Raw genomic sequence first — 137,452 nt, forward strand, 5'->3', positions numbered from 1 at the left:
CAGTCAGGGCACATGCCCAGGTTGTGGGCCCGATCCCCAGTGGGGGACATACAGGAGGTGGCCAGTCGATGTTCTCTTTCATTGATGTTTCTATCTCTCTCCCTCTCCCTTCCTCTCCCTAAAATCAGCAAAGAAAATAAGTTAAAAAAAAAAAAAAAAAGCCACAGACCTGGCCGGTTTGGCTTAGCGGTTGGAGTGTCGGCCTGCAGACCAGAGAGTCCTGGGTTTGGTTCCCGCTAAGGGCACGTACAAAAAAAAAAAGGAGAAAAATACCAGGAAACACTTCTGTGTGGATTGCTTAAGTCTGGACTCCCTTCCCTAATGTGACTACTTTTATATTCCAGAGTCCTCAGGTAATTGTATTTCCCCCAAGTTTTAGTTGTAACCAGTGGGAGAGAGGCTGTATGTAGTGTGCTTAAATCTTGGCCAGCACCAGAGGTTGGAACACAACTGGTGAGAACACATAAATCTGTACTTTCACAAGAACTGAGACTGTTGTTTTCTATCCAAATGTGCTCAAACTGATGCTGGGAGGTACATCTGAGAAGAATTTGTGAATTTGAGCTTGCTTTTACAAAAAACAGCTGTCAGCTACATTTACTCCACCTCTTGGCAGGAAGTTAGTTTTGAGAATTTATGAATCTGAGCTTAATTTTCACAACAAATGCTTCATTATTTCATCCAGATTTGCTTGAACATATTTTTGAGATGATCTTTGGAGTTGCTTTTAACAAAAATTGTTTCTTATCCTTTACATTTGCTGGGGAGTTGGTTTTGAGAACTCTTGAATCTGATGTTTTCACAGAAGACTATTGTTTCAGCTAAACTGTACAATTAACTCCCCTTCAGGAGGTGATTTTTGTGAAGTCGAATCTGCAGCAATCTGCACTGTAACTACTGGGTTTCAGTAGATATGCTCAAACTCATGCTGAAAAGTAACTTTCAGAGTTTTCAAAACTCTTTTCAACTAAATTTGCTTAAAAACTTTTTTTCTTTATTGACTTTTAGAGAGAGAGGAAGGAAGAGGGAGAGAGTTAGAAACATTGATGAGAGAGAATATCGATAGGCTGCCTCCTGCATGCCCCCCACTGGGGATCGGGCCTACAAACCTGGGCATGTGCCCTGACTGGGAATCCAACTTGTGACCTCTTCTTGGTGCATGGGTCAACACTCAACCACTGAGCCACAATGGCCGGGCATTTAAATTTGCTTTTAAACCTGGTCAGGAAGATACTTCTAGAGAATTTGTGTTATATGAGTTTGTTCTTACAAAAACTGCTACGTTTCATCTAAGATGTGCTCAAACTCACACTTCAATGTTTATTTTTGAGAATAATTTATGAACTTGAGGTTGTTTATAAAAGCTACTCTTTCAGTTATTTTCTCAGAACATTTTGAAAAATTTGAGAAAAACATGTGGATTTGAGTTTTTCACAGAGACTCGAGTGTATGCACTTGGAAAGGTCATCGATTTGCCTTTTTCCACAAGGCCAAAGCAGGGGCAAAAACCATGCCCAATGTAATCTAGGTCTCTGTCCCATAAGCCATGTCATACAATTCCAGGGAGCACCAATCACTCTGCATCTAGGACAGGGATCTAGGACAGGGATTGAGCCAAGTCTGGTGTGTGGATTGTTTCAGTATGATCAGTTAACCAAGAGTGTATTTTATTTTATTTAAATTTATCTTTATTGCCTTGGCCGGTTTGGCTCAGTGGGTAGAGCGTCGACCTGCGGTCCAGAGAGACCTGGGTTCGGTTCCCACTAGGGGCACGTATCTCAGTTGCAGTTTGTCTGCGGCCCTGGTTGGGTTGTGCGGATGGCAGCCACTCAGTGTGTACCTTTCTTTTTTTTTTTTTTAATCCTCATCCGAGGACATTTTTCCATTTTTTTTTTTTTTGTATACAGACAGAGTGGGAGGGAGAGAGAGGAAGAGAGAGAGAGGGAAACATCGATGTGAAAGGGACACATCGAGTGGCTGCCTCCTGCACAACCCCTACTGGGGCTGGGGACAAACTGCAACCAAGGTATGTGCCCTTAGCAGGAACTGAACCCGGGTCTCTCTGGACTGCAGGTCGACGCTCTAACCGCTGAACCAAACCGGCCAGGGCTCAATGTGTACCTTTCATGTTGATGTTTCTCTCTCTCTCTCTCCCTCCCACTCTATCTGAACCAAAAATGGAATAATGTCCTCAGGTGAGGATTTAAAAAAAAAAAAGCATAAAAAAATTTATCTTTATTGTTTAAAGTATTACAGATGTCCCCCCTTTTTCCCATTGACCCCCTCCTCCCCACTCCCACTCTTCTCCTGCCTTCCCCACACTATTGTCTGTGTCCATTGATTATGCCTATAGATTCTTTGGTTTATCTCTTCCTGCACCCCTCCCCCCTTCTCTCTGATGTTTTTCAGTCTAACAACCAACTTGTACTTCTTAACCCCTTCACTTTTTTTTTCTTTTTTTTTAAAAATCTTTATTGTTGAATGTAAAATGTATTACAGATGTTCCACATTTTTCCCCCATTGACCCCCTCTTCCCCACTCCTGCCCCACTCCCGCCTTTTCCCACACTATTGTCTGTGTCCATTGGTTATGCATATAAGTTCTTTGGTTTATTTCTTCCCACCCCCCCAACCCCTTTCCCTTTGAGGTTTGTCAGTCTAGCAATGAATTTGTACTTCTTAATCTCTTCACCTTTTCACCCATTCCCTCAACCCCCTCCCATCTGGCAACCAACAAAATGTTCTCTGTATCTATGAGAATGTTTCTGTTCTACCTGTTCATTTTGTTTGTAGATTCCATTGTACATAGATATGTATTCATTGCCATTTTGTTTGTTCATATATTTTATCTTTTTCTTCAAAAAGACCCTTCATCATTTCATATAATAATGGTTTGGTGGTGATGAACTCCTTTAACTTTTTCTTGTCTGGGAAACTCTTTATATGTCCATCGATTCTAAATGACAGCTTTGCAGGATAGAGGAATCTTGGTTGTAGGTACTTGCTTTTCCTCACTCTGAATATTTCTTGCCACTCCCTTCTGGCCTGCAAAGTTTCTTTTGAGAAATCAGCTGACAGCCTTATGGGAACTCACTTGTAGGTAACTAGCTGCCTTTCTCTTGCTGCTTTTAAGATTCTCTCTTTGTCTTGAAACTTTTGCATTTTGATGATGATGTGTCTTGGTGTGGGCCTCTTGGGGTTCATCTTGTTTGGGACTCTCTGTGCTTCCTGGACTTGTATGTCTGTTTCCTTCACCAAGTTAGGAAAGTTTTCTGCCATTATCGTTTCAAACAGGTTTTTGATTTCTTGTTCTCGCTCTTCTCCTTCTGGCACCCCCAAGATGCGAATGTTGGCACGCTTGAAGTTGTCCCAGAGGCTCCTTACACTATCCTCATTTTTTTGGATTCTTTTTTCTTTTTGCTGTTCTGATTGGGTGTTTTTTGCTTCCTTATATTCCAAATCGATGGTTTGCTTCTTGGATTTACGTACTCTACTATTGAATCTGTGTACATTATTGTTTATTTCAGTTAATGTCTCCTTCAATTCTGACTGTGCATCCATAATTTCTGACTGGTCCTTTTTTATGCTCTTGAGGCCCTCACTAAGTTCATTGATCATCCTTATAAGCAGTATTTTGAACTCAGCATCTGTTAGGTTGCTTATCTCCATTTCGCTTAGTTCTTTTTTGGGGGTTTTGTTTTGTTCTTTCATTTGGGACCTGTTTCTTTGTCTCCTCATTTTGGCTGCCTCCCTGTGTTTGTTTCAGTGTATTACTTAACGAGAGGTATGCGGTTAGCTGAGACCAGATGCTGCTCGTTTGAAAGAATTTAGGAAAAACCTGAAGCAGGATCCAAGACAAGGCCAATCCTATGGTTAAGCAACTGGCAACAGCTTGGGTGGGCCTGAAAGTTGGGTGGGGTGGGGCGGGGCGGGCCTCAGGAAGTCACCAGGGCGGGGCTACAAGTGTGAGCCAGGTTGCTGGAGTCCCAGATATGGCAGCTGTCTGCCACCCCAGGGAAGGGCTCACCAAAGGACAAAGGCCTCTGACAGCATGTTTCTCCTGGAGAAAGCCCCCTCTCCAGCCCTCGCTCCAGTGCCAAACAGCTCAGTTCTTCCCTGTATGTCTCTGGCGCCCCTCGAGCTGCCTCCCCTCCAAGCTTAGAGGGAGAGAGTCCAATAACTCTGTGCGCGGGCCCTTTAAGGAGCTGCCTGGGGCTCCAGCCGCCTCAGCCTCCCTGAGCCTCAGTTCCCGCTGCTTTTTCCAGCCAGAAGTTATGGGGATTCTCTTCCTGGCACTGGAACCCTGAGCGGGGCACCTGGTGTGGGACGGGGACCCCTCAGTCCTCAGGAAGGACCTTCCCAGCCGAGGTGTCCTCCTGATTTTTATCTGCCACACGTGGGTGTGGGACCAGCCCGTCCGCCTCCGCCCCTCCTACCAGTCTCCATGTGACTGCTGCTTTAATCCCGTAGTTGTAGGACTTCCATTCAGCTTGATTTCAGACGGTTTTGAATGACGGTTGTTCTGTAGTTTAGTTGTAACTTTGATGTGGTTGTGGGAGGATGCGATACCGCGTTTACCTACCCGCCATCTTGACCGGAAGTCCACCCCTTCACCTTTTTCACCCATCTCCCCAACTCCCCTCACATTGGCAACTATCAAAGCATTCTCTGTATCTATGAGACTGTTTCTATTCTGCTTGTTCATTTAGTCTGTAGATTCAGTTGTTGATAGATATGTATTTATTGCCATTTTATTGCTCATATATTTGATCATCTTCAAAAAAACCCTTCGACATTTCATATAATGCTAGTTTGGTGGTGATGAACTCCTTTAGATTTTTCTTGTCTGGGCAGCTCTTTATATGTCCATTGATTTTAAATGATAGCTTTGCAGGATAGAATAATCTTGGTCGTGGGTCCTTGTTCCTCATCACTTTGAATATTTCTCCCCACTCCCTTCTGGCCTGCAAAGTTTCTTTTGAGAAATCAGCTGACTTGTAGGTAACTAACTGCTCCTGTGTAGGTAACTAACTGCTTTTCTCTTGCTGTTTTTATTTTTTTAAATATGTTTTTTATTGATTTTTTAGAGAGAGAGGGAGAGAGAGAAACATTGATAAGAGACAAAGATTGATTTGCTGCCTCCTGCAGGCCCCCTACTGGGGATTGAGCCCAAAATCTGGGCATGAGCCCTGAATGAGAATCGAACCAGGACCCATCAGTCCATGGGCCAATGCTCAATCCACCGAGCCACACCAGCCAGGCTCTTTTGCTGCTTTTAAGATTCTATCTTTGTCTTTAACCTTTTGTATTTTAATTATGATGTGTCTTGGTGTGGGCCTCTGTGGGTTCAACTTGCTTGGGACTCTGCTTCTTCAACTTGTATGTCTGTTTCCTTCACCAAGTTAGGGAACTTTTCTGTTATTATTTTTTTTCTTTTTAAAAAATATTTTTCTTTATTGATTTTAGAGAGGAAGGGAGAGGGAGAGAGAGATAGAAACATCAGTGAGAGAGAACATCAATTGGCCAACTCCTGCATGCTCCCCACTGGGGATCAAGCCCACAACCTGAGCATGTGTCCTGGCCAGGAGTCGAACAAGCTACCTCTTGCTGCATGGGTCAGTGCTCAACCACTGAGCCACACCAGGAGCATTATTTTTTTTCTTTTTTTCTTTTTTTTGTTATTAATCCTCATCTGATGATATTTTTCTATTGATTTTCAGATAGAGTGGGAGGGAGAGAAACATTGATGTGAGAGAGACACATTGACCAGTTGCCTCCCATACAACCCTGACCAGGGCCAGGGATCAAACCTGAAACCCAGGTATGTGTCCTTGACTAGTAATCAAACTCATGACCCTCTGGTCCTTGAGCCAATGCTCTAACCGCTGAGCCAAACAGACCAGGGCTCTGTCATTATTGCTTCAAATAGAGATAGGTTTTCAATTTCTTGCTCTCTCTCATCTCCTTCCGGCACACCTATGATGCGAATGTTGGTACACTTGAAGTTGTCCCAGAGTCTCCTTACACTATCCTCACTTTTTAAAATTCTTTTTTCTTTTTGCTGTTTGATTGGGTGTTTTTTGCTTCCTTATATTCTAAATTGATGGTTTGATTCTTAGCCTCACCTAGTGTACTCTTGGTACCCTATAAATTCTTTTTTTTTATCCTCACCCAAGGACATTTTTCTTTCTTTCTTTCTTTTTTTTTTTTTAAATCCTCATCCGAGGACATTTTTCCATTCTTTGTACAGACAGAGTGGGAGGGAGAGAGAGGAAGAGAGAGAGAGGGAAACATCGATGTGAAGGGACACATTGAGTGGCTGCCACCCGCATGACCAACCAGGGCCGGGGACAAACTGCAACCGAGGTACGTGTCCTTAGTGGGAACCAAACCCGGGTCTCTTCGGACCGCAGGCCGACGCTCTAACCGCTGAGCCAAACCGGCCAGGGCTCCAAGGACATTTTTCCACTTTTGGTTCAGATAGAGTCGGAGGGGGGGGAGAGAGAGAGAGAGAGAGAGAGAGAGAGAGAGAGAGAGAAACATCGACGTGAAAGGGACACATCAAGTGGCTGCCTCCCACACGACCCAACCAGGGCCAGAGACAAACTGCAACTGAGGTATGTGCCCTTAGCGGAAACTGAACCCGGGTCTCTCTGGACCACAGGCCGATGCTCTAACTGCTGAGCCAAGCTGGCCAGGGCTATGAATTATTCTTTATTTCAGCTGGTGCATCCTTCATTTCTGACTGGTCATTTTTTATGCTGTTAAGGTCCTTACTAAGTTAGTTGAGCATCCTGATAACTAATATTTTGAACTCTGCATCTGTTAGATTGCTTATCTCCTTTTTGTTTAGTTCTTTTCCTGGAGTTTTGTTCTGTTCTTTCATTTGGGACATGTTTCTTTGTCTCCTCATTTTGGCTACCTCTCTGTTTGTTTCCATGTATTAGAGTTGCTATGTTTCCTAAGCTCGGTAAGGTGGTTTATTTTATTTACTTTTTAATTTTTTTTTTAAATCTCACCTGAGGACACCTTTGCATTTATCTTCAGATAGAGGGGGAGGGAGAGAGGGAGGAAGAAAGAGAGAGAAACATCGATGTGAGAGAGACGCATCAACCTGTTGCCACCCACACAGGGACAAACTGAAACCGAGGTACATGCCCTTAGCGGGAACCAAACCTGGGTCTCTCTGGCCCGCGGGCCGATGCTCTAACCTCTGATCCCAACCAGCCAGGACAGGGTGGCCTATTTTAGTAAATGTCCTGTAGGGTCCAGTGGCACAGCCTCCCTGATTACCCAGCTGTGCCCTCGAGGTGCATTCCCGTGTGGATCATACAACCTTCAGTTGTAATTGAGTCTTTTTTTAAATCCTCACCCGAGGACATTTTTCCATATTTTATTCAGATAGAGGAGGGAGGGAGAGAAGCATTGACGTGAAAGAGACACATTGAGTGGCAGCCACCCACACGACCCAACCAGGACCGAGGACAAACTGCAACCCAGGTATGTGCCCTTAGCAGGAACTGAACCCGGGTCTCTCTGGACCGCAGGCCGATGTTCTAACCACTGAGCCAAACCGGCCAGGGCTTTTTTTTTTATCCTTACCCGAGGACTTTTCATTTTTTGTTCAGACAGAGCAGGAGGGAGAGAGAGAGAAACATCGATGTGAAAGGGACACATCCGAGTGGCCGCCACCTGCATGACCAACCAGGGCCAGGGACAAACTGCAACCGAGGTATGCGCCCTTAGCGGGAACCAAACTCGGGTCTCTCTGGACTGCAGGCTGACACTCCAACCGCTGAGCCAAACCGGCCAGGGCTGTAATTGAGTCTTGATTACTGTTGGTACATCACTGGGAGGGATTTACTCAGGCTGATCAGCTGGAAGGACTGGCTGTGACCACTGACCACCTTGGAGGATGAGCTGTGTAGGGGCCCACCACACAGAGCAAGACTTACTCCAGCAGGGTTTTGGTACCCCTTGAGTGTATTGCTTGTGGAGGTGGTTGGGTGGTGGTGTTTCAATGTGGTCTGAAGCTGTCCACTGAGTGTGCTGGCTCTGGGGCCTTCCAGAGGCACAGGCCAAGGTCAGCCACTGCCTGTGTTCTACCTGGGGCCAGCAGGAATAAGCTACAAAGTGATCTGCAGATGGCTGCTTCTTGTGCTGGGTTTGGAGGTGCCCAGAAGCCAAGCTGTAAACCAAGGCTGGCTGCTGCTAGTGCCAGGCCCGGTGCCCCTTAGTGAGAGGTATGTGGCATGCCAAGGCCAGATGCTGCTTGTTTGAGAGACTTTAGGAAAATCCAAAGCATGAGCCAAGAAAGGCCATTCCTATGGCAAAACCACTGGAAACAGCCTGGGTGGGCCCAAAAGTTGGGTGGGGCGGGGCTTCAGGGAATACCAGGGCGGGGCAAACAGTGTGAGGTTGCTGGAGTCCCAGATATAGCACCTATCTGTCTGGCCCCATGGACAAAGAGCTCACCAAGGGAAGAGCTTCTGCCAGCACATCTGTCCAGGAGAAAGCTGCCTCTCCAGCTCTCACCCCAATGCCAAACAATGCACTTCTTCCCTGTATGTCTCTGGTGCTTTTCAGGCTGCCTCCCCTGCACTGGAGCCCCGAAGGAGCAAGTCCAAGTCCACATGTAGGTCCTTTAAGAGGAGCTGCCTGGGACTCCAGCCACCTCAGCCTCAATTCCCACTGGTTTTTACAGCCAGAAGTTATGGGGACTTCTTTCCTGCCACTGGAAACCTGTGCTGGAGGGCCTGGTGTAGAATGGGGACTCCTTGCTCTTCAGGGAGGACCTTCCCAGCCAATGTCTCTCTCCTGCATTTTGCCCACCACACATGGGTGTGGGACCAGCCCTTCTGTGCCTCTGCCCCTCCTACCAGTCTTGATGTGGCCTGTTCTTTAATTTTATAGTTGTAGGACTTCAATTCAGCTGGATTTAAGGCAGTTCTGAATGATGGTTAGTTGTAATTTTGATGTGATTGTGGGAGGAGGCATTTATCTATGCTGCCATCTTGACCGGAACTCAAGAAGGAGTTTACATTTAGAAGAATTGTTTAAAAAGAACAAGCAGTATATGTAACAGTTCGTATGTGGCCCACAAAGCTTAAAATATATATATGTAGCCCTGGCCGATGTGGCTCAATTGGTTGAGCATCATCCCATGCACTGAGAGGTTGCTGGTTCGATTCCCGGTCAGGGCACATGCCTGGGTTGTGGGCTCAATCCACAGTAGGAGGTGTGCAGGAGGCAGCTGATTGATATTTATCGCTCACTGATATCTCTTCCTTCCTCTCGCTCTAAAATCAATAAAAACATATTTAAAAAATAGATATATGTGTGTATATTTTATCCTCATTCTGACATGTTTAAAAAAAATTTTTTTTAATCCTCACCCGAGGATATTTTTCCATTATTTTTAGACAGAATGGAAGGGTGGGAGGGGAGAGAGGGAGAAAAACATCAATGTGAGAGACTCATTGATTGGCTGTTTCCTGTACAACCCCTAACTGGGCCAGGGATCAAGTCTACAACCCAGGTATGTGCCCTTGGCCAGGAATGGAACCTTCAACCCTCTGGTGTGTGAACTAATGTTCTAACCACTGAGCGGTGCTGGGCAGGGCAATTTATTTATTTATTTTTTAATCCTTACTCGAGGACATTTTTCCATTTTTTGTTCAGGTAGAGTGAGGGGGAGAGAGAGAGAGAGAAACATCGACGTGAAAGGGATACATCGAGTGGCTGCACGACCCAACCAGGGCCGGGGACAAACTACAACTGAGATTCGTGCCCTTACCGGGAACCAAACCCAGGTCTCTCTGGACCGCAGGCCGACGTTCTAACCACTGAGCCAAACTGGCCAAGGCGCAATTTATTTATTTTTAAAAAACGTTTTTATTTTTTTGGCCCTGGCCAGTTTGACTCAGCAGTTAGAGCATTGGCCCGTGGACCAGAGAATCGTGGGTTCGATTCTGGTCAAGGGCATATACCTTGGTTGCAGTTCGTCCCTGGCCCTGGTCAGGTCTTGCAGGAGGCAACCAGTCCATGTGGATCTATAACATCAATGTTTTTTTCCCTCCCTCTCTATCTGGTGATAAATAGAAAAGTATTCTTGGGTAAGGAATAAAAAGTATATATTTTTTCATTTTTTTAGAGAGTAGAAGGGAGAGGAACACAGAGAAACATTGATGTGAGAGTGAAATAACAATCAGCTACCTCCTGCACACCCTCTACTGGGGATCAAGCCCACATTCCTGGCATGTGCCCTGACCCAGAATTGAACCAGCAGCCTTTTGGGGGAAGAAACAACACCCAAACAACTAAGCCACACTGGCCAGGCCCTTAGAGTTTAGAACAAAAATGCACTGGAAAAGATGTGAGTAGGTGTGCCCTAAAGAGGGCATGTGGACAGCTGTATTTGATGGCTACCATTCAACAGACTGGAAAATGAAAGGTACCCGAGGAACTGGGCAACGCAACGGATTTCCTGCCAAGGAATGGTAAACTGACCAAATTTAGTACAAGGTAGCCCAGGGATGCATACATAAGCTCTTTAGCCTTTTCATCACCTCTCCTCCCTGGCTCTACTACTTCTCTGGCTTTCCCACTACTCACATGTTAAGAGTTCAGTCCTTAGCCCTCTCCCCTATGCTGCCCATTCCTGAGGACATTTTTCCATTTTTTGTTCAGATTGAGTGGGAGGGAGAGAGAGAAATATTGACGTGAAAGGGACACATTGAGTGGTTGCCACCCCCACAACCCAACCAGGGCCGGGGACAAACCACAACCAAATTATGTGCCCTTAGCGGGGAACCGAACCCAGGTCTGTCTGGACCGCAGGCCGACGGTCTAACTGCTGAGCCAAACCGGCCAGGGCGGTAATTTAATCTTGATTGCTGTTGGCACATCAATGGGAGGGTTTTACTCAGGCTGATCAGCTGCAAGGACTGGCTGTGCCCACTAACCACTGACCTCTGACCACCTTGATCAGCTGTGCAGGGGGCTCTACTTCAGCAGAGCTCTGGTACCCACTGAGACCAATATTTACTTAAAAATTTCTTTTTCTTTATTGATTTTAGAGAGAGAGGAAGAGAAAGGGAGAGATAGAAACATAGATGACAGAGAACATCAACTGGCCGCCTCCTGCATGTCCCCCACTGGGGATTTGGCCCACAACCTGAGCATGTGCGCTGTCTGGGAATCAAACCAGAGAACTCTTGGTGCATGGGTCGACACTCAACCACTGAACCACACCAGTCAGGCAAGGGTAAACTCTATTTAGTTTGAATGGTTATTTTGGAGTACCTTTATTATAGCACTTAGACTACAGCAAATTAAATATGCACACCAAACTCATCTCCAGCTGCCTTATGCCCCAAATACCTCAAACAACTTATCAGCCCACCCTACATCCAGTTGTTCTTGTGTTCCTGAAAACAAAGAATATTCCAAATATTTCTTGCTTACAGGTCTATTACCTATTTATTCCCAGTTAGGAAAAATTGTCATTCTTGAGTCAAAAAACTCCTACTACTCTCAGGTTCTACTGGCCACAGAAAGCCCAGGTTGTTATATACATCCCTCTTCAATCCCTCACCTCAGATCCTAACCATCCCGGTTTTAGATGCTTTTTACTTTCTGATTGGCTCTCTGCCTCCAACTCCATATTCTACAATGCTGTTCCATTACTATTGTTTTTTATGCTCCATTACTATTGTTTTTTATTTTTAAGCTGCTACTTTAATTTTTAATATGTTTTTATTGATTTTTTAGAGAGAGGAAGGGAGGTAGAAACATTGATGCCAGAGAGAAACATCCATCAGCTGCCTCCTGCACACCCCCTACTGGAGATGGAGCCTGCAACCTGGCCATGGGTCCTGACCGGGAATTGACCCGGGACCTCTGAGTCCATGGGATGACGCTCAATCCACTGAGCCACACTGGCCAGGCTCCATCACCATTCTTAAAACTGGATCCATTTGTGAATTGTTTCCAAAAGTCTAAAGCATTTCAAGTCTTCATGAGACAGCTCTGTCCCCTACACATACTCCACATACACTTTATACAGAGCATACAGTCCTCTGCACTTGACCTTATATCAATGCTTCTCAAATGTGGCAGATCATTTGTAAAAAGCTTCCAATCTCTATTGTAGAGCAATACCATGGGCAACAATACACACAGATCAGGAAAACCATCACGTTTAGCTCTCACGGCAATGGCAATGTTTCTCAGTGCCTACGCTTAACTGTGGTCCCTGCTTTGTCATGGACAGGTTAGCTCCAGGCCCATACTGGTCCAAGGACCACATTTCACACAGGTTTAAGCAAACTCTATTCTCTCTTTTCCCTGCCTGATGCACCACCATCCATCCACCCACAAAGACAAACCATAACTACTGCCTCCTCCATTATGTTTTCTCTGTTTATGCCCCACAGTCATATATCCTGTTCAACATATACACCAGCTTTCCTTCACACCTGTTACAACTTATCATGTTACAAATTTCTGTTAAATGCAAAAAAGCAACAAGCTCTTTGAAGTCAAAGATATGTACAAATTATCTCTGAATCCTGAGCCTTAAGCCTGTCATATGGTAGAAGCTAAGAAATATAACTAGCAAATGAATGTGTCAACACTTCTGTGGCGCCACGCAGACAAACAGGAACTGTAACTCTAAATAGACCTTTAATGACTGGGGTGTGGTTTGGAACTTAAAGGTTGTTGAATGGTCCAGGCCATGGGGACAGAAGTGATCAGTAGGCTGTCTGAGACTGCTGCTGGCGGTAGCCACCCCTGCGCATGTAGCCTTCGTTTTTGCGGTAGCCATCCTTCTGGTCTGCAGGAAAGAGATGGGAAGGGGAGAAGTGAATGCCAGGGGAGAAGCAGTCAGGGAGCCAAGACCCTGGGAGAGCAGAGGGGACGGAACCACTTACCTCGGAAGTAGCCACCATAGGTACCCTGTTTGTGGTCAAACACCCGCTCATTATTTTCCACCAGGCTTCCCAGCTTCTCTGCCAGCTGCAGAGCTAGGTTCTGTTGGGCAGTGGGCTCTGTGCGGTGCATTACCACCGTCTGCGTTGGCTGGTCCAAGGAGGCCTGATGGGAGTGAGCCAGAAGAAGGGACATGACACAGATCAGACCCCTCTACTCCAAACTCCCCATGACTCCACCTGCCCATTTACCATGCCTGGCCCTTACCATCAATTCTTCGTTAATGATCATCTTGCTAATGATGGAGTGTACAGTGGGCAGGTCCAGCTCAAACATGTCAGACAGGGTCTCCATACTGGAGAGAAAGAAGGCAGGGAGGAGCTAGGACCGGAGACCACAAAGCTGGGGCCCCTCTGTTTCCTCAGGGCTCATCCTACCTGATGGAGTCATAGACACTGCTGTAGGTGAAGAGGTAGGTCCGTAGTGATTCTTCCTGGATTTTCCTACAGGGAGGAAGAAGAGATCTTCAGGGAAGGAGATCAACCAGTCTTTTCTTCCCCACTCATCACAGTCTCCCTCTTGACTGACCTAACCAGCATGGTTCGGACTTTGTCAGCCTCAGGGAAAAGGTCCCACACTTTGCCATTCATCTTCTCATTGATGATAAAACTGTGGCAGGTCTTCCAGTCGCCCATCTTCATGGCCTTGGAGGCAGCAACCACATGTTCCCTCATTGACTCAGGGGGACCTGAAAAACTGGGAATGAGGCAGGGCCCAGGAAAACTTGGGACCAGTGTTCCAGCCTCCACAAGCACCGTTCAAGGAGGAACACAGGCCAGAAGAGCCAACAACCAGCCTGGAGACTCTCCCATCTCTCCACTAAACAGCCATGGGATTCTATAAGTCCCTTAATGTCAGAACAAAATTATTTAGACTAAATCAGTCCATGGCATGCTTCAGGGAACCAGTGAGCACCTTGAAAATATTGTACACACAGCAATTTGACATTTTCCTAGAAAAAGGATCCATAGTTTTCATCAGATTCTTATAAGTATCATTGACTTAAAAAAAAAATTAACATCTCTACTGGAATGATAGTTACCCTACTTCCTTCCTTCCTTTTTTTTTTTATCCTCACCCGAGGACATTTTTCCATTTTTGTATTTTCTGTTCAGATAGAGTGGGAGGAAGAGAGAGAGAGAGAGAAACATCGACGTGAAAGGGACACATTGAGAGGCTGCCTCCTGCACGACCCCAACCGGGGCAGGGGACAAACTGCAACTGAGGTATGTGCCCTTAGCGGGAACCGAACCCGGGTCTCTCTGGACCGCAGGCTGAAGCTCTAACCGCTGAGCCAAACCGGCCAGGGCCGGCCTTCTTATACCTTCATGATTTTCCCCACATAAATATATCACACTGTTATCAGCTTATGTTTCTTTCTTTTTTTTAAAGAGAAGGTACTTTTTAATTTTTATTTATTAAAAAATATTTTTTCTTCATTGATTTTAGAGAGGAAGGGAGAGGGAGAGAGAGAGAAATATTGATGAGAGAGAACATTGATTGTTCGCCTCCTGCATGCCCCACACTGGGGATTGGGCCTACAACCTGGCCATGTGCCCTACCAGAAACTGAACCAGCGACCTCTTGATGCATAGGTCCATGCTCAACCATTGAGCAACACTGGCCAGCAAGCTTAATTGTCTTTAAAGTGACTTACTCCTGCCTGAACAGTGTGGCTCAATGGATTGAGCGTTGTCCCACGGACTAAAAGGTCTCAGTTCGATTCCCAGTCAGGACGCATGCCTGGCTTTTGGGCTCCATCCCCAGTAGGGGTATGCAGGAGGCAGCTGATCGATGTTTCTCTCTCTTCCCTCCTGTCTCTAAAAAATCAATAGAAACATATTTAAAATAAATTAATAATAAATAAAAACGAAGTGGCTCACTCCTTTTCCTTAAAAAATTTAGCCTCACTAGCCCTGGTCAGTTTGGGTCAGCAGTTAGAGCATCGGCCTGTCTCTAACCAGAGAGTCGTGGGTTCAGTTCCTGCTGAGGGCATACGCCTCGGTTGCTGTTTGTCCCCAGCCCTGGTTGGGGTCGTGTGGGTGGTGACCACTTGATGTGTCTCTCTCATGTCGATGTTTCTATCTCTCTCTTCCTCCATCTCTCCCTCCCTCCCTCCCGCTCTATCTGAAGATAAATGCAAAAATATCCTCGGGTAAGGATAAAAAAAAAAAAAAAATTAGCCTCACTTTAAATGCTGGTAAATCATAGATTTGATGTGCTGATCATGGACTTGAGCCCCCAAATACAGCCATGAGAAACAAGCCAGGAAGATAGACATGGCAAACAAGAATCGCTGGAATTCAGGGCAGGTAATAAAGCACATCAGCTCTAAGGCTGGAAATGGATGACAGGTATAGGGAAACATGAACACAGCAGACCCTAGAACAGGGATGACCAGCTTAAGCATGCACACAATTCAGGCCCAAGTAGAAGTGAATGAATAAGTACAGTCGCCTCTCCTTTATTGCGGTAATCAGTTCCAGACTCTACCGCGATAAATGAATTTCCGGAAAGTAGGATTCTTTATTTATATACTACACTATAATTGAAAAAACTGCGATAGAGTGAAGCCGCAAAAGTTAAAGTGTGAAGTGGCAAGGGACGACTGTATAGGGAAAGGCACACAACCCTTTTGTGTTACCTTCCATTTGATCACTTTTGAAAAAGGCAAGGTAAGAGGTTCAAAGAATATTTCTCCACAAACCAAGCAGTAGTACAGAGCTGAAACAGAAACTGGTTTTTGGCTTCACTGCAGGCATGACACAGAATGGTAGGAACTGTGATGAACCAGAGAGCCCTAAGAGATGCTGAAAACATGGACCTTCAGTGGAAATTAAAACAAAGTATCACTACATAAACCAAACAAAATCTGCCTAAGGGGCACCTGCACCTCAACACAACCACACACACAAAACCAGTAGAGGACAAATCTACAGAGGGATGTGGCTGTGAATAGTAAGCCTGGCTCACTTGCCTAGTCTTTTTATGCACCAACCCCCTTGGAAGGGCACAATTCAAATTCCTTTCCCAGTGAAATGACAACTCACTCAAACCCCTGGACTGATCCATCAGATCTTTCAGAAGTGATCAGAGGGGCCAATGGTAGATTCTGGAATGCTAAGGGTCTAGTTGGTTGGCTGAGAAATAAAAGTGCATGAAGGGAAAAGAGGAAAAAAAGAAGGGGAAAAGAAAGGAAAAGAGGCACACATCAGCTGTATTAGAATTGGGCAAGTCACTTAATTTCTGCACCTCAGTTTCTTAATAAAAAAAAAGGGGGTAATAATAGTACCTACATCACAAGGTTATTAGCAATAAAAAATAATTATTTTAAAAACAGTGGTAGGCAGAAAAAAAACCTTATGTAAAAAAAAAAAAAATTTTTTTTTTAATCCTCACCCGAGGATATTTTTTTCCTATTTATCTTCAGATAGAGTGGAGAGAGGGGGAGGAAGGGAGAGAAACAATAATGTGAGAAGGACACATTGACTGGCTGCCTCCCACATGACCCCGACCAGGGCCGGACTGAATCGCAACTGAGGTACATGCCCTTTACTGGAATCAAACCCGTGACTCATTGGTCTGCAGGCCGACACTCTAACCGCTAAGCCAAACTGGCCAGGGCCCATTATGTAAGTTTTTATTATATAAGAAATACCACTGGAATCAAGTCTTAAGTTTAACTTAGTGACTAAGGAGACTAAACTTTATTCTGCAGGCAATGAAGAACTTTTAAAGCTGTTGGGGGTGTATGACATCATAAGTTTAATAGAAAGATAATGCTTACAAGTACAGACTGAAATGGAGAATAACAGGAAGCAGGGAGCTTAATTTGTAGGCTAGGAACAATGTATCCTACGGTAAGAGACTACATAAACTACTGAGTAAAAAGGATGCCTTTAGGTTCTCCACAAAGATGTCACTGAATCATCGTATGTGAAAATTATTCCCTCTAGCTTCTTTTACTCCTTTGATTAAAAGTAATCAAGAAGGGCCCTGGCTGGTTTGGCTCAGCGGTTAGAGCGTTGGCCTGCAGTACAGAGAGACCCGGGTTCGGTTCCCGCTAAGGGCACGTACCTCGGTTGCAGTTTGTCCCCAGCCCTGGTTGGTCGTGCGGGTGGCAGCCACTCGATGTGTCCCTTCACATAGATGTTTCTCTCTCTCTCTCTCTCTCTCTCTCCCTCCCACTCTATTAGAACAAAGGATGGAAAAATGTCCTCGGGTGAGGATAAAAAAAAAAAAAAAAAAGTAATCAAGAAGGAACAAACAAGAGAAGTTTGTTCCACTCTAGAGCCTCACACTCACCGAGCAAGGGCTGTCGCTCGCCCACCCGCAGCTGGTGATGGAACTGCTTGCTGATCATGCGTCGACGGGCATCACTTTCATGGGCAGCCATGTAGGGGATTTCCAGGAGCATGGCAGACACCAGATAAACACACTCCAGCAATTCCAGGTTGATGTGCAGGTGGAAGGGCACCTGTCGGCGCCGCTCCACCTTCTCTTGCTCTTGGTTGCGCTCCTGTAGGCTGCGTAGCAGCAGACCCTGGCCCAGAAGCTCCTTGGCCCGGCCGCTTGATTGGATGTCTAGCAGGGCATTGTGAGCATCCTTGGTCAGGCCTTGGCGAAAGGCACAGATGCCCAGCTGCACCATGGTGCGGTTGTACAGGATCTGGGTACAAAGGGGATGAAGCACTCAGAGATGAAAGCGAAGAAGCAAGTCATTCCAAGTTGTTCATTCATTGAACAAATATACAAATACTCAACACAGGATATACATTGGTGGTCTGAGCATTAGGCTATAGGCTGGGACAGAGAACAAAATAAACAAGTCCCTGCTCCTCCACAGAGCTTACATTCTAGAGGTAGGGTGTAGAAAAGAAAATAACCACAATATGCATGTGGACTCATGCTAAGGTTAAAAAAGAACAACAACAACAACAAAAAACAGAGGAGGGAATTAAGGGAGTTTATGTGGTGGTGGTAGTGGTGGGAGCTCATAATTTTATATAGGATAACTAAGGAAGGCCTCATCCTAATGGGAATGTTTAAACAAAGACCTCATAGGAAAAGGGGGGAGCGAGTCATGTAGATAGCTGGTAGACGAAGAGCACAGGAGAAGAAAGAAACAGCAAATGCAAAGACCCAGTGCAAGACCCGTGCCAGGTGTATCTGAGGAACAAGAAATGTGAAATGGCTAGTGCTGGCAAAAGATGTGATCATAAACCAGAGGATGGGCAAGCACACAGCCATGTGAGCCATGGTAAGGATTTTAAGATGGAAAACCTTGGGAAGGTTTTGAGCAAATACGTGATATAATCTGACTTAATTTAAAATGGTCACTTTGGCTACTGTATTAAGAACAGCCTGAAGATCAGAAGCAGAGCGAGACCAAGATGATGGTGGCTTAGACTAGAGGGTAGCACTGAAACTGATAAGTGGTCAAATATGGATTCTGAACGGAAATGGCTGGGAAAGCAGATGTAGTATCGGAGAGAAAAACAAGAATCAAGGATGACCCCAAGGTCTATCTCTGGCTTAGGCAACTGAAAAATGGACATGTCACTAATTAAGATAGGAAAGATCGCCCTGGTCGATTTAGCTTAGTAGTTAGAGCGTCAGCCTGCGGTCCAGAGATACCCGGGTTCGGTTTCCACTAAGAGTGTGTACCTCGGCTGCAGTTCAACCCCAGCCCTGGTTGGGGTGGTGCAGGAGGTAGCCACTCGATGTGTCCCTTTCACATGGATGTTTCTCTCTCTTTCTCTTCCTCTCTCTCCCTCCCACTCTATCTGAACAGAAAATTAAAAAATGGCCCTGGCCGGTTTGGCTCAGCAGTTAGAGTGTCCTCCTGAGGTCCAGAGAGACCCGGGTTTGGTCCTTGCTAAGGGTGCGTACCTTGGCTGCAGTTTGTCCCCAGCCCTGGTTGGTCATGCGGGTGGCAGCCACTCGATGTGTCTCTTTCACATCGATGTTTCTCTTCCCCTGCTCCCCCACTCTATCTGAACAAAAAATGGAAAAACGTCCTCGGGTAAGGATAAAAAAAAAAGTCATTTGGTGAGGGTAAAAAAAACATAAAAACAAAAAGATAGGAAAGATTGTAGGCAATACATATTTTTTTAAGGAGGAAAGACTAAGCATTGATAACAACAAAAATATAGAGGTCAATGTTAGTCATAAACATAGATGCAAAGAGCCTTAAAAATATATTAGCAAACAGAATATAGCAATACATAAAGGAGATAATACATCATGGCCAAGTAGGATATACTTTAGGAATGAAAGGCTGATATAAAAATTTTAAATCATGGTTATTCACCATATGAACAGAACAAAGGAGAAATGAACTGTGTATCATTTCAATAGATGCAGAACAAGCTTTTGACAAAATTCAACATCTATTTTGACAAAAATTCTCACCATTAGGAGCAGAAAAGCCTGGGATCAATTGATCAACTAGGATCAATCTGAGAAAGAGTATCGACCAAAATACTACAGCTAACGTTATACTTAATAGTGAAATGTTGGTTGCATCCATGCTAAGAATGGGAACAAAGCAAGATGTCTGCTCTCACTATTTCTATTCAGCATTGGAGGTTTAAGTTGTCTAATACAGCAAGAAGGGTCATAAAGATAGGCACAGTAATAAAACTATCTCTATATGCAGATGTTTTGGTCAACAACAGACTGCACATGCGACATAATATACCACAGAGCCTAGGTGTGTAGGAGGTTACACCATCTAGATACGTTTAAACACACTCTAGGATGTTCTCACAACCGCAAAATCACCTAACAACGTATTTCTTAGATGCATTCCTCTTGTTAAGCAGAGTATGATTATACTAGAGCTAAGTGAATTTAGCAAAACCATATTTTTATATACTGGTAGTTAACAATTGGAAAATAAATTTTTTAAATTGCATTTACAATAGCAGTAAATAGCACATAATATCCAGGAATAATTTTTAAAAAGATGTATAATACCTCCAACATTGCAGAAAGAAACTGAAGAAATTAGATAGAAACATGAATGAATGGAACAGAATAGAGAGCCCAGAAATATACGCACACTGCTAGGGTCATGCAGTTTTCCACAACGGCACCAACACAATACAATGGGGATAGAATGTCTTTGATCCTGACTTCACACCATATGCAAAAATCATAGATCTAACTGTGAAAGCTAAAACCATAAGAACTTTCAAAAATCAAAACCAGAAAAGAATATCTTCATGAATTACAAGTAGGCAAACATTTCTGTAGCTAGGACCCAGAAAATAACCATAAACAAAAAAACTGATTAAGTCAGATTACACCAAGAAAATGAATAGGCAAAGCACAGAATGGAAGAAAATATTTGGAAAACCTTTGTCTGACAAAGGATGGCATCCAGGATATACAAAAAATCCCTACAACTCAATTACAAAAAGATGAACAATCCAATCTTTAAAAACAACAGGCGCCCTGGCCGGTTTGCCTCAGCAGTTAAGAGTGGTGGCCCGCGGACCTGAGAGTCCCAGGTTCAGTTCCCGCCAAGGGCACGTACCACAGTTGCAGTTTGTCCCCGGCCCCAGTTGAGGTCGTGTGGGTGGCAACTTGATGTGTCTCTCTTACATTGATGTTTTTCTCTCTCCCTTCCCCTCTCCCTTCCACTCTGTCTGAAGATACATGCAAAACTGTCCTCGGGCCCTGGCCGGTTTGGCTCAGCGGTTAGAGTGTTGGCCTGTTGGTCCAGAGACCCGGGTTCGGTTCCTGCTAAGGGCACGTACCTCAGTTGCAGTGTGTCCCCAGCCCTGGTTGGGTCATGCAGGTGGCAACCACTCAATGTGTCCCTTTCATGTTGATGTTTCTCTCTCTCCCTCCCACTCTATCTGAACAAAATATGGGAAAAAGTCCTCTGGTGAGGATTTTAAAAAAAAAAAGCCAGTAGAGCCATTGATTTCTTTAAAAAACAAAAACTGTCCTCAGGTGAGAAAAACAAAACAAACAGGCAAAAGTTGACCAGACATATCAAAGAAGATATAGGAAGGGTACATCAACAAAAAAGTAATCAATTTCAAGAGTTATCAGGGAAATACAAACTAACACCATGGAATTCCATTACACAACCACCAATATGACTAAAATTTAAAAGGACCTACAATACCAAACATTAATAAGGAACACCCACACATTATTAGTAGGAGTGTAAAATGGCATAACCAACCACCTCAGTTTCTAATAAAGCTAAACATATACCTACACTATGATGCAACAATTCTACTCTTAACTATTTAAGCAAGAGAAAACATATATCCAAAGACTTCTACATAAATGTTCACGGCAGCTTCGTTTATAATAGCTCCAAAATGGAAACAGGCCAGCTATCTATCAAGAGGAAAACAGATCAAGAACTTGTGATACATTCATACAATGGAAACAAAGTTGGAGAAATCACATTACCTGATATCAAACTATACTACAAGGCCACAGTAATCAAAACAGCATGGCACTGGCATAAAAACAAACATATAGATCAATGGTACAGAATAGAAAGCCCAGAAATAAATCCACACCTTTGTGGTCAATTAATATTCAACAAAGGAGGCAACAACATACAATGAGGCTAAAGAGTCTATTCAATAAATGGTGTTGGGAAAACTGGATAGATAACATGCAAAATAATGAAACTACACCACCTTCTTACACCATATACAATAAACTCAAAATGCATTAAAGACTTAAATGTATAACTCAAAACCATAAAAACCCTAGAAGGAAACATAGGCAATAAAATCTTGGTCATTTCTCTTAGTAACATTTTTTTCTGTTATATCTTCTTTGGCAAGGGAAACAAAAGAAAAATAAAATAAACAAATGGGACTATATCAAACTAAAAATTTTTTTACATCAAAGAAAACCATCAACAAAATCAAAAGACAACCCACTGAATGGGATAACACATTCACCAGTGATACAGCTAATAAGGGATTAATATCCAAAATCTATAAGAACTCATACAACTCAATGCCAAAAAGACTCCCAAACAATCCTATTTAAAAATGGGCAAAGGACCTGAAATAGACACTTCCAAACAGGACAAAGAGATGGCCAACAGACATGAAAAGATGTCCAATGCCACTAATCATCAGAGAAATACAAATTAAAACCACAATGAGGTATCACCTCACACAGACAGATCAGAATGGTTATGATCAATAAGTCAACAAACAAGTGTTGGAAAGGGAACGTTTGTGCAGTGTTGGTGGGAATGCAGATGTGTGCAGCCACTATGGAAATCAGTACAGAGCAGTGATTCTCAACCTTCCTAATGCCACGACCCTTTAATACAGTCCCTCATATTGTGGTGACCCTCCCAACCATAAAATTATTTTCGTTGCTACTTCATAACTGTAATTTTGCTACTGTTATGTCTTAGGCAACCCCTGTGAAAGGGTCGTTCGACCCCCAAAGGGGTCACAATCCACAGGTTGAGAACCGCTGGTACAGAGGTTCCTCAAATAATTAAAAACAGAATTGCCTTATGACCCAGTGATTCCACTTCTGGGAATATATCCAAAGAAACCCAAAATACTACTTCAAGAGAACATATGCACTCCTATGTTCATTGTGGCATTATTTACAAAAGCCAAGCTATGAAAGCAGCCCAAGTGTCCATCAAGAGACAAGAAGATAGAAAACAAACACACACCTGTGGTACATTTATACAATGGAATATTACTTGGCCACAAAAAAGAAGGAAATCTTACCATTTGTGACAGCATATGGATAGACCCAGATTCTAGGTCCTGGAAGATACTATGTTAAGTGAACTAAGTCAAAGACAAATACCATATGATTCTGCTTACATATGGAATCTAAAGAATAATTTATGTTTTTGTTTTTTTTATCCTCACCCGAGGACATTTTTCGACATTTTGTTCAGATATAATGAGAGGGAGAGAGAGAGACAGAAACATCGACGTGAAAGCGACACATCGAGTGGTTGCCACCCACACGACCCAACCAGGGCTGGGGACAAACTGCAACCAAGGTACGTGCCCTTAGCAGGAACCGAACCCGGGTCTCTCCGGACCGCAGGCCGACGCTCTAACCGCTGAGCCAAACCGGCCAGGGCCTAAAGAATAATTTAAATGAACAAAAATAAACAGGCTCCTAGATACAGAGAACACGGATAGTTGCCAGAGGGGAGAGGGGTTGTGGGACTGGGTGAAAAAGGTGAAGAGATTGATAAATACAGATTGGTAGTTACAAAACAGTCACAGGGATGGATATAAAGCAAAGCATAGGGAAAAACGTGGTACTTGCTTCCTCCCACAACCACAGCAAGATTACAACTAAACTACGAACAGACATCCTTCAGAACCGCCTGAAATTGAGCTGAATGGAAGTCCTACAACTACGGAATTAAAGAAGCAGCCACACCAAGACTGGTAAAAGGGGCAGAGGGGTGGGGAGGTGGGGGGACAGAGGTGCGGATGGGCTGGTCCCATACCCATGTGTGGCAAATAAGAATCAGGAGGGTATCTCAACTATGAAGGTCCTCCCTGAGGAGCAAGGGGTCCCATCCCACACCAGGCACCCAGCTTAGGGTTCCAGTGCTATGAAGAGAAGTCCCCATAACTTCTGGCTGTGAAAACTAGCGGGAATTGAGGCTGAGGCTGGAGCCCCAGGCAGTCCCTCTTAAACGGCCTTACTTGGACCTGCTCCCTCTGAGATCCAGTGTGAAGGGAAGACAGCTCGAAAGGTGCCAAAGACAAACAGGGAAGAACTGAGTTGTTTGGCATCAGGGAGAGGGCTGGAGCGCAGCTTTCTACAGGACAAACCTGTTGGTAGGGGCCTGTGTTCCTTTGGTGAGCCTTTCCTCCATGGAGTCGGCAGATGGGTGCCATATCTGGGACTCCAGCAACCTGGCTCACACTGCCCAGTCCTGGTGATTCCCTGAGGCCCTGCCCCACCCAACTTTTGGGTCCACACAAGCTGTTTCCAGTGACTTTACCATAGGATTGGCCTGTTTTGGCTCCTGCTTCAGATTTCCCTAAATTCTCTCAAACAAGAGCATCTGGCCACAGCAAGCCCCATACCTCTAAGTGGCCCCAGGCCTGGTGGTAGAAGCAGCCAGCCTTGGTTCACAGCTTGGCTTTGCCTGGACACCTCCAAGCCCAGCACAAGAAGCAGCCACCAGCAAATCACTTTGTAGCTTATGCTTGGTGGCCCCGGATAGAACACAGGCAGTGGCTGACCTTGTCCCAGAGCCAGTACACCCAGTAGACACCTTCAGACCACATCGAAGCACCACCACCCAACCACCTCCATAAGTGACACACTCAATGAGCAGACTCAGTGGGTACCAGAGCTCTAAGTCTTGCTCTGGGTGGTGGGCTCTGCACAGCTGATCATCCAAGGTACTCAGAGGTCAGTGGTTAGTGGGCACAGTCAGTCTTCGCAGCTTATCAGCCTGAGTAAAACCCTCCTATTAACATGCCAACAGCAATCAAGATTCAATTACAATAGAAGGGTATGAAGTCCACACTAGGGGTGCACTTCAAGGGCCCAGCTGGGTGACCAGGGAGGCTGTGCCACTGGACCCTACAGGACATGTACTACAACAGGCCAATCTAGGAAGCCTAGGAGACACAGCAACTCTACTTAATACATAGAAACAAACAAACACAGAGAGGCAGCCAAAATGAGGAGACAAAGAAACACATCCCAAATGAAAGAACAGAACAAAACTGCAGGAAAAGAACTAAATGAAATGGAGATAAGCAATCTAACAAATGCAGAGTTCAAAACACTGCTTATAAGGAAACTCAATGAACTTAGTGAGAATTTCAAGGAACATAGTGAGGACCTCAAGAGCAGTCAGAAATGAAGGAGGCACTAAATGAAATAAAGAATAATTTACAGGGAATCAATAGTAGAGTAGGTGAAGCCAAGAAGCAAACCATCAATTTGGAATATAAGAAAGCAAAAAACACCCAATCAGAACAGTGAAAAGAAAAAAGAATTCAAAAGAATGAGGATAGTATAAGGAACCTGTGGGACAACTTCAAGCATACCCACATTCACATAATGGGGGTGCCAGAAGAGAGAGGACAAGAAATTGAAAACCTATTTGCAAAAATAATGACGGAAAACTTCCCTAACTTGGTGAAGGAAACAGACATACAAGTCCAGGACGCACAGATAGGTCCAAACAAGATGAATCCAAAGATGTCCACACCAAGACATATTATCATCAAAATGCAAAAGGTTCAAGACAAAGAGAGAATCTTAAAAGCAGCAAGAGAAAAGAAGTTAGTTACCTATAAGGGAGTTCCCATAAGGCTGTCAGCTGATTTCTCAAAAGAAACTTTGCAGGCCAGAAGGGAGTGTCAAGAAATATTTAAAGTGATGAAAAGCAAGGATCTACAACCAAGATTACTCTCTCCTGCAAAGCTATCATTTAGAATTGATGGCCATATAAAGAGTTTCCCAGACAAGAAAAAGCTCAAGGAGTTCATCACCACCAAACCAGTATTACATGAAATGTTGATGGGCCATCTTGGAGAAGACAAAAAAAATATGAGCAATAAAATGGAAATAAATACATATCTATCAACAATTGAATCTACAAACAATGAGCAAGCAGAACAGAAACAAACCCACAGATTCAGAGAACATTTTGTTGGTTGCCAGATGGGAGGGGGGCTGTGCGAAAAAGATGAAGGGATTAGAAAGTACAAATTGGCTGTTCGACTAACAAACCTCAAAGGGAAGTGGGGAGGTGGGGCGGGAAGAGATAAACCAAAGAACTTATATGCATATATGCATAACCAATGGACACAGACAATAGTGAGGGGAAGGCAGGATGGGGGTGGGTGGGAGGAGGGAGGAGAGGTCAAGGTGGGAAAAAAGGAGGGACATCTATAGTACATTCAACAATAAAAATAAGTTAAAAAAAAAAAAAAAACTTAGACAATATAGCCAATAACATTGTATTAACTATGTGTGGTGCCATGGGGGGCAGGTACCAGAAATATCAGGATGCCCTGGCTGGTGTTGCTCAGTGGTTACACTATTGGCCTGTGCACCAAAGGGACATGGGTCTGATTCCCGGTCAAGGGCACATACCTGGGTTGAGGTTCAATTCCTGACCTGGTCGGGGCATGTGTGGGAGGCAACCAATAATTAGATGTTTCTCTTTCTCTTCCCTTCCACTCTTTCTAAAAATTAATGGGAAAAAAAAGCCTCTGGTGAGGATTAACAAAAAAAGAAATATCAAGAGGACCACTTTGTAAAATATATGATTGTCTAACCACTATGTTGTACACCTAAAACTAATATAAACTAACACTGAAAATAAACTGTAATTGAAAATAAAGGAGCTCGGCTAATGTGGCTCAGTGGTTGAGCAACAACCCATGCACCCAGAGGTCGCTGGTTCGATTCCTGGTCAGGGCCCATGCCCAGGTTGTGGGCCCAATCCCCAGTGGGGGAGCATGCAGGAGGCAGCCAATTGATGTTCTCTCTCATCGATGTTTCTATCTCTTTCTCCCTCTAAAAATCAATAAAGAAAAAAAATTAAAAAAAAAAAAAAGTCATTCATACAATGGAATGAAAATGAACAAATGAAAGTGCTGTTTAAAAACCACAAGACATGTTCACCAAACGTTCTACACATGAATGTTACATTATTTTAATCACACATTTAAAGACACAGCTTTAATATTCTTTCTATACGGAAATGTCCTCACAGTATAGCCACACACAAAATTAGTTGTTTCACTGTTATGTCCCAACACATCACACTACATTTGGGTCCCTCTATTCAAATTAGTCTGACAACTTCTTAAGGGTTCTTCTCATCTTTTTATTGAAAATTTTTTTTTAGAAAGGCAGGCACCTCATTAGGAGGTGCCTGGAGTCTTGGAAGCTTAATAATCCTACATTCTCCTACAAATGGGTCTTGAAGGCTTGTATAGAGGTTCTAACGAAGGAACATAGCTACTCATATCCCTTGACCAAAGACTGATCCCCTCCTCTGGGGGGAAGGTCATCCTCTTTGACCCACTGGGGGACAGTAGGGACACAAATGGATCAGTGAGGGAGGAGGGGGACACCCATCTAGCCAGCCTGATCGGCCAAATCAACCCTCGTGATCAATGGGGTGACAGATGTCACAGCCAGATCACCCTCACATCCTATCTTTTCACCTTTTTAAACAAGATGATCTTCTAATGTCCCAAAGGAGACACGTTGTAGGTATAATAAATGTTGGCTGAACTCAAATCTCTACCCCAGAAAACTTGAATGCTGTTGGAACAGTACAATAAAATGCTAACATGCAGGAGGATCAGAGAATGCTGGCAATTGAAAAAGACCAAGTGTCTACTTACATATGAATTAGTCAGAAAAGTGACTAATTTGCCTGAGCCACCTTGCCCCAATAGCAAGAGGATGGGGACCTGGCCTGGTCTTCCCTCTGCCACTAAAGCCAGAGTGCTTCCTTCTCATCCTACCTGTACTGGAGGGTCCGCATGCTGAATGTTGTCTTGTAGGTGGCTCATAAGCATGAGGTCTCGGGCCTGGTACCAGCGAGAGTGCAGGGCATGATGGTAGATATGGCAGAGGATGGCGCACGTGCGAATACGGTCTGTGCGGTCTTTGGCATAGATGTACTTGCAAAGTCTCTCCATCAGCAGAGCTGAGTCCTCACCCTCATTTTCTGCCTGATCTTGGTCAGACTGGGGGAGGGGAACAGGGGGTTTGGTGAGGGGGTGGATGTTATTGTTTGGTGAGGAGGAGGAGGAGGATATGGCAAGACAATGGCTCTAAATGGGCTTATGCATTAGCAACCAAGTGAGACTCCACCCAGCCTTGTCCTAGTTCCCCTGTCCCCACCCCCACCCCATGCCCTGCCTCAGAAATCCCCAGGGAATGGAAGATCGGACAGACATGTAGGACAGACTGACACATCCCTCTCCCCCGACACTCACTTTTGAGGAGCCCTCAGGGAGGGTAAGCTGCCGCTGATGGGCCTTGTAATCAAACTTGTAGTAGGTGTGGAGAATGCGCCTCAGGTAGACTCGACAGATCTCCTCAGTGGTGCCCTTCTCTTCCAGGTAGTGTTGCACACGCTCAATGATGGCACACACCTGTGCCTCATCCTTCAGGTGTTCCACGTACTCTAGCAGGGACAGCACCTACCCTCAGCTCAGCCAGGCACACAGACTTTCCCAGTCATCTGTCCCTGATCAATCCAGTTACCTCTGTTTTCTATACCCACCAGAAAAATGCCCTGCAAACACCATCCTGTCCTGGTACACGCCAAGTTCACTTTCTGTCCTTCCTGTTAGGTGTTCTCTTCCACCAATTCCTCCCCATGAACTCTCCCTCCTCCTCATTCCGATCTCACCTCAAATGGTCTCTACCTAAGGGTGCTTTGTTCAACCATTGTCTGAAGCTGACTCCTCCAGTCTCTATCACAGGTCCCAATGTGAATTTCTAACCCACACTTTGTATTGCCTACAATTACCTTGTTTACTTGTTGAACTGCCTTTTCCCAAACACCAAATGCAAACTCCACGAGCAGGAAGGCCTCTAGCTGCCTTGTTCACCCCTATGTCCTTGATACGGTGGGCACACATGGTCATTCGCATTTTACTAAGGAACTGTCCTGCACCTTCCCCATCCCAATACCCCTAATCCAAACTAAATAAGACAAGTGGACAGAGGCCACACCTCAGTGATTCTCAAAGTATAGTTCCCAGACCAACAGCACCACATAAAGACATGTCAGAAATGCAAATTTTGGGGCCCCACCCAGATCTACTGAATCAGAACCTATGGGAGCAGAACCTAGTATCTTAGGCCCTCCCAAGTAAATGTTGGGGTAAAGAAAGACTCTGGTTTAGGATAATCCTTAGTTTTATTCCTTGTGCTTTTCTTCCCACTGATGCCCATACTTGCCCAGGCTCACCTTGGGAGTGAGGATCAGTATTTTGCATTATTTTGGTAAATTCTTCATCCATCCGTTCCACCAGAGTTAGGATACAGCCACGGACACGCAGTGGCTGAAAAGGTAGAGGAGGAGTAAATAAATCAGCCCACATCTCAGTTCCAAACTTCAATCCTGTTTCCACTGAGTTTTCCCAAAGCAGACAACATACACCTCTCCAATTAGCCTGCCAATTACTCTTTACCTGCTCAACATTATGCAGGTTCTCACTTTCTTCCAGAATGTTCTCTCCAACAAAGATGTTGGGGTTTGCAAACAGGATGTCCATCAGCTCATTGATGCAGTCCAGGCACTTCTGCCACATCTCGGGCTGCCGAGAGATCAGAGGTGTGCAGGTGGAATGAGTGGACGCCTCCCAAGAGCCCCTTCGGCAGGAACACCCAGGCTCTTCAACTACTAAGACTACCTCCACAGCCCCTGAGTTTTAAGACCCTAGGCACTGTCCCCTAACTCACCAGCTCAGCCCTGGAATGTACCTTTTCTTTATTGCCCTCACCTTCATGTACGTAGCCAGGTTGGGGTTGTAGTCATAGAGAGAGGCGACAATATTGAACTTGATCTTGATGGTGACACCCTCCCCAAGGTTGTTTTCAGAAGCAATCTGAACCAGCAGCTGCAGCAGCTCAATCTGGGCTGCACTAGAGGGATCCAGAACAGGGCGAAGCATGAAAGACAAGTCAAAGGTCTCATCCTGTCATACAGCATGCTTCCTTCAGACGAGTAAGGCAGCCTCGTTCCCAATACTCCTACCCTACCTCCTGTATTACTGCTTCTCCTTTATACATTTCAACAGAAACAGCATTGATGCTAACAATCCATCATTCTCTTTAGTCACTGAATGACTAAAGAAGGTGAGCATTATCCCCATCTTACAGATGGAAAAATAGTCCTAAAGGTTAAGGTCAAACATAGCGTAAACAGAAGAAAATAGACCACTATGAATACCATTTCTTCTGCTGAGGCACACACAGATCTTCCCCAAACAGCACTATTCGTTTATCAACCTCCCTGTATCTGAGAGAAAAGAGCCTTCACCCTGTAGTCCCACAACACAGATCCACGAATCTTACCGATCAGTTCCCTTCTTGCCACGTGCCTGCAGGATTTCATTCAGTTTCTTGATGACAACAGCATGGGTGATCTCAGTTCCCTTGGCAAACATTTTTGGTTTTTCCTAGGCAACACATATCCTGTCATGTGCAAGCCAACAGAAACCTGTTCTTGCCTTAACTTTTCTTCCAACTCAAAAAGACTGTGCCTATATGCTCTCCCAAACTGTTTTCCAACTCATTTTAGTTCTAAAATCCTCACCTTAACGAGGGGCACGCCACCTCGGACCCTTTCCCACTCCCCGCCTTCATTGTCCTCCTCCTCCTCATCCAGGCGCTTAGATTTCCTATCGTGCTTCTTCTTGGCTTTGTCCTCCCGTTTCTTCTCAGCGGCCTTCTTGTCCTCCTCAGTGGCCGGGGCCCTGCCGGGAGACGGGAGAAGATGAAAGATCAGCACCCCCCGCCCTCCACGCCGATGCTTCTTCCTCCCACGAACTTCCTTTCTTCCTCTGAGTCCTGCATCCAAGTTACGCTCTATGAGAATGACCTCAAGTTAGCCATAACCAAAACAGGACTACTAAGCATTAAATGTGCCAGACTACTTACTAAGATATGTCACCATATTGCACCAAGAAACTCCTATGAAGGGAACAATCTGGCCTTGTCTAATAAGGCAGAGGTAACCAGGCCCCTGCAGACACAGAAATAACTTGTCACACTGCTCCACAGCTAACCCTTCAGGTCTTCCAGAGAATCCACAAGAAACATAGTTATTCTCTGATACTAACTGCTCTGTAAAGACTGACTTCGGAACAGCATCCTTTTTTCTGTTTAGAAGGGATTGTGGAAATTCTGAATTTATAGTTGGTCAGTCGGAAGTATAGGTGCCAAACTTGAGACTTGCAACTGGTGTCTGAGGTGGGGGAAGTCTCATGGGACTGAGCCCTTAACTTGTGGGGTCTATACTAATTCTGGGTAGTGTCAGAACTAAACTGAGTTGTCGAACACATCTAGTGGTGTCCAGAGAGCTGAAGAACTGGGTAGTGTGAGAAAACGCCCCACACGTATGGTGTTAAGTGTTCGGCGTAAAAAGAGATCAGATATGCAATGCTTCCCAGACTTGACCAGACTGGAGCACACAGTGAAAAAAAGCTTCTCAACAAAATGCCTATGTCTAGACCCCTCTAGTGTTAGGGAACTCCATACCCCCTGAAGCAGCATAACTCCAACTTTTAAAAGCAGAAGAGCAATCCAAAAGGCAGCAATAGTTCTGCCTATTACAGGAGCAGTGCTTACCAGGACTTGATATCTGACTCACGTGCGTACACAGAGGCAGGCACTACCTTGACTTCAAAGGAACAAACTGGACCTGAGAAGGTTAAGGAACTTACCCAAAGTACTATAGCTATTAAAAGACTAATGGCCCTGGCCAGTTTGGCTCAGCGGTTAGAGCGTTGGCCTGCGGTCTGGAGAGACCCAGGTTCGGTTCCCGCTAAGGGCACATACTTCGGTTGCAGTTTGTCCCCGGCCCTGGTTGGTCGTGCGGGTGGCAGCCACTCGATGTGTCCCTTCACGTCGATGTTTCTGTCTGTGTCTCCCTTCCTCTCTCTCCCTCCCACTCTATCTGTACAAAAAATGGAAAAATATCCTCGAGTGAGGATAAAAAAAAAAAATAAAATAAAAAAAAATAAAAGACTAATGGCCGGGACCAGAATCCAAATCAGAATCCTTTCCTATTCCTGTGACTATCCCAGTAAAATTCAGGAAGGCTTGCTATATACTAAGAATTTCTATGTTATACACTAAGTCCTCTGGAATAATGACAAGAGTAGCAACCATCACTGAAGCTCCCATGTCATTTACCTATATCACCTCCCTGTTACTGCAGCTATCCTCAGAGACAGGAAAGATTCAATAGCTTGTCCAGTATCACACAGCTAATCAGTGCCAAAGTGAGATTTATACTCAGTCCACATGCAGTGAAGAATGTCATAGTTAAATATTTGGACTCTGAAGCCTTCAAATTCCATCCTCAGGACACATTAGCTTTGTGAGCTTAACCAATATACCTGACTCTGAGACCCCTTTGTGAAAAGGGAGCAGTTGGCATCTACAACCTGAAAAGACTCCATGGAAGAAGCAACAACCTTCAAGAAGAGTAAATGTGCCCTACTCTTACCACTGTAACAAGGTACCATGACATTGCTTACTTTTTAAGGAATCTTGAGGCCAGCACGGTCTGTTTCCCTTCTTCCTCCTCTGAGTCTGAGTCAGAAGATGTTGAACCTGTGTCCCACTCTTCATCCTCTTCTGAATCTTCTGAATCCTCATCTTCATCCTTAGAGGGGAAAAAAAGGACCAGTAGGAAGAAGATGGGGAGACTGACTCATCTCACTGCTCCCCTAACACGTTTAGGGATTTACAGGAGCAGAACATGGTTATTCATGGAATCAGGACAGTAAGTGCTGCACTGGACCAAGACAAGAGAGAAGTGGTGACTTGCCTCAGAATCTAGTTTTCCATATTCTAGTTCTAATCCAAGAGGAAGCCTGTCCTCAAACCAGACTCCACTAAACCCAACCCCTCCTAAACCTCGGGTTCTGTCTTCTCTTCTCCCCAGAGACCCAAGAATGGCCCACGGGAGGCAAATCACCCTCACTGTAACCCTGGCTCTCACCTCCATCTTTTTGAGGAACTTGCGACTCTCCCCAGAAGGAGTTTCTGATTTCTTCTTCAAGAAAGTTGCAGCACTGACTCCATCCTCATCCTCATCTGAAGAGCCTGGTGGGAAGAGCAAGGTTAAGGACAACCAAGGAAACAGGCCAAGGGAACCACTAACTTTAGACTTCCTAACCATTTGCAGTAAGGGTATCCTCTCTCACCTTCTGAATCCTCCTCATTCTTCTCAGCATCTTCATCTGCAGACTGTTCAGGGTTCTTGAAAGAGGGAAATGAGAGAATAATTAAGGATGCCTCCCAACCATCACCCCACCCTACCCCTCCTCCACCCAAGTTTTGCCATGATTCTTTCTCCAGTCACACTTTCTATTTGCAAATGTTTTCTCTCTGTCAAGAGGTCACTGTCCCACAGCTCAAAAAGTCTGACTCTAGCCCCCCACCTGCTTATAATTTGTAATCTGGGACTCAAAATCTCTATTGTATTTTCGGATCTTCTGGCGCAGGGTGCTCAAGGCCTTGGCATTGTTCTTATTCATCTTCTTCTTTCCTTCTTTATCTTCCCATAGCTAAAGGAAAGAAGAGAGAAAAAAGGAAGAATAAGAATCTAAGACTAAATTATATTTCCTAAATTTCAGGCTTCACCACCATTTTTGAGTCTTCATATCTGCATACCATTTGTATTAATTAATTACACCTGTTATTTTTAAAAACTCCTTCATGTATCACCAATAAAAGCATAAAACCACAAATAAGAAGTAATAAACACTATATAAAGCAAACCACCCACAGAAGACATGATCCCTGGAAGTGGGTTAGAAGCAGGTCCCAGGCCCATAATCCCCTTCGAGATCCCCCCCTTAGCCAAAGGAGTCACACCTCATTAAGATAGTCCTCCAGATCAGCCAGGATGCGGATATAGAACCGGGGGACACCTTCCTTGTCCACAATGCTTTTAGCCTTCCCATATGCCTTTCCCAGGAGCTCAAATTCTTCCAGGCACTTGGTGACATCCCGAATCTTCATGGCATTACGGATGGTCCGGATAAGGTTGGTCAACTCCTCAAACCTGGATTGGGAGCCCAATAGCATATTGGACCCGCCCACCATCACCAACCATCAAACTTGCCACTGCTCCAGAGGCTCCCCATCACTCAGACTCCCCATGGCCTCACCTCTTGTCCTTGGCACTTCGAACCACTCTCTTGGTATCTTCTTCATCTTCACTCAGCAACAATGGCCTGAAGGAACAGAGACCATTAAACTCCCTTTCTAGTTCCAGTCTTTCCAAGCGATCTCTATTTCTCTTCTCAAATGGGACAGGTAGAACTTAATAACTCAGGCCACTGGTACCACACTCATCCTGCTTGATTCTTCCTCTTCATAGACTCATCATATACAACTCAATCTTTTTGTTTGTTTGTTTTTAACTGATTTTGAGAGAGAGAGGAAGGGAGAGGGAGAAACACTGATGTGAGAGCTGAGAGCTTAACATTGATTGGACGCTTCCTGCACACCTGCTACTGGGGATGGAGCCCACAATCAGGCAAGCGCCCTGACTGGGAATGGAAGCGGCAACCTTTTAGTGCCTGGGACGAAACCCAAGCAACTGAGCCACATTCGCCAGGGCTACAACTCAATCTTTTAAGCCTACTTCAAGTAAAGCCTTTTGTCAACTGTTGTAGTGCATACAAAGATCTCCATCCTCTCAAAAGTAAACAAAGGTGTCTGTTTACTATGTCACAAAACTAATTATGTGAAGATGGTCACTAAGAAGTACTGAGAAAAGGGGTACTTTGGCTAGCATGAATGGGAAAGTGTTCCAAGAAAGTGGTACCTGAACTAGGTCCTAGAAAACAACGTGTCTCAGGAGGTAAGAGGCCAGGACAAAGAAAAAGTCACAGTGGCTTTAACACCTGCATTACCAGTATTTTTCTTTTTTCTTTTCTTCATTGGTTTTTAGAGAGAGAGCAAGGGAGAGGGAAAGAGACAGACAGAAACATGGATGAGAGAGAACATCAATTGGCCGCCTCCTGCATGCCCCCCACTGGGGATTTGGCCCACAACCTGGGGATGTGTCCTGACCGGGAATCGAACCTGCGACCTCTTGGTCCATGGGCCGATGCTCAACCACTGAGCCACACTAGCTGGGCACCAGTATTTTTCTTTAATAATGAAAAACCAGGCCAGACAGCACTCAGCCATCAATAGCTCTCCTTTCTTTTTTTTTATCCTCACCTGAGGGCATTTTTGCATTTATATTCAGATAGAGCAGGAAAGAGAGAGAGGGAGGAAGAGAGAGAGAGAAACATCGATGTGAGGGAGATCTCAATAGAGTGGCTGCCACCCACACAACCCCAACTGGGGCGGGGACAAACTGCAACCGAGGTACTTGCCCTTAGTGGAACCAAACCTGGGACTCTGGTCCGTGGGCCAACGCTCTAACCGCTGAGCCAAACCAGCTAGGGCAATCTCTCTCTTTTCTATCTTATTAATTTTCCCAATTATTTTCTCTTTTTTTTCATGTCATCCTTGTGCGGGGGCCATGCTAATCTCTGTTATGTTCAAATTTTAGTATGTGTGCTGCTGAAGTGAGCACATCTATTATTTTCTACCTTATGGCAAGTGATGTTGGTTTTCCACTTGTGGCAATGCTATGAAATCACATTTATATGGGTATACAGGTATGTGCATATGCATATCTCTATACATGTCTATATATATATATACTTACTGACTTGAGAGAAACATCAATTTGTTGTTCCACCTATTTATGCACTCATTGGTCGATTCTTATTTGTGCCCTGACTGGGGATCAAACTCCCAACCTCGGTGTACCAGGACAATGCTCTAAGCAACTGAGGTACCCTGCCAAGGCCTTTGTATGTATCCGTGTACATATATGAACGTCAACAGTAGACAGGCATATGGCAAAAATGATGATGGTGCCATGTGGATGACAGACATTTGGGAAACAACATTCCACTGTTTCAAAGGGTGAACTGAATTTCAATTTGCAGAGTGGGGAAGGATGTTTAAGTAGAGGTAAATATCAGGAATAAAACACATGTTTAAGAACCTGCCGGCGGCGCCAGGTGGCTCAGCTTCAGAGCCACCGAAATCAAGCTCCCAGATGTCAAGCGAGCATTTTGTGCGCGGGATTTTTTGGCAGTAAGAATAATTATGTCTCCTGGCATCCGATGCCAAGCAGAGAAGAGGAGGCTGGGGTTGTACAAAGGCTGTGGACAAGGAGGCCAGTGGGAAACCTATGGGGCTCTATCCCTTGTACCCGGTGTATATACGGTTCACAGCATCCTAAACGTGGAGGTTGTTCTCCCAACACTGTCCGGCCCCTTAAACTCTCAACATCCTCAGAACTCGCTTTCGCCGCCTCGAGAACCTCAGCGCCGCCCACCTCCCTTCTCCTCCGTCCCGCACACACACGGCCTTCCCAGGCCGAACCCCGCACTCCGCGAGTGGAGGACGCAGACCCTCCAACTCACTGTTTGCCGTAGTTACCCCCGACGGGTTTGGTGACGAGCTCCTCCCCGGACAGCGACGACTCGGACTCGCTGTCCGAACCGGTGGTGAAAAACCGCGACATGGCGACGACGTTGAGGGGCTGCGGCGGGCACAGCCGGACCTGCGGGAGAGCCAGAGTAAAGCGCCACGAGAAGGGGTCCGAGCCGCCACCTCCCGGCCGCCACCCATCACCGTATCCGCACGTACCTCGACCCAAGTCCCCTTCTCAAAACACGCGGCCCAAGAAATACGTACCAGCCGAGCCTACGAGTCACACCGCGGAACAGGGAAACGCGGACAGGAAAAGAAGGCGGGACGTAGCGTCACTTCCGGGCGCCGACAAACTTCCTGGGAACTACAACTCCCAGTGGCCTTCGCGCCACCCAGGGGGCGGGGCGGGGCGGGCTTGACGTAACCTGTTGGGGAAGGAGTGAGCCTCAGATTTGGTGATCAGGCCTTGCAGACACCATTGTACCGGAGCCGCTCGAGCCTAGCCATGGTGAACCCCATCGTGTACTTCGACATCGCCGTCGATGGCGATCCCTTGGGCCACGTCATCTTCGAGCTGTTTGCAGACAAAGTTCCAAAGATGGCAGAAAACTTTCGTGTTCTGAGCACTGGGGAGAAAGGATTTGGTTATAAAGGTTCCTCCTTTCACAGAATTATTCCGGGATTTATGTGCCAGGGTGGTGACTTCACATGCCACAGTGGCACTAGCGGCAAGTCTATCCACGGGGAGAAATTTGATGATGAGAATTTCATCCTGAAGCACACGGGTCCTGGCATCTTGTCCATGGCAAACGCTGGACCCAACACAAACGGTTCCCAGTCTCATCCGCACTGCCAAGACTGGGTGGTTGGATGGCAAGCACGTGGACTTCGGCCAGGTGAAAGGCGGCATGGATATTGTGACAACCATGGAGGGCTTTGGGTCCAGGAATGGCAAGACCACCAAAAAAGTCACCATTGCTGACTGTGGACAACTCTCATAAATTTGACTTGTGTTTTATCTTAACTACCAGACCATTCCTTCTGTAGCTCAGGAGAGCCACCCCTTCACCCCCATCTGCTTGGAATGTTCTATGCTATTCATGCTCTTGCCGCAGTTAGTTGAGTTCCATATTTTCTTTACTCTTTCCAAGTCTAGCTGGATTGCAGAGTTAAGTTTATGAATATGAAATAAAAACTAAACAATTGTAAAAAAAAAAAAAAAGATTCTGTGATCTGCTGGCACGTTGTTATCATTTTTATTACTAACCGATACCAACCCTAGCTCCTCTCCTGCGGAATCAGAATCTCAGGACCTGATTCTGAGATTTACTTTTTAAAAGCGTGTGTGTGATGCTGATGAACTGCTATGTTCTGGAACTAGCTTAGAGCAAACTTCCCATCAGTCAGACTTTGGATTCAGATCTCAGCTTGGTCACTTGTTAGTGTGTGAATTTAGGCAAATTTCCTAGCCTCTCTATTCTATGCTTCAGTCTACCCACGCTGCAAAATGATAATAATAGCACTTCATAGTTGTGAGAATTTAGTAACTTAGTATATGTGAAGCATTTAGGACAGTGCCTTGTACAAAATAAGCATACAGTAAATAATTAGCTAGTATTCATTCAAAATTCCACAAATATTTTTTACTGATTTATTATTGCATTTATTTATTGCATTTATTATGGACCAGCAGTGTTCTAGGCACTGGACGCAGCAGTGAACAATACCAGATAATACAGGTCCTTGTAGGCCTGTGGATTTAAATCCAGGTGGGTTGGAGAAACCAGCAACAGGGGTTTTAGCAGCACAGGGACTGTTTAACACTTTTTTTTTTTATCTTCACCCCAGGACATTTTTGCATTTATCTTCAGATAGAGCAGGAGGGAGAGAGGGAGGAAGAGAGAGAGAGAAACATCAATGTGAGAGAGATCTCACATTGAGTGGTTGCCACCCACACAACCCCAACTGGGGCTGGGGATAAACTGCAACCAAGGTATGTGCCTTTAGCGGAAACTGAACCCGGGACTTTCTGGTTCCCAGGCAAAAGCTTTAACCGCTGAGCCAAACCGGCCAGGGCTGTTGAACAGTTTTTAAGGTGGTTTCATTCAGCATTTGCTGCATCTCTGGGCCGGTGTTTAGCATTGGAGGCACAATTCTCCCCTGAAGGAAAAGTGGAAATTAGCAGGTTGAGGGGAAAGAAGGGGGCTACTTTAGGTTGAGAAAACAGTACGAACAAAGTCCTGGGGACAGGAAAGCTCAGGGCACATTCAGTTGCTGGTATATTGGAGCTAGAATGTGGCAGGGCCTTTCTACACCTCCTGGCCTGTAAACCCCGTTCTCATTACTCCCTCCCTCGTTCTCTCCAGGTTCCTTTCTCTCCTTTTCTCTCTCTCTACAGATCTGCCTGATTCTGAAATCAACCTCTTTACCTCCCAAAACACAAATGGAATGCAATGAAATTGCTAAGAGAGCCAGAAGTAAAGGGTAAAGCAGGCTGAGTGAGATGATGACTGACATCACTAAACATGAAGAAATGCAAATTCATACTAAAGTAAAGCTACTAATTTTAGGGTGGTTTCCAGTTACTCTCAAGACCCTGATCATTTGCAAAGGAACAATCATATCAAACTCTATTTTTTACTAATCCTTTACTAAATCATTATGAAAAATTTCAATTTAACAGAAAAGGGGCTTTTTAAGTAAACTTTTTATCAAAAAGAAACATAGATGAATGAGATCATAAATACACACACAGCTTGATGAGTTATCACAAAGCAAGGACACCTGTGTAACCAGTGCCTAACTACATCAAGAAACAATATGACCAGATTGCCCCCACCCAAGCTCCCTTCTCATATCCCCCTCTGGTCATTACCCAGCAAGCTTTTTATTTTTTTAATTAATTAATTTTTAAAAGTTTTAATCCTCACCTGAGGATATTTTTCCATTGACTTTTTTTGTAGATAGAGTGGGAGGGAGGGAGAGAGAGAGGAAACATCAATGTGAAAGAGATACATCGATTGATTTGCCTCCCACACAACCCTGACTGGGGCTGGGGAACAAACCTATAACTGAGGCACGTGTCCTTGATAGGGAATTGAACTTGAAACTATTTGGTCCATGGGCTGATGCTCTAACCAGTGAGCAAAACTGACCAGGGCAATTAATTAATTTATTTATCCTCACTTGAGGACATGCTTAGAGAAAGGAAGGGAGAGAGAGAGAAAAACGTTGAGAGAGAAACATCAATCAATTGCCTTTGATATGTGCCCCGACTGAAATTGAACTGATAACCTTTTGGTGCACGGGACAACACTCAACCAACTGAGCCACTCTGGCTGGGCCCAGTAAGCTTTTTAAATATTTTTTATCATGAAATATTTCAAATATAGAGACAAGAAGAAAGGCTATTTTAATCAACATGGATGTACTCATAATCCACTTGGGATGGTCAAAATTTAGTATGATACCACACTTGCTGCAGCTCATATAAAAAAAAATTAAAAATACACTTGGGACATCCTAGGTAAATGGTCATAATGAATAAGGTTCACTGTATATCCATCCACAAATATCTTAAAGCACCCAGCATGTACTATACCCTTTCACAAGATGATCTCTCTTTATTTCAAAACAATACATGTACATGGTTACAAAATACAAATGATACAAAAGAATATACAGGGGGAAAAAATCTCCTTTCCACCCTTGACCTCCAGTTCCTCAGCTTCTCTCCCCAGAGGCCAACACAATTACCAGCTTATAGTGTAATCTTCCAGATGTCTCTATAAATATAGGTACATAAAATGATATAGATATATGTGTGTGTGTATATATATGTACACACATATATATGTATATATATATGGATTAGTGGAACCTTGGTTCTAGAACTTAATTCGTTTTTGAAGGCTGCTCGAAAACTGAAGCATTTGTTTCCCATTAGAAATAATGTAGATTGAATTAATCTGTCCCAGACCCTCAAATGATTTCTTTTTTTTTAAATGTTTGTTTATGTATGTATGTATTTATTTATTTATCCTCACCCTAGGACATTTTTCCTTTTTTTTTTTTAATCCTCACCCGAGGATATTTTTCCATTTTTTGTACAGATAGAATGGGAGGGAGAGAGAGGAAGGGAGAGAGAGTGAGAAACATCGACGTGAAGGGACACATCGAGTGGCTGCCACCCGCACGACCAACCAGGGCCGGGGACAAACTGCAACCGAAGTACGTGCCCTTAGCGGGAACCGAACCCGAGTCTCTCTGGACCGCAGGCCAACGCTCTAACCGCTGAGCCAAACTGGCCAGGGCCATTTTTCCATTTTTTATTCACATAGAGTGGGAGGGAGAGAGAGAGAGAAACATCAACGTGAAAGGGACACATCGAGAGGCTGCCACCCACACGACCAACCAGGGTGGGGACAAACTGCAACTGAGATGCACCCTTAGCGGAACCGAACCCAGGTCTCTCTGGACCTCAGGCTGACGCTCTAACCGCTCAGCCAAACCAGCCAGGGCTCAAATGATTTCTTGTTTTAACCTTTCTTACATGCAGTGCCTGTCTAATGTACTGTTTAATCTACAAATAAACACTTTAAAAACAAAAAGGACGTGAAATGTAAATAAAAATTTAACAAAAAGGAAATGAAATGTACAGAAAAAAGTGAAAATTTAATAATAATAATAAGTGGCAACAAAAGCAAAAAAAAAAAAAAAAATTCACAGTAGAATATGCCGAGACATTAACAGCAATAACCTGACTCATCCTGGCACATTCTCCTTTGTCACCTGAGACGTGTGACCGATCATACAGGTCTCAGCATGAAAGGGTTGTCGGGTTAAGAAGTGAATTGTTCAAGATGGGAGACATTTGAGAACTGAGGTTTGACTATATATGTATATACATAATATATACAGATATATACAGATTTTATAGCTAAGAATATATCCCCTCTTATCCACAGGGGATACGTTGACCCCCATTGGATGCCTGAAATCAATAGTACTGAACCATACACACACACACACACACACAGATACCTATGATATAATTAGGCACAGTAAGAGATGCACAACAGTAACTAATAAGTAGAACAATCATAACATTATGTTGTAATAAAAGTTATGTGAATGTGCTGTTTCTCTCTCAAAATCTTATTGTACTGTGCTACCCTTTATTCTTGTGATGATGTGACATGATACTGCACCTAAGTGATGAGATGGAGTGAATGGCCTTAGGCTGCTGTGAGGATTACTGGAACATAACCACTGCGGTAGACAGTGGATCTGATAACCTACTTGGCTACTGACTAACGAGGTAGTACATACAATGTAGATACTTTTGGGTGGACAGAACAGGACAGCACAAGATTTGACCACACCACTCAGAACAGCGTGTAATCTAAAACTTATTGTTTTAACCGTCTGGCTCAGCTGTTAGTGTCGGCCTGCAGACCAAAGAGTTGCAGGTTCGATTCTGGTGAAGGGCATGTGCCTTGGTTGCGGTTCAGTCCCTGGCCCTGGTTGGGGTCGTGCAGGAGGCAACCAGTCGACGTGTCTCTCCCACATTGATGCTTCTCTCTCTCACCCTCCCTTCCTCCCTCCCTCTCTATCCGAAGATAAATGAAAAAATATCCTTGGGTGAGGATTAAAACAAAACAAAACTAAAACCTTAGTTTTTATTTCTGGAATTTTTCCATTTAATATTTTTGGACCAGAGTTGACTGGGTAACTGAAACTGAATGAGGGGGCACACTACTGTTTATAGATATCCAAAATAAGATATACTATATATAGTCCTGGCCCGAGTGCTAAGGGTTAGAGTGTTGGCCCTTGGACCAAAGGGTCAAGGCTTTGATTCCCAGTCAAGGGCACACACCTAGGTTGCAGGTTCAATCCCTGGTCCCAGTTGTGGCATGTGCAGTAGGCAACCAATTGATGTGTCTCTCTCACATGGATGTTTTTCTCTCCTCCTCCCTCCCTCCCTTCTGCTCTCTCTAAAAAAAAAAAAAAAAAATCAATAGAAAAAAACATCCTCAGGTGAGGATTAACAAAAACAAAAAGACATACTATATACAGATATTTGATACATATCTATATTTATCCTTATCTATATAATATTATACATACCTATGTCCTTTTATGTATTTATATCTATATTTAGAGACAGATACATCAATATCTATCTATCTATCGACATAGAATATATTGACTACCCCACCCTTTTTCTTACACAAATCGTAACATACTCTGTGCTCTTCTGCTCTTATTTTATTGGTCATATATCTTACAATGCATTCTATAATGCATATGGATCTATTGCATTCTTGTACTATTGTACAAGACTATTGTACCATTATATCAGGAACCATAAAATGTAACCCATCAGATTCCAACTGATGAATTCCTCTTTTAAATCTTTACAGCAGGCCCTGGCCTGGTAGTTCAGTAGGTTAGAGCATTGTCCCAATGCATCAAGGTGGTGGGTTCGATCCCCACTCAGAGCACATACAGGAATCAACCAATGAACGCATAAATAAGTGGAACAACAAAATTGGGAATGTTTCTTTCTCTCTCTCCTCCTTCCTCTCTCTGTCTAAAATCAATGAATAAGAATAAATACATAAATATATCTTTACAACATAAAGATACCTGTAAGGCAGGTATTATTGTCCCAGCATTAGAGAAAAGGATGTTGATATCCTGAGAGGTCAAGTGACCTGCCTAAGTTTACATCGCTAGCCTGTATTCCAATCAGACATTATTATACAGCCATGTTGATTATTGAGAGCTTTGCTCTTCTAGAACTACGCCCTAACAATTTTTGAGTTGACACAACTTGGTCTTGTCCGTAGGATGGATGGGAATGAGGGCAGCAAAGTAAAGAAAACCTGAGAATTTATTTCTTTATAAGAATAAGTAGGCTGTGTAACTGGAGCCAAGCAGACAATGGGTGTGTGTGTGTGTGTGTGTGTGTGTGTGTGTGTGTGTTAGAACTATAAACACCTTTATTACATGAGCTAAAATAGGAAGGAAGAGGGTTTATTGCCTCTCTGGGCCTTGACCTTCTTCCGCAGCTAGAACTCCAGCTCTTTGCCCTCCAGCATGTGGCCATCTGCACGGCCTCATCTCCAGCGACGCTGGCAAGAAGCTCGACCTGCCGGATCGGCTCCTCTAAGAGACTGCTGATTTTGGCATTCTTTCTGCTTTCATCATTACTTCTGAATTTTCTTTGATCATTTTTTGTTTAAAATCTCTTCTTCCTCAGGGGTTGGCTTGGCCCGTCTTGCAGCCCAGAGGCAGCGCCCAGCGGGACTCTGCTACAGACTTGCGGTGTGCTGCCGGTGAGCCCGAGGCAGTTCTCTGCCAGGGTCTTGGTGCGCCCAGGTGGTGGTTGGATGCACTGTAGGCAAGGTCAGTAATCAACACTCAGAGCCCCGGGAGAAGTTGCCCATGTCCTGCCTCAAGGCTCCTCGCTTATTGCCTCCTGCACTTGGACTGAGAGTGTGCGGGGTGGGGGTGAGGGGCAATGTCAGTGCTGGCGGCAGGGCGCCCCAACTCATATTTTGGCTTCTTGTGGTGGGGCTTTCTCTTGCGTCCTGTCTTGCGGTGCTTGTGCCAGTTGTTCCGAGAGATGCCCATGGCACGGCACTGGCTGGAAAAAACAGAACACAGGTGTTTTTAATGGGAGAATGTAGTTAATGCCTAGATTGTCACGGGGTCCCTAATGGTCCCAGAGCAGGAAGCACACCCTGGCGGAGCTTTGGTCAGTCTGGTGTCTCCAGTTCCTGTGGGCGTCACAACGCGCCCAGCAGGGTTCCTCTCTGCCTGTAAGAAGCAACCAACACGCAGCGAGGGGACAGCCATTACTGGCATTTGAAGAACAATGCCTTTATGCATTTGAAACTCGTGACAGACTTTAGGTAGGCAGGAAAGGCAGCTATTACTAACCTCCTTTTATAGTTGAGGAAACCAAGACTCTGGAAGGGCAGGTGATGACTGAGCTAGTCACAGAGTGAGGCCCCGAAACGAGGTCCTCTAATTTAGAGGCCACAAAGGATTTTTCTGAGTGTATAGTTTTATTTTCTAATGTTGACCATAGCGGGATACACTATAATAGTGGAAGGGCCGAGAGGAGCAGAGAATGGAGCGTGGGGAAGAGAAGTAGGTAGCATCAGCACTCTTCTCTGGGACTAACTCCTACTACCATGCTCTCCCTTATTCACTTATTCTAGCTACTGAGGTCTCAGCTTTGGAAGATCCAATGCCTCATTTAAAACATAAATATCTTGAAACACTTTATAAAAGTCATAGATAATACAACTTCTGACACACACTATTTTATTTTATTTTCTGTGTGTTTCGTTTCCCCAAATTTCCCTGAGCTCCATGAAGACAGGGATAATATCTTTTTATACAACTTAGTATCCCCCTCAATGCATTTCACATAGTATGTTTTCAATAATGTGTTCTTTTTCTTGTTGTTATTGAAAGACAATAAACATACAGCTAAGTACACCAATTGGTTTTTTTTTAATCCTCACCAGAGGATATTTTTCTGTTATCTTCAGATAGAGTGGGAGGGAGAGAGAGAGAAACATTGATGTGAGAGGGACATATCAACTGGTTGCTTCCTGCACTACTCTGACCAGGGCCGGGGACGAACTGTAACCTAGGTACGTACCCTTGGCTGGAATCGAACCTGTGACTCATTGGTCTGCGGCCCGATGCTCTACCACCAAGCCAAACCGGCTTGCATTTTTTGTTCAGATAGAGTGGGAGGGAGAGAGAGAGAGAAACATCAACGTGAAAGGGACACATCGAATGGCTGCCACCCGCACGACCAACCAGGGCCGGGGACAAACTGCAACCGAGACACGCGCCCCTTGCGGGAACCGAACCCGGGTCTCTCTGGACCGCAGGCCGATGCTCTAACTGCTGAGCCAAACCGGCCAGGGCCCAATCGGGTTTTTAAAAATATGTTTTTTATTGATTTTTTTTAGAGAGAGAGAGAAACATGTATGTGAGAGAGAAACATCCATCAGATGCCTCCTGCATGCCCCCTACTGTTGATCGAGCCTGAAACCTGAATCGAACCAGCAATCTTTTTGTGCATGGGACAACGCCCGACCAACTGAGCCACACTGGCCAGGGCTGTTTTGCCTGTTCTTGAGCTTCATATAAATAGAATTATAAGGCATGTCTTTTTTAATGTGTCTGGCTTGTTTCACAAGCCTATGACATTCATCTATTTGTTACATGTTCTTGTGGTTTTCTTTTTTGATTGCTGAATGGTCTTCAATTGTGTGACTTTGCTGCAATATATTAATTCTTTTGATTTGGATTATTTCTAGTCTGGGGTTATTATGAATCAAGCTTCTATCAATAGTTTTTTTTTACAAGTGTTTTGTGGCCATGAATACTTATCCTCTTGGGTGGGATAAGTGGACCATAGGGTAAGTACATCTTTTTTTTTTTATCCTCACCCGAGGATATTTTTCCATTTTTTGTTCAGATAGAGTGGGAGGGAGAGAGAGAGAAACACCGATGTGAAAGGGACACATCGGTGGTTGCCACCCGCACGACCCAACCAGGGCCGGGGACAAACTGCAACTGAGGCACATGCCTTTAGTGGGAACCAAACCCAGGTCTCTCTGGACTGCAGGCTGACGCTCTAACCGCTGAGCCAAACCGGCCAGGGCAGGGTAAGCGCATCTTTAGCTTCAGTAAATACTGCCATGCTCTAAGTGCATTTATAAAAGAGAAAAATGATTTTTTAATTAAAAAATATATTTAACTATGTAAATGCTGAGACATGATTTCCCTAGAAGATACAAAGAAGTCAGAGATTTTTACCTACTTGTAATGACATAGTTTGGATTTATAAGAAGACAATCATAATATTAAAAAATGTTAGACTTTTTTCTTTATATTTGCCATTTTGAAATAGATATGTTTATACAGGGTGAGGCAAAAGTAGGTTTACAGTTGTTCATATGGAAAATAATTCAATGATTAATAAATAATAATATGAGAATAAACTGTTTCCCATACTCACAACTGTAAACCTACTTTGCCCCACTCTGTATATATACTTAGCATTTTTTTTTTTTATCCTCACCTGAGAACATTTTTTGCATTTATCTTCAGATAGAGCTGGAGGGAGAGAGGGGGGAAGAGAGAGAGAGAGAGAAACATTGACATGACAGAGACACATCGAGTAGTCGCCACCCACATGACCCCAGTTGGGGCCGGGGACAAACCGCAACCGAGGTACATGCCCTTAGTGGGAACTGCACCCGGGACTGTCTGGTCCGCGGGCCGAGGCTCTAACAACTGAGCCAAACTGCCTAAACCAAACTTAGCATTTTTATATACAGTAGTCTCCTCTTATCCATGGTTTCACTTTCCATGATTTCTGTTACCTGTGGTCAACCCTGCTCCAAATATTAAGTAGAAAATTCCAGAAATAAACAATTCTAGGTTTTAAATTGAGTGCCATTTCTGCATAGCATGGTGAGATCTCACGCCGTCCCGCTCCATTCCGTGGGAACTTGAATCACGCCTTTGTGCAGGGGCGCCACGCTGTGTGTGCTCCCTGCCCACAGCCACTGGGTAGCCGTCTTGGTCAGCAGATCGACTGTCAAGAATGCAGAGCTTGGGTTTGTGATCCTTATTTTACTTAATCATGGCCCCAACGTGCGAGAGCGGTGATGCTGGTGAGTCAGACCTGCCACAGAGAAGCCATGACATGATTCCTTTGAATGAAAAGGTAGGTACAGCATAATAAGATATACTGAGACAGACCACATTCATATAACTTTTATTATAGTATATTGTTATAATTCTTTTATTTCCTTATTAGTTGTTAATCTCTTTCTGAGCTTAATTTATAAATTAAACTGATCATAGGTGTATGCATGGGAGAAAAACATCATATATGTAGGGTTCCGTATTCTCCACAGTTTCGGGCATCCAGCGGGAGGCCTGGGAAGTATCCCCTGTGGTAAGGGGACAACCGATTACTCAGGATCACAATGAACGAGGCAGCTACAATGCAGCCAGCACACAATGGGCTTTGCATGGGTGTTGCCATCAGTGAGGGATTTGCCACATGTAAGCAGCTCTTGGTAAAGATCCCAACAAATCAAACACAGTTTTCTTTTTTTTAAAATCCTCATCCAAGGATATTTTCCTATTTATCTTCAGACAGAATGGGAGGGAGAGAGAGGGAGAGAATCGGAGAGAGAGAGAAGCATCGACATGAGAGGGACACACTGTCTAGTTGTCTCCTGCATGACCCCAACCAGGGCCAGGGACGAACCATGACTGAGGTATGTGCCCTTGGCTGGAATCGAACTCGCGAGTCATTGGTCCGCGGGCCAAAGCTCTACCGCTGAGCCAAACCTACCAGGGCTTAACCACACTTTTCCTTCAGTGTACATCATAGTTGAATTCCTGGAAAACTCAGTATATGTTAAAACCAAGCAAGATATGCTTTGAGCCCTGGCCGGTTTGGCTCAGCGGTTAGAGCGTCGGCCTGCGGTCCAGGGAGACCCGGGTTCGGTTCCCACTAAGGGCACGTGCCTCAGTTGCGGTTTGTCCCCGGCCCTGGTTGGTCATGCGGGTGGCAGCCACTCCATGTGTCCCTTTCACATCGATGCTTCTCTCTCTCTCTCTCCCTCCCACTCTATCTGAACAAAAAATGGAAAAATGTCGTCCTCGGGTGAAGATAAAAAAAAAAAATTTAAGATATGCTTTGAGCTCGTGCATAAAATGAAGTTAGATTCTTGACATTGTTAGATGTCTGAGGGGGACACTGAAAAGCTACACAGGCATAGGAAAATTACTCTTTCTAAAGGATAATGCACATGGCGGAATGGCTTGGCCCTCACCCTCCAAGGGCACTGCCCATTCACAGTGAGAGTCAAAACACCCACGGACTTCCAAAATGGCCATGGGGGGCAGTGTCTCCCCATTGAGAATCACTCTTTAAGACCTGTTCTGTCCAATACAGTAAACAATAGTGTGGCTTATTATATTCAACTTAACTAATTAATATTAAATAAAATTAAAAGTTCCATTTCTCAGTTATTTCAAGTGCTTAAAATCCACATGTAGCAAAACTCCCCGCAGAGAAAAGGACTGATCCAGATGGTCTCACTAGTTAATTCTACAACTAATTATAGAAGAATTTACACCAGTTCTTCACAACCTCTTCCCAAAACTAGGAGAGGGCATACTCCTCACTTGTTCAGCAAGGCCCGTATCACCCTGATACCAAAGCCAGACAAAAACGACACAAGAAAACTACAGACCAATATCTCTTATACATATAGACACAAAAATCCTCAACAAAATAGTAGAAAATTTAATACATAGACTATGGCCAAGTGGGATTTATTAGGAATGCAAAATAGGTTTAAATATGAAAATGAATTAATGTAATACATCATACCAATAGAATAAAGAACAAAAACCACATGACTACCTCAATAGATGCAAAAAAACAAAACAAAACAAAACCCACCCCCAAACCCCAAAACAAACAAAAAAATCGACATCTAAAACCCCTTCATGATAAAACCACATAACAAACCTGGATTAGAAGGGAACTTCCTCAATATGATAAAGGGCATCTACAAAAACCCCACAGCTAACACCATCTTTAATGACAAAAGACTGAAAGCTTTTCCCCTGAGGGCAGTAACAGGACAAGAATGTCCACCTTGTCACTTCTATTCAATGCTGTGCTGGATGTTCTAGCCAGGGCAATTGGGCAAGAAAGTGAAATAAAAGGCATCCAGATTAGAAAGTTCTGCAGAGGACATAATCTTGATATTCTATAAAAACCTATTTGAGCCCTGGCCCGTCTGGCTCAGTGGTCGGAGAGTCAGCCTACGGACTGAAGGGTCTCAGGTTGGATTCCCAGTCAAGGGCACATACCTGGGTTGCAGGTTCAATACCAGCCCTGGTCAGGGTTGTGCGGGAGGCAGCCAATTGATGTGTCGTTCTCATATTGATGTTTACCTCTCTTTTTCTCTCCCTCCCTTCCATTCTATCTAAAACTTAATGGAAAAATATCCTCGGGTGAGGATTAACGCACACACAAAAGAACAAAACCCTATTTGAACAAATAACAAGTTAAGAAAAGTTGGAGGGTAAAATATCAGCAGACAAAAATCAATTGTATTTTTATACACTTGTAATGAACAATCCAAAAATGAAATCAAGAAAAGCAATTGCCAGGCATTTCAAAGTGATGAAAAGCAAGGACCTATAACAAAGATTATTCTACCCAGCAAAGCTATCATTTAGAATCAAAGGACAAAGAGTTTCCCAGACAAGAAAAAGCTAGCCCTGGCCAGTTTTGCTCGATGGTTAGAGCGTCAGCCTGCGGTCCAGAGAGACCTGGGTTCGGTTCCCGCTAAGGGCACGTACCTCGGTTGCAGTTTGTCCCCGGCCCTGGTTGGTCGTGCGGGTGGCAGCCACTCGATGTGTCCCTTTCACGTCGATGTTTCTCTCTCTCCCTCCCACTCTATCTGAACAAAAAAAAGGAAAAAATGTCCTCGGGTGAGGATTAAAAAAAAGCTAAAGAAGGTCATCATCACCAAACCAGTATTACAAGAAATGTTAAGAGGACTTCTTTTTTTTTTATTTTTTTCATTTTTATCCTCACCCGAGGACATTTTTCCATCTTTTGCACAGATGGAGTAGGAGGGAGAGAGAGGAAGAGAGAGAAACATCGACGTGAAAGGGACACATCGAGTGGCTGCCACCCGCACGACCAACCAGGGCCGGGGACAAACTGCAACCGAGGTACATGCCCTTAGCGGGAATTGAACCCGGGTCTCTCCGGACCGCAGGCCAATGCTCTAACCGCTGAGCCAAACCGGCCAGGGCTAAGAGGACTTCTTTAAGAAGAAGAAAAAAATATGAATAATAAAGTATCAACAATGACAAAGCTATCTGCAATTACTTTAAATGCAAATGGACATAGGGTGGCTGAATGGATAAGAAAACAAGATCGGCCCTGGCCAGCTTGGCTAAGTGGTTAGAGCATCAGCCCATGTACCAGAGAGTTCCGGGTTCGGTTCCTGCTAAGGGCACGTATCTCGGTTGCAGTTTGTCCCCATCCCTATGGGGTTGTGTGGGTGGCAGCCAGTCGATGTCTCTCTCTCTCTCTCTCTCTCTCCCTCTTCTTCCCGCTCTATCTGAAGATAAATGCAAAAATGTCCTCGGGTGAGGATGAAAAAAAGAAAACAAGATCCTTACATATGCTGTCTACATGAGATTCCCTTTGGAAAGACACACAGACTGAAAGTACAGGGATAGAAAAAGATATTTTGTGATAAAGAGACAAACAAGCAAAAAAGCTGGAGTAGCAACACTTATAGCAGACAAAATAGACTTTAAAACAAAGGCTATAACAAGAGACCAAGAGGGATCCAGCAATTCCACTTCTGGGTATTTATCCAAAGAAACCCAAAACACTGATTCAAAAAGACATATGCATCATATGTTCATTACAGCATTATTTATATTAGCCAAGATTTGGAAGCAAATTAAGTGTCCAGCAATAGATGAAGGGATAGAGAAGAAGTGGTATATATTCATACAGTGGGAGATATTGCTGAGCCATAAAAGGGAATGAAGTCTTGCCAACTGCAATGATGTGGATGGACCTAGAAGGTATTATGCTGAGTAAAATAAGTCAGACAGAGAACAATAAATACCATATGGTTTCATATTTATGTGGAATCTAAAAAATAAAATAAGTGAACAAACAAAACAGAAACAAACTCATAAATGCAGAGAACATTTTTTAAAGATTTTTTAAATTGATTTTTAGAGAGAGTGGAAGGGAGAGTAGGGAAATGCACAGTGTTATTCCTTTTGAGTTGCACTTTCCACAGCCTTAATTTAGCTTCAAATAATTTCACATTTGAAAGCAGGGAGCTGAGAAGCTGGTTGGGGCCCTGCAGCTTGATGTTCAGCTCTGAGAGGTACTTGGTAATATCCACCATGAACACTAAATCACACAGCCACTTGCTATCATTGAGTTCCCTGACAGGTTTTCCTTTCATCTCCACGAACAGCTTGACTTCATTCCCCCAGTTCGTAAAACCTCATGAGCATGTTCTTGCGACTCAGCCGCCGCACTTCACAGTGATAAACAAGATCACTGTGCCGAGTCAAGCTCATTCAGTAATTCCTTGAACCGGTGGCTGTTAAAACCTCTGCTTTTGACAAAATTTATGCATGACACTACTCTTGACATCACATTGTTGAGCTGCAACAACTGTGCACAGAGATTTTCTTTTTTTAAGTTTTGGTTTCTATGTAAAACCCGATGACTTCTTTTTTTTTAAATTCTCACCCGAGGACATTTTTGCATTTATCTTCAGATAGAGTGGAAGGGAGAGAGGGAAGAAGAGAGAGAGAGACACATTGATGTGAAAGAGACACATCGATTGGTTGCCACCCACACAACCCCAACCAGGGCGGGGGACAAACTGCAACCGAGGAACGTGCCCTTAGCAGGAACTGAACCTGGGTCTGGTCCGTGGGCCAACATTCTAACCTCTGAGCCAAACTGGCCAGGGCATGATGTCTTTTTTTAATTTTAATTTTTTTTTTTATTTTTTAAAATATTTTTTCTTTATTGATTTTAGAGAGAGAAAAAAAAAGGAGAGAGAGATGGAAACATCGATGAGAGAGAACATGGATCGCCGCCTCTTGCATGCCCCCCACTGGGGATCAGGCCCACAACCTGGGCATGTGCCCCAACCGGGAATTGAACCAGCAACCTCTTGGTGCATGGGTTGACGTTCCACCACTGAGCCATACCAGCTGGGCGAGACTTTCTTGATGTATGATGCAGTGGCATATAATTAAATCACTTGGATCAAGAGTGAGAAAAAACTTGAGCTAACATTTGAAAAGTTAAGTGGCCTTACTACAGGTGGCGCTCCAGCCAGGGTTGGCTGGCAAAAAGGATTAATTGCATTTGTCAAGAAATAATTGAATCAATGTGAAAGCAAAACATCGATTAGCTGCCTCTGCAAAATTTTCATTGATGAACAGGTCTCACCCTGGCCGGTTTGGCTCAGCGGTTAGAGCGTCCACCCATGGACCAAAGAATCTTGGGTTCGATTCTGATCAAGGACACGTACCTTGGTTGCAGTTCGGCCCCTGGCTCTGGTTGGGATCGTGAGGGGGGCAACCAATTGATGTGTCTCACATGGCTGTTTCTCTCTCTCTCTCTCTCCCCCTCCCACTCTATCTGAAGATAAATGGAAAAATATCTTCAGGTGAGGATTTAAAAACAAACAAACAAACAAACAAACAAGTCTCTCCAACAAGGCCTCACCTCTTACAGTGCCGCACGGTTTCCGGTGAGAGCAGTTCCTCTCGCATGTCAAACTCTGCAATTATCCCAAGAACGAAAATGGCCAGTTGGGCAGTATTAGTTATGTCTGTTGTCTCGTCACAAGCCAGAGAGAAAAATTGGAAATCTCCTGCAGAATCCTTCAGTGTTTTTTCAATATCCTGTGCTAAGTCAGGAATCTGATGTGAGACGGTTCTCTGAGACTAACACTGAGACCAACACTGAGACCATTTAACTTTGGTGTTAACAGCTCTGCAGCAGCCCCCGTGCACTTTCACAAACTCCGCCTCTACATGAGCCCCACCTTCTTTGCAATTAGCTTGCTCATCACAAAACCCTTCTGAATAACGTTGTCTCTGTCACAACGAGGCCTAATGAGAGCGGCTTGTGTGGTTCCCAACACCGCCGAAGAGCACTGATTTTATCCAGACGCATTTGGCCTCCCAATTCACTGAGTTTCGCATGTTTTGAGCTGTAATGATGCTCCAGACTGGCTTTTGTCATTACTACTAAGGCATCACCACAAACTAGGCACACAGGTTTGCCTTTGACTTCAACAAAAAATAATCATTTGTCCATTTCTTTTGGAAAGATCGACACTCTGCATCAACTTTTCTTTTCTTTGTAGTTGCCATTTGTAGGATGTCATACCACTTAAGTTTTTTTTTTTTAACTTATCTTTATTGTTAAATGTATTACAGATGTTCCTCCTTTTTCCCCTATTGACCCCCTCCTCCCCACTCCTGCCCCCCTCCTGCATTTCCCCACACTGTTGTCTGTGTCCATTGGTTATGCATATAAGTTCCTTGGTTTATTTCTTCTCACCACCCCAACCCCCTTCCCTTTGAGGTTCATCAGACTAACAACCAATTTGTACTTCTTAATCTCTTTACCTTTTTTCACTCATTCCCCCAATCCCCCTCCCATCTGGCAACCAACAAAATGTTCTCTATATCTATGAGAATGCTTCTGTTCTGCTTATTCATTTTGTTTGTAGATCCAATTGTCGATAGATATGTATTTATTGCCATTTTGTTTTTTCATATTTTTTATCTTTTTCTTCAAGAAGACACTTCATCATTGCATATAATACTGGTTTGGTGGTGACAAACTCCTTTAGCTTTTTCTTATCTGGGAAACTCTTTATATGTCTATTGATTCTATATGATAGCTTTGCAAGATAGAGTAATCGTGGTTGTAGGTTCTTGCTTTTCCTCACTCTGAATATTTCTTGCCACTCCCTTCAGGCCTGCAAAGTTTCTTTTGAGAAATCAGCTGACAGTCTTATGGGAGCTGCTTTTAAGATTCTCTCTTTGTCTTGAAACTTTTGCATTTTGATGATGATGTGTCTTGGTGTGGGCCTCTTGGGGTTCATATTATTTGGGACTTTCTGTGCTTCCTGGACTTGTATGTCTGTTTCCTTCACCAAGTTTGGAAAGTTTTCTGTCATTATTGTTTCAAATAGGTTTTCAATTTCTTGTTCTCACTCTTCTCCTTCTGGCACCCCCATGATGCAAATGTTGGCATGCTTGAAATTGTCCCAGAGGCTCCTTATACTATCCTCATTTTCTTTGATTTCTTTTTCTCTGTTGTTCTGATTGGGTGTTTTTTGCTTCCTGATATTAGAAATTGATGGTTTGCTTCTTGGCTTTACCTACTCTACTATTGAATCTCTGTAAATTATGCTTTATTTCAGTTAGTGCCTTCTTCATTTCTGACTGGTTCTTTTTTATGCTCTTGAGGCCCTCACTAAGTTAGTTGAAGTTCTCACTAAGTTCATTGAGTATCCTTATAAGCAGTATTTTGAACTCTGTGTCTGTTAGATTGCTTATCTCCAATTTGTTTAGTTTTTTTCCTGGAGTTTTGTTTTGTTCTTTCTTTTGGGACATATTTCTTTGTCTCCTCATTTTGGCTGCCTTCCTGTGTTTGTTTCTATGTACTAGGTAGAGTTGCTATGTCTCCTGGGCTTCGTAGGGTGGCCTATTGTTGTAGATGTCCTGTAAGGTCCAGTGGCACAGTCTCCCTGATCTCCCAGTTGGGCCCTCAAGGTACACCCCTCATGTGGACTTTACACCCTTCTGTTGTAATTGAGTCTTTTTTTTTTATCCTCACCAGAAGACACTTTTCCATTTTTTGTTGAGATAGAGTAGGAGGGAGAGAGAGGAAGGGAGAGAGAAAGAGAGAGAGAGAGAGAGAGAGAGAGAGAGAGAGAGAGAGAGAAACATTGACGTGAAAGGGACACATCGAGTGGCTACCACCCACACGACCCAACCAGGGCTGGGGACAAACTGCAACCAAGGTACGTGCCCTTAGCGGGAACTGAACCCGGGTCTCTCTGGGCCTCAGGCTGATGTTCCAACTGCTGAGCCAAACTGGCCAGGCCTGTAATTGAGTCTTGATTTCTTCTTTAATTTTGTAGTTGTATGACTTCCATTCAGCTTGATTTCAGGCAGTTTTGAGTAATGGTTGTTCTGTAGTTTAGTTGTAATTTTGTTGTGGGAGGAGGCAATACCGCATTTACCTACTTCACCATCTTGACTGGAAGTCTAAGTTTTAATAACTATCCAGTGTGTGTGTCACCACTGATGTGATTATTTTGCTTTGATTGCTGTTCTAATCCTGCATCTTGGATTTGGAATATCTAACGTTCATATTATCGATTCTTGAGGTCTTTTCTGTATATTGTAATTTCTTTAATCTTCATCTGAGATTCAGTTTTTGCAAGGATTGTTGATTGTGGATGTATGGATAAAAGTTGGAGTTACAACAGAGAAGTTGATAACATTGTCGTCAATCATCAGAAGCAAGGTCATCAACATCGGGGGTAATCATCTCATTACATCTGGTCTCATCATCACCGGATCACCGTAGTTTTGTCACAGTGTGTTAACACTTTCGCAACGTGTACACTCCCAGCCCGCCTGACACTGACAGTATTCTGAGTCACCGCAATACAGGCAGAAGGGCTGTGGACAGCCAACGAGAAGCATATGTCTGTCCTGTCACATACTCATATGTGACCTGTCTATCCCATAATAGACGTTCCTTGCTTGTCCCTCAAAATTTACATTATTATTGTGATTCACTTAATATAAATTTCTGTTGCTATGAAAAAAGTTCTTTGATTTATTGAATTTTGAGTCTCGCCTATGGTTGCTTTGGCAGGACAAAAAAATGATTTTGCAGGCCTTAGATGACCTGTGGGCTGGACGTTCCCCACCTCTGCTCTAAAATCACAATTTAGCCCTGGCCAGTTTGGCTCAGCGGTTAGAGCGTCGGCCTGCGGTCTGGAGAGACCCGGGTTCGGTTCCCGCTAAGGGCACGTACTTCAGTTGCAGTTTGTCCCCGGCCCTGGTTGGTTGTGCGGGTGGCAGCCACTTGATGTGTCCCTTCACGTCGATGTTTCTCTCTCTCTCTCTCTCCCTTCCTCTCTCTCCCTCCCACTCTATCTGTACAAAAAATGGAAAAATATCCTCGGGTGAGGATAAAAAAATAAATAAAATAAAAAATAAAATCAAATCACAATTTATATTAAACATTAATCACTTTATGAAAAACATTAACTAAAAGTACTGGTATGCAGATACGGCAAATATGATAGAGCAGTAACAGTGAAATATGTGAAACACTGTTAAGCCCACTTCAGTTACTTAAAAAAAATATGCAACAATTGGTGCATTTTACTGCATATAAATTGCACCTAAAAAGGAGCTGCACAAAAATACTGGATTTTAGTTAATGCGCACACCGAAGCATGTAGAGGGAAGTGTATTCAAGTCAGTCTCCTATTTTTTTTTTTTTTCAAGTTAAACACATTTATTCACACTCACTGTAGGCAACAGCCAAGTCCTCAAAATACAAAGCTCAGCAACACGGTTTCACCTTCAAGAACTGCAGAGATATACCAACTGTATACAAGCGATGCTGTGGAAACACGTAGACGAGACTAATTTGAGTGAGAAAAAGATGACACTGGCGCTTTGGGGATGGACAGTTCAGCATTAGCAAAGATTCAGAGGTGTGGACATGTGGTCTACCTGAACATTTCTTCACCTGGCCCTTCAGCTATTTTCTACCTCTGCCTTCTCTGCTTTAATTTTTGCCACTTTATACTTGCAGCTCTTTCAACTCCCTTGCCTCTAGTTCACCCACCTTTCTACCACTCAACTTTCCTGGGGAGCATTTAAGCAAAGCTACTTCAAAAGCATGAAAAGTTCAACGGAAAGATCCAATAGTTTTACGCACAGTAATTTATACTAAGGAAACAGGGATGCTTTCAAAACCTAAGTTACTTAAGTGTTCTTTATATTAGCATAAAATATAAACTTAAATGCTTAATAGGGAACTATTGGATAAATTAAAATACATCATTGGAAGACATTATTTAACCATTAAGATTTGTTTTTCAAGGAATATTTCATAAGGTAGATAACATGCTTCTCTAAGATGTATTTTTATATCACTGAAGCTAAAGCAAAATGTCCTGTTTATTGGGTGAAAACGGTCCGCTTTATGTGTATACAGGGAACAATTTATTTTTAAAAAATATGTTTCTATTGACTTTTTTTTTTAGAGAGAAGGGAGAGAAGGAAACATGGATCGGCTGCCTCCTGTACGCCCCCTACTGGGAATCGAGCCTGCAGCCTGAGCATGTGCCCTGATGGGGAATAGAACTGGGACCTCTCAGTCCACGTGATGATGCTCAATCCACTAAGCCACACTGGCCGGGTGACAGAGAGCAATTTAAAAAATACTGTCATTATAATTTCAGACTTTGGAATTTGAATAGGTGCCAGTGTTCTCTCCTTTCTTCATTTGGGAAAAGAAAATTCCTTTGACCATCATTTGAAGCTTGGACAAAAGTGCCATAGCTGTATTCTTAGGATCACTCTGTAGTCTTCCTGATTCAGATGATAAAAGCAAAGCTTCAGTTCAGCCTCTTAGAGAAGGCACTCCAGCTTGCGTGATCTCATCGACCAGGAGAATGTCGGTGGCCATCACAGTGCAGGGGTGAAGAAGCTGTTCCTTTACACAATAGTTTTCCCAGTGCCTACTTCTGCCGCTACCACCGGCTCACCTATGTTCAAGTCCACACCCACACGTTGACCTGATTCTGAATGTTCTGCTTGAACTCTAGTCTTTCCTGAAGATCAAAACCAGAATTCTAAGCAAGAACCTTGGGAATAATGAATAAATGAGCATCAGCAAAGCTTGAACTCCAAGTTGGGCCCTGCCCTTTACACTGGGCTTGTATTTAACCAGGGCTTCTGCCATCGCCATATCTACTGCACCAGCACCTGGAGCTACACAGCCATCAGTAACATTTTCAATGGCCCTCAAGACATCTCTTGTTGCTTCTTTGAGTGTGTGCTTATTTGGTCTTTTGACCAATAATGTGACAGAACGAGGATTGTTACATTTCTCAACAGAGGTCAACTTCTCTTCTCCCAATGTATATTCATAGACAAGTCCTGCATGTCTCAACTGAGTTAGGTCATCAAAAGAATTCCGAGCTGCCCCACTGCAAGCAAGTCAGCCTTTCTATTTCTCCTTTTAGCTCTGTGCAGACCTACTATGCCTTCTTTTACAAGAGCATCTAAAGAAAATGGGGCCCTGGCCGGTTTGGCTCAGCGGTTAGAGCGTCGGCCTGCGGTCCGGAGAGACCCGGGTTCGGTTCCCGCTAAGGGCGCGTACCTCGGTTGCAGTTTGTCCCTGGTCCTGGTTGGTCGTGCCGTGGCAGCTACTCGATGTGTCCCTTTCACATCGATGTTTCTCTCTCTCTATCTCTCCCTCTCTCTCCCTCCCACTCTGTCTGTACAAAAAATGGAAAAATGTCCTCGGGTGAGGATAAAAAAAAAAGAAAAGAAAATGGGGCCTGCCTGGTGTGGTTCGGTTGATTGAGCATCAACCCATGCACCAAGAGGTCACTGGTTGATTTCTGGTCAGAGCACATGCTGGGATTGCAAGCTTGATCCCTAGTAGAGGGTGTGCAGGAGGAACCTATCGATCTCATCAGTTTCTATCTCTCTCTCCTTCTCCTTTCCTCTCTCTCTAAAAATCAGTAACAATATATTAAAATAAAAGAAAATGAGTCAATTCCCTTTTGACTAATAACAAATCCTTTATCTGAGTTACCATGGGACTTCCTTTTCAGTTCTATTATTTTTTAACTATTTCCAATGAATTTTCTTTCAATTTTTCACTAGTTTCTCTCTCCTACACTCTTGTAAAAAAAAAAAAAAAAAAAGCCAGAATTCACTTTTTTCATATTCAAAGGACACATTGCACGTGAGAATGTGTGCATCTTCCATTCTTTTTTCGCATCAGGATGCCATGCTCCACGGTCCAAAGCAAGACCCGATTAAGCTTATATCGGTTTCAGATTTATGTTCCAGCTCCATGATCTCAACCACGAAGAGGTCAACAGGTTCATCTTACTATTAATTAATTTGTTAATCCTCCCCCGAGGATATTTTTCCGTTGATTTTTTCTTTAGAGAGAGTGAAAGGGAGAGAGATAGACAGAGAGAGAAATATCAGTGAGAGACACATCAATCAGTTGCTTCCACTTACACCCTGACTGGGGCTGGGGATTGAACCTGCAACCCAGGTATGTGCCCTTGACTGGGAATCAAAACTGTGACCCTTTGGTGTGCAGGCTGACACTCTAATCACTGACCCACACTGGCCAGGGCTCATCTTGTTTTTTAATGGTCAAAATGGTGTCAACAACAGCCTCTGTGAAGATGTTGGCAAGTTCAGTATAAACTTGAGTACACAGAGATGTCCTGGCACATCTCTGAGTGTTTCCTTGTCCATCTCTCTGCTTGCTTTGACTTGTTCTAAAAACTGAAGTGCCTTTTCCTTTGCAGCTTCAATCCTTGTCATTATTCTGGGATGAGCCCTTCAGAAATGTAGAGATCCATGTGTTTCAGCAGTTCTCCAATGATTAGGACATTGGAAGTGGTACCATCACCAGATGTCATCCTGGGCTGCTGCTACTTTGGCTATCAAGGAGGCTGTTGGGTATTGAATTTGCATTTCATGAAGCAGTATATTGCTGTCTTTAGTAAGTTTGATGTCTCCAGCACTATTAACAAGCATCTGCACGGTGCTTTTAGGTCCCCAGAATGTCCCGCAGCCCCCAGGCCATGCTGATGTTGACCACCAACACTGCCTGGGCTTGAGCCACTCAGCCTTGGGGTTCGGGGTGTTCACAGCTGACCCAGCAGAAGAGTTAAGAGACCTGTGATGAAGAAGGCCCAAAGCTGGCTCCCAGCCTCCTACTTTGAAGCGCATTACAAAAATAAACGGACTGGTGAATGAAGGGCTCGATCCCTGCTGATCCAGCTATAGCAAAATGGCCACTTTAGAACCTGGGCAGTACCTGCGTGAGAACTCACGGCGCAAATTCTTTCAACTTCTCTGCATGTTTGAAAACTTACGTGTCAGAGAAAAGTGTAGAGAGACTGCCTCATACAGTGAGCGCATTAATAAGCCTGAAAGACTAGGTGAAAATCTGCTGAAATGCTATCTTTACACTCTCCTGCATATATTCCAAAGTGGGTTGGTATTGCTTTTATAATAACTTCTTTTCAAGCAGAAAATGGCACAAGTCAATCTACAATATAGGCATTTATTCTGAGGGCAAAATGCCAACAAAGTCCCCAAGATCAATGTAGAGTGGGAGAAAGCTGCTGTCCCTCGCTCAAAGGGGAACAGGACCTCGGCGCTTCTCCACAGCCCAGCCGGGCAGGGAAGTCCAGGAGCAGAGCTCATAGGTAGGCCCTGGGCTGTGGGCCTGGGCTCTGACTTGCCCATCTGCTAGTGCATCCCGTGTCCCAAAAAGCCCAGTGTCAGGAGAGTTGGCAGAGGAAGTCGTGCAGAGGCAGGGCCAGGACCCCTGACAGGGAGATCCCCAAGGTGTCGGACACACAGGCGGTTGCCATAGCAAATTCCCGGTGCTCATCACTGGTCTAGGAAGGGTGGAGTACAGGGGTGAGGTTTCAGTCTTCCACACCTGTGCCCTGGCCTTCTCCAGAAAGGCCACCCACAGCCCTCGCCTGATTGGTGCTGACCTCCAGGGCAATGTTGTGGAAGGTATTCACATAGGCAGCACCCCCCAGGAGCCCCTCATACAGAATGATCAGGAAGACGAAGTAGATGCTCGGCAGGAAGTTCAACCACACGTCCACCAGCAGGAAGGCCAGGTTGAAGCACTGTGGGTGCAGGTGGAGGGGAGGGCTGAGCCTGGGACCCGAGGCAGGCAGGAAGGGAGGCTGCCATCCCCTCCAGATGCTGAGGGAGAGGGCTGGCAAGCTTGGATCAAATCCCAACATCCAAATAGACCCTGGGAGCTGGGTCACACCTTCTCTCTACCCTGACCACACCCTAGATCTGGTGGGTCTCCTCCCTTACCCCTTGGCTCACGTCACTCCGACCACCTGGAACGCCATTCCACCTCCCCTCACTACTGTCCCCCGCTCAGCTTGGATCAGGGTCACTTACTCCTGTGATCTCATTCCTCCTCCCAAGGGCTCCCTGAATAGTTTTCCCTGTTCTATCACACTAAGGCTACATTTAGACCAGTGGTTCTCAACTGGACAATGTCTGGAGATGTTCTTGGTTGTCACAACTGGGAATGGAAGTTGCGGCATCATGGGAATGCGGTGGGCATCTAATGGGTGGAGGCCACAGGAGCTGCTCATTGTCCTGCCAGCAAAGGATGAAGGAGCCCAGTGCTGAGGTGGAAGAACCTCACGGTGGGCTTGGATGTTCCCACCTCGTTTAGGAAGCCTCTCTGACCCCACCCAAAGGTGTAGGTCCCTCCTCTGTGCCCAAGTCCCTTAGGGGATCCCAAGGTCCCACCCCTGTGTGCAAGGGGATGCCAGCAGGGTGTCACATCCTGGATGCATATGGGGATCACCCAGAGATCTTGTTACCCACATAGGCCTCGCCCTCGGAGCTTCTAATTCATTCCGTCTGAGCTGGGCTCAGAGATCTGCTTTTAGAAGAACACACTCTGGTTATCGCAATGTGACCTGCGAACCACTGCCGACACTTCCGTCTGCAGTACTAGGCTAGATGCTTTCTGTAAAATTAAACGATTGTAAGCCCCTATTTCTATGAAGCAGCCTTGGTTGAGATTATAACTAAAATAATAAACTACATTTCAGCAGCATCTAATGAAGAATCCTGAGCCAAGAACTACTGACACAATTTGGGCCTTTGGGGCTACAAAGCCCTGGGCTGGTGGTGCTGCTTAAATAAATAAAGAGAAGGTTAGAGGATATTTGCGTGCTGTTGCCATAACACTCAAGCGTAATCTATACTTAGTCTAGAATCTTGTTACAGGTTTAAGTAATTTAAAAAGGGCAAAGGACTTTCCTATCAGAGTTGGAAGTTTATTTTAATAGTTACCTACGGGGCTGCAGAAACAATAAAGGTCAGTTATGTAAAAGTACTTCTCTTAGACTGTTGTAGGGAAAAGTTTGTTTTCTCAAAGCTGTAGACTACTTTTGTCATGGGTAGTTGAATTTGTTCATCAGCCTTGAGATATATAATCTGTTACGTATAATGCCTCTGATTCTATTACAGTTAACCATCCAGACTAAAAGCACTGCGCATTTTCTTATTGTTAGAAGTGTTACTTGAAAGCCTGTGTCTCCGCATGAGACTTGTGCAAATAATCACGAAATAAATGATTCTAACTGATTGAGACCCAGTATAGAATCTTGTTCTTTCATGCTTCTTCTTATCTCTATTTCTTACTTCTACCCTGAGAAGTAGATGTTGGCTGTACCTGATTTCTAGATAAGGAAACTGAGGCTCAGGTCGGTTCAGAGACCTGCCCTACGCCGCACAGCCAGAGTACAGAAGCTGGGATACACAGCAGCTTTATCTGCCCCTTGGAGCCCCGCTGGCCCTGTTCCTGTGCTTAGAACATGACAGTGAGCAACAAACACTTCCTGCTGAGGGACGGAAGCAGCGAGGCCTGGGAAGCTGGGAGCTAAGGCGGGGATGGGGTGAGGGCCCAGGGCCCGGTACCTGCAGCAGGGCCAGGGCCCATGTGAAGCGGATGCGACAGCAGCGAAGAGAAGAGCGGGAGGCAAAGACGCCGGCCTGGTACAGCATCTGGTACCTTAGACAGGGGCAGGGAGTAGGAGGAAGCCCTCCGGTGCCTACTCGCATGGCAGCCCCTCACAACCCCAGGCCCTCCCAGCAGACTGCCCGTCCTGCCGCTGGTCTCACCAGCGGTACTGCTGAGCGTGACTCAGGGATGTGTTCCGGAAGAAGAGGAGCTCAAACTGCAGCAAGGACCAGACAGGGGAGATGAACCGGGCAGGGAAGTGCCCTCCTTGATCTCTGCTCCACACCCCTCCCGGCAGCCCTTACTCACAAGTCCCTGATTGATGAAGTACTCAGCAAAGTAAACCAGGACCAAGGGGACAATGTACCACAGCAGGCCCTGGAGGAGTCAGAAGACATAACGTACGTGGAAGGCTGGGAGAAGGGCACTGGCCACAGATGGGGACAGGCCACAGCCACCATCCATACCTTGAATACGGTCCACTTTTCCTGAAGGGTGAGGCTTGAGCGGGCGTCTGCAGAAGAGCAGAGAGAAGGGCAGGTGAGGCTGGCATACAGACTCGGCAAAGGGGTGCTGCTGGGAAGAACCAACCAGCCAACACGACAGCGTGAACGCGCTGGATTATACAATTAAAATGGTTGAATTGGTAAATTTCATGTTATGTATATTTCACCATGATTAAAACAAAAAAGAATTAACCAGATGAGACCTCTTCACAGCTCTTGTACATCTGATGGCTGGACATCCCCACCCCCCCCAGCCCCACTGGCCCGTTCTGTCCATTTCTTGAATATCCAGCCGCACTGCCACGCAGGGCCTCAGCACTTGCGGCCTCGCCTGGAACCTGCCCACCCCGATGTCCACGGGCTGATGCCTTGCCTGACTGTAGCCCAGTGAGGTCTCCTTAAAAAGGCCTTCCCTGACCACCTTCGTAAGCAGAACTCCTCTCCCTTTCCTCCCAGTTGTCATTTTCTCGCACATCACTGTTTTAGGTCCTTCCAGCACTTATCGACACGTGGAAAGCACATTTTTGGTTCAGTTGTTTACAAGTCGGCCTCATTTCCTTATCTTACTCACCATGGCACCCTCAGCGACTGGGACACCTGACACATAGAAAGCACCCAGTATTTCTTGCACAGATGACTGTGGTTGGCTCTTATGCATCCACTCCCCTTCCCACGGTCTACTGCAGAGAGGAAGATAAGCCCCAGAGAGCGCGACGCGCTGAGGACTCCCGTATCTCCTACCTGGCTTCCACTCGGGGGCCTCGCTGCTCATCAGGGGTTGCCGAGCTGCCCTCTCTGCCTCTTCTTCCCCTCCAGGGTCCTGGGGCTCAGGCGATGTGAGCAAAAAGAAATAGCTAAAAGTAGGTGGAATGAGATCAGGCCCAAGAGCCTGGCAGGCGGGAAAGGCCACCCCCGCCCAGGGCAGCCCCCTCACTCCTACACTCCTCTGGGGCACCCCATCCTGTGTCAGAGGGCGCCAACTGTAGAAAACGCTTACTTCCCTGGAGCTGAAACTTGTCTCCTGGTTGCTTCCACCCCAGGGCCCTCGTTTGACTCCTGGCTCACACTACGCTGGTCAGCTGTTTCCTTGACATCGTCCTCATGACTCCAGCTACCATTTATTACGTGTTCACTCTGTGCTAGGCCAGGACCTCCCAAATTTCACATGTTTCGTCTTCATGCTGTTTGTCACATCCACATTCCTCCTGCGTATATTTTTTACCTGATACTTTCCTTTCAATTAATTCCCTTTTTCTACATGGCCTTGTCCTAAGCAATAATCTGTGAAATCACAGGTTTGTTTGATTAAAAGGTTTTCCTCACACACATAAAATCAAACAACTCCACCCTTGTCCCCCTCAAGTCCCCTCGGGAACCACACTGTACTGGATGCTTCACACACGTCACCTCACCGGAAGCACGGAGAACGACCACCGTTTGAGATATGGGGAAGCCGCGGGCCAGAGGTAAAGCGACTGGTCTCATACCACACAGCTAACAAGTGGTGGCTCCAGCCTCAAACCCAGGCCTATCAGAGTCCAGAACCTACATCCCTCATAACAAGACCGTAGGGATGCGAGGCCCGGGATCATGATCTAGTTTTCTCTCATCGAATTCATCTTCCTCCCAGCCCAGCACAACTTACCTGGCCAGCAGCAAGGCAGGGATGCCCAGCATGGACAGCAGGGTGTGCTGGGGGGAGAGGCCAATCTGGGTGAGGCCCAGGTAGGACAACGCCCCCAGCAGCCCTGCTCCCCCAGTACCTGAGGACCACCAGGAGATCACAGCCCTGAGAAGGAGAACAACGGAGCGCGAAAGTGGACCAAAGCCGGCAGGGGGACCTCCTCTCCCCACTCCCTGCTGTCTGCTTACCTGGGGTAGAAGGCGGTGAGTGAGAGGAAGGTGACCTCCCCTAGGCCTGATGAGATGCTAGCCAAGACCACACCTGGGGGGAGGACAAACACAACAGTGGCCTTTTCCCAATACCCTAATTCCTTAAGGTGTCTGGCCATGGTTTCCTCTGCATCAGCTCAGAGGGGCTAAAAACAGATCCTTGGCCCTGGTAGGGGTTGCTAAGTGGTTAGAGTTAGAGTGTCAGCCCATGCCCCAAAGGGTCACTGGTTCAATTCCCAGTCAAGAGCACGTACCTGGGTTGCAGGGTTAATCCCTGGCCCAGGTTGGGGCACATGTGGGAGGCAACCAATTGATGTGTCTCTCTCACATAGATATTTCTCTCTCCACACCCCCTCTCCTTTCCACTCTATCTAAAAATCAATGGAAAAAACATCCTTGGGTGAGGATTAACAAAAACAAAACAGATCCTTGGATGAGAAGGGCTCCAGGTCTGATATAGAATCAAACCCTCCTCTGAATGTCCTCCTGCAGGGAATGGTACAACACCCCACGTTATCATACCAGGAGCAAGAGCTCATCCTGATGCCTCCTCCACCCCATGATGGAGTCTCGGTTCCTCTGTCCATCTCCATCTACTCCGTCCATGTCCTCCATGTCCCCCGCCACCTACCCCTCCAAACTGGCCTCATCTCCCATCTCCTACTGTGCAGTGTTAGCAGCTTCTGAGGGTTACAAAAATAATCCCTTTCCTCTGGGGAGTTGGGGAGACTACTCCCACAAATGCTCTGTTGCAGTTCCTCTGGGCCCCCCAACTGATACAAAATCTCACACTCACCACACAGGCTGGTCCACACAGAGTGAGAAAAGGCAACCAGGATGAAGCTTCCAGATGCACACACCCCACTGATGAGAACCCGGGGGCTGAGGGGAGAGGGGAGGTCAGCTTCGGCTCTCACCTCCTTTGCCCTCCCATCCTCGTCACAGAGCCCAGCCGCCCCTCCTCCCATCACTCCCTCCCAGACCTGTAGGGCAGCAGATGAAGGCCAAGAGGAGCCAGCAGTTTGATGACGAGTGTGGGGAGGATGTCTGCCAGGAGCACCGCCTGGGACAGGAGAACAGAGTAAGACCCCAGACCTTCCTGGGGACAAACATCGGAACCAAGTGGCCAAGGAAAGACAGAAACCAGCCAATTAGACCTGCTACAAGCACAGGCTCTGAATTCAGATCTGGGTTCAAGGTCCAGCCCTGCAGCTCCTTAGCGGCAGGTCAAGGCATTCACATTCCCTGAGCTCCAGTTTCCTCATCTGGAAACGGGGCGGGGGTGAGTATAGTGCCTAATTCTCAGAACTGCTGCGTGGATTAAATGAGCCAATATCAGCTACACACAGAAGGGACTCAGGAAACAGTAGTCTTAATTATTATAATTAGGACAGTCCCAGTTAGATGCTGAGGGAGTGGGACTGGGGGTCAGGGAGATGGGTACTCACAGCCGTGGAGACAGAGTTGCAGTCAAATCGAGATGAGTTATTGTGGGGGGTGGGGACTGGGTCTGGGTCTACCTGATGGCAAAGAAGAAAGTCTTTCACCCAGGGAGGCAAGAGGGTAGACAAACAGGGCCTGGCTGGAGTCTCAGCTCTGCTCTAACCTGAAGGATGGCCTTGAGTCAGCCGGGCCTCCTGGACCTCAGTTTCTCTCTGTCCACAGAATGACCCACTGGCCAAACTTGGCCCTGTAAATGGACTTTATCTGGGTAACTCATTTAGAAGCTTTCACTTTAAAATGTGGGTTTCCAGAAAACCTGATCTTGGACCAAGTTCCCTGTTGGACCTGCAAGGTGGCAGCTGCTCGCCTTGGTCATGTGCCCTCCAGCTCCTCATAGACAAGAAGTCCTCAGCTGGAGGTGACTATCCCACAGGGAACATCTGGCAATGTCTAGACATTCTTGACTGTCACAACTGGAGGGCAGAGGCTGCTACTGGCCAGGGATGCTGCTAAAGATCCCACAATGCACAGGGCAGCCCCACAACAAAGGATTGTCCAGTCCAAAATGGTAACAGTGTGAGGGTTAAAAAACTCTGCCCTAGACCATGGTGCTACCCAGCCAACATCTGAGTTTGTACACATGGCACCAACTAATTCTTAAAGATGCTTCCTGCTCTTAGATATAGGAGACAGGGGACTTTAGCCCCTTTGCCCTACCCCTTGGCCACCCCATTCTATGAGTGTTTCAAGGAGCGTCTGCCCCAGGGTGAGTCTCTCATCTCTTCCCACAGTGGTGGAGGCAGAGTCACTTACATGGCTTTGGTTTCCAGATGCCCTCTTGTGGCTAAGGATGTCATGAGCAGCACTGAGCATCACCACGTAAGAGAAGTTGTTGCAAAGGCCCAGGAGCCTGGAGTGAGCAGAGCAGATAGTTTCCCCAGTTTTACTGAGATATAATTGACATGTAAGAACAGATCTTAAACAACCTCCTTTCAGGCTACAATCTATCCACAACCCTAACACCAAACCTCCCCCTTTCCTTCAATCAGCTCTCACTTTTTTCTCTATCACCAGACCTCATCTCCATTCAGTGTTAGGGTTAGAAATACGGGCTTCGGGATCACAGACTTGGGTTCACATCTAATCTCCCAGACGTCTCCAAGGAAGAAAAGCAAGTCTTCCTTGACGCCTGTTCTTCTGAGCTCCCACCAGTTCCTGGGGCATTTCTCATCCACTGGTCCACTGTCCCTGATGTGCTGTGGTACAGTAGAAAGCTCCCAGGGCTTGAAACCAAAGGACTATGTTCAGGTCCCAAGTCTGCCGCTTCCTACTTGAGTGGTCTTGGTGTACTCATATGTAAAGTGGGGATACAAATTTTTCTTCTACCTTGCAGAGTGCTGTAGGGATCAAACCAAGATAATACCAAAGTCCTTTATGATCCACGTGCTTACACTCATCTCCCAGAGCTGCACTCAGTGATGGGAAAGGAACTGGGCCTAGCGCCAGAGACCCCATATGTCCTTTTCACAACCTGCGAAGGAGGACTATTGCTCTTCTCATTTCACTGCTGAGAAACTGCGGCTCAGAGAAGTTGTGTCACTCGCCACGCGGGAAGTCACTTCCAACCCAATCTGCCACTCAAGTCCTGGATGTTTAGGTTGGTGCTAGAAGTATTTTTCAGTACTTAGGAGATTTTAGGAGGTAGATGGATGATCTTTTAAAAAGCAGTGATGTATTTATTTAAATGTGCATTAGGAAAAGACTGGCTTTCCATATAGAGTAGTGATTTAAAGTTTTCTTTAAGAAATATGGTGTATTTACAAATTTAAAGGCTTAATTGGTTGTAATAAAAACAAGTAAAAAACCCTACAGGTGGTATGAAGATCTGGCCTAAATGCTAAGGTTGCATGTAAATAAATGATTTTAGTTTGGGAAATTTACACATTGCCTCGGGGCAAACCAACTGGCTCCCTAAATATTTGTGGATTCAGCTCCTTTTTCGCACCTCAATTCTTACTTTCCTCTTCCCACCCCATTCTTACTTCTGTTGAACTCCCCAGGCCACTCACCAGAAGCCTATCGCGTTCTTCCAGTGGGCGCCCTGGCGGTCCGGCGGCCGAGGCTCCCGGGCGGTCGCCTCCTCTGGGAGGGCGAGAAGAAGGCATGAGCCCACCCCTCCAGGTGTGTGATGACCCCACCCCTCCAGGTGTGTGATGACCCCACCCCTCCAGGTGTGTGATGACCCCCCGGGGGTTCTCCCGGGGTCCAGCCTGCTCCCGAGCTCATCGGATGGGTCGCGGGGCAGAGGCTGTGGTTCCAGCGAGGGGGCGCGTAATACTCACCCTCGGAATCCGAAAGGCGCCGCCGCGAGCCTGCAGAGCTTCCCATGGCATCAAGTTCAGGTCCCCGCCGGGGTCCAGGGTCAGCGAGAGTTCAGAGTTGGCTCCGATGGGGTAGATGAGGGTCTGCGACATGTGAGAAGGATCAACGCCCCACTGCTGGTCCCAGCTGCGCTCCTCTGCTGCACTCGCGCCCCTCAATCCACTGCGCTAAACCGGGGCTCCACCTCGCGCTCTCGCACGCCCCACCACGCCCCACCCGTCGGACTCTGCCCCTGCCCCCTCTAAAGCAGGGGTCCCGACAGCAGCCTGTACCTTTAAGAGCAGCTGAACATTCCGCACCGGGGAACGACAGGTTGGCCGGTCACGTGACAGCACCAGCGGGTTCCCCCATCACGTGCTCGGGCGTCCTCACCACTTCCGGGTCTCCACTCTGTCTTCGCGGTCGGCCTTGCCGGCCTCGGGTGTGGGACGGAGACAGGCCAGCGGAACCGTGGGACCGCTGGCTTGAAACTGGAGTGGGTGGGATCAGCAAGAAGAGCCGGACGCTAGGCTAACGGCGCCCACGGCCGTGACTGTGTTGTGCCAGCACTAACCATGGCTGTGAGCGGCTTCAGCTCTCTGGACTCTCATTTGCCAGGGACAAATATGGCCACCTGGCCACTCATTTCAGACACCGCCCTTTCTGGCTGGGAACAGAGACGCACAGCTTCAGGTCATTCTTTTTCCTGTCTGTTGCCCTTAGATTGCTTTGGAAACGGAATGTAAAGGTAACACCCACCTAAGAGGATTTCATGAATTATTTACAGGCAGTATCCAAGGGGTTAAGAGAACCCTTTCCCAAATTATCCTAGAACCTAGGAATATCACAGAAGTAGTCCAACCCCCGGGTTTACAGATGCGAAAACAAAAAAAGGAAAGTTACTGATGATCATAAGTTAGACATAAAGGTGAGCTTGGGAGAGCACCGGAGAGGGGCGCTGGCTGAGCAGGCTTAGACCTGATGATTCTAAGACACAAGATTCTGATTCTGTGATCTCATCTCATTCCTCTAATTGGAAATTTAGGAAGTGAGGCTCTGGAAGGGGATTAGGGGAAGAGACGTAAATCAGTGTCACTTCGCATAGTCCCAAATAAGGAGCGGATTCTCTTACCTTCCTCTGGGTGGAATTCTCATCACCTCCTTCCCCTCCTATGGGCTTCCAATAGCCGGTGCCCACCTGTATGAGGGTGCCCACCTGCATGAGCTCTTTCTCACCACCTGGCCCTCAGACTGCTGTTTGATATGAGCCCCTTTTGATCTTCTTCCCCAGTCACTCAACCAACAAAAAAACGGGGTCCTACCACCCATGCAGGGCTCTAGAAATTCAGCATTGTGTCATACATGGCCTCTGCCCTCAAGGAACTCAGAGGAGGGTGGGAAGTAGACACAAATAACCACAATACAAAGCCTAGCCAAGTTTTGTTTCGCAAGAATGACTACAGATGAGGGGGAAAGGCATTGAAGCCACCAGTCCAGCCCCTTCTTCCCCTTGGGGAAGCATTAATGACCCTGAAATGAGAAACCAGAGCTCTTACCAGCCCCCTCCTCATGCCCACTCCTTGTGCCCAGGCAAAACAGGAACCACAAACCCCAGCTTCCTCTCACAGAGTGGCTGTGGCTTGTGGGGAGACGGAAATGGCTGAAGTGTGAATATAAGACCTGAGTCACTTGAGCTGCAGTTGCCAAATGCCCCTCCCCCATTCTCAATTCTGAGGTCTCCTGCTCCCGTTTTTCTTCTTTCTGGCTTCTGTCCTTGCCCTTTAACTCCAAATATGCACCCGAGTTCCCTGTGTGATGCACACCCATTTCCTAGTCTTGGCTGGAAGCTACTATGGGCATTGCAGAAGGTGGGTAGGGCCAGGGGTAAAGATGCGTCAGGGGGGAACGGGAAGAGGAAGTGTCTTGGGTCCTGGGGAAGACTGGCTTGTCTTGGTGGGTGGGGACGGTCATTGTCAACTTTCTGGACACACAAAGGCAGACAGAATGGATTTCCTCCGGCTACATCTCCCTGGGCTGCATCAGGCTTTGAGGGGGACACTGGTGAGAGGGGCAAAAAGATGCCAGAGACTTTCACCTTGATCCCTGGGACCTTCTTTTCCTTCTTCCCTTTGAGTCTCCTCAGATTTGAGATTCCTTCCCTAGAATCAGGTAGCCTCCTAACCCAATCTTTTCTGGATTTCAGTTCTCCCACCTCCACACATACATCTAGGCCCTTTTCTATTCCTTCTGCAGAACTGTTGTTCTCCTCCTCCCAGCCCCAGAACCCCTCTTCCTATTCTGAGTTCCTTTGGCCCAGGGCCCCCAGGAGAGGGATGGGCCTCCCCTTAATGCCATTGTCTCCCCCCCCCCCATTCTTCTAGGATTCCATCAGCACCTTTGTCTCCTACCTTTTGGGAGATGAGGTCCCCACTGCAGAGAGGAGGGAGGCATGGGCAGCCGAGGCACTGGGGGAGGTGGCTGCAGGAAGGCGAGGGAGTACTGTGGAGGAGGAAGCCCAGGAGGCCTTGGAGGGTGTTGGAAGCAGCCAAAGCCAGGGGGATGGAGGACTGAGAGGGCCTGGAGAGGCTAGATTACACCAGGAGGGAAGCTCAGCTACAGAACAGACCTGGAGTTGGGGAGATGGCAGCTCCCAGGGGTCTCAAGGAGATAGGCAGGATTCTGGAGTGCGGGAGGCAACCAAGGCCTCCAGGTGCCAGGAGCCAAGGGCCCCCTTGGAGGCCAGAAAGAAGTCTGAGGCAGAATCTGAGTCTGGTGGAGACAGGAGCAGCCAAGCACAGGAGAATCAGGAGTACAATGAGCAGGAAGAGAACAGAGAAGAGACACTGAGAACCTGGGAACAGGGGGAGGAGGTGGTGGAGGAGGAAGAGGTCAGGACAAGAGAGCCAGGGGGGGGCAGAGGGGTGGAGTCAGGGTGGATCTGGCACAGGGAGCCTGAGGGAAAGGCCGGTGCCCATGAGCAGAAGGCAGTGAGGGATGGCAGGGACTCAGAACAGACAGTCAAGGAGGCAGCTGCAGAGGAGATCCAGGAGGCCAGCGCTAAAGAGGCTGGGAGGGAAGAAGAGGTGGTGGCTGTGGTGAGAGATGGCCAAAGTGCAAGGGCACAGGGGACACAGGAGCCAGGGGCAGAATTTGAGGATGGGGCAACCTTGGGCAGAGAGGAGGTCAGGATGACCTCAGACAGAAGGGAGGCCTGGACAATCTCAGCCTGGGAGGAGGCCGGGGCAACCTCAGGCCAGGAGGAGTGTAGGACAATCTCAGGCAGGGAGGAGGCCCGGACAACCTTAGGCAGGGAAGAGGCCTGGATCACCTCTAGTGGGGAGGAGGCCTGGACAACCTCAGGCCAGGAGGAGTGTAGGACAATCTCAGGCCAGGAGGAGGCCCGGACAACCTTAGGCAGGGAAGAGGCCTGGATCACCTCTAGTGGGGAGGAGGCCTGGACAACCTCAGGCCAGGAGGAGTGTAGGACAATCTCAGGCCAGGAGGAGGCCCAGACAACCTTAGACAGGGAAGAGGCCTGGATCACCTCTGGTGGGGAGGAAGCCTGGACAACCTCAGCCTGGGAGGAGGCAGGGGCAACCTCAGGCCAGGAGGAGGGTAGGACAACCTCAAGCAGGGAGAAAGGTAGTACAACCTCAGGCCAAGAGGAGTGTAGGACAATCTCAGACCAGGAGGAGGCCTGGACAACCTTAGGCAGGGAAGAGGCCTGGATCACCTCTGGTGGGGAGGAGGGTAGGACAACCGCAAGCAGGGAGGAGGGTAGGACAACCTTAGGCCAGGAGGAGGCCTGGACAACCTCAGCCTGGGAGGAGGGTAGGACAGTCTCAGGCCAGGAGGAAGGTAGGACAACCTCAAGCAGGGAGGAGGGTAGGACAACCTCAGGCTGGGAGGAGACCTGGACAATCTTAGGCCGGCAGGAGGTCGGGACAACCTCAGGCAGGAAGGAGGCTGGGACAACCTTTGGCAGGGAGGAGGTCACAGCATCATCAGGTGTGGGGGAAGGTAGGATAACCTCAGACATAGAGGCGGCTGACCTCCCAGGAGTCAGGGAGACAGAATATGGGGCAGTTCCAGGAAATAGGTCCCCAGAGGGTACTGGGAGTCTGTGGGCCCTAGAGGAGGCCTCCAAGGGAGCCCAGGAGGAGGAGGTGGGTGAAAATAGAGAGGCTGAGGTGAGCTTGTTCCCCAAACAGACCCAGGCCCTGCGAACTGAAGGAATGGGAGGAGCAGCTAAGGGCCAGACAGCAGGGAAGGAGGATGCAGAGAGCCAGGCGTCAGAGTGGGAAGCAGGGGAGGGCTTTGAGGGTAGGGCAGATCAGGATGGGAAAGAGGCCAAGGGAAGGCAAGACTCAGAAGTCGGGGCTGCTCAAGCAAGGCTGGAGGAGGTGGTGCAGGCACAGGAGGCCGAGGAGAAAGAGAGTTGCCGGGACATAGAGGCTGAGTTCTCCCAGGACAAAGTGGCAAATGAAGCTGAAGGTGATGCTGACTTTGAGGCAGTCCTGGAGGCCAGCCCTGAAAAGGAGTTCAAGAAGAGTGAGGAAGAAGCTCAGATGGGCCGAGAAGAATTGGGAGTAGAGTGTGGTGGCCCTGAGCACAAGGTCACTGAAGTTCAGGAACTTGGGCTGATAGGAGGTCTCCAGACCCCAGTGGAACCACCTGAGGAAGGACAGGTGGCGGAGGACGAGCTCTGGAGCACTCCAGCCCTGGGCAGAGAGGAGACAGAAGGGAGCCTGGAGGCTAGTACCAGGCCCATGGGGTGTGTAAAGCCTGGTGCAGAAGCCTGGGGAAGCCAGAGAAAAGGGGATGTAGAGAGAGGGATCGCCCAGGAGGAAAGAGTAGGCAGTGGAGAAGGGGCAGAGGAGGCTGCAGGAGGCCGAGGGTCTGCACTGCCACAGGTGCCGGAGGCAGGCGGAGCGTGGGAGGAAGCAAAGGAGGCAGGGTGTGGAGCCGGGAGCCAGGAACTGGGTGGAAGGCACGGGGCAGAAGGAGGGACAGGCCAGTCAGTGGGAGAGTCAGATGCCAGAGACGCCTCGGATGAGGAGGCGGAGGCCGCAGTGCCATGGGAGGCAGGTGGAACACCCGACAGAGTCTGGAGGCCGGAGGAGGCAGCTCTGAGCTTCCAGGACAGTGAGGATACACGGGCCGGTTCTTTGGCTGCCGAGGTTGTGGAGAATAAGGCAGCTTCAGATGAAAAGGCTGCTGGAACTGGGGAGGGGCCCGAAAGAGAGGCTGGGGAAGCTTGGGATGGCGCATTTGGGAGAGGCTGGGGCTCAGAAGGGAGAGAGGCACCTGTCAGAGGTGAGGAGCTGAGGGAGGCTGCAGAGGGAGAGAACAGAGGTGGGCAGGAGTTGGGCCTGGAGAGCTCAGCAGAGGAGGAGGTTACTGGCAGAGGTGGCCAAGTAGAGGCTTTTGAAGCCAGGGAGGGTGAGCCAGGGGTCGGGTGGGTAGAGGTCGGGGAATTTGTAGTGGCAGAAGAAGGCTGTGGGACTGATGGCTTTACCTTGGGCTCCCAGGTGGCAAGGGCAGAGGGGACCATGGCCATAGTGGAGGCAGAAGGGCTCCCAGAAGGGCTGGTACTGTTAGAAAAAGAGGCTGGGATATGGCAAGCAAGGGAGCAGGGACAAAACAGTGAGGGGCAGTGTGGGGACCACAGCCCCGAAGGAGAGGCACAAATGCCCTGTGATGTGGAGGATGCCGAGGTGACCAGACACCAGAGGGCAGAGGCTGAGGAGATTGATGCAAAAGACCTGGAGGACTTCCAGGGCCAGGAGGGCCAGTCAACAAATCAGGATCCCGAAGAGGCGGAGCCCGGGCTGGGTGAAGAGGCTGCAGGAAGTGCCGGAGGGGATGCCCATGGCATCTGGAGTGAGGTAAGGGATCCAGGTAGGGTCTGGAGCCAAACAGACCAGAATCTGAAGCTCGCCCATAATACTCAGTGCTCCCTCCCTGCAGGCCCTCCTCCCTGTGTCTCGCCTGGATGTCTCTGTGCCGCGGAGCCGTGTGCTCCTCTCCCGCAGCTCCTCCCAGCGTCGCTCCCGGCCCTCTTTCCGGCGGATCCCCACCCCTGAGCAGCAGAAGGAGCCTGCCAGCCCCCCACCAGAGGAAGAGCTGTCAGCCCCTGAGCAGAGACTTCTCCAGCCAGAGGAACCCCCAGAGCCAAGCCCCCCAAGGCCTGAAGGGACCCCAGTGCCAGCCAGGAGAAGGCCCCTGGGATATGGGTAAGCACCGGGTGAGGTGACTGGGCTGGAATGGGCAGGAGGCTTGGACACCTGGAGACCAGCTCCCGGCCTGTCTTCCATCTCCAGGTTTGGCCTTGCACACTCCGGCATGATGCAGGAACTGCAAACCAGACTGGGCCGGCCAAAGCCCCAGTGACTGGGCACCGAGACCTAGGAACCAGGCCTGAGTAAGAGGCAGAGGGCTCGGCCGAACCCTGCCCAGCCTGGCTCCCTTGGCCACTTTGGATGTACCCTGTCCAACCTCTGGGCCTTATCTTGGTGTTTCATTCATGGAGCAGACAGAGCCGGACATCTTTGCGAACCACGAACTTAAGGAATCTGACTCCACTGCAGCTGATGGACCACCTGCCCTACTGGGACCACATCTCATGGCCCATCCTGACTACCTCCCAACCTGTCTCAGCAGTTGTCCCGAGGACTGAGGGGCCAGAGACGCTTCTCCCACGGCCTTCCTTCTCTGACTGCCCCCACTTCCCAGACTGCTCCCCAAGGCCGTAGAGAGCTGTGTGGGAGGAGGGCAAACCTCGGGTGGAAGGCAGACCTGAGGAAAGGGGCCAGGAGGGGCTCCATTGACAATCAGAGGTTGATATCAGCAGACCAGCCACCTTGAGCTTCCAAAATGGGAGCTCAGCCTCAGAACTCTGCTGGTTTCTATGGCAGCCACCAACTGAGTAAGTCAGAGTGGAGAGAGGTGGGCCAGAAACCCCAACATGTAGAAGCAGAGAGGGGCCCAGGGTGGCCAGAGGCTGCAGAGTCCATTTTAGGCCCCTTTGGTGGGAGACACCCTTTCTCTGAACAGAAGGCGAGGCAGAGAGAGGGTGAGGGTGTTTTCTTTATTAGGCGCCCAGAATGGTGAACAGCCAGTGGGCCCTGAGACAATAAATAAACTATCATTTCCCTAAACAATAAATAAATATCCAAGAAATAAATATCCAGCAAGGACTGGAGGGGCCTTAAGTTATTGGTGGGGTGTGGGGAGGGAGGTCAGTGGAGTCCTGCCTTGTCGAAGGCAGTGAGCTGGTGGCTGTCCTGTTGGCCCAGTATCCAGTCCTAAAGTCCTAACTGGTGAGGCAAGGGGCTGCAGATCATTCCTTCAGGGCTGGGAGCCAGCCAGTGTTGGACACCCCAAGGCTTGGAGTGGGTTCTTAGCCTGGGAGAGCAGCAGCAAGTCCCGCACGGCCCGAGACAAGACAAGCTCCAGGGAGTGCAGCGACTGGTAGGTGTAGAGGAGCTGGGGCCAGGACACAGGGGCTGACCCCTGTGAGGGGCCGCCCCGCGTCCCCAGGAGCAGCCCCGCCCCCTCCTCCTCCTCCTCCACCTCCGGGAACTGGAATCCTGCAGTCAGCACCTGCGAGGAGACGAGGAGACGCCCGTGGGTCAGAAAATGGTCTGGCTGAGATGCTGAGTGAATCCTTGTTCCTTTATGTGTCTAGTGGTGCCAGATGACGGCAGAGACCACAGAGTCGTGATTTCACTGGACAACCCCTCCTTCAGATCTTTCATTATGTCATCACCTCATGATTTTTTTGCTTCAAGAAAATGGAAGTCACAGAGCGAGGTGGTGCTCGTGGAGGGAGCTGGCTCTCTCCAGGACTGCCCTGGGCAGCTGGGGTTCTGGGAAGTCCTCTCCTAGCGGTCATCTTAGAATCAGAAACGGGCAGAAAAGTGATATGGCTAGTTTTTCTGCTGCTTGCATTTTCGATTCTCATTTTAATAAAAGTAAAATTCTTATTTCCCTTTGAAATGCTCATGAGGATCTGGTGATGTCAGAGGATGTCGGGGAGAAGGGAACCAACTTGATTACTGGTCCTGCTGATGCCGGGTGCTGGGTGCTTCAGAGCAGCTCTCTCATTTAAGACCAAGACCCCAAGAGATTCAGGGGGCGGAGCCAGGAGCAGGGGCAGCTACACATGTTGGCCCCACGCACACTCACACACACACACTCACACACATACCTTTCACACATCCTGACACACTCAGAGGATCTGGAGCACCTCCCTCCAGACTTACCCCACCTGTGGGCGTGGGGATATTTTAAAAAGGGAACCAATGACCCTCAGATTTGGTCTCGGGGGGTCAAGGAGGGTGGGTGGGCACTCTACCTGGAAGCGAAGATGCCGCTGCAAATCTCGGAGATCCAGCCTCATGGCCCACAGCTGCATCTTCTCTGAGCTGGCCCAGCTCCCCTGGCTTCCCAGCCCTCCCAACAGGGCTTGGAAGGGGCGAAGAGTCATGGAAAGGAAGAACAGTCGCTCTGGGTCCTGTGGAAGCAGAGGGAAGGGGTCAGGAAAGGTCTGCAGGCCAAGGATGACCCACTTCAAACCCAACCCGTGTCTCTCTGGGTTTCATTCCCATCCCAAACTCTAACCCCCATTTCATCTGAATATCTGTTCTCATCCTCAACTTCATCTCCTTCTCCACTCCCTTCACGTATCACCATTCCAGTCTCCATTGTCTCTGACCTCTGTCGTATCTCCTTCCTCATCTCGTTTTCAGCCCCACACACGAATACATGTCTAACCCAACCCCGTCTCCATGGTCTTATCACTCTCAACCCCATTTTATTCCTTTCTCTACTGACCCATCCTGTCTCCATCTCCTCACCTGTTTTCAGCCTGTCTCCAACCTGTTTCCTATCCTTATTCCCATTCCATTCCTTGTCCATATGCCCAGCCTCATTTTCTCCATCCTCTACCCCATCCCAACCTGTTCCATTCCCATCCTCACCGGTAACCCTATCTCGTCTCCATCCCCACTTTGTTTTCACTCTAATCCCAACCTTCTTCCTATTCCCAGCCCATCCCCATTCTCATCCCTCCTCCATACTGATTTCTGTCCCCATATCATTCTGTTCCCATCCCACCTCTTCCCCTGCCCAGCTTCACTCTTCCCTACTCCCTAACTCCATGTCTTTACTCAGCTTCAGCGTTATAGCCAATGACATACTCAGCCCCATCCAGATTCTATAGTCCGATTTATCCCCAAATCTATCAATCCCTGACTTCATCTCTGTCCTCCCAGCCCAGCCTCATTGCCAGCTCACCTGGCCCCCTCCCAACAGCACCCCCACACTCACAGAGAGGCTGCACCAGGCCTGGAAGGTCAGGGAAACATTGGGGAGCTGTTCCCCCAGGGGCAGGAGGTCCAGGTTCACTCCTGGCAGGTGAGCTTCAGCCTGTAAGACAAGATCTGTTAGTTGGGGCCAGATGGGATTGGGGATCTGCCCATCCCCAGAGCCAGTTGCATTAGGGACACTCACAAAGCGGTGGGCCTGGGCCCGAACCTCAGAGAGCAGCTTCCTGGCAAGATGCAGGCTGACCTTGAATTCCTCCTGCAGGCTCAGGGGGTGCCTCCCTGGGGGCCTTGGAAATCCCCAGACACCAGCTCGAGCCAGGAGCAAAGAGAGCAGCAAAAGTCCAAGCCCTGGAGAGATGAGGAGAGGGTGAGAAAAATGAGGGGAAGCTTGAGAAGAACTTGGGAGGAGGACGGGAACATGCCTTTTCTAAGCCTGTGCTGCAGGCAAGCACCGTGTATCATCGCACTGACCTCTCAGAACCATTACTGCAGTGGAAGCTGGAGTGGGCCCCATACAGCATCTCTGCATGACTGAAAGCAAAGCGCCCTTTCCCGGGCAGCCTTGCACGGGCCCCACTCACTCCCCTGGCCAGGTATCTTTTCCAGTGAACTAAGTGCACAACTCTGTGTGGCAACCTGAGTGCTATTATTCCCATTTTACAGATGAGGAAAGTGAGGCTCGGTGAGGTTGACTTGCCAAGGTACACAGTCAGAGGAGGAGAGAACCAGGACTGGATTCCAGGTCTACTCAAATGTAGATCCCGTGAGCTTCCCCCAGGGAACCCAGAGGAGGCAGCCACCTGCCCTGCAGCAGGCACACTCTGCTCTTCAAGGATTCCTCGGGCTTGGTCAGGCGGCTCTGATGGCCTGAGCTAGTGCCCCAGGGGGCTGCCAGTGCTGGAGGCTCTACCCCAGGGAGTCAGAAGGACAGACTGGTTCAGCCTCAGCCAAGGTGAGTGGGTCCCACTGCAGTGAGGGAGGAACAGGGGGTGCAGGGGTGGGGGCCTGGAGTGGAAGCAGGACCTGCTTCTCTTTTGGGTTCTTCCCTTGAGCAAGTCACCTCTTATTTCTATGCCCCAGGCTCCCATCTGTAAAATGGGGGAGTCGGAGCCGCTGGCTTCTGCAAGTGCTTCCTGCCCTGTGTTTCCTGAACAAAAGGAAGGGGCAGTGTGGCGCGAGCTCTGGGAAGAGGGCGGCGTGCAGCGGTCTCCCCCCAGGGAGAGGAAGCCCAGCAATCACTGGGGTTAACAATTCTCCTTGAAACACAAACCAAAACAGTCCCCTAAGTCTAAGTGTGCTCCTGCTCACCCTCCTCTGCATGCCTCTTCCCTGTCTGTCCTTGATCTCTAGTCCCTGGGCTCTGCTCCTCGAAATGCCTTCTCAGAAAAGACCACGGGAAGTTTCTGGGTCGGTCCACTTCCCCATGGACTTCCAGAGAGCGTAGGCAGCACCTGACTCTCCAGTTTCCAGGCTCCTTGACTTGGGGGCTATGGGCAGAGTGGGGTTCTTCCCCGCTCTGTGTTGAGAGAGAGGGGAGCCCAGGCCCCAGAAGATATTGCCCACCCAGCATTTAGCTGTGTCTTTTCCTCGTGACCCCCTACTTCCTGCCCGAGCTCTGGAGCCCCCAGACCTTCCCTTGGCTTCTCCCTAACTTCTGCAGATAATCCTGGGCCCCTGGCCCTGCCTGGTGAAGATTGTGGCCCCATCCGTGAGTCCCTGGTCCCTACTCTGACTGTACCATCTGCTCTGGTTCCAGCCTCTGAGTCCCTCTGTCACCAACTGCAGATCGGACGCTTGACCAAATTGGGCTGCTGACTCGGCCACAGCCCCCCACTCGTGCCAACTCTTCCTGCTGTTCTTCCTCCAGCCAGCCCCAGTTCTCAGCCAGACGGTCTTGCTTTCGTGCATTCACTCCAACCAGGTCAGCCTCCCTGTCCACCTCTCCCCATTCATGCCAGTCAAACCATCTCATCCTCTGCCCAGCCCTCTCCTCCTGCCCCCCATTCATGCCAGTCAAACCATCTCATCCTCTGCCCAGCCCTCTCCTCCTGCCCCTCATTCATGCCAGTCAAGGCTTCCCATCCTCTGCCCAGCCCTCTCCTCCTGCCCCCCATTTATGCCAGTCAAGGCTTCCCATCCTCTGCCCAGCCCTCTCCTCCTGCCCCCCATTCATGCCAGTCAAACCATCTCATCCTCTGCCCAGCCCTCTCCTCCTGCCCCCCATTCATGCCAGTCAAACCATCTCATCCTCTGCCCAGCCCTCTCCTCCTGCCCCCCATTCATGCCAGTCAAGGCTTCCCATCCTCTGCCCAGCCCTCTCCTCCTGCCCCCCATTCATGCCAGTCAAGGCTTCCCATCCTCTGCCCAGCCCCGGCTGAACCACCACCTGTCTGTCCAACCCCTCTTCTCCGTTCATGCCGGCCTCATTCCCATCCGCCAGGTAGCTGTATCCTGTATCCTTAGTTTCTGCCAAGTGGTTGCCCCTCAGCCCTTTGGCCCCAACCAGACCAGTCAAGGTCTCCCACCCTCTGCCCAGTTTCAGCCAAGCCTCCCGCCCCTCTGCCCCAAGCCCTGGCTTCAAACTCACGCCAGCCAAGGTCGCCTGCCTTCTGGCCCATGGCAGGGCCCAGCCTCTTTGGCCAGCCATCTCCCGGGCTGGGGGAGTCTTATACTGGGGGCTGTGCCCAGTTTCACTTTCCGTCCTGCTTGTACTTTCAGCTTTGCTTTAACTCAGTCTTCCCTCCTCACCACCCCTTGCTAAAATGGGGAAATGTAATTTCCCTTCCCAGAGGGGGTGGGAGGTGTGGTGGGGGATGGCGGGAAGCTGGGGTTTCGGTCAATCCAAGCTGCTGACCCCCGCTGAGCTCCAGGTCCAGTCTTCCGCTCACTTCCCCCACTTAGGTGAGCCACCTGCTCTATTTGCTGGTTGGTCCTGAGACTCGAATCCCCTCTTGTTTCTTTGCTCTGTCATTATCATTCTAGTGCCATCTCCAGCCTACTGTTCTTCAAGAGCTGAATGGCCAGGTAGGAAGACTGCTCACCAGATGGGACTTGGGGGTCTTGCTCTCTGGTTTACCAGATGGCCGAGGAAGAGAATACAAGGGAAGGTGGGGTTCACTGGGTGGCTGGGATGGGGCTTTGTGCGGGGCAGAGGGGTCTCAGTCTGGGCAGAGTCGAGGCTCAGTCTATAGCCAGGGTCAGGGTTGGATGAGAAGTTCCATTCAGGGCCAAGAGCTCAGCCTTATGCCAGAGTCAGATCTTGAATTAGAGCTCACTCTATAGTCAGGGTCAGATCATGGTCTAGGGCTGGACTCAGAGATTTGTGTGGGGCCAACATCCTGGCTCTGAGTGTGGGTCAGAGCTATTAGTGATCTGGGGGCTCTGCATGGGACGAATTAGGCTTGTGCTCAGACCAGACGAGCTCGGTCTGTGGTCAAGGTCCTGACCGAGCCTGTGACAGGCCATGGCTCAGGCGTGGGCTGGGATGAGCTCAGGTGATGAGCAGGGTCAGCTCAGCCTGTGGCCAGGTTGGGGTTGTGTGAGGTCAGGATTGGGGCTCAGCCGGGTTCCAGAATAGTCCTGGTGTTTCTGCTCTGTAGACAGCTGTCAAGGCTGGGCTACATCAACCACAGATCTCCCTTCCAGCACAGCCCTGCCCAAGCCCCGCCCTGGACTTCCCATCTTCAGGGAGAAAATGGGGGTTTCTCGGTCTTCCCTGAGGCCCACTGCTGCCGCTTTCCTTTTGGGACCTTCGGGGTTTCCCTGCTGGGCCCCTGCTGTGAGACAGAAACCAAGGGGGCTTCCCCTTCCTGTGCCCTGCCTCCTCAGCCCTGCCGGGCACTGCCCACCAGCGTAGCCTGGGGCCAGGGAGCAACCCAGAGGGCTGCTGGAGGAGAAGGAGAAGGAAGAGTGGTTACACCTGCCCAGCCCAGACTGGTTTCCTTTGCAGTGCCCCCCAGTGGTGGTAGCTCATTCCCCCACATCCATGCACTTGGGGCTCCCTGCTGTGGGGTCCCACACACCCTGAGACTCATGGTGAGGACAGACAGGCCCTGGCTGGTTTCCTCACATCCCCATCCGAACATCATCATAGAGGCATGTCCACCCCACTCACTCCCTGATCACAGCCACTCCTGACCTCTCAAACCTTGAACCCCATCTGCTGCTCTCTGGCCACAACCTCCTGGCCCTCCCAACCTTCTCTTAGGTTCCCTGAGACCTCTGTCCCTTGATGCTGCTCTGTTCTCAGTCTGGCTGTGGCTGGCTCCAGCCTCGCCCCTCCCTTCCACGCGATTCCTGCTCCAGCCCCCGGAGCTTCACGCCTGAGCACGATGAGCCACCTCCTACTTCTTTGCCTTTGCACAAGCTGGTCTCTGCCTAGAATGCCCTTGCTGCCTTCTCTGGGGCTCCCCTCTCCTCAACCTTCTCTTTACCTGTAGGTCTTGTCTCCAGCCTCCTCCCTGAATGGCTTATTCTTTCTGCTACAATGCTTGTGTCCACTGGGCATTTAACATTTGTCTATCTTGCTCACTCTATCCTCACTCATACCACTCCAACCATACTGGCCTCCTTGTTGCTCCTAGAACATGCTAGGCATGCTCCTGCCTCAGGACCTTTGCACTTGCTGTTCTTTCTTCCTGGAACACCTTTCTTCCTGATATCTGCAAAGCTTATTCTCTCCTTATAATCTCTGCTCAAATGTCACCATCTAAAATAGGGTCTTTACTGAACACCCTACTAAAAAATACAACCTTGCCCCCAGCCTTCTTTATCTACTTTCCTGCATTTTCCTCTTACATAGCATTTTAGATATATAATATTTTTAGATACTTAATATTTTCTCATTTATTTTTTGTCTGCCTCCATGTAGTAGGATGTGGGTTCCACGTGGTGGGGATTTTTGCCTGTTCTGTGCACTGATGTGTCCCCAGTAGCCGACAAAGGAAGGTTTGTAATAAATCACCCAGCAAATCTGCTTTCTGCCCCGGGGGCACATGGAGGCTGAGCTCAGGCTGGTGCTCCGTCAGCCACCCCAGTGGAGCAGCAGGTCTGGGGCGGTCTGAGCCCCGAGGTCTCACTGTCAGCCTTTGCCCCCTCTGGCCAAGGCTGCAGCCAGGTGCTGAAGGATGTAGAGAGGGCTCCTGGGCGTGGCCCTGGGCTGGTGATCTTAGCAGATTCTTGGCAAGAAGCCGGAGGACTAGTAAGGGCAGCACCAGCCTCTATCCATATCCTTGGAGGATAGGCCAGGGCCCATCTCTGCCTACCTGGGCCTCGGTTTCTACGAGCAGATCTTGGCTGGTGGGTTCAGGTTTGTCATGGGGGCAGCAGGAAATGGAAGGGATGTGGTGAGCACCATGGGAAAGGAAGCTGAGACCCTAAGTGTGGACTGCAGTGTGCCCCTGACCCTCCTGGTGACCCCAGGTGAGTCACTAGCCTGCCCTGGACCTCAGTCTCCTCATTGAAAAGTGATAGCAATTTTCAAGTGCTGCCATTATTATTATGTAGAGAATTACAACGTAGATGATTATTTAAAAGAGAAGAACCATACAACACGTTTCTGATTATTTCCCTGACAGCTCTGAGCCGCGGGCACTCCATGGGCTGCATGGGCAGCCCGAGCTCGGGAAACCGGAGGTAGAAGCTTCAGATGTGACCTCAGGATGGAATCAGGGAGGGGACCATCTTATTCAAGGCCACCCAGTAGATCAGTGACAGAATAAAGACTGGAACTCAAGGCCCCCATTTTCAGGCTGGGCTGGGAGGGGAATACCTGGGCCCTGTGATGTCGTCAGCATTGAGGGTTGGAACTAATGCCTGTGTGAAACCAAGATGGGCTTTGGTGAAGGCAGGAAGGCTGGGGGGAGGTGAGCTGGAGCTGGGGCCCCACCTCGAGTCTAACACAGGATGTGAGACCCTGAGACTAGGCGCTGCCTGCCCCCTCCCAGGACAAGGGGTGGGAGAGGCCTGGAGTCCCGTGACCACCGTATCTCTCTCCCGTGGTCCACAGGCACCCACCCCACCCCACACCTAGGGTCTAGCAGGATTTATTTCTCCTCCTCCCACCCACCTTTGACCCTGGGAAGGGGAGCCTGGCGAGAGGAAAAGGTCCCACCTCCCTTTTCCCTATAAGACCGTGGAGGGCACCTGGGGAGGGCGGAGAAAAAGGGGGTAGGAGGGGTGACTTCTCATGGATAAAATGGTTATCACTGGGTGTTCACGTAAATGCAAGGGTGGGAAGACTGAGCCGTGTAGGGTGTGAGGAGAAGGTGGGAGGCCAGGTGTGTTGAGTGCCAGGAAAGAAGGGTTCAAAGCCCGGGAGGAGGGCTACAGAGGAAAGAAACCAGCCGGGATGGAAAGTCCCGCGCGGAGCCCTCTCTGCTCTGCGTGCACCCTCTAGAGCAAGATGCTCAGACTCTTGGTGCTCAGACGCTTGGTGCACCTGTCGAATGAGGCCCACCTCTCAGCCCATGAGTGAAGATAAACTTGGGAGGCTGCAGGGCGTCATGGGTCCAGGCCTATTCGGGTCAGACAGACCTGCACTCCTTTCACAACGCTGCCCAGTGTGATTTGGCCAAGGCACAAAACCTCCCTCATCTACCAGGAGGGTGTGCTACTCGTACCAGCCGGACAGGACTGCTGTGACAAGTGTGCACCTCAACAGTCGGCACTGCCACGGAGTTGCTGTGTGATCTTAGGCAAGTTACTTAACCTCTCTGTGCCTCAGTTTCATCATCTATAACATGAGAAAATAATATAAACTCATAAGACTGTACAGAGGATTCAATGAACTATTGTTTGTAAAGTGCTTAGAACAGGGCCTGGCGGGTGGTAAGACTGTAGGTTTTAGCTACTAGTAATAGTAAAAAGCCTGACCCATAAGGAAGCTCTCAAAAATGTTAGCGGTTATTAATAAACACCAGGGGGCCACAGGCAAAAGGGGCCTGATGACTCAGATGTGTAGCAGAGCAGAATTGGGCCGGCAGCAGAAACCTCAGGGAGACAGCCAGCTGGGCCTGGGCCATGGTGTGGACACCTACAGATCTGAGGACCTCCAGGTAACACCTGCCTCCCTGTGAAGAGGACTTGGAATGGAGACGGACCCTGGGCTGAGCCCCAGGACGGGCCATGCCAGTGTCTGAGAGGGGCAGATAGGCCCTGGGCAGACAGACACCAGTCCCTTCAGCAGCCCTAAGCTCCAAAGCTGACATGGCCCCACTCCAGTACCAGGGCCCTCACCGGGCAGCCTCCATTCAGTGTCAACCCCCTCTGGCCACCAAGTCCCCTGCTCGTCCTGCCCGTGGCATTAGGAACCCACAGCTGAGTGGACAGTTCACTGCCCAGGAATGTGGCTCACCCGCTGCTTATGGTTTTATGTACTGTCTTATTCATACAAAAGAATGTACACCATGTATATGTTTCTGCTGACCTAAGTTTCCTCCTCCTGCCGCCGCTGTGGTCCCGAGTCCCAGTAGGCTGTCTGCGTGACTGAGTCGCTGGTTCCCATGGCTCCTCACTTCATTCTGAGTAAAAACAAAAACGCTTCCAGTGGTTTATGAGGTCCCCACGTCACCTCCCATTGACTTCTGTTCTCTCCTGGCCTGCAGGCTGCCCTACAAACACACCAGGCACATCCTACCCAGGGAGGGCCTATCTGTGCGCGCGCGGTTTCCTCCGCCTAGAGCCCTCTGCCGCCGCTCTCAAATCACTGGCCTGTCCCCTCAGGGCTCATTCTCTCAGAAACGCCTTCTTCCCTCTACGGCTCTGAGGACTCAGCCGGTCCCACCTACGTTAAGTCCCTATGTCCAACTGTAAGATCTAGATGTTAGTCTCTTTGCCTACTTTTCTACACCTTCTGGGCCTTCCCAAAGGCACAGGGTCTTCCCCAGACCTCAGCACGCTGATAGGAACGCCTTTCTCTCCTTCCACGTTTCTGCACGAAGTGGGCCCCCGGGCAGCCGGAGGGAGGCAGACGTAGGGGTCGGTACAGAGATGTGGGACCGTGGTCCTGCCCGCAGGGCGGCCACCTGTCTGAGAAGACTGGATGCGTATGTGAAACCGGAGAGAATCAGACAAAGCAGGGCAGTTTGTGACTTCCTGGGAGACCCTGGAAAGCCACTTTTTGGCCTCCGTTTCTTCACCTGGAGAATGGGCGTAAGGATCCCTTCCCCGCAGAGACAGGGAGTGCACAGACGTGTGCTCTGGTGGTCTGGAAACCGGCCGCGCTCTAATGTGGAGACCTCATGAAGCAAAGACTGTCACCTGGTCGGTGGTGAGAGGATGAGGAGAGAAAAGCACCACTTGGGATATGGTTGCTTCTGTCATTTCCACCTGCTCATCCTTCCTTCTTACATACTTTTTATTTTTATTTTTTTTATCCTCACCCAAGGACATTTTTTTCCATTTTTTTGTTCAGATAGAGTGGGAGGGAGAGAGAGAAATATTGACATGAAAGAGACACATCGAGTGGCTGCCACCTGCACGACCAACCAGGGCCGGGGACAAACTGCAACCGAGGTACGTGCCCTTAACGGGAACTGAACCTGGGTCTCTCCGGACCGCAGGTGGATGCTCTAACTGCTGAGCCAAACCAGCCAGGGCTATTATTATTATTATTATTTTTATCCTCACCCAAGGACACCTTTGCATTTATCTTCAGATAGAGTGGGAGGGAGCGAGGGAGGAAGAGAGAGAGAGAAACATCGATGTGAGAGAGACACATTGAGTGGCTGCCACCTACATGACCCCAACCCGGGCCGGGGACAAACTGCAACTGAGGCACGTGCCCTCAGCGGGAACCAAACCCGGGATTCTCCAGTCCATAGGCTCAGCGGTTAGAGTGTCGGCCTGCGGTCCAGAGAGACCCGGGTTCGGTTCCCGCTAGGGGCATGTGCCTTGGTTGTAGTTTGTCTCCGGCCCTGGTTGGTCGTGCGGGTGGCAGCCACTCAACGTGTCCCTTTCGCGTCAATGTTTCTCTCTCTCTCTCTCTCCCCTTTCCACTCTATCTGAGCAAAAAATGGAAAAATGTCCTTGGGTGAGGATTAAAAAAAAAAAAAAGAAAGGCAGACTGCCACGTGCAGCGCCTCATTTGGATGTCCCTGGAGTCTTAGAAGCTTGACTACCCTACGTTCTCCTACAAATGGACCTTGAGAGCTTGTTTGGAGGTTCTAGCAGGGGAGCACGGCTACTCCTATACCATTGACCGAAGACTGGTCCTCTCCTCTGGGGGGAAGGTCGTCCTCTTTGACCAAGCGTGCAACTTCGGGAGGGACGCACATGGATCGGTGAGGGAGGAGGGGGACACCAGCCTAGCCAGCCAGATCAGCCAAATCAACCTTGGCGATCAATGGGGTGACAGATGTCGCAGCCAGATTGCGTTTTTTTTTTTTTTTTAAATATGTTTGCCCTGGCTGGGATTTCTCAGCATCGGCTTGTGGATCAATGATTTGAGGGTTCGATTCCAGTCAAGGGCACATACCTTGGTTGCGGTTTGTCCCTGGCCCGCAACTCTTTGGTCCGTGGGCTGACACTCTACTGAGCCAAACCAGCCAGGGCTTTACATACTTTTTTAGAAAAGCATCTGGGTTTTCCTTTGGGGAATTATCCATCTCTCGGAGGCTGACACCGTGCTGTGGGCACATGACCCAGGCCCAGCCAGCCCCTTGCTGCAGAAAATGGTTCCAGGGTGGGTACGGGGCACACGGAGAGTCAGCCCCTGGACTTGCTGCCAGGGAAGAGGCTTCTCTCCGTAGGGATTATTAGGCTGGTAGGATGTGAACCTGAAGCTGCCTGAAGGAAGACCCTGTCTCAGACGGGAGCCGACGCGTGGCAGAAAGTAGGGCTGGGAGCTAGTGAGAGAGACAAGAATCTCCATTATTTGCTTTGAGCTCCTGGATCCAACTATTCCGGAAGCAGTTTATTCTGAAATGTTCAGTTTCACGAACCAATCTTCTTCTTTGCTTAAGCTACGTTGAGTTGTGTTTCTGCCAGAGGTATCATTATCCCTCTCTCCCCCCAACCCCCTCTCTGCTTTGATCTACCTTCACAATTGATTTCTAATATCAAAAATCACACTGGATTTTAAGGATCGTGATAAAGTCAGGCAGTGTCATATAGTAGAGAGAAGCCCGTGGAGAGAGCACTTCATATGGAAAGAACAGGGTGACAGCAGAGTGGATGCCTGGTCCACATCGACACGGTGTGTCCCAGGCAATGTAGGCATAGGAGCTGAGGCAGTGCGTGAAGCCAACAGAAAGTTCTCCCTTCACGGACCTTATGTGAATGGAATAAAATGAAAATTATAACTAAAATTTAATCAAATGCTTATATGTGCCCAGCACTTTTCAGCAATTGGCTCATTTAAGCCCATGTTGTGGGTATTTTATACAAAAGAGACCACTGAGGCCCAGAGAGGTTAAGGCTTTGTGCCCAATGTCACAGAGTTAGTAAGTGGCAGCTTTGGGATCTGAACCCAGGACATCTGGTTTTCTTAACCACTATACTATACTGCCTAGGATAGAAGTTAGCATTCACTGAGCCTTCTCTGTATGCCAGACACTGTTCTACAGCTTTACATGCATACACTCATGTAACCCTCAAAACAACCCATTGTACAGATGAGGAAACTGAGCTTAAACTACAATAGTGGAACTGAAATTTGAGCTAAAACAATATGACTTGAGAATCCATAGTCTCTACCCCCCGAACTTTATTGAGATGCAATTGATAAATAAAATGATAAGTTATTTATTTGCCCTGGCCAGTTTGGCTGAGCGGTTAGAGCGTCAGCCTGCGGTCCAGAGAGATCCGGGTTCAGTTCCCACTAAGGCCATGTACCTCAGTTGCAGTTTGTCCCCAGCCCTGGTTGGTTGTGTGGGTGGCAGCCACTCGATGTGTCCCTTTCACGTCGATGTTTCTCTCTCTCTCTCTCTCCCTCCCACTCTACCTGAACAAAAAATGGAAAAATGTCCTCGGGTGAGGATAAAAAATAATAATAATAATAATAAAAATAAATAAATAAAAAAAATGATAAGTTATTTAGAGTGGACAATGTGATGATCTGATATATACATACATTAAAAAAGATTCCCCTAATTGAGTTAGTTAACACATCCATCACCTCATATACTTATTTACTTTTTTGTGAGAACATTTAAGTTCTACTGTCTTAGCAAATTTGGATTACTATATAATACAGTGAAATCAACTATAGTTCCAAGAGTCCACACTCTTCACCACTAGTCATATCCCCTCTAATGAATGAACAAAGGAATCGAGGGGCCAGAAAACAGAATCCCGGCCCAGAACGGAAGGGGCAGCACTCTGGCCAGTATGGCTCAGTTGACTGAGCGTCCTCTGGTGCACCAAGAGGTCACCAGTTTGATTCCCAGTCTCGAGGCAGCCTATAGATAGATGTTTTTCTCCCTCTCCCTCTCAACCCCCGCCCTGTTCAAACGGCCTGCAGGTTCTTGCTAAAGCCACGAGCTCTGCTGCAGTCACTGAAAGTGTGACAGGCCCTGCTTGCCCTGCTCCCAACTCAGGGTCCAGTGTCTTTCAAGGAAGGATACAGTGAGCAGCACAAATCAGAAGAATGCAGGAAACAGCCCTGGCTGGGTAGCTCAGCTAGTTAGAGAATCTTCCCGATATGCCAAGGTTTGGGGTTTGATCCCCAGTCAGGGCACATTTTCTCTCTTTCTCTCAATCAACAGAAAATAAAAATAAAAAAGAAGAATGCAGGAAATAGAAACACAGTGAGGGGCAGAGGAGAGGAGAAGGGCGAGTCAGAGAGGGTGGGGCCCAAGAAGTCTCCAGCCCCCAAACATTCCCCTACCGAGAATCCCACGGCCATTCGCCCCAGTTCCAGAATCGCTCGCCTGTCTAGGACTAGGGCGATGCATTCCGAGTTTTCTCAGGAGCAAAGGGACAGAAGAAGCAGGGATCTCACCACAGGAGCAGGAGCTGGGGCAGAGGTCAGCTCCCCCATCCACCTCCTTGGCCCCCATCTCGTCTCATAATCACCTCTGCAGATGACAGGCCTTGTGGGTGGACTGGCCCTGCTCGCCAGGACCCCTGCTCACCAAGGCCTCCACGCCCTCCCTCAGCGCTATCTTTGCTGGTCTGAGAAACAGACTGCAACTGTCCACCTGGTCCTGGAGGAGCGAGCAGAGGGGTCCAGCCAACTCAGTTAGAAGCAGAAAACTTATATGGATTCCCCTTCCCTTCCTTTAAATTCACAGAGGAAGCAGCCAGCCCTAAAATAGGCTGGACTGCAGCAGGAGGTGCTGAGGGGCCTGGAGCTCAGCGGGAAGACAGGGCCCGCCTGTGAGGAACCGGGAAGCTTTCTGTGAGAGTCTGGCTGGACCTGCTCCGAGGCTCCAGCTCCAGCGGAGCTTCTAACAGCTACCTGGCTCCTAGCAAGTCGTTTCCCTTTCAAGCCTCAGTTCTGGTATCTGTAAAATGGGGATAACGACTCTGTTTGCTTGATGAGGTTATTGAGAGGGTCAAATCTGCTGGCTGACCAGATAGGGAAACTCCATAAAGGCAACACTATATAAACAGGGTTACTATTCTTTAAAAGATTTTTTTTTTCTTTGTTGATTTTTAGAGAGAGAGGAAGGTAGAGGGAGAGAGAGATAGAAACATTGATGAGAGAGAACATCGATTGGCCACCCCCTGCATGCTGCCCACTGGGGATGAGGCCCACAACCTGGGCACGTGCCCTGACCGGAATTGAACCCGTGACCTCTTGGTGCATGGGTTGACGCTCAACCACTGAGCCACACCGGCCAGGATAAACAGGATTATTATTCAGAATCAGTGGAATTCTGACAGGTGGGGATGAGAGCAGACAAGTCCCAGCAAAAAGGATGGTGGGGCCTGACACATTCACTCATGAATATTTATTGTGCACCTGCTGAGGGCCAGGCGCCAGCCCTGAGGAAGGGGGCCCAAAGGCACTTAGACTACGGGGGCAGGTGGTTGAGGTGCCGGAATGCCACACTCAAGAATAGGAACCGTGTCAAGTGGGCAGTAGGGAACCATACTAGGAAGGTGGTGACAGAGAGGCCTTCCCACAGGACAACCGCAGGAGTGCCCAAGCGTGGGGCATCTGTTCAGGAGCAGGGCAGCAGCTGGGGGCGGGGGGCGCGGCCTGTGCAGAACACAGGGCACACAGGCGTCCCTGCCCCGCCCCACAGCCCTAACCCACTCTGCCTGTGGTCACTCAGCCTCCAGCTCCTCTCGTTGCCTGGGGTTTCTCAGGTGCCAGGGGTCGCCTCCCCTACCCCCAGACAATAATTAACAAGTGCTGTTAGGAGAATAACGAGAATATCATCACGAATCACCTTCTCAGTGAGTCTTCCCTTACCCAGGCGTTTCAAACCGCACAGGCTGCAGGGGCCTCACTGGCCTTTGCTCACTCATACTCGTCACTCATCTTGTCTGCGCACCAGGATGTAATCCGGGAGGAAAGAGCTAGAATATTCTGTGGCTCCGAGGTTTGCTGAATGAATAAATGATGGTTTCCTCAGTTAAAACAAAACTCTCCAGCCCAGAGACCTCAGGGAGGTCGCAGAGCTGGTGCGAGCATTCTGGGAGGTGATTACCAACGAACGTTCAGTTTATAACTTGCGTTTGGCCAAAGTCGGAAGGAGGGCATGTTCAGTCAGGAGGACTGGACCAGAGGTTTGGGGTTCTCTTCTGATTCCACAACATCAACTGCTTTTGTAATCAGAAAAACAAAGAAAACCTTGCTTTCTAAGATACCTGGGTTCTCTGTGTAGCGCTGGGAGAGGTCTCCCTTGTCAAGGCTGCTGCTGGCACAGGAGTTCGGGAATGGAGTTCTCTCACTTCTTTGCTTACCCCTCGGGCACTTCCTGAAGGCACAGAGCTCTCTAGAAGGTTTGAGCGCGGGTGTCAACACACCTGGTCTACTCCTGGCTCACCCTGTGACAGCGAGGAGCGCATGACCCAGGTCTTTTCTCTCCTGGAGGGCTTTGGTAAATATTCAGAGTGATAATAGTCAGGTCAGGTCACTGGTCCAAGGTCACACAGTAAAAGAGTTGGGACTTGAACCCAGAGTCTGAGTCCAAACTCTGTGCTGTTAGTGGCTACTCTGCTGCCTCTTTAAGTTCTTTTTCTGGCTCAGATACTCTGTTAAGTGCTTGAAAAACCAATTTTCTTGTGTTCTGATAGCACCACTTGCCACACTTTCTCAGTCAAGGCAGCCGTACTGTGTTCAAAAGGAAGGATACAGTTCCTTGCCTCTCGTTTGGTGGGAGCGTGTCAAAGCCACACTGTAAGGAAAGCATGTGGGATGGGAACTCTTGCTGTGACCGTCACTGGTAAATACAATCTGAGACAAAAGCCTAGCACCAGTGGTCCTAAACTTCATTTCAAAGTCTCAGTACCCAAGCGGTACCCTGGACCAACAAAATCAGCCACTCTGGGAGCGGGACCAGGCATCAGTATTTCCTTCAACTTCTGCGTGGGTGCAGTGAAGCTTTCTCCCATGTTCGCAAAGCACCGGACAGAGTGTCTGGCTCACGAACAACAGTGCTTCTCCAAGCGCGAACACCTATGATCGTCGTACATGAGGTCAAGGTAGGTAGTGCACAGGTGGACATAAAAAGTTATAGTTAGGCACGGCCGGTATGGCTCAGTGGTTGAGTGTTGACCCACGCACCAAGGCGTCACTGGTTCGATTCCCAGTCGGGGAACATGTCCAGGTTGTGGCCTGATCCCCAGTGGGGGCATGCAGGAGGCGGCCAGTCGATGTTTTCTCTCATCCATGTTTCTATCTCTCTCCCTCTTCTTTCCTCTCTCTCTAAAATCAATAAAGGAAAAAAAAAATGTTGTAGTTAGGTGTTTTTCTTTATGGTTATCTTTTTCTTCTTCTTCATTTTTGTTTTGAATCCTCACCTGAGGATATTTTTCCATTGATTCTTTTAGATAGAGTGGAAGAGAGAGAGAGAGAGAGAGAAATGTCGATGTGAAAGAGACACATCAACTGGTTGCCTCTCGCATGACCCCGGCCTGGGGTCTTTACAGTTATCTTCTAACTATGACAAGCGATTGTTGGTTTCCATTTTTAGTGGTTATGTAGTTTCCTTTTTAAATACATTCGAGAACAAAAGATGAGGAGGTAGAGGTAATTTTTAGAATTCCAAGCAGAGTGGCATCCTCCTGTGCACCTGGGGCAGGAATCTCAGCGTGCCACGGGAACAAGCAGAGTGGCATCCTCCTGTGCACCTGGGGCAGGAATCACAGCGTGCCACGGGAACAAGGAGAGTGGCATCCTCCTGTGCACCTGGGGCAGGAATCACAGCGTGCCACGTGAACAAGGAGAGTGGCATCCTCTTGTGCACCTGGGGCAGGAATCTCAGCGTGCCACGGGAACAAGGAGAGTGGCATCCTCCTGTGCACCTGGGGCAGGAATCTCAGCGTGCCACGGGAACAAGGAGAGTGGCATCCTCCTGTGCACCTGGGGCAGGAATCTCAGCGTGCCACGGGAACAAGCAGAGTGGCATCCTCCTGTGCACCTGGGGCAGGAATCACAGCGTGCCACGGGAACAAGGAGAGTGGCATCCTCCTGTGCACCTGGGGCAGGAATCTCAGCGTGCCACGGGAACAAGGAGAGTGGCATCCTCCTGTGCACCTGGGGCAGGAATCTCAGCGTGCCACGGGAACAAGGAGAGTGGCATCCTCCTGTGCACCTGGGGCAGGAATCACAGCGTGCCACGGGAACAAGCAGAGTGGCATCCTCCTGTGCACCTGGGGCAGGAATCTCAGCGTGCCACGGGAACAAGCAGAGTGGCATCCTCCTGTGCACCTGGGGCAGGAATCACAGCGTGCCACGGGAACAAGCAGAGTGGCATCCTCCTGTGCACCTGGGGCAGGAATCTCAGCGTGCCACGGGAACAAGCAGAGTGGCATCCTCCTGTGCACCTGGGGCAGGAATCTCAGCGTGCCACGGGAACAAGCAGAGTGGCATCCTCCTGTGCACCTGGGGCAGGAATCACAGCGTGCCACGGGAACAAGCAGAGTGGCATCCTCCTGTGCACCTGGGACAGGAATCTCAGCGTGCCACGGGAACAAGGAGAGTGGCATCCTCCTGTGCACCTGGGGCAGGAATCTCAGCGTGCCACGGGAACAAGGAGAGTGGCATCCTCCTGTGCACCTGGGGCAGGAATCTCAGCGTGCCACGGGAACAAGCAGAGTGGCATCCTCCTGTGCACCTGGGGCAGGAATCTCAGCGTGCCACGGGAACAAGGAGAGTGGCATCCTCCTGTGCACCTGGGGCAGGAATCTCAGCGTGCCACGGGAACAAGGAGAGTGGCATCCTCCTGTGCACCTGGGGCAGGAATCACAGCGTGCCACGGGAACAAGGAGAGTGGCATCCTCCTGTGCACCTGGGGCAGGAATCTCAGCGTGCCACGGGAACAAGGAGAGTGGCATCCTCCTGTGCACCTGGGGCAGGAATCTCAGCGTGCCACGGGAACAAGGAGAGTGGCATCCTCCTGTGCACCTGGGGCAGGAATCTCAGCGTGCCACGGGAACAAGGAGGCCGGGAAAGCCTGCGGGGACCGTCAGCGGCGGGGCCGTGCTAGTGCCGTGAACAGTGTCCTCCTCAAGGACTGCTAGCTCAAAATCAGCCTTGGGTAATTCTGAAATTTTATTTTAATTTTTAAATATTTTTATTGATTTTTTTTTTTTTTTTTTTTGAGAGAGAGAGGAAGGGAGAGGGAAGAAAAGAAACAGTGATGTGAGGACAGAACATTGATCAGCCGCCTCCTGCACACCCCCTACCAGGGATCGAGGCTATAACCTGGGCATGTGCCCTGACTGGGAATCAAACCAGCAACCTTTTGGTGCACCGGACGACATGCAACCAACTGAGCCACATGGGTCAGGGCTCTGAAATTTTGAAACTGGCCGTCTGGGAGCTGGCTTTGAGAGAGCTGTGGTCAGGAGAGGACCAGGGTGTCTGTGAAGCAGATGAGAGCCCCACAGTAAGTTTCTTGATTCTCTGCAAGGAGCTAAGAATCTTTGGGATCGTGGCAACCTGATGGGGAAATTTCCGTAAGCCCCTGAGGGGGAAGGGAGGCCAGTCATCTCTCCAGTTCTCAGGAGGAACCCAAGAAATTGGGATACAGGTATTACATGCAACTGGGAGATAAAAAAGAAGGGATGTGGGAAAAGGGGGTGGAACAGAACAGGGCAGTTCAGGAGGGGTGGAGTCAGGAGCAGGCTCTTGTCCTACTGAGACCCTAGTCTTCATGTAAGTTTTTAAAAAATTAATTAACTAATTAAATTTTTATCCTCACCCGAGGACATTTTTACATGTATCTTCAGATAGAGCGGGAGGGAGAGAGGGATGAAGAGAGAGAGAGAAACATCGATGTGAGAGAGACACATCGAGTGGCTGCCACCCACACGACCTCACCAGGGCCGGGGACAAACTGCAACCGAGGCACATGCCCTCAGCGGGAACCGAACCTGGGTCTCTCTGGTTCACAGGCTGACGCTCCAACTGCTGAGCCAAACCGGCCAGGGCTTCATATAAGTTTAAGCCAATCCCTGGCTCCTGACCCACGCCTTGAAAGAGTGGGGAATCGAACCCCAGGATCCTTTCTGACCAAATGTTCTGTCATTCCAAGAACTGCCTGGTTCCTGGAACACCCACTTAAAGGCCTCCCAGGCATAGGCTGTGCCAGGGAAGGGCGAGGCCAGGGAAGGCCAATTAGAGGCCAGGAGCCAGCGGTGGCATGTGGGGCTTTCTGGCAAGTCAAAACACCCAGTGTCCAGGGTGTGGCCACAGCCAGCAAGGGACACAGCACTTCCCAGCTTGTTTTCCCTTTTTTTTTCTTTCTTCTTTTGTTAATCCTCACCCAAGGATTTTTTCCCAATGATTCTTAGATAGAGTGGAAGGGAGGGAGGGTAGTAGGGAGGGAGGGAAAAAGAGACAAAGAGAAATATTGATCTGAGAGAGACACATCAATTGGTTGCCTCCCACATGACTCTGACCAGGGCCAGGGATTGAAACTGCAGCTCAGGTACCAGACTGAGAATTGGACCCTCGACCCTTCGGTCTGTGGGCCGACACTCTAACTGCTGAGCCAAATTGGCCAGGGTGCCTGTTTTCTCCTTTGACATAGAGAGAGGAGATGGTAGTCTCACCACTTAACAGGTGAGGAAACAGGCTCAGAGGAGTCATTGACTAGAAACTAACTAGCTTCTAGGATTCCTCATTGTCATTATTCATGGTTCTTCTCAGGCATGTAGTATAAAGGGAAAAGTCCAGCTTCTGCAGGTTTTGGCTGTGTGACATTGGTCAAGTTACTTGACTTCTCTGAACCTCAGTTTTCTAGTCCTTAAAATGAGATCAATAATAGTACATGTATAAGGTTATTGTAAGGATTAAACAATGCTTATGAAACGCCTATCACAGAGTAATCACCCAGTACATGGAAGCTATTGCTATGATTTAAACAAGAATATTTTTATTGATTTTTAGAGAGAGAAAGGGAGAGGGAGAGAGAGAAACATTGATGGGAGAGCAGATCATGCCCCACACTGGGGAGCAAGCCAGCAATCCAGGCATGCGCCCCAACCACGAATTGAACCAGCAACTTCTCAGGGCACAGGACGACGCCCAGCTGAGCCACACCTGCCAGGGCTGTTGCTGTGATTTTTGAAGCTGACCTATCAGATCTGTGCTGGCCTGAGAGGTCACTGCCCCATGTTGCTCCTGCCATTTGCCTCCTGAGTTCAAGTTGACAAGTGGCCCTAAGATCTGGTTCCAATCATACTGGGCTCCCATTTGTCCCTCCGTGTAGTGCATGGCTTCAACCAGGTCCTGGTAGTACAGTAGGCATCTGATACACATTAATCGAATGAATGAGTAACTTGTGGAAAGCAGGGTTGGAAGGGAAATCTCAAGGAGCCATATGGCAAGTGACAGTGAGATTCTAGGCACAGGCTCGCATGCATGTGACTCAGAGGGTGACAGCTGTGGTGGAGGTGAGGACACAGGTGGTACAGGGCCAGTCAGGAAGACTTTGAAGGGAAGGAGGCATTTGAGCTGAGCCTTGTGGACGGGCGGGCGGGATTAAAGGCATCTCAGACAGAAAGGACCAGGGAAGCAGAAGGGTGTTCAGGGGCAGGCAGGAGAGTCGTGTTTCAGTCGCTCTGGGAAGGAATTGGGAAACTCCAGGGCAGCAGGTTCCCCATCCCAAGCCCAGTGACTCCAGTAGGAGCAGCTGGGGTTGGGCTGGGTGCCTTTTAATGTCCTCCGTCAGAGATCCTGTGACTATTCCTAGGCAGGATTCAGGGGAGACCACTGGATAGAGTTTCCTAAGGTTCAAGCTGGTCTTAGTCCTGTGCATCGGTTACTGCTCCAATAGGCATCTCATTCTCTGTCCATATTCCTGGGTCCCTAAGAACATAGGTTCCCAAGTTCTGCAGGCCAGGGCTTCCGTGGAGGGGACAGGAGAAGAGGACCTCTGCCCAGGACAGACCTAGGGGTTTTCTCCCCACACTAATGTTGAGTCTGTCTGTGGAAAACATTTCTTGCTAGTTTTACCCAGTATTCACTCTCTCCTGTTTCCTTTAATAATAAAACCCTGCTCTTCCCGAGTTTGGCTAACATGCGGCTAAGCATCTAAATACCAGAGTTTTCCAAACCTCTTGCAGTTGGGTGTGGCTACGTAACTAAATTCTGAGCAGATGTGATACATTCTACTTTTAGGTTATGGCCTTAAAAGGGAGTTGGTGTGGCCTCCCCTGGCTCTTTCCTGCTCTCTTTCCATGGGCCGGTAGCTTGGGCCTCATGTTTTGAGGGTGGCAGAACCCTGAGCTAAAAGTAGTGGGAATCCCTGACATGGTGGAGTTGCCCTTTTGGTCCAGGGGTGCTTGCCTGTAGAGCTGTTATATGACAGAGAGAACACTTTCGATTCCCTTTTGTTTGAGAGTCTTCATCACAGAGGCCCAAACTTGAATCTCAATTCACGTATCCACTTAGTTCCATCCTCTTATTTGCTCTACATTCTCAAACCTGGTTCCCGGACTGAGAACTCCAGGTAAGCATCTTCCTCCCCCAGCTCACCTCCCAGAACCCTGAGCTGGCGTCCCCCAGAGCAAAGGGACCCACCTCACTTGAGGACCATAAGAATCCTCGAATTTGAGCCCTGAGGAACTTGGGGCCAGTCCCTTAATGTTTTAAGTCTCACGGTTTGCTCCATTTTGGCACCAATAAATAACATTCACTCCAAAAGGTGGTTCTCTATGAATACAACATAATCAACAAGATTGTTATTCCGAAGATGGGGAGGAGCTGGGGAGGGGCTTGAGTCACGGGCAGTATTAAGAAGAAGCAGAGGAATGCCCTTGCACCCAGAAGAGACCGTGGAACCAAATCCACCCAAACACATGCATAGCCAACAAAACCCAAACACACACACACCTCTGCAGGCTCCTACCAAGTCAGAAATACCTCCTCCAAGATCCATAACCAAATACAGACACTAACCAAAGACGCTCATTGGTTCACGAACATGCAGACACACACGGAACAGAACCACACAAAGGACAAAAGCACACACAGTAGCTGCTGTACTTTATTGTCGCTGCCACCCAGGGAGCTCCGGTTTCTTCAGCATCTTTCTTTTGGGGGTACCCTTGTGACTTTGACTCTCCATTCTCTGCCTCTTGCTCCCTATCTTGCCCTTTTTCTGTGCTGAGGGTGCTTCCTTGGGGGCCCCTCTGAGCCTCAGTCAGGTGGGGTAAGTCCTGGGGATGGGGTGGGGGCACGAAGGCTTGGATCCTGCCTCCAGGTGCTGGTTCTTCCGAGGTCCTGCCAACGTTGCTGTGTGAGGTGCATGCTCCGGCCTCATCTGGGAAAGGAAAGCAGTTGGTGGAAGGGACAGAGGCCTGGGCAATTCTGCCATTTCTATTCACTTGTTCTGTACATCCAGAGAAAGACCCTCCCCTCTCTGGGCCTCAGTTTCCCTCTCTGTAAACCAGATTTCTCTCCAGCGGGAAAGGGTCTGCATTTCCCCCTTTGCGCTGGTCCCTGGGAAACTCAGTCAAATGTATGCCTCGTTTTAGTCTATGTTGAGACAACAGTTCTTTCGTTCCTCTTCCCCACCCAAATGCCCACATTCAGTCCTGTCCTGTGGAGGCAGAGGGACCTCCCCTGGCTCTGGGCCCCTGAATCCTTACCTCCAGCTCTGTCTCAGGGCCGTGACTCTCGCTTTTTCCGCTCTGTGTTCTGGAGCTTGGTCACCAGCTTCCTCTCGTGCCCCCCAGGGCTGGGGCGGTTGGTGTTGGCAGCAGCTTCTCTCTTGGTGCGACCTTTCCGGCCTCCCACTTTGGGAACCGAGGCAAGAACCCGAAGTGAGGTGGCTGGAGGCATGATGGCCTCAAAGGAGAGGCAGGGTTGGGAGAGCGGTGGAAAGAGCTTGGGTTGGAGTAGGAGGCTATGGTTGTCACCACATAGCTTTGGGGCACAGTCCCTGTTTCCCCACCTGAGGAATGAGGGCTCCCAGGTGATCTGATGTTTTTCCAATATTTTAGGCGTGTGTGAGGCCCCAGGGCTGAGTATGACAGTTCAGTGGATGAGGGCTCCAGAGGACAGGTTGGAAAAGGGTGAGGGCTGGGGAGAGACCCAAGAAGGAGGTCCCAGTTCCAGGGGGCTGGTGGGGTAAGAGTGGCAGGGCCAGGCCTTACCCAGCTGGGAATGGGCCAGGCCGTAGAGGTCGTACTCATCCAGGCTGGCGTCTTCGTCCTGCGGCCCTGGGGGCTGCTGGGAGGAGCCGGCTGCTCCGGGGAAGGTGGCCATCGTGTCTGGCTTACTCTCACTCTCACTGCCTCTGTCACCTTCTAAAGCTGAGTTTGTGTCTGATTTCCTGGCACCTCCCAGTTCACTGGATCCAATTTATAAAGCCACGTCTCTTCCTCAGCCTGCAGTCTGGCCCCAGCCCCAGGAGCCCTGTCTGATGCAATCTGGCCCTTTCCCAGAACCCGGCCGGGCCGGTAAACACCAGTCATGAGGGGGGAGAGGAGTCAGTCTCGTGAGTCCCAGCCCCCTTTGCCTCCTCCCCCTCCCTGGGGCTCGCCCAGCTGGGTGTTTTCCACAGAGGAGATTCCCTGCCCCCAGGGAGGAGCAAGAAACAGGCAAGGGCTGGCCATAAAGGATCCTTGGGAACAGGGCCAGCGGGGACCTGAGGCCCTCACTCGGCCCACTCCTTCCTGTCCATCTGTTGCCCTCCGCCATGTGCTCCTTGTGGGACTGGGGTCGTAGTCACACAGCTGACCCTCACTCCCACCCCAGCTGTGGCTCAGAGGCAGGACTGTGGTGGCAGAATATGGAATGAGGGATATGAGGAGAGGATACCAACATACGACATGCTAGGTCACTGGTTCTCACCCTTACCACACTGAACACTCCTTTTTTCCAAGAAACATCTTGGAAAGCCCCCTTAACGTCCTGAACTGGGGATCCCTAGATACTTTCCTCCCCCTGAGAGGGAGGCCGGCAGAGTAGTGAAGAGTGCAGATTCTGGGGCCGGATCTCAAGCCCCGGATCCGCTGCTTCCTGTGTGATCCCAAACAAGTCACTCTGCCTCTCTGTGCCTTGGTTTCCCCCTCTGTGAAATGAGGATGATAGTCATTGAGCTGCCTCGCAGAGTCGGTGGAGGATGGAACGGACCGCAGAGGGAGAGGCCTCGCAGCGGGACCGGGCAGTGCCCACTCACCCGCTGTTTCCACGCTGTTTGGTTCAATGCCGTCACTGTGATACAAAGGAGCCATAAAAGGAAATTAATTTACAATAAAATAATATGTACTTCAAAATATGGATATACCAAACTAGAAGACATGCTGAAACAAGCAGATGTTGGTAGGGATTTAGTATTAATTAAAGAGGGGGTTCAGCTACGAAATGTGGGAAAGTGGAATTTTCCACTCTTGCCTGAGGGATCTGTACGGGTCGAGTCGCCAGAGAGAGGCCACGGCCTCTCATGCTTCAGCTGCAGTTTCTGCACCAGCTCCAGCTCCTAGTCTGGGGCAAGGGAGGAGACCTTTTAAAAAAACAACTCCGGTTTCCAGCAGGACAGGCCCTTCTCAGCCAGGCCAGGCGTTAATTCTCTGCTCACACGCCCACTGGGCCGTGAGCCTGCTGAGACACTGTTCCACCCGCGCTACCCGCGCGCCGTCGTCCCCGGCCCCACGACACCCGGCGTGCCCCGTGTTTAACAGCGCAGCACGCCTGCTTGCATTTCCCCCTGGCCTGAGCCAGGATTCAGTTCAGCTTTTGTTTTCCAGATCTGGGTGATTTGTGAGTTCTTTAACACCCAGGAAATGAAAGTGAACACAGAAGCACACTTAAATAAAAACAGAGTTGGGCTAATAACAGATCAAGTGACAAGAGAAAGAGGAAAATAACCTTAATTGAAACGTATAACACACCAAGACAAATTAAGGTGGAGAAAATTCAGAAATAGGTGTTCTTGCAAAGCGGTGGACTCGATCACTCAGTGCAAGAGTAAATAATTCCCTCTATCATGACATCGGATGGGGTAGGTTCTAGGCTCAGGTCAGTCACTGTAAGTAAGTTTTTTAGCTTCATGAATGTCTAGCAGGACAGTCAAATGTTGTGCAGGACAAGGGACAAATTTTGTGTGCGACTGTCTATTCTGCGTCCCTTGTGACGACCAAGAACCTCCCACAAATTCTGGAGCTGCCCCTAAAGGGTGGTCCTTCACTTATTCACCTCTGCCACCAGGACCCTGGTTACTAGTGAATCTTGGGGCTCACTTCTGAGTTTGCTCACCTATACAGTAGGAATAGCAACAGCACCCAATGTGAGACAGGGCTTCGTCCAGAGCCCCGCATGCGATGTACTGCCATCCACCCTGCCACCCCCAACCCCAATCTTTCCAGAAGGAAAACTGAGACTCAGAGAGTGACTTGCTCAAGGTTAGGCGGCTGGTGAGTGGTGAAGGATCCTTCCCACGGCCCACCTGGCTTCTGGGGTTTGTTCTAAGTCAGCACAGCTGGCCAAACACTGGCAGGTGTGTGTGGAGGCACCTGCCCAGGATCCCTCCCTCCCTCCCTTCCCCTCACCTCCTCCCTTCTTCCCATCCCTAACAGTGCCTGCTTTGGGCCAGGCCGAGTGCTGAGGACACACAGAACTACACATGCCAGCCCTCCGTGAGCTCTGTGCCCTGGGGGAGGAGGGTCTTTGGCAACTTAGCGTGCATTGATGTCCAGGTGTGCCCAGTTACCCTTTACCACCACCCTGATTTTATGTTACTGTCTTCGTAGCGTTAGTTACCACTAATGAAAATATCTTTTTTATTTGTTTACTTCTTCAGAGTTTGTCCCCACCAGGATGCAATCTTTGGTTTGTCTTAGTTAGCAGTTAAAGGAGCAAGTTCTGCAGGCGGACGCGGTTCTACCACGTGTTGGCAGTGTGCCCTTAGACAACTTATTTAGCCTCTCCATGCCTCAGTCCTTCGGAAATTAGATTAATAATAGTACCTACCTAGTGGGATTGTTGTGAGGATTAAAAGACCAGTTCTTATAAAGGCTTAGCACAGGGTCTAAACATAGTAAGTGCTCAATAAATGTTAGCTGTCATTATCATTATTATTCACGAGGGAAGGAATCTTATCTGTCTTATCATTGATGTATCCCCAGTGCCTGGCACACAGTCGGTGCTTAATAAGTGGCTAATTGAATACATAAAGCTATGCTGTGATCGGACTGCTTTTCCAGCTTCCAGGTGCTCTGCTCTGCGGGAACAGAGAGGTCAATCCTAGTCCCACAGAGCGCTGTGGAGTCAGTGCGACCGTGCTGTACGGAGCCAGGGCGGAAGGCCTTCCTGGCGCGATCCTGCAGGGGCTGGAAGAGGGAAGGCCAGGCCCTGGGGGAGGGGGAGGCAGAGGGAGGGTGGCCAGGAGAGAAGGGACTTTGGGGAACTCATCACCTGGACAGGTCCTGTGGTTCCGACATTGGGTAGACAACGGGTGCTCCTACCATGTTGTCGATCAGGTAGCTGGACAGCACCTGGAGGAAGAGGGCCAGCTGCCCCCAGGTCAGATGCCTTACTTAGCAGTGTGCACAGTGGTTAGAGCACGGGCTATGGCGCTGTAGGGTCTGCATTTAAGTCCCAGCTCCTTTGCGGGGTCTCTTTCAGACCAAATGAGCCCCACTTCTCATGCACTGTCAAGGCAAAAGTAACAGAGAAATGACCACATATCATTATAAAGAAAAGGTCCAGGGTTAATTTGGGACATTTTTGTCAAATCGAGCTGCCTATTCCTGCCCATTTGATGACTTGTCTTCATATACACACCTTCAGGGTTATGTGAATCCCCAGTCACCAAGGGAAAGAGATCAGCCACTGTTACAAATTAATTTACTAAATTACCTCAGCTTTATTTATTCTTTGAGAGAGAGAGAGAGAGAGAAGCATCAGTGTGAGAGAGACACACTGATTTGTTGCCTCCTGCACAACCCCGACCAAAATCGGGGATCTAACCAGCAACCCAGGTATGTGCCTTTCACCAGGAATCGAACCCGTGACCCTTCAGTCCGTGGGCCGATACTCTAACCATTGGGAAACACTGGCTAGGGTGGGTCCAGGGGAATTTTAGAGGATGTTTATTAAAGCTGGGGACAGTTGCCCAGCCGGTGTGGCTCAGTGGTTGAGCATCGAACCATGCACCAAAAGCTTGCCGATTTGATTCCTGGTCAGGGCACATGCCCAGGTTGTGGGCCCAAACCCCAGTGGGTGGCATGCAAGAGGTAGCCAATCGATGTTCTCTCTCATCGATGTTTCTATCTCTCTCCCTCTCACTTCCTGTCTCTAAATCAATAAAGAAAAATAATTAGAAAAAAAAACCTGGGGACAGAGAAACAAGGAAGGGCCTAGGATAGAAGAAGCAACAGGAGAGGGACAAGGTGGGCAAATGAGCCAAGGCTGGGCTGCTTTGGCTCACGAAGAAGTCAGAGAAAAGGGGGCCTTGGGGACACAGGTCGGGGGGTTAATCTGGGAAGAGCTGCTGCTGCCCATTGCTCCCTGGTTGCAAGCCTCCTGGGGTCCCTTAGAGTTTAGAGATGCATGCCTGTCGGGGGAGGGGGGGGGAGGGAAAGGCCAGGGCATGCTCCTGGGAGGGAGAGCACACGCTGAGACCTTCCTTTTGAGGGTTTTTAAAGGCTGGGAGTTATGGGAGGTCTTAGGGGGGATCTCATTAAAATATTTATCAACTTTATGCTGATGTGCCAACATGAGATTTATTCCCTTAAATTCATCCATCCTTGGCAAATGGCACTAATTGGATTTCTGCTATTTTCCTGAGTAGGGTGATTTAAGCTATTTACCCTCTGGCCGGGGAGAAGTGCAAACCATTTATTCTTAAGTGTCCTTGGTTATAAAAGATAGGATTTGCTAGATGGTTGTAAACTGCTTGGCCATCTAACTATCTGTTTCCATAGTCCACCTGTCCGGGCTTACTAGCCTGTCTCAGGGCCACCCCACTTTTCTCCTGCATGGAACCTCTGCTAAGCAGTGGAGCCCTTAGTGGCAGAGAGCAGAACAGAGTGCTGAGTGATCCCCAAAGCCTCTTTCCTCAGGCCAGGTATGAGGCTGGAAGGGAGCATGCACCAAGCAGGTAAAATAGGAATTGAGTCCTGGCCGGTTTGGCTCAGCGGTTAGAGCGTCGGCCTGTGGTCCAGAGAGACCCGGGTTCGGTTCCCGCTAAGGGTACATTTCCAGGTTGCAGTTTGTCCCGGGCCCTGCGGGAGGCAGCCACTCGATGTGTCCCTTTCACATCAATGTTTCTCTCTCTCTCTCTCTCTCTCTCTCTCTCTCTCTCTCTCTCTCTTCCTGTCTCTTCTTCCCACTCTATCTGAACAAAAAATGGAGAAATGTCCTCGGGTGAGGAAATACATACATACATACATAAGTGGAAGTGAAAAAAGAACTAGAAAAGATAATCCTCTTAAGAGAAAAAAGAAAAGGCCAGAAGAACCACAGCCTCCATGTAGGAGAGAGGGTGATGCCTCCGCTGAGTTGGGAACCTCAAGGTTTTCTGGGCTCAGGGAACGCCCTTGCACGCTGAGGTTGCTGCAGGCAAGCTTGGGGCTGGAGCACATCTGAAGAGCTATGAGGAGCAAAGTGCCCTCCACCCCTCTGTCCTGACCACCCTCCAGAATCCTAATCCATGGCTCCATTCCCGCTCCTTCCCGTGACCCTCTGGTGCTCCTTAATCCCCACCTGTCTTCCCTGTGCATGTCCTGCACTCTCCCTGGGCATTTTTTTAACAAAAAATATTTTTCCTTTATTGATTTTAGAGAGGAAGGGAGAGGGGGAGACAGAAACATTGATGAGAGAGAACATAGATTGACCGCCTCCTGCATGCCCCCCTCTGGGATTGGGTCCACAACCTGGGCATGTGCCCTGACCAGGAGTTGAACTGGCGACCTCTTGGTGCATGGGTCAACGTTCAACCACCGAGCCATGCCGGCCAGGCTCCCTGGGCTTTGAGACACCGCAGTGTGGGAGTGGGGTCAAGGTTGGTTGGGAGAAGGGACATCTCACAGCTGGGGGAAGCCCAGGCTAGACGGATTAAAGAAATTCAATTTAGGGGCTGCCCAAGGGGCACTCCAGAGTGGAGAAGGGAGGGTCCTCCTGAGATAGGCTGAGAAGCCAGGACAAGTGGAATAGGGAAACAGAGTTAAACAGCCACGCTAAGTAAACCACAAAATCCTATCTTCTCTAAACAAGGACACTTAAGAGTAAATGGTTTACAATTCTCCTCCCCAACCGGGGGTAAATAGTTTAACAAAACTAGATAAATCCAATTAGTGCTGTTTGTGCCAACCAAACCTAGGACAATGAAGTCAGGGGAGTAAATCTCATTTAGGTGGATCAGCATAAAGCTGATGAATATTCTATTGAGATCATCCCCTAAACTCCCAGCCTTTAAAACCACCAAGAGGAAACAAACAAACAAACAAACAAACAAACAAAAAACTGCAGCCAGTGTGGCTCAGTGGTTGAGCATCAACCCATGGTCGTGGGTTCCATTCCAGGTCCGGGCACAAGCCCCAGTTGCAGGCTCGATCCCCAATAGGGGGCGTGCAGAAGGCAGCTGATCGATGTTTCTCTCACATGGATGTTTCTATCTCTTTCTCCATCTCTCTACCTCTGACTCTAAAAATCAATAAAAATATATATATTTTAAAAAACCACAAAAGCCCTCAAGAGGAAGGACCCAGCACTCTCCCTCCCAGAGTACTCCCAGCGCAGTTCCAGCTTTCGGGTCCCCTCTGTTCCCCCAGGCGTACTGCCTTTGCCTTCCCCTCTCCTAAACTCCAAGGGCCCTTCTTTCGCTTCTGTAACTTGTTTCCTGAGCCTACGCAGCCCAACTGGCTCATTTCTACTACATTTGTAACTTCCTAAACTTTATAATTTGAGTTCTTGGCTCTGAACTCTGCCAACTCAAGAACTGAGGCCCAATTTCTCGCCAACACCACCGGTAACACTCGGTGCTGTCCCACCGTCTGGCCACCTTGGTCAGATATAGAAGGGACATGTTATAGCACAGCCCCAGATTGGAGTTTTAGCGCATCCTCCCGCGAGTGAGTGGCCAAGGGTTGGGGGTGGGAGTGGAGTGTATTTCGCTGCAACAGGCAAAGAGCGGGGGCGTGGACGCAGAGGCAGGTCTATTCTGACCCAAGCTTGGAGCATTCGTTCAGAGTCGCAGGAGGCCCTCAGCGAACTCAGCCCGGTAGCCGCAGGGCGTGGCACCAGGAACCAGCCACTCCTGCTGAGAGCCCTAACCCCCCTCACACCCCATGCTCTGCGTTCCCGGAGGGTCTGGGGGAGGCAGGCCAGGGCCAGAAAAGAAATGCGCAGAAGGAAGCCAGGGTGGTGTCCTCTGTGCCTGTGCAGCTCTGCCGCCCCTGCGCCAGGGGCTCTAGCGACCTGGTGAACACTTGGAAAGACAAAGGTGTTGGAGAAAAGCAACTGGTTAAGCGCTCTTATCTGGTACCCAACCAGGAGGTGGGCTGGATGTTACCGGAAAGGGAACTTGGCCCTGAGTGGATCTGCCTAGGACCAGCCGGGAGTGTGTGGGTTCTTGACTTGTGCAGGAAAATCTTCACAACAGACTCTAGGCGAACTTTAGAGGACGTTTCTTAAAGCTGGGGACAATGAAACAAGGAAGGGCTAGGAAATGAGCCTAGGCTGGTTTGCTTTGGCTCACAAAGAGGTCAGAGAAAAGGGGCCTTGGGGACAGGTTGAGGGGGGTGGTTGGTCTGGGATGAACTGCTACTGCCCATTGGTGCACTCGTTGCAAACCCTAAGAGTTTAGATGTCTGCCTGTGGGGAAAGAAGGGGAGGGGGAGGCACAGGTATGCTCCTGGGACCTTTGTTTTAAGGGGTTTTAAAGGTTGGGCATTTAGGGGAGGTCTTAGGGGATGGTTTCAATAGAACATTCATCAGCTTTATGCTGATGTACCAAAATGAGATTTTTTTTTTAATCCTCACCATAGGACATTTTTCCATTTTTTTTTGTTCAGATAGAGTGGGAGGGAGAGAGAGAGAAACATCGACGTGAAAGGGACTCATCGAGTGGCAGCCTCCTGCACAAGCCAACCAGGGCCAGGGACAAACTGCAACCAAGGCACATGCCCTTAGCGGGAACCGAACTCAGATCTCTCTGGACCACTGGCTGACGCTCTAAGGGCTGAGCCACACTGGCCAGGGCCAAAAGGAGATTTATTCTCTTAACTTCATCTGTCCTTGGGTGTTGTTGGCAAATGACACTAATTGGATCTCTGCTGTCTGTCTCCCTGAGCGGAGTGATCTAAACTATTTACCATCTGGTTGGGAAGAAGTGCAAACCATTTACTTCTCTGAAGTGTCCCTGGTTTAGGGAAGATAGATTTTACAAGATGGTTGCAAACTACTTGGTATCTAGATTTTCTAGGTAGCTGCAAACTGCTGTTTAACTCTCTTTCTCAGTTTCCCTATTCCACTTGGCCTGGCTTACTGGCCTGTCTCACGGAGATGACTGCTTATTGCCACCCAGGCTGTGCTGGGGAGCTGGGGCGCAGACCGGCTGACCGCGAGCCCTTACCGCCCAGTCCACAGCTTCAGGTCCTCCCTAAACCTGCCCCATCCGGGAGGAGGGGCAGCGTGAGAAGGGCGTGAGGGATCAGGTCTCTGCTCTGTCAGGGCGCCGTTGCAGACACGGGCTCTGCCAGCGAGCGGGGAGGGTGATAGACAACCGGGTGTAGCCGGGCGGTCTCCCCAAGTTCCCAAACCTACTTACTGCATGCGGTGTGTTATCTGGCCCGCCTCCCCGCCCCCGCAGGCCGCGGGAGAGCCTTCCCATAGTTTTACTTCTTTAATAAACGTGGTACCTGCCCTTCTCGAGTAGTTCCGCTCGGACACGCCTTGCGCGCGCTGCCCTGCGGCCGGGGTGCGGCGGCCGGGAGCAGCCGAGCTGGTCCTGTGCGGAGCCGACCCCAGCGCAGGCTCCGGTCCAGCCGCGCGTTCCTCCAGGGCCCGCGGAGGTGCTGACCCCTGGAGCCGCGTCTCCCGCTGAGCTGAACTTCTGCCCGCGGGGGTTTGATTTCTGTGCTTTGATGTTTTCCCCACCCAGCACCACAGATTTTCAAAATCACTGGGAATCGGAGTCACCGCTGCCAGCGGGAGACCTTGGGTGGCACCGGGCCGTGGGGCGCGCTCGCAAGGAGCCCGCTGTAACGAGGGTGTCCCGCCGAGGGGGAGAGGTGGCACAGGCGGTCGGCTTACCGTGAGGGGACGCAGCGCCGCACACGCGTCCTCCTGACAGCACGGCCTTCGCCGGCCAGACGGGCCCGGTGGCCCGGTGCGCCACGCCCGCTGCAGCCTGGCCCCGGGCTGGGCCTCCGAGAGCACGGCTTTCCCTGGGCCTGGGGCTGCCGCCGCGCGGTGAAGAAGGCCCAGCGGGCCAGCGGGTTGGTGATTCCGGGGATCCGCGCGTGCAGGGAGGTGTGCGGAATGTTAGAGGCAGGGCATCGTCCTTCACCGAGTCACGAATCCAGCAGCTGCAAAACACGACACAGAAACAGATCAGACGCTGGCTCATTCGCAGCAACTGGGCGCCCACCCTCAAGCACCCGCACACCCAGCGGCCAGCTGGATTTCCTGGGACCAGGAGGATAAAGGCCTTCCATCTTGAATAACCCTCGCAAGGCTTTTTCATCTTAGAAATTCCCAACTCGGTGGCACCTAGTCTGGGGGTGGGCTCCAAATCATCTGGGAGCTCCAGACCACAGCCTGAGAAAGTTACCCCCCCCCCCCGCCCCAGCCTTCTCCCTCCCTCCTGTCCCCTCCGCAGTGCCTGGGGTGCCACCCGGGGGCGCACCCGCAAGTGAACTGGCAGAACGTTGGAGCGGGTGAACTGCCAGGTTCTCCCCAGCAGAGCTCCCCTCCATCACCCTGTCCCCCGAGGCTGGCAGCAGGCCACCGCTCCTGAAACTCCAAGCAGCGGTGTCACCGCTGGGGTGGGGAAGGTATTGGCACCTTTGTGCATCCTCCACCTGGCTGCAGCGGGACATCGACACCTTCATTCAGTTACCACCCAGGAACCCCCTCAATCCCCCCTACCCCCTCTGTATTCTGATAACCATGGGAAGACATCCCAGCAGAAGGAGGAGAGTGCAAGCCAGTCATTTTGATTTTGGAGGCACTGCATTGAGTGTATTTTATTTCATTTCCTACAGTTTGGATGCCAGTACAATTTTATTCCCAGAAAAATAATAGGTTGTTTTTCTAAAACTCAACAAGGGCCAGCAGAGGGACTACTCCCCTTCCCAATAACCAGCTACACACTGTACTCCTCCAGTTTTCAAGTCTTCAGTCAGCTAACATTTCTTTCACTCACCAAATTACAGTTTTCATGTTTTACATTTATGGTTGTTTTATTTTATTAATTAATTTGTTTTTAGAGAGACAGGGAGAGAGAGATAAGAAACATCGATGTAAGAAACATCTATGTCCTACCTCCTGCACACTCCCCACTGGGTACGGAGCCTACAACCCAGGCATGCGCCCTGATCCAGAACCGATCCTGGGACAATGCTCGACCAACTGAGCCACACTGGCCAGGGTGATTATTAATTTTAATAGTTCAACAATACCTCTTCCTTTCAAATGTGCTCTATTACATCATTAATTTCTTTTTCGTTGTTGTTAATCTTTACCGGAGGATATTTTTCCCATTGATTTTTAGAGAGAGTGAAAGGGAAGGAAGGGGAGAGAGAAAGTGAGTGAGAGAAAGAGAAAGAGAGAGATGTGAGAACAACACATCAATTGGTTGCCTCTTGCACGACCAGGGCTGGGGATCCAACCTGCAATCCAAGTGTGTGCCCTTGACCAGAATCTAACCCATGACCCTTCGGTCTGTGGGCTGACGCTCTAGCCACTGAGTCAAACTAGCCAGCGCAAAACCTTCATTCTTTATGCACTGTGGTTAAACAACATCAGATTAGTACTGAAAAGACTTTGATCATATTTGCAAAATATACTGTGAGGAACTTTCACTTACTAAGATTTAAAATTAAAACATTTTTTTTTCTTTATTAATTTCAGAGAGAGAGGAAGTGAGAGGGAGAGAGAGATAGAAACATCAATGAGAGAGAACAGCGATTGGCTGCCTCCTGCATGCCCCCCACTGGGGATTGGGCCCACAACCTGGGCATGTGCCCTGACCAGGAGTTGAACTGGCGACCTCTTGGTGCATGGATCAATGCTCAACCACTGAACCACACCAGCTGGACTCACTAAATTTTAAAGTTTGTCATTAATGCTATTAAATCTCTGACTAATCTGTCAATTCTCAAAGTATTTAACCACAAAATTCAAAACCATCAGATGGATAGTCCCTATACTTTCCACATATTGTGATGTCATTATAGAAGTTAATTTTTCCTTTGGGTTTGCATTAAGAAACTCAACCAGGCCCTGGCCGGTTTGGCCCAGCGGTTAAAGCATCAGCCTGTGGACCAAAGAGTCCTGGGTTTGATTCTGACCAAGGGCACATACCTCTGTTGTGGTTAGTCTCCGGCTCCGGTTGGAGTAGTATGGGAGGCAACCAATCAATGTGTCTCTCTCACATCAATGTTTCTCTCTCTCTCTCTCTCCCCCACACACACGCTGTCTGAAGATAAATGTAAAAACATCCTCAGGTGTGGATTAAAAAAAAAGAAAAGAAAAGAAAAAAGAAACTCAACCAGTTTTTGCCATATATTCAACAATGGGGGAATTCAATTATTTGAATGAGTGTTGTGTAGAAGAGTATGGGTTTGGTCTGTCTGGTGCCAAACACAGATTAAGGGTCCAGATAGAAATTATAAGAGGCATATTTCTATTCAATATTTTTACAACTTAAAAATATAAATAAAATAGACTAAATTTTATTTTATTTTATTTTTTTTGCTTGGCACTTAATTTTTAAAAATTAATTTATTTATTTTTGTTACAAATGTTTCTCCTTTTCCCCCCACTGATTTCCCCCTCCCCCTCCCTCCCTGCCCTGTCCCCAGCTTTGTTGTCCATGACCTTTGTTCATACATAAATGCATATAAGTTCTGTGGTTTATCTCTCCCTCACCACCCCCTCTTCTAGGGATTGTCAGTCTGTACCCCACTTCCATGTCTCTGGGACTAACCCATTCTTCAGACTGTTATGTTCATTATATTCCACAAATAAGTGAGATTATATGATACTTTTCTTTCTCTGTTTGGCTTGTTTTGCTTAGGATAATACTTTAAGGTCCCTCCATGTTGTCTCAAAGGATAAGAAATCTTTCTTTCTTACAGCTGCATAGTACTCCATTGTGTATATGTACCACCGCTTTTTTATCCATTCGTCTACTGATGAATATTTGGGCTGTTTCCAGATCTTAGCTATTATAAATAGTGCTTCTGTGAACATGGGGGTACATATATTCTTTCTGATTGGTGTTTCAGGCTTCTTAGGATATATTCCTAGAAGTGGGATCATTGGGTCAAATGGTAGTTCAATTTTTAATTTTTAGAGGTAACACCATACTGTTTTTCATAGTGGCTGCACCAGTCTGCATTCCCACCAGCAGTGTACTAGGGTCCCCTTTTCTCCACACCCTCGCCAACACTCGTCGTTTGATGATTTGTTGATGGCGGCCATTCTGACAGGTGTGAGGTGATACCTCATTGGTTTTTTGTTTGTTTGTTTGTTTTTTTATCCTCACCCGAGGACATTTTTTCATTTTTTGTACAGATAGAGTGGGAGGGAGAGAGAGGGAGAGAGAGAGAGAGAAACATCGACGTGAAAGGGACACATCGAGTGGCTGCCACCCGCACAACCAACCAGGGCCGGGGACTAACTGCAACCGAAGTACGTGCCCTTAGCGGGAACCGAACCCAGGAATCTCTGGACCGCAGGCCGATGCTCTAACCGCTGAGCCAAACCGGCCAGGGCCCTCATTGTTGTTTTAATTTACATCTCTTTGATGATTAGTGATGATGAGCATTTCTTCATATGTTTCTTAGCCATTTGTATGTCCTGTTTGGAGAGGTGTCTATTTAGTTCTTCTGCCCATTTTTTAAACTGGGTTCTTTGTCTTCTTTTTGTTGAGTTGTATGAGCACTCTCTATATATTGGAAATTAACCCCTTATCTGGTATATCATGGCAATGATGTTCTCCCATACAATGGGTTGCCTTTCCATTTTGATGATTGTATCTTTCGCTGTGTAGAAGCTTTTGAGTTTGATGTAGTCCCATGTGTTCATTTTCTCCTTTGTTTCTGTTGCCTTAGGTGATGTATCAGTAAAAATTCTGCTGCGTATGATGTCTGAAATTTTGTTGCCTACATTTTCTTCTAGGATTTTTTTTTTTTTTTTATCCTCACCCGAGGATATTTTTCCATTTTTTGTACAGATAGAGTGGGAGGGAGAGAGAGGAAGGGAGAGAGAGAGAGAAACATCGACGTAAAGGGACACATTGAGTGGCTGCCACCTGCACGACCAACCAGGGCCGGGGACAAACTGCAACCGAAGTATGTGCCCTTAGCGGGAACCGAACCCGGGTCTCTCCGGACCGCAGGCCGACGCTCTAACCGCTGAGCAAAACTGGCCAGGGCTCTTCTAGGATTTTTATGGATTCATGAGTCACATTTAAGTCTTTTATCCATTTTGAGTTTATTCTTGTGTATGGTGTAAGTTGATGATCTAGTTTCATTTTTTTGCATGTAGATGTCCAATGTTCCCACACCATTTATTAAAGAGGCTGTCTTTACTCCACTGTATGCTCTTGCCACCTTTGTCAAATATTAATTGAGCATATTGCCTTGGGTCCATTTCTGGGTTCTCTGTTCTGTTCCACTGGTCTATATGCCTGTTCTTGTGCCAGTACCAGGCTGTTTTGATTACAGTGGCTTTGTAGTATAACCTGAAATCTGGTATTGTGATCCCACCTGCTTTGTCCTTCTTTTTCAAGATTGCTGTGGCTATTCGAGGCCCTTTTTGGTTCCATATGAACTTTTGAAGTATTTGTTCTAGTTCTGTGAAATATGTCGTTGGTATTTTGATGGGGATTGCATTGACTCTATAGATTGCTTTGGGTAATATGGACATTTTAATGATGTTGATTCTTTCAATCCATGAACAAGGAATGTGCTTCCACTTTTTTATATCTTGCTCTATTTATTTTTTCAATGACCTGTAGTTTTCTGCAAATAGGTTCTTTATTTCTTTGGTTAAGTTTATCCCTAGGTATCTTAATTTTTTTGCTGCGATGGTAAATGGGATTTTTTTTTTTTTTAGTTTCTATTTCTGTGAGTTCATCATTGGTATATAAGAATGCCATCGATTTCTTGACGTTAATTTTGTATCCTGCTACTTTGCCAAATTCATTTATTAAGTCTAGTAAATTTTTGATGGAGTCTTTGGGGTTTTCTACATACAGTGTCATGTCATCTGCGAATAATGAGTTTCACTTCCTCCTTTCCCATTTGGATCCCTTTTATTTTTTCCTCCTGTAAAATAGACTAAATTTTATTTTATTATTATTATTTTTAATCCTCACCCGAGGACATTTTCCATTTTTTTTTTTGCACAGATAGAGTGGAAGGGAGAGAGAGGAAGAGAGAGAGAGAGAGAAACATCGATGTGAAAGGGACACATCGAGTGGCTGCCACCCGCACGACCATCCAGGGCCGGGGACAAACTGCAACCGAGGTACATGCCCTTAGCGGGAACCGAACCCGGGTCTCTCCGGACCGCAGGCCGATGCTAGAATAGACTAAATTTTAAAAGAGGGAATCAAATGGCTGGTGCAGAAGAGGGTTGCCTCACCCGCACATGTTCAGGGAGTAACCCCTCCAATGACTCTCGGAAGATAAATGCTGTATTGACAGGAAAGACCAGATGCTGTCTAAGATTTTTTCCTAAACCTAATTTCAGGGGCTGCTAAAATATTCCTCTCTCTCTGTTTCTCACATATGGCAACAGGAACCCCAAAACAATTAGGGTCTAGATGGAAGGATCAGACATCCTTCCTCTTATAACACATTTCACCGTGATCCCAGGTATTCTCCCACCTCTGCCTGTGAGGATGCTGATGATGCTGATCATCCTTTCTTTTTTAATTTTTATTCCTCACCCGAGGATATTTTTCTGTTTATCATCAGATAAAGTGAGAGGGAGGGAGAGAGAGACAGAGAGAAACATTGATGTAATAGGGGCAGGCACATCGACTGGTTGCCTCCTGCACAGCCTGACCAGGGCCAGGTATAAACTGCAACCGAGGTACGTGCCCCTTGATGGGAATTGAACCCGTGACTCACTGGTCCATGGACCGATGCTCTAACCACTGAGCAAAACCACCCAGGGCTGATCATCCTTTCTCTTACAACATATGCACTGGGATCCTCGCCTGCGTTAGGGACTGTGGTGTCCACTGTAGGACTTTTTACAAATATGATCTTAATACAAAATAAACTTAGGTAGCTAAAGTAACATTGATTATTATACAGTTACAGCACTTTTTTTTAAATTACCGGGGAGCCCTTTAGGACTAGCCAAAGTACTATGAAAGTCTAGTTTTCTTACCAAACATACACTTCCACATAAGTATAAAAATGGTGTATATTGTAATGCCCTCCCCTGTCCTGACTGCCAGTATGGAACCCAATTATGTGGGGCAAAGCACCCCAAGCCCACCATTTCTTTTTTTTTAATCCTCACCCGAGGACATTTTTCCATTTTTTGTTCAGATAGAGCAGGAGGGAGAGAGAGGAAGAGAGAGAGAGAGAAACATCAATGTGAAAGGGACACATCGAGTGGCTGCCATCCGCACGACCAACCAGGGCCCGGGACAAACTGCAACCGAGGTATGTGATCTTAGCGGGAACCGAACCCGGGTCTCTCTGTACCGCAGGCCGACGCTCCAACCGCCGAGCCAAACCGGCCAGGGCGACCATTTCTTTACAAAGAAAATTATGGCCAATAGCTTTTGAAAAAGTATCAGTGACCCAGCTGGTGTGGCTCAGTGGTTGAGTGTCCACCCATGCACCAAGAGGTCACTGGTTCGATTCCTGGTCGGGGCACACGCCTGGGTGGCAGGCTCGGTCCTCAGTAGAAGACATGCAGGAGGCAGCTGATCAATCGTTCTCTCTCTCATTGATGTTTCTATCTATTTCTCCCTCTCCCTTCCTCTCTCTCTAAAAATCAATAAAAATATATTTTAAAAAAAAGCATCAATGAAGAGATGCCCTTTAAAACAACAGGAACAGGCTGTAAGTTCTTGCAGCACATTTTACATATATATATATATATATTTTTTTACCCTCACCTGAGGACATTTTTGCATTCATCTTCAGATAGAGTGAGAGGGAGAGAAGGAGGAAGTGAGAGAGAGAAACATCGATGTGAGAGAGACATATCAAGTGGCTGCCACCCACACGACCCCAACTGGGGCCAGGGACAAACTGCAACTGAGGTACGTGCCCTTAGTGGGAACTGAACCCGGGACTCTCCAGTTCGTGGGCTGAAGCTCTAACCGCTGAGCCAAACCGGCCAGGGCCTTGCAGCACATTTTAAAGAGGACAGACCCAAAGCAGGGGCAGTATTGCTCTAAAAACAATCAGAACCTAAGAACCACTAGAACTTCCTAGGGAGTGGAATGTGAGAATATTTATTTTAAAGAAAGTGGAAACAGCCCACACAGAGCAGTATGTGAATATATGGATTTCCAGGGGGGAGATTTATAACATCATTTTGGCTTCCCACCCCTACCCAGTTGCAGTAGATTATTTCTTTTCCTCTTCTTTTTGACTCTACCTGCATTTCTCTTGTTCCATTTGGGAGAGTAAGATGGCCCAGGATAGGCGAAGACTGAGCTTCGCAGCCTTCTAAGCAAACCCTATTTTTCCGTGGTACTTAGGGTGCAAGGTGCCCAGTGCTCTTGCAATAACACCCCAGCTATTCCTAGGATTCTGCGTACAAGGTTTTCCTTCCTCTTTCCATGTTCCCACCTCAGTTTGTGTGAAGTTCCTTACCCCATCTTGAAATGTCCCTCAATCAACCCCTTTCTTACCCAGGCACTGAGATAACCTTTCTCTATCCCTTGTATCCGGCTGCCTGCGACTTGCCTTGACCTATAATAAAATGTGGAGAAGGTGACACAATGTGAATTCTAGAGCTGGGTGGTCAGAAGCCTTGCAGCAGGCTCCTTGCTCTCCTAGAACCCTGGGACCATTTGCTGGGAAGAAGCCTGGTCCAGACTGAGGGAGGATTCTTATACTAAGAATAGTCTAAGTCCATAAACATGTTATTTATTTTATTTTTTTTAAATTTTATTGAATTTATTAGGGTGATATTGGTTAATAAAGTTATATACATTTTAGCTGTACAATTCTATAATACATCATCTGTATATTGTATTGTGTGCTGACTACCCCAAGTCAAGTCTCCTTCCCTCACCATGTATCTCCTCTTTACCTCTTTTTTTTTGGTTAATTCTCACTTGAGGATATTTTTCCATTGATTTTTAGATAGAATGGAAGAGAGGGGTGGGGGAGAGAGAGTGAGAGAGACACATTGATTGGTTGCCTCCCGCATAACTCTGACTGTGGCCAGGGTACATGCCCTTGTCTGGGAATCAAACCCAAGACCCTTTGGTCCACAGGCCAATGCTCTAACTGCTGAGCCAAACTGGCCATGATGACCATTTACCCTCTTTTACCCCCTTTTTCCTGTGGTAATCACCACCCTGTTGAGTGTCTAGAAGATTGTTCTTTTTCTTAATCCCTTTACCTTTTTCACCCAGCTCCCCAACCCCTTCTTCCCTCTGACAGCTGTCAGTGTGTTCTCTGTATCTATGCGTCTCTCTATTTTGCTTGTTAGTTTATTTTGTTCATTAGGTTTCATCATTTTGAATGTTTCTTGCCAATCCCTTCTGGCCTGCAAAGTTTCTGTTAAGAAATCAGCTGACAGTCTTATGGAAGCTCCCTTGTAGGTAACTAACCACTCTTCTCTTGCTGCTTTTAAACTCTCTTTGTCTTTAATCTTTTGCATTTTAATTATGATATGTCTTGGTGTGGGCCTCTTTGGGTTCATCTAGTTTGGGACTTTTTGCACTTCCTGGACTTGTATGTCCATTTCCTTCACCAAGTTAGGGAAGTTTTTGTCATAATTTTTTCGAATAGGTTTTCAATTTCTTGCTTTCTCTCTTCTTCCCCATGTTTTGCTTGAAGTTGTCCCAGAGGCTCCTTACACTATCTTTATTTAAAAAAAAATTTTTTTTTCTTTTAGCTGTTCTGATTGAGTGCTTTTTGCTTTCTTATATTCTAAAGGACAGTGCTGATTTGATTCTCAGCTTCATCTACCTACTGTTGATTCCCTGTAAATTACTCTTAATTTCAATTAGTATATCCTTCATTTTTGACTGGTCCTTTTACATGCTGTTGCGGTTCTCACTAAGTTCACTGAGGGGTCCTTATAACCAGTGTTTTGAACTCTGCATCTAGTAGATTGATTGTCTCTGGTTTGTTTAGAACTTTTATTCTGGAGTTTTGTTCTCTTCTTTCATTTGGGACATGTTTCTTTGTCTCCTCATTTTGGCTGCATCCCTGGGTTTATTTCTATATACTAGGTAGAGCCGCTACATCTCCCAGGCTTGGTAGAGTGACCTATTGTAGTGGGTGTTCTGTAGGGTCCAGAGGCACAGCCTTCCTGATCAACCAAGCTGGGCCCTCCGGGTGCACCCTCCCCATTGGATTGTGCACACCTCCTCTTATAGTTGAGCCTTGATTGCTGTTGGCAGGTCAGTGGGAGGGATTTACCACCAGGCTGATCAGCTGCAAGGACTGACTGTGACCACTGGCCACCAATCTCTGACCACCATGGAAGATAAGCTGTGCAGGGGCCCAACCCCACAGAGCAGGACTTATTCAGTGGGGCTGTAGGACCTACTGAATCCACCCCTTTAGTGTATTGCTGTGGAGGTGGTTGGGTAGTGCTTCAACGTGGTCTGAAGCTGTCCACTGGGTGCATTGACTCTGGGGCTTCCCATGAGGTGCAGGCCAAGGTCAGCCACCATTTGGCATGAGCTACCCTCCACGCCTCCCCAGCTCTCGCCCTAGCAATTCTGTTCCTCCCTGTATGTCTCTGGTGCCTTTCAAGCTGCTGTTCCAGTGCTGGAGCTCAGAGGGCGTAAGTTCGATAAGTCCATGTGTGGACCCTTTAAGAGGGACTTCCTGGGACTGCAGAAGCCTTCCTCTCCTTCAGCTTCAATTTACGCTGGATTTTCAGCCAGAAGTTATGGGGACTTCTCTTCCTGGCACTGGAATCCTGAGCCGGGGGGCCTGGTGTGGGGCTGGGACCCCTCCACTACCCCTGTAGCCAAGATCCTTTTGATTTTTATCCACCACACATGGGTGTGGTACTAGCCAATTCCATATTTCTGCCCTCCTATCAGGCTTGATGTGGCTTCTTTAATTTCCTGGTTGTAGGACTTCCATTCAGCTAGATTTTAGGCTGTTCTGAATGATAGTTGTTCTGTAGTTTAGTTGTAATTTTGATGTGGTTGTGGGAGGAAGTGTGCACAGCCCAGAAATCTATAAATAATTTGTTTAAAATGTGTTTTTATTTATTTTTTTAGAGAGAGAAAGGGAGAGGGAGAGAGAGAAACAGCGATCAGCCTGTGATCCAGGCACGTGCCCTGACCGGGAATCGAACTGGAGACCCTTTGGTACACGGGTTGATGCTCAACCAACTGAGCCACACCAGCCAGGGCTATAATTAATTTTTGTTTGAATAATAATCCCAATATTATTATAGTAGCAGCTGTCTGTCCATTATGTCCATGTCTATAAAGATCTTTAGTATATTATTCTCATTTGTATATTTAACATACTTTTTTTTATTGTTACTGTGTTCCATTTTTTTCCATACAGTTTAGTCATAAATCCTTTGGTGATGTTCCAAAAGATTTTATCCAGATACTTCATGAATATACAACAGAAAAAGTAGGCTTCCCTTTCACTATAAGTTTGTATTTATTTTTCAATTTTATGTTTTCTTATAAATTCATAAGTTAAGTTTTGTTAACTATGTAAAAGATATTTGCAATGTGTTTGTCAGCCAAGTAAAATCGTTACTAGTTTTGGTATCAGATTATTTTCCCTACAGCTTAATTATGGTATAATTTATATGTAGTAACATCTTTTTTTTTTTTTAATCCTCACCTGAGGACATTTTTCCATTTTTTGTTCAGATAGAGTGGGAGGGAGAGAGGAAGAGAGAGAGAGAGAGAGAAACATCGATGTGAAAGGGACACATCGAGTGGCTGCCACCCACATGACCAACCAGGGCTGGGGACAAACTGCAACCAAGGTACATGCCCTTAGCGGGAACCAAACCCGGGTCTTTCTGGACCGCAGGCCAATGCTCTAACCGCTGAGTCAAACTTGCCAGGGCTAATAACACCTTTTTAATGAATACAGCTTGTATGAATAAAAAAAAACCATCATTACATTCAGGTAGTAATCATATCCTTCACACCCCAAAGTTTCCTCCTTTTTATTTATTTTTTATTTAATCCTCAACCGAGGATATTTTTTCCATTAATTTTTAGAGAGAGTGGATGGGGGGGTGAAGAGGGGTGGGGGAGAGAGAGAGAGAGAGAAACATTGATGTGAGAGAGACACATCAGTTGGTTGCCTCCTGCTCTAGCCCACTGTGGGGCTGGAGATCAGAGCTGCCCAGGTACATGTCCTTGACCGAGAATCAAACCCACACATCTACAGCACTCAGGCAGATACTATAACCACTGAACACATTGGCCAGGGCTCTCCTGCTCCTTTTTAACCATTTTTCTTCTCTCTCCTCCATGAAGAGGCATTTGAGGGGTGCTACTGGATGCTGCTTTAGGGTTTCTAAAGATGATTCCTTGTGGGAGATATTTTGGAAATAACTTTGAGGTTCCTCATTATCTCAAATATGATTTCAGCTCATTAGTTTCATTCCTCATTATTTTGATCCTGCTGTATTTGAAAGTATATGGAAATGTAACATCATTACTGCCTTCTTGGGAATTTCTGTATTGGTCTTCATCTGGAGAAATATGCTTGCTGTGAGTGTACTAAAGCACCTGATGGTACTTTTAACTCTAAATAAGCAGGAATTCCTTTAGTCACTGGACATTTTATTTGCATTCAGTGCTACAAATTTTTCTTTGGAACATCACCAAAGCTCTGCTTCTACTGCAGCTACAATTTAATGTGTGTGTGTGTGTGTGTGTGTGTGTGTATTATTATTATTATTATTTTCTTTTCTTTTTTCTTTTTTATCCTCACCCGAGGACATTTTTCGATATTTTGTTCAGATAGAGTGAGAGGGAGGGAGAGAGAGAGAGAGAGAGAGAGAGAAAGAAACATCGACGTGAGAGCGACACATCGAGTGGTTGCCACCCACACGACCCAACCAGGGCTGGAGACAAACTGCAACCAAGGTACGTGCCCTTAGCGGGAACCGAACCCGGGTCTCTCCGGACCGCAGGCCAACGCTCTAACTGCTGAGCCAAACTGGCCAGGGCTTATTATTATTTTCTTTATTGATTTTTAGAGAGAGAGTAAGGGAGAGATAGAAATATCGATGAGACAGAACATCGATAGGCCGCACCCTGCATGCCCCCCCACTGAGGATTGGGCCTATAACCTGGGCATGTGTCTTGACTGGGAATCGAACTGGTGACCTCTTAGTGCATGGGTCAATGCTCAACCACTGAGCTACACCAGCTGGGCTACAATTTAATTTTTTAAAAATGTTTTTATTGATTTCTGAGACAGAGAAAGAGAGAGGGAGAAAGAGATAGAAAACATCAATGAGAGAGATACATCAACATTGGCTATCTCCTGCATGCCTCCTACTGGGGCTCGAGCTTGAAACCGGGCATATGCCCTGACCAGGAATTGAACCTGAAACCTCTTGGTGTATGGGTCCACGCTCAATCCGCTGAGTCACACCTGCCAGGCCTTACTGAATTTCTGTATGCTGGATCTGCCAATGACTGACAGAGGGGTTTGACGTCTCCAGCTATGATAAAGGATTCATCTTTTTCTCCCAGCTGATTCTATGTTTTTGTCTCATGTATTTTGACACACACATCAAGCATTCTTAAGTCTTCTTGGAGACTTGACCCCTTTACCATTAAAGTCATACTCTCATTATCCCTGAAAAATGTCTTACTCTGTAGTGTTGTTTACAAGGATCATGTCACTGGCTACTGGATTCCAGGTTGATGTTTCTTTACTTTTAACACTTTAAATATTTTATTTTGTTTTCTTGTAGATTACATAATTTCTGTAGAGAAATTGGATGTACTTTTTCTGTTATACCCTACAGCTCCAACCCCTTACCTTGGCTTCTCTCAAAGCTGGTTTGTCTTTGATTTTCTGTAGTTTGAATATTGTTCCAGGTATGGTTTTATTTGGTAGTTATCGTTTTTGGAATTCTTTGAGCTTCCTGTATGTGTGATTTGGTGACTATCATTACTTTTGGAAAATCCTAAGTCATTATTGCCTCAAATATTTCATCTTTTCCTGTTATGTCCATTACATGTGTGTTACAACTTTTGTAACTGTCCCACTGGTTTGGATTTTCTGTGCTGTATTTTTACCCCTTTTCCTTGTGTTTTTATTTAGGAAATTTCTACTGACGTTTCTCAAGCCTACGGAGTCGTGTTGTGTCGTGTCGTTAATGAGCCCGTCAACAGCATTCTCTCTTTACCGCAGGCCGACGCTCCAACCGCTGAGCCAAACCGGCCAGGGCTTTTTTTTTTTTATTCTCACCCGAGGACATTTTTCCATTTTTTGTTCAGATAGAGCGGGAGGGAGAGAGAGGAAGGAAGAGAGAGAGAGAGAGAAACATCGACGTGAAGGGACACATCGAGTGGCTGTCACCCGCACGACCCACCAGGGCCGGGGACAAACTGAACAGCATTCTCTATTTCTGTTATGGTGCTTCTGGTTTTTAGAATTTCCTTTGGATTTTTAGTTTTCATCTCCGCTTACACTCGCCTTCTCCTCTTCTGTGCTGTCCACTTCTGTCCGAGCGTTTGGCATATTCGTGAGAGTGGTTTAAATGCCCAGCCTGACCGTTCTGTCATCTCTGCCACACTGGGTGCGATTCTAGTGCTTTCTGAGCTCAGACTGTGCTGCTGAGTCTAGTGCGCCTTGTCATGTTCCGTCGAGAGCTGGATGTTGTGTCCTGGCTTAAAGGAGCTGAAGTAAATAGGACTTGAGTGTGAGGTCGCATGCGCATCTGGCTAGGGTTAGGCTCAGCTTGGCTCTGCTGACCCAGGAAGAAGAGAGAGCAGTGGAGTTGGGTATTTCCCTTCTCTTGTGTCCTTGGTCTTTAGAACAACCCCTTATAGATTCTGATGAAATATTTTCTCCTGAGGAAATTTTTATGAGGAATCAAATATGTGTTTATTTTAAAATGGCTCTTTTTTTTTTTTTGCCCTGGCTGGTTTGGCTCAGCGGTTAGAGCGTTGGCCTGTGGACCAGAGAGTCCTGGGTTCGGTTCCCACTAGGAGCACGTACCAAAAATGAATAAATAAATAAATAATTAATTAAAAATAAAATGGCTCTTTTCCCCATCTCCTTGCCAATAACATAAGGAAATCCCCTCTCCACCCCCAATATTTACTGTGAAAATCTGTTAGGATTCCTGAAGATAAAACTCAAAAAAGGATGGGACACCCTCTAAGACTGGGCATGCTGGGGTTTCTTTTTTCTTTTTTTTAAATGTGTGGGGACTTCCATTTTATTTATTTATTTAAAAAAAATTTTTTTTTTTTTTTTTATCCTCACCCGAGGACATTTTTCCATTTTTTGTTCAGATAGAGTGGGAGGGAGAAAGAGGAAGAAAGAGAGAGAGAGAAACATCGACGTGAAAGGGACACATAGAGGAGCTGCCACCCGCACAACCAACCCAGGCTGGGGACAAATGCAACCGAGGTACATGCCTTTAGCGGGAACCGAACCCAGGTCTCTCCAGACCGCAGGCTGATGTTCTAACCGCTGAGCCAAACTGGCCAGGGCTTAATCTCATGTTTGTCTACACTGAGCCTCCAGGTACTGACCAATTACAGTATAAGGTTTCCTACCATGGTGTTCTTTTCCCTACAGAGATTTCTGACCTTGAATTTCTGCCCCGGTGAGTGGTGACTGATGGTCTATATCTGTCTGTGAAAAACAGTATAATAGCACTATATGAAAGCAACCCAAGTGGCCATCAATAGACAAGTGATAAAGACATGGTGATATACATATACAATGAAATATTACTTGGCCATGAAAAGAATGATATCTTACCATTTGCAACAGCATGGATGGTCTTAGAGGGTATTGTGCTAAGTGAAATATGTCAGAGAGAAAAACAAATACCATAAGTGGAATATGGTATTCCACACTTACATGTATATGGAATACAAAACAAAACATGACTCATTCATACAGAAAACAGAATAATTGTTGCCAGAGGGGATGGTTCTGGGGGCTGGATGAAAAAGAGGAAAGGATTAAGAAGTACAAATTGGGCCCTGGCCGGTTTGGCTCAATGGTTGGAGCGTTGGCCCTTGGATCAAAGAGTTTCAGGTTTGATTCTAGTCAAGAGCACGTACCTTGGCTGCGATTCAGTCCTCAGCCCTGGTTGGGGTCATGCGGGAGGCAACCAATCAATGTGCCTCTCTCACATTGATGTTTTTCTCTCTCTCTCTGAAGATAAATGGAAAAATATCCTCGGGTGAGGATGTAAAAAAGAGAAGTACAAATTGGTAGTTACAGAATAGTTACGGGACATAGAGCACAGCACAGGGAATGCAGCTGATAATATAGAAATAACTATGTACGGTGCCAGGTGGGCACTTGAATTATCAGGAGGACCATTTTGTGAAGCATTTGGTTGTATAACCACTGCGCTATATACCTGAAACTAATGCAAAATAATATTGAATTAAAGTGTAATGGAAAAAACACACGTTTGTGTTGTGTCATTTAGAATTCTTACCTCATTTTTATTTATTTATTTATTTATTTATTTATTTATTTATTTATTTATTTATCTTTTTCCTCACCCGAGGACATTTTTGTTCAGGTAGAGTGGGAGGGAGAGAGAGGAACAGAGAGAGAGAGAGAAACATCGACGTGAAAGGGACACATCGAGTGGCTGCCACCCACACAACCGACCAGGGCCGGGGACAAACTGCAACCGAGGTACATGCCCTTAGCGGGAACCGAACCCGGGTCTCTCAGGACCGCAGGCCAACGCTCTAACCGCTGAGCCAAACTGGCCAGGGCTCTTACCTCATTTTTTCCATTACATGAATGACTCTGTGTCTCATAGTGTATTCAAATTCAGAATTAACTGTGAGTCGAGATGAATACAGCTGAACTTAACTAACTTTCATGGGTAACACTGTTTCCGTCAGGAATCCCTTTCCTAGTTCCCCTGCAGGACTCCAGGAACCCCCACTTCCTGGGCATTTTTGTGGCCTTGACCAGCACATCCAGAGAGGAAGAGCCCTTCAGGGGAAAGCCCATGGGGACAGGCAGGGGCCTACGGGCACAGGTTTTACTCAGGAACAACTATGATTTCCTCTCATTCTCTCTGGTTTTAATACACACACAAGAAGCTTCTCTGGTGGTGGAGGAGAGGGAGTTTGGCCCTGGACAACGACATCTTTCTTTCTGGGATATGCTACTTTGTTAGTTGGGCAAGACCTCTGTTAATCCTCTATGACAGAACGACTTGCTTTCTACCATGACAGCACAGGCGATGACATATGGTGACCGTGCTTTGTCCCCATGGCCTCCCTTCCGCCCAGTGTGTAGGTGGACCCAGTGGGAAGGTCGAGCTTTCTGGTGCAGGTGGTGCCCTCTTGACCTGGTGGAGGGGAAGGTGCCAAGTGCTGACGTCTGCTTCACTGAGTTTCACCTTCTGTTGGTGTGGGTGCTTTTCTCTGTCATATCAACACTCCTTTAACTTCTCTTCTGCAGGTCAATCTGGAGGCAAGGGGGCTCCTCCTTTCCCAGGGCCACCCTAAGTCACGAGGCCTGCTGTGAGCACTCCACGGTTTCCACCCTTGTGGCCCCTGGGACGGATGTTACCCTCCTCCACCTGCGGCACTTGGTACGATGACCTGAAGAGTGTGAGTTGACTTGTGAAGCATATCCATCGTGAAGAGCTTTGAGAAAATGTAGCGGTGGCGCAGAGGGCTCTGCAGTGCCTGGGCAAACCTGGGGTAGACATTGCAACACTCAGGTCCTCAGGACACACACACGAGTGGCTGCATCATTTCTCTGACCTAAGCTGGGAGGCAGGTGTTGGTCGTAGGGAAGGAAAGAGGCTTTTTACTGAAAGGCAGACAGATCCGTTCTGCAGATGTGCTCTGTGCTAGCCCGTGCGTGGACGCATCCCAGCCTGCAGGGGCGTAAGCTGTCCTAGAGGAGAGAGACGTCCTTTAAATGACACAGAGCTCATGCTCACCGTAATAAAGGCTCCTCTGAAGGACCTCACTACAAAAGAGGGAGACGTGGCCACTCAGGAATCCAGGGAGTTTGTAGACGCGGAGGAGGAATTGAGGGGGTGCCCGTGGGAGCTGGAGCTGTAAGGCCATCCGGCGGGACAAGCGGAGCAGGCTCGTGAAGGCGGCGGAAGCCCACGCAGAGCTGTGTGTCCGGTCGGCAGTGCAGCCCTCGGCAAGTGTCCTGTTGCCATAAAGCCCCCGGTTCATCATCTGAGTAAAGGTGATTGTTCCCCCTGGGTTTCCGGAGGTTCTGGATCTGTGTGAAAGAAAGCCCTGGAAACGGGCTCTTCCGGGTACTTTGTGTGCCTGAGGCTGTTGTGCCAAAGGGACTGGAAGTGGGGACAGACCCTAGATCAGCTGAGTGCTGCCTTGGCCGTCAGCTGGAGCAACTCAAGGTTGGTCAGCAGCCCCCCGTGCGCCCCGTCACCACCCTGACCCTCAGCTTCGTCTCTTCCCCAGTGTGTGTCACAAAATCCACTCATTGCTTATGTTCCTGTAGCCTCAGCCCTCGTCCCAAGTATCAGGGGGGCCTACTCAGAACCCCGCCCCGTTGTCTGGGAAATGGGGGCAGTAATGGTGTTCCAGGTCATTGCGAGGATGATGAGATTAGGCATGTGAAGAGAGTGTCTTGCAAAATGTCTGTGACATGTTGGGCACTTAACTATTCTCACAGTTGAAGAGCAAGTGTCTCCACAAAGATCATCAAAAGATGTTCACGGACGTACATTCACTTCCACCAAGGGTGGAACAGCTCGGGCCCTGAGGTTTCCAATCCCTAATTCCAGTCCTACCAGCTGAATATGTAAACTCAGATGTATCTGAGATCAGAAGACAGTGACTTCCCTTTACATGCAGACACACGCATAACTAACGAGTCCAGCAGAGGACACAGGTATATAATGGGAGACCAAATGCGTTAGGAAATTAAGGTCACCTTGAAATAACCCCAAACCCTTCTCCTTACAGGATAATCAGTTTACATTTCAAGAAGCCCCCGAGCCACACAGACAGGCATGTCAGTTACAGGTTTGGAGAGGCCGTCAGGTCCGCACTGTGGTCTGAAGGGTTTCCTGCCAGACCTGCCCCCTCGCTTCCGTCTCTCAGAACGTCTCCTTAATAAACCATTCGCAGTGTGCATCCGTGTCAGTGTCCGCGTCCTCCGGGGCACACAGTGTCTCGTGGACCCGCAGCTCACAAACAGGAGAAACCACAGCGAAGGGCAGAGCCAGGTTCCCCCGTGGGGTGGTAGTCACTCCACAGCCCGGGAGTTCTTAGGGGCGGGGGATGCACCTTGCACCTCAATCTGGCGGTGGCTGTCATCAGTCAACACATACTCACTGAGCACATGGTGCCTGCAGGTACAGGGGTGACTGTGATCAGAGAGCAGTGTCTGTCCCCAGGATGTGGCCCATTTCTGATGGTGAGGAAGGGCTGAGGGCCAGGAGTGGAGACCAGAGAGGAGGGCTGTGGCCTTCTAGTTTTTGTGCCATTCACCCAACCTGCCAGCGGCCCCTGGTAGCACAAAGCCAGGTGTTCTGAGGGGGTGATGGCAGCAGAGGGACTTGTCTTGGCAAGTCCCATGAGCACCCATAACCTTCTCACAATTTCCTTATGAGGGGTAGGCAGGGCAGAGGTCAACAGTGTGGAGTCCCCCCACCTACCACCAAGGGAAAGAATTGTTGGGAAACATCTGGTTCCCTCCAGGTCCCCTAGTCCAACCCCTCTGCCCTGACATAGCCTGTGGCCTGCAGCCCTCCCTTCTGCTGGGTGGAGGAGGCCACCAGCCCTGGGGTCGGGGTATGTCCAGCCACACGCGGCCCAGGAGTGGCTGGGAGCAGCAGAGGAATAGTAAATACCAGCTTGAGCAGCCTCTGTGTGTGCCTGTGAGTGTGCGTGTGTGTATGCGTGTGCGTGAACATGTATGTGGCTAAGTGGTGTGAGGGACTGTGACAAGGGGAAGCAGCAGTGCAGACGGGCTGAACGCAGAGTCCTCTCGCACCATCAGAGGCACAACGTGCCAGAAAGAACAGTGGCCCAGCAGGGAGAGAGGCTGCAGACGGCCATGGCGGAGTCCTGGGCTGAGCGGGCAAGTCGGACTGGTGCTGGAGGCCTGGGCTACAGAGGCATCTTGACAGGCACGGACCCCAGATCTGGCCTGGGCTTTGCCTTCCCGATGACAAACGCTCAGAGGATCAGGAAAAACCTGGCTGACAGCGACTGCTGCTCCAGTTTGGGTGGCTGAGCGTCATTCCTTCAGGCCAAGGACACATTTACAGCTGATAACGTCCAACAGTGGGCAGAGAGACCTCTTCCTCAGCACGACTTGTTAGAGAACGGGGATTGGCAGGGAACGTGCCACTTGTCTGAAGGAGGAGAGAGACAGGCGGGCAGGGCTGGCTTGCATGCCCTCCCACGTGTGTGCTCACATGTTGAGTGAGGCTTAAGGAGTGTCCTCACCGGGTAGGTTTCTCTGTTTTCTGGTGGATCTGGGGAGAGGTAGGAAGGATGCTGGTGTTCTTTCTTCTCTCACGTCACCTGCATTTCTTCCCTACTTGATGTGGTGGTCACAGGACCAGAGCTGCCACTACAAGAGCTGTGAGTGGGTGATTCCTAAGCAAGAAGCTGTCCCCATGTTTTTAACTGGAGGCCAAAGGTCTAGGGCCTGAATGAGCAGGACAAGCCTTCACCCATCTGGCGAACTGGGATCAGCCATGAGTGCCCCGCATTGGCCGGTGGTGACGCTGTCCCTCCAGCCCTGCACCTGTGTCCCCTCACCCTGTGTGGACCAGAGTGTACCGAGGGAGGCACTTGCTAGACCAGCACCACTGCCTGCAGCGCAGTCCAGCACTGTGGTGAGCCCCATGTCCCCTCCAAAAAGGAAGAGTTGGGGCGCATGTGGAGAGAAGGAGACAGTGACTGAGGGTCAGGGAATGAACACACGGGCTAGGCTTCGTCCCGAGGGAAATCCTCAAAGATTAATCTAAGTTGAGAAAATAAAGAGATGATGTTATTCAGAAATAATCAGATTTTAGTGCTTAAATAAAACCAAGGTGGAGATCATGAAAATGACCGTAATAGTGTGGGATTTCTCTAAGAGCCTGGGTATTGATTTTATTAGCATCATATGTGAACAAAAATTGACTTCCACTGAGTTCAGGTGATTCTAATAACTTCTGCAGTGATTGCTCTGGATTTAACTGAATGTTCTTGAAAACTCAACACTTTAATTCTTTTTTTTGGTATGTGCCCCTAGCGGGAACCGAACCCGGGACTCTCTGGTTCGCAGGCCTATGCTCCAACCACTGAGCCAAACCGGCCAGGGCAACACTTAAATTCTTTTTTTTATTATTAATTAATTTTTGTTACAGATGTTTCTCCTCTCCCCCCCAAACCCCTCTCCTCCCTGCCCTGTCCCCAGCTTTGTTGTCCGTGACCTTTGTTCATGCATACATGCATATAAGTTCTGTGGTTTATCTCTCCCCCACCACCCCCTCTTCTGGGGATTGTCAGTCTGTACCCCACTTCCATGTCTCTGGGACTACCCCATTCCTCAGACTGTTATGTTCATTATATTCCACAAATAAGTGAGATCATATGATACTTGTCTTGCTCTGTTTGGCATGTTTTGCTTAGGAGAATACTTTCCAGGTCCCTCCATGTCGTCTCAAAGGATAAGAGATCTTTCTTTCTTACAGCTGCATAGTACTCCATTGTGTATATGTACCACCGCTTTCTTATCCATTTATCTACTGTTGGACATTTGGACTGTTTCCAGATCTTAGCTATTGTAAATAGTGCTGCTACGAACATGGGGGTACATATATTCTTTCTGATTGGTGTTTCAGGCTTTTTTTTTATCCTCACCCGAGGACATTTTTTTTTTTTTTTGTTCAGATAGAGTGGGAGGGGGAGAGAGAGAGAGAGAAACATTGACGTGAAAGGGACACATTGAGTGGCTGCCACCCGCATGACCAACCAGGACCGGAGACAAACTGCAACTGAGGTATGCGCCCTTAGCGGGAACTGAACCCGGGTCTTTCTGGACCATAGGCCGACGCTCCACGGCTGAGCCAAATCAGCCAGGGCTGTTTCAGGCTTCTTAGGGTATATTCCTAGAAGTGGGATCACTGGGTCAAATGGCAGTTCAATGTTTAATTTTTTGAGGTAACACCATATTTTTTTCCATAGTGGCTGCACCAGTCTGCATTCCCACCAGCAGTGTACTAGAGTCCCCTTTTCTCCACACCCTCGCCAACACTTGTTGTTTGATGATTTGTTGATGGCAGCCTTTCTGACAGGTGTGAGGTGATATTTCATTGTTGTTTTAATTTGCATCTGTCTGCTGATTAGTGATGTTGAGCATTTCTTCATATGTCTCCTAGCCATAGTATGTCCTGTTTGGAGAGGTGTCTATTTAGTTCCTCTGCCCATTTTTAAACTGGGTTTTTTGTCTTCCTTTTGTTGAGTTGTATGAGCACTCTCTATATATCGGAAATTAACCCCTTATCTGATATATCATGGCAATGATGTTCTCACATACAGTGGGTTGTCTTTCCATTTTGATGATTATATCTTTTGCTGTGCAGAAGCTTTTGAGTTTGATGTAGTCCCATGTGTTCATTTTCTTCTTTGTTTCTGTTGCCTTAGGTGATGTCTCAGTGAAAATTCTGCTGTGTATGATGTCTGAAATTTGTTGCCTACATTTTCTTTGAGGATTTTTATGAATTCATGAGTCACATTTAAGTCTTTTATCTATTTTGAGTTTATTCTTGTGAATGGTGTAAGTTGATGGTCTAGTTTCATTTTTTTGCATGTAGATGTCCAATGTTCCCACATCATTTGTTAAAGAGGCTGTCTTTACTCCACTGTATGCTCTTGCCCCCTTTGTCAAATATTAATTGAGCATATTGCCTTGGGTCCATTTCTGGGTTCTCTGTTCTATTCCACTGGTCTACATGACTGTTCTTGTGCCAGTACCAGGCTGTTTTGATTATGATGGCTTTGTAGTATAACCTGAAATCTGGTAATGTAATCCCTCCAACTTTGTTCTTCTTTTTCAAGATTGTAGTGGCTATTTGAGGTCCTTTTTGGTTCCATATGAACTTTTGAGTATTTGTTCTGTGAAGTATGTCGTTGGTATTTTGATGGGGATTGCATTGAATCTATAGATTGCTTTGGGTAATGTGGACATTTTAATGATGTTAATTCTTCCAATCCATGAACAAGGAATGTACTTCCACGTTTTTATATCTTGCTCTATTTATTTTTTCAATGACCTGTAGTTTTCTGCAAATAGGTTCTTTATTTCTTTGGTTAAGTTTATCCCTAGGTATCTTAATTTTTTTGCTGCGATGGTAAATGGGATTTTTTTTTTAGTTTCTCTTTCTGTGAGTTCATCATTGGTGTATAAGAATGCCATCGATTTCTTGACGTTAATTTTGTATCTTGCTACTTTGCCAAATTCATTAAGTCTAGTACATTTCTGGTAGAGTCTTTGGGGTTTTCTATGTACAGTATCATGTCATCTGCAAATAATGACAGTTTCATTTCCTCCTTTCCCATTTGGATCCCTTTTATTTTTTCTTCACTTCTGATTGCTGTGGCTAAGACTTCTAGTACTATGTTAAATAAGAGTGGTGAAAGTGGGCATCGTTGTTTTGTTCCTGTTCTTAAGGAAAATGCTGTTAATTTTTGCCCATTGAGTATGATGTTGGCTGTAGGTCTTTCATATATGGCCTTTATTATGTCAAGATATAATCCCTTTATTCCCACATTGCTGAGCATTTTTATCAGAAATGGGTGCTGGATTTTGTCAAATGCTTTTTCAGAGTCTATTGATATGATCATATGATTTTCATCTTTCATTTTGTTTATGTGATATATCACATTTATTGATTTGTGAATATTGTACCCACCTTGCATCCCTGGGATGAATCCCACTTGGTCATGGTGAATAATTTTTTTGATGTATTGCTGGATTCGATTTGCTAGTATTTTGTTCAGGATTTTGGCATCTATGTTCATCAGGGATATTGGTCTGTAGTTTTCTTTGTTTGTAGAGTCTTTTTTTTGGTTTTGGAATTAGAATTATGCTGGCCTCATAAAACGAGTTTGAAAGTCTTCCTTCTTCTTGAATTTTTTGTAATAGTTTGAGGAGAATGGGTATTAGTTCTTCTTTGAATGTTTGGTAGAATTCCCCTGTGAAGCCGTTCGGGTCTGGGCTTTTGTTTGCCAGGAGAGTCTTGATTACATCTTCAATTTCTTTTGTTGTTATTGTCTGTTCAAGTTTTCTATCTCTTCTCGGTTCAGTTTTGGGAGACTATGTATTTCTAGACATTTGTCCATTTTGCTTAGATTGTCAAATTTGTTGCCGTATAATTCTGTTCACAATATCTGTTCACAATCCTTTGTATTTCTGTGGTGTCAGTTATTATTTCTCCTCTTTCATTTCTGATTTTGTGTATTTGGATTCTCTCTCTCTGTTTCTTGGTGAGTCTAGCTAAGGGTCCATCAATCTTGTTTATCTTTTCAAAGAACCAGCTCTTAATTTCATTGATCCTTTGATTGTTTTTTTGGTCTCTATATCATTTATTTCTGCTCTGATCTTTCCTATTTCCTTCCTTTTACTTGCTCTGGGGTTTTCTTTCTGTTTGTTTTCTAGTTGTTTAAGTTGTGAGGTTAGATAGTCTATTAGAAATTTTTCTTGCTTCTGGAGGTAGACCTGTATGCTATGAACTTTCCTCTCAGAGCTGCTTTTGCTGCATCCCATAGATTTTGTGTTGTTGTGTGTTCATTTTCATTGATTTCCAGGAAGTTTTTAATTTCTTCCTTGCTCTCCATGATAACCCATTCATTGTTCAATAACATGCTATTTAGCCTCCATGTTTTCAAATGTCTTTCTTTGCATGTTCTTGTTGCAATTGATTTCTAGCTGCATGCTATTGTGATCTGAGAAGATGCTTGATATGATTTCAGTCTTCTTGAACTTGTAGAGACTTAGCTTGTGTCCTAACATGTGGTCTATCTTTGAGAATGTCCGTGTGCACTTGAGAAGAATGTGAATTCTACAGTTTTGGGGTGTAATTCTCTGTAGATATCTATTAAATTCATTTGATCTAGCGCTTCATTTAGAGTCTGTGTTTCCTTGTTAATTTTTTGTCTAGAAGATCTATCCAGTGATGTCAGTGGGGTATTGTAGTCCTCTGCTATGATTGTATTGCTGTTGATTTCTCCTTGAAGTCCTCTGAGAGATTTTTAATATATGTTGGTGCTCCTATATTGAGTGCATATATGTTTACCAAGGTTATATCTTCCTGTTGGATAGATGTTTTCAATATTATGTAGTGGCCTTCTTTGTCTCTAGTTATGGCCTTCATTTTGAAATCTATCTTATCAGATATGAGTATTGCTACCCCAGCTGTTTTTTGCTTTCCATTTGCTTGAAAGATTTTTTCCCATCCCTTCACTTTCAACCTATGTGAGTCTTTTGTTGTGAGGTGGGTCTCTTGTAAACAACATATGTATATGTGAGTCATGCTATCTTATCCAGTCAGCTACTCTGAGTCTTTTTATCGGAGCAGTCAAACCATTCACATTTAAGGTGATAATTGATATGTACTTATTCATTGCCATTTTTCTTTTCTTTTTTTTGTTTTTATCCTCACCCGAGGACATTTTTCCATTTTTTGTTCAGGTAGAGTGGGGGGGAGAGAGAGGAACAGAGAGAGAGAGAGAAACATCAATGTGAAAGGGACACATCGAGTGGCTGCCACCCGCACAACCGACCAGGGCCGGGGACAAACTGCAACCGAGGTACGTGCCCTTAGCGGGAACCGAACCCGGGTCTCTCAGGACTGCAGGCCGACGCTCTAACCGCTGAGCCAAACTGGCCAGGGCTCATTGCCATTTTTGTTTAGTGTGGCTTTATTTTTCTTCCTATTTCTTTTACTAATTACAGCAGTCCTTTTAGCATATCTTGCATTGCTGGTTTGGTGTTACTATTTTATCTTAGCCTTTTTTTGGTCTGGAAAACTCTTTTTAACCTTCTATTTTGTTTTTTGTTTGTTTGTTTTTGTTTTTTAATCCTCATCTGAGGACGTTTTTCCATTTTTTGTTCAGATAGAGTGGGAGGGAGAGGGAGAGAGAGAAACATCAACGTGAAAGGGACACATCGAGTGGTTGCCACCCTCACAACCCAACCAGGGCCGGGGACAAACTGCAACCAAGGAATGTGCCCTTAGCGGGAACTGAACCCGGGTCTCTCTGGACTTCAGGCTGGCGCTCTAACCACTGAGCAAAACCGGCCAGGGCTGACCTTCTATTTTGAATGATAGCCTTGCTGGGTAGAGAAGTCTTGGATTGAGATCCTTGTTTTTCATGACCTTGATTACTTCATGCCACTCCCTTCTGGCCTGTAGTGTTTCTATTGAGAAGTCAGCTGAGAGCCTTATGGGGTTTCCTTTGTAGGTAACCTGTTGCTTATCTCTTGCTGCCTTTAGGATTCTCTTTTTGTCTTTAATTTTTGCCATTTTAATTACTACGTGTCTTGGTGTGGGTCTGTTTGGGTTCTTCTTACTTGGGGTTCTCTGTGCTTCTTGAACTTGAATGCCTTCTTCCTTCACCAAGTTAGGAAAGTTTTCTGTCACTATTTCTTCAAATATATTCTCTAAGCCTTGTCCATTTTCTTCCTCTTCGGGGATTCCTATGATGCAAATGTTATTGCGTTTCCAGTTTTCCCACAGTTCTCTTAAGAACTTTCTGCTTTTCAATTGTTTTTTCCTTCTGGTTTTCTGATTGGTTGATTTTTTCTACCCTGTCTTCTAATTCACTGATACAGTCCTCACCTTCCTCTACTCTGCTGGTTAGTCCTTCCAATGTGTTCTTAATTTCTGCTATGTCATTCTTCATTTCCACTTGGTTGGTTTTCAATGTTTCTATATCTATATTCATGGTGCTGATGTCCTTACTCATGCTGTTGAGCTTCCTCAAAATCATGGCTCTGAACTCTACCTCTGATAATTTGCTTAGCTGCATTTCATTTATCTCATCTTCGATAGAGTTCTCTTGTTCTTTCATTTGGGATTTGTTTTTTTGTTTCAGCATTTTGGCTATCTCAGTGGGTTTTGGAGCCTGCCAAATTTTCCCTGTGGGTGTTGGTGTTGTGCTGTTTGTGGCTCCTTCTACTGGGTTTCAATGAGGCTGGGTGGGCCCACCTTAAACACCACTGTCTAGACTTACTTTGCAGACCCAGGAAAGGTTCAGTTATCCTCTAGCTTTTTCCTGGTGGCTAGTAGTCTCATACTCAGTGCCTTGGAACGTAGCCCTGGTATTCTGCATAAGAGGATTTCCAGAGGGTGGGATAGATGCTGGTTATTAATGAGCCTCAATTTTTATTTCTTTGCCTCACCTGGGAAAGGCTGAATCTCTGAGGTGGGGTGCTGCTGCTTTTCCCCACAGCTATGGGAAGGAGCACACTGGCCACCATCCTTTGTGGCCACAACTCAGCAAAAACTGTGAGTGCCCTCCAAATTCCAGGTGTCCCCACAGAGGTCCAGCCCAGTCTGCCTTCCCTCTGCTGTAGCCCCCACGTGTGTGGCTGTGGCTATTTTAGCGTTCCGGCTCTCTGCGCTGTGGGGCAGGCTTGGTCTTTATTCCCCAAGGGCGCTGCTCACAGCTAAGACGGCTGCTCTCCGTGGGCTCCCAGCCCGCCACCCTCTTGTGCCTCCGCAGATCCTACCAGTGTCCCTGGTTATATGGTCCCGTCCTGCTGCTTTTCTGTTGGTTTTTTCCCGCGGATTTGTCTTCATTTTAGTTGTAATTCCCGTTTAGTCCTGGGAGATTGTCTGCGTAGCTTCTATTCACTCTGCCTCCATTTTTCACACCCTCTATGCCTATTTTGTGTGCAGCTGGGTCTTACAGGCCTTCCTGGTGCCCCCAAACCCTGCAGGTCCCGTGGATAACTAAATCACACAGTCCCTTTGGGGACCCAGCTCTATGCCTGTGCTATGGGCTGCTGGACAGCACAGGCCTCTCTGGTGCCTCAGCCCCCGCAGGCCCCGTGGGTAACTAGATCGCTCAGTCCCTGCTGGGACACACAGGCCTCTCTGGTGCCCCCTAACTGTGCAGTTCCCGTGGGCGGGCTGCGGGATCGTACCACTCCCTCTAGGGCTCCAGCTTCCCACTGCTCTTGTGAGCTACTGGACAGCACAGGCCTCTGTGGAGCCCCAGGTCCTGCTGCTGGGGGCTGTGGAGTGCTGCTGCCCCCTGGGGCTCAACTCCTGCTCAGCTTTTGCTGTAGTTTTTGGGGACAGGTCTCAGCTGCTGGTCTGTGCTTCTGTTGCCTGGGGATGGATTCTGCTCCCCAGCCTCTGGTGCTGGGAGTATATCTGAACTCTGATCGGGCTGCTACTATGGGGGATGGTGCTGGGCTCTGGGCTGTCTGCGGCTTCCATGACCAGCACCTTGGCAGCTCCACTACTGTGCACCTGTCTGTGTTGGCACAGAGTGTCCACTGGTCCGATGGTGCCAGGTGTGCTGGTGGCTCAGGTTGCTGGGCCCTAGCCGCTCCCACTGCCTCCTCCCAGGGAAGACCCGGGATCTTCCAAAATGCTGGGACCTCCCCGCAGTGCAGGGAGAAGCGCCCTGAAGGGCTGCTCATCGCGGTAGCCGGCTGCTCTGACCACAGCACAGCAACCTTCTGCTCCGGGCTCTGCACTGCTCGGGTTTGGTCGTCCACTCACACTCTCTCACACACTCGCCCTCCCTCTGGTCCTACCCACCGCCATCTTCCCATTGCATATTCTTTTGTCCTCCAGCACTTTAATTCTTAATGTTGCCTTCAATACAGTGAATTCATATGACTCAGCATTTGCAGGAGTGTTTGTTCTGCATCTGTGTGTGCTGGTTGTGTGTGTGAATTTGCTGCCCCTTTGGGTGTCCTGATTGTATCTGTGTGTTTGTGTTCCTCTTTGTGTTCGTGCTCTGTGTCCGTGTGTCTGTGCTGCTGTGTGCGTGTGTGTGCCCATTTTGTGTGTGTGTGTGTCCTGTGGGGCTGTCTCGGGTGAGGGGTGGTTGGGGA

The 137,452-nt window shown here is 47.7% G+C and overlaps 5 protein-coding genes, 1 non-coding gene and 2 pseudogenes across 10 annotated transcripts; 2 read left to right on the top strand and 6 right to left on the bottom strand.

Annotated features, from left to right (window-relative positions):
* Positions 1 to 12,534: 12,534 nt before the first annotated feature.
* Positions 12,535 to 36,538, bottom strand: LOC118642283 (eukaryotic translation initiation factor 3 subunit C). 2 transcript variants are annotated; one of them, XM_036279965.1, is made up of 21 exons: positions 36,495 to 36,538; positions 36,221 to 36,360; positions 33,893 to 33,958; positions 33,597 to 33,786; positions 33,161 to 33,286; positions 32,924 to 32,978; positions 32,719 to 32,822; positions 32,252 to 32,379; positions 30,304 to 30,463; positions 30,063 to 30,166; positions 29,489 to 29,630; positions 29,177 to 29,302; positions 28,954 to 29,047; positions 27,971 to 28,161; positions 27,494 to 27,718; positions 17,298 to 17,661; positions 13,521 to 13,680; positions 13,370 to 13,435; positions 13,200 to 13,287; positions 12,935 to 13,097; positions 12,535 to 12,837 (listed from the first exon to the last, which is right to left on the bottom strand). In XM_036279965.1, exons 2-21 carry the CDS (start codon positions 36,319 to 36,321, stop codon positions 12,755 to 12,757), a joined length of 2,736 nt encoding a protein of 911 aa, XP_036135858.1. In that variant the 5' UTR covers positions 36,322 to 36,360; positions 36,495 to 36,538; the 3' UTR covers positions 12,535 to 12,754. The 2 variants fall into 2 exon arrangements, with proteins under 2 accessions (XP_036135858.1, XP_036135859.1); XM_036279966.1 differs by having other exon boundaries at positions 36,447 to 36,510.
* LOC118642987 lies at positions 35,212 to 35,316 on the bottom strand. Its single transcript, XR_004961893.1, has one exon. It is a non-coding gene; the product is annotated as a U6 spliceosomal RNA (small nuclear RNA).
* A 143-nt stretch (positions 36,539 to 36,681) lies between the features above and the next one.
* On the top strand, positions 36,682 to 37,349 carry LOC118642337 (annotated as a pseudogene).
* Positions 37,350 to 57,555: 20,206 nt separating this feature from the next.
* Positions 57,556 to 59,840, bottom strand: LOC118642327 (annotated as a pseudogene).
* A 402-nt stretch (positions 59,841 to 60,242) lies between these two features.
* Positions 60,243 to 70,735, bottom strand: CLN3 (CLN3 lysosomal/endosomal transmembrane protein, battenin). Of its 3 annotated transcripts, XM_036279994.1 has the most exons (17): positions 70,048 to 70,735; positions 69,209 to 69,406; positions 68,897 to 69,019; positions 68,624 to 68,696; positions 67,368 to 67,464; positions 66,560 to 66,631; positions 66,095 to 66,174; positions 65,908 to 65,993; positions 65,091 to 65,163; positions 64,864 to 65,007; positions 63,960 to 64,072; positions 63,180 to 63,226; positions 63,022 to 63,090; positions 62,874 to 62,929; positions 62,670 to 62,763; positions 60,701 to 60,841; positions 60,243 to 60,598 (listed from the first exon to the last, which is right to left on the bottom strand). In XM_036279994.1, exons 3-17 carry the CDS (start codon positions 68,940 to 68,942, stop codon positions 60,479 to 60,481), a joined length of 1,311 nt encoding a protein of 436 aa, XP_036135887.1. In that variant the 5' UTR covers positions 68,943 to 69,019; positions 69,209 to 69,406; positions 70,048 to 70,735; the 3' UTR covers positions 60,243 to 60,478. The 3 variants fall into 3 exon arrangements, with proteins under 3 accessions (XP_036135887.1, XP_036135884.1, XP_036135886.1); XM_036279991.1 differs by lacking the exon at positions 70,048 to 70,735 and having other exon boundaries at positions 69,209 to 70,028; XM_036279993.1 differs by lacking the exon at positions 70,048 to 70,735 and having other exon boundaries at positions 68,897 to 70,028.
* Positions 70,736 to 70,878: 143 nt separating this feature from the next.
* On the top strand, positions 70,879 to 76,896 carry APOBR (apolipoprotein B receptor). Of its 2 annotated transcripts, XR_004961685.1 has the most exons (5): positions 70,879 to 70,976; positions 71,297 to 74,803; positions 74,886 to 75,151; positions 75,239 to 75,843; positions 76,606 to 76,896. XR_004961685.1 is itself a non-coding variant. In XM_036279946.1 (4 exons), the coding sequence occupies exons 1-4, from the start codon at positions 70,920 to 70,922 to the stop codon at positions 75,306 to 75,308; spliced, it is 3,900 nt and encodes a 1,299-aa protein (XP_036135839.1). In that variant the 5' UTR covers positions 70,879 to 70,919; the 3' UTR covers positions 75,309 to 76,896. The 2 variants fall into 2 exon arrangements, 1 of the variants encoding a protein (XP_036135839.1); XM_036279946.1 differs by having other exon boundaries at positions 75,239 to 76,896.
* On the bottom strand, positions 76,266 to 80,880 carry IL27 (interleukin 27). The gene is made up of 5 exons (XM_036280058.1): positions 80,835 to 80,880; positions 78,432 to 78,595; positions 78,249 to 78,347; positions 77,275 to 77,433; positions 76,266 to 76,520 (listed from the first exon to the last, which is right to left on the bottom strand). The coding sequence occupies exons 1-5, from the start codon at positions 80,863 to 80,865 to the stop codon at positions 76,266 to 76,268; spliced, it is 708 nt and encodes a 235-aa protein (XP_036135951.1). The 5' UTR covers positions 80,866 to 80,880.
* A 17,961-nt stretch (positions 80,881 to 98,841) lies between these two features.
* Positions 98,842 to 100,277, bottom strand: NUPR1 (nuclear protein 1, transcriptional regulator). Its single transcript, XM_036280077.1, has 3 exons — positions 99,971 to 100,277; positions 99,464 to 99,610; positions 98,842 to 99,135 (listed from the first exon to the last, which is right to left on the bottom strand). The coding sequence occupies exons 1-2, from the start codon at positions 100,080 to 100,082 to the stop codon at positions 99,477 to 99,479; spliced, it is 246 nt and encodes an 81-aa protein (XP_036135970.1). The 5' UTR covers positions 100,083 to 100,277; the 3' UTR covers positions 98,842 to 99,135; positions 99,464 to 99,476.
* Between the last annotated feature and the right edge of the window lie 37,175 nt (positions 100,278 to 137,452).

Source organism: Molossus molossus, unplaced genomic scaffold (assembly GCF_014108415.1).
Source record: "Molossus molossus isolate mMolMol1 unplaced genomic scaffold, mMolMol1.p scaffold_m16_p_3, whole genome shotgun sequence".
In the NCBI taxonomy this organism is placed as follows: Eukaryota; Metazoa; Chordata; class Mammalia; order Chiroptera; family Molossidae; genus Molossus; species Molossus molossus.

What these genes read in the sequence shown, in the direction of transcription:
- IL27 (XM_036280058.1), bottom strand. Translation starts at nt 80,865, where the DNA reads ATGGGCCAGAAGGCAGGCGACCTTGGCTGGC. An exon ending in GGCAGGCGACCTTGGCTGGC is followed by an intron (nt 78,596 to 80,834) that starts GTGAGTTTGAAG and finishes TCATCTCTCCAG; the next exon opens with GGCTTGGACTTTTGCTGCTC. An exon ending in GGGCCCAGGCCCACCGCTTT is followed by an intron (nt 78,348 to 78,431) that starts GTGAGTGTCCCT and finishes CTTGTCTTACAG; the next exon opens with GCTGAAGCTCACCTGCCAGG.
- APOBR (XM_036279946.1), top strand. Translation starts at nt 70,920, where the DNA reads ATGGATTTCCTCCGGCTACATCTCCCTGGGCTGCATCAGGCTTTGAGG. An exon ending in AGGCTTTGAGGGGGACACTG is followed by an intron (nt 70,977 to 71,296) that starts GTGAGAGGGGCA and finishes CCATTCTTCTAG; the next exon opens with GATTCCATCAGCACCTTTGT. An exon ending in CCCATGGCATCTGGAGTGAG is followed by an intron (nt 74,804 to 74,885) that starts GTAAGGGATCCA and finishes CCCTCCCTGCAG; the next exon opens with GCCCTCCTCCCTGTGTCTCG.
- CLN3 (XM_036279994.1), bottom strand. Translation starts at nt 68,942, where the DNA reads ATGGGAAGCTCTGCAGGCTCGCGGCGGCGCCTTTCGGATTCCGAGG. An exon ending in GCGCCTTTCGGATTCCGAGG is followed by an intron (nt 68,697 to 68,896) that starts GTGAGTATTACG and finishes TCGCCCTCCCAG; the next exon opens with AGGAGGCGACCGCCCGGGAG. An exon ending in GGGCCCTGGCCCTGCTGCAG is followed by an intron (nt 60,842 to 62,669) that starts GTACCGGGCCCT and finishes CTGCACCCACAG; the next exon opens with TGCTTCAACCTGGCCTTCCT.
- LOC118642283 (XM_036279965.1), bottom strand. Translation starts at nt 36,321, where the DNA reads ATGTCGCGGTTTTTCACCACCGGTTCGGACAGCGAGTCCGAGTCGTCG. An exon ending in CGAAGTGCCAAGGACAAGAG is followed by an intron (nt 33,787 to 33,892) that starts GTGAGGCCATGG and finishes CTCCCAATCCAG; the next exon opens with GTTTGAGGAGTTGACCAACC. An exon ending in ATGCGGACCCTCCAGTACAG is followed by an intron (nt 17,662 to 27,493) that starts GTAGGATGAGAA and finishes CTTTGTACCCAG; the next exon opens with ATCCTGTACAACCGCACCAT.
- NUPR1 (XM_036280077.1), bottom strand. Translation starts at nt 100,082, where the DNA reads ATGGCCACCTTCCCCGGAGCAGCCGGCTCCTCCCAGCAGCCCCCAGGG. An exon ending in CCTGGCCCATTCCCAGCTGG is followed by an intron (nt 99,611 to 99,970) that starts GTAAGGCCTGGC and finishes CGGTTCCCAAAG; the next exon opens with TGGGAGGCCGGAAAGGTCGC.